Below are 144,179 nucleotides of genomic sequence, written 5' to 3' on the forward strand. Positions count from 1 at the left end.
ATAGGGATTGAACCCAGGTCTCCCACATTGGAAGCAGATTCTTTACCGTCTGAGCCAGCAGGGAAGCCCTTGGTACCATGGAGCCACTGTAATTCTTGGTGGTAAAAAGAAGACTGACTTTGGGTCTGCCCCACTGAGTCAGAGCAAAATGGATGGATTTGGGGGTTCAGGCCTGTCCTTGTGTCACCTGTAGGCCTCTGCAACATCACATGGGCCAAAGACTGGAACTTTGTCTGCCCTCAAAGTTAATATGTAATTATCTCTCAGTATGGGGAATGGTTCCAGGACCTCTGAGGACACCAAAGTCCTCTGCTGCTCAAGCCTCCCAGGGACGACAGTATAGTACGTCAACCCTCTGTATCTGCAAGTTCTGAGGGCCCAGGATACCTCCATTTATGTTTAATTATTTGAGATCTGTGAAATTTAATTTACTGGGAATTGGAAGTTTTGCACTGAGCTGATGCCTTTCTTCTGTGTGTGAAGTTCATTTGCTCTTGTAGAAAAAAGAAAGAAAGAAAGAAAGTGCTTACGAATGATTTTTTTTTCCATTTGATACTGAGCCAAATATATTTATTTGGGTTAAAATGTGTAACTCCCAAAACCAATGGAAAATTTACAAGGGTGAGCATACCTCATGCCTGGCTTGCTGTGGAAACACTAATGTTGAAGGAAAACTGTTCTAATTCTCTTTCCAAGAGTTACTGTTAAATGAAGGAAGTATGTGATTAGCACCCTTGAAGTGAAAATGTTTCTTTTACACTGAGAAAGGGAAAGAATAGGATTCAGCTGGTCAGGGAATAGAGAATTAAAGAAAGCCAGCAACCATTTGGATAAAATTAAGCTATAGTTTTTCCAGTAGTCATGTAAAAATGTGAGAGTTGGACCATAAAGAAGGCTGAGAACTGAAGAATTGATGTTTTCGAACTGTGGTGTTGGAGGAGACTCTTGAGAGTCCCTTGGACAGCAAGAAGATCAAACCAGTTAATCCTAAAGGAAATCAGTCCTGAAGATTCATTGGAAGGACTGATGCTGAAACGGAAGCTCCAATCCTTTGGTCACCTGATGTGAAGAACTGACTCACTGGAAAAGACCCTGATGCTGGAAAGATTGAGGACAGGAGAAAGGGTTGACAGAGGATGAGATGATTGGATGGCATCATGGACTCAGTGGACATGAGTTTGAGCAAATTCAGGGAGAAAGTGAAGGACAGGAAAGCCTGGCATGCTTCAGTCTATGGGGTCGTAAAGAGACACAACTAAGGGGCTGAACAACAATGAAAGATTTTCAAAAGCTCTGCTGGTCTGAATTTTGGAATGTTACCAGAGGCATGGCCAGAAGCCTCTAGCAGTCCGCACCCTAGGGGGCCCCTGTTAGGGGCTTGTTCTCCATAGAATGAAGCTAGTGACTTTAGGATCATTTGAGGTGGTTCAGTGTCTGCCTCTCAGGTTAAGCAGTGGGAAGTCTTGGCAGGTGGTACGCTAAGACTTCACAAGAGGGCGGTGCGCTGGGAAAGTCGCTGCGGTTCTGTGTTGGTGCTCAGCTCGACAGCATCTGAATCATGTCCTTGTCTGCCACACCCTAGGAACCCAGCCACCTTAGCCAAATATCCCAGAGACAGAAAAGGACATCTGGGTCTTCCTGGAAGGAGCATGAGCTGGTTACAAAACTGGAGACCTGCCTTCACTGCTGGTCTTCATATTACACCCTGGGGCTATCTCTGGCTCCAGCAGAGGTGGCTGAGGGACGGGGCTTTTGGCCCCCCCCATGCCTACTTGATCCAGAACTGCTTTTTTAAAAATTCTGTTTTACCTACTGGGATTCTGCATGATATTGTGTTAAAACAATTTGGAAATTATTATATTTTTCACTCAAGTAAGTAAATATCTGTCATGAAAATTTTCTCTGTTTTGAAATAAAGTTATTCTTTCTAATTATAAATGTAATATAGACATGGAACAGAATATTTGAGAAATACTGAAGAATAGGAGAAGGAAAAGAAATTCAATTACTCCACCACTCCCTCTGACTTTGTTCCTGTTCGTATTTTTATATGGTTCAGACAGTACTGCATTAAGCAGTGTTTTCATTCATGATTATTTTTTACTTACAGTGACTTCAGAAGCACCTGTGTTGGGGATTTTTTTAAATTATTACTCTCACTACTACTTTTACAAACAACTTTATACATAAATTTTTTGCCAGTTTTGGATTTTTTCCTAAAGATCAATTCTCAGTAGTTCCTAGCGTTATAGGTTTAAAAGATCTGGATGTTGTACATGCTCTTGGAGTATAACACAAACTTGTTTTGAGAAAATGTTTCGCTGATTCATTCATCCACAAGCTATTTTTTTATTTTTTTTTTTATTTTTTATTAGTTGGAGGCTAACTACTTCACAACATTTCAGTGGGTTTTGTCATACATTGATATGAATCAGCCATAGATTTACACGTATTCCCCATCCCGATCCCCCCTCCCACCTCCCTCTCCACCCGATTCCTCTGGGTCTTCCCAGTGCACCAGGCCTGAGCACTTGTCTCATGCATCCCACCTGGGCTGGGGATCTGTTTCACCATAGATAGTATACATGCTGTTCTTTTGAAACATCCCACCCTCACCTTCTCCCACAGAGTTCAAAAGTCTGTTCTGTATTTCTGTGTCTCTTTTTCTGTTTTGCATATAGGGTTATCGTTACCCTCTTTGTAAATTCCATATATATGTGTTAGTATGCTGTAATGATCTTTATCTTTCTGGCTTACTTCACTCTGTATAATGGGCTCCAGTTTCATCCATCTCATTAGGACTGATTCAAATGAATTCTTTTTAACGGCTGAGTAATATTCCATGGTGTATATGTACCACAGCTTCCTTATCCATTCATCTACTGATGGGCATCTAGGTTGCTTCCATGTCCTGGCTATTATAAACAGTGCTTGCGATGAACATTGGGGTGCACGTGTCTCTTTCAGATCTGGTTTCCTCAGTGTGTATGCCCAGAAGTGGGATTGCTGGGTCATATGGCAGTTCTATTTCCAGTTTTTTAAGAAATCTCCACACTGTTTTCCATAGTGGGTGTACTAGTTTGTATTCCCACCAACAGTGTAAGAGGGTTCCCTTTTCTCCACACACTCTCCAGCATTTATTGCTTGTAGACTTTTGGATAGCAGTCATCCTGACTGGCGTGTAATGGTACCTCATTGTGGTTTTGATTTACATTTCTCTAATAATGAGTGATGTCGAGCATCTTTTCATGTGTTTGTTGGCCATCTGTATGTCTTCTTTGGAGAAATGTCTGTTTAGTTCTTTGGCCCATTTTTGAATTGGGTCATTTATTTTTCTGGAATTGAGCTTCAGGAGTTGCTTGTATAATTTTGAGATTAATCCTTTGTCTGTTTCTTCATTTGCTATTATTTTCTCCCAATCTGAGGGCTGTCTTTTCACCTTACTTATAGTTTCCTTTGTAGTGCAAAAGCCTTTAAGTTTCATTAGGTCCCATTTGTTTAGTTTTGCTTTTATTTCCAATATTCTGGGAGGTGGGTCATAGAGGATCTTGCTGTGATTTATGTTGGAGAGTGTTTTGCCTATGTTCTCCTCTAGGAGTTTTATAGTTTCTGGTCTTACATTTAGATCTTTAATCCATTTTGAGTTTATTTTTGTGTATGGTGTTAGAAAGTGTTCTAGTTTCATTCTTTTACAAGTGGTTGACCAGTTTTCCCAGCACCACTTGTTAAAGAGGTTGTCTTTTTTCCATTGTATATCCTTGCCTCCTTTGTCAAAGATAAGGTGTCCATAGGTTCGTGGATTTATCTCTGGGCTTTCTATTCTGTTCCATTGATCTATATTTCTGTCTTTGTGCCAGTACCATACTGTCTTGATGACTGTGGCTTTGTAGTAGAGTCTGAAGTCAGGCAGGTTGATTCCTCCAGTTCCATTCTTCTTTCTCAGGATTACTTTGGCTATTCGAGGTTTTTTGTATTTCCATACAAATTGTGAAATTATTTGTTCTAGTTCTGTGAAAAATACCATTGGTAGCTTGATAGGGATTGCATTGAATCTATAGATTGCTTTGGGTAGAATAGCCATTTTGACAATATTGATTGTTCCAATCCATGAGCATGGTATGTTTCTCCATCTGTTTGTGTCCTCTTTGATTTCTTTCATCAGTGTTTTATAGTTTTCTATGTATAGGTCTTTTGTTTCTTTAGGTAGATATACTCCTAAGTATTTTATTCTTTTTGTTACAATGGTGAATGGTATTGTTTCCTTAATTTCTCTTTCTGTTTTTTCATTGTTAGTATATAGGAATGCAAGGGATTTCTGTGTGTTAATCTTATATCCTGCAACTTTACTATATTCATCGATTAGCTCTAGTAATTTTCTGGAAGAGTCTTTAGGGTTTTCTATGTAGAGGATCATGTCATCTGCAAACAGTGAGAGTTTCACTTCTTCTTTTCCTATCTGGATTCCTTTTACTTCTTTTTCTTCTCTGATTGCTGTGGCCAAAGCTTCCAACACTATGTTGAATAGTAGTCATCCACAAGCTATTTATGACACTGCTGTTGGTTCATGCCTTCATCCACACTGGGTACTCTTGTTTTTAAAAATAGCATCTTGGGACTTCCTTGGTGATCCAGTGGTTAAAAATCCTCCTGCCAATGCAGGGGACACAGGTTCAGTCCCTGGTCTGGGAAGATCCCACATGCCGCAGAGCAACTAAGCCCATGTATCCCAACTACTGAGCCTGTGCGCCAAACAAGAGAAGCCACAGTAATGAGAAGCTCATGCACTGCAACTAGAGAGGAGCCCCTGCTCACCACAACTCGAGAAAGCCCTTGGGCAGCCAGGAAGAGCCAATGCAGTCATAAACACATAAATAATTTTAAAAAGTGATTATGCATATTAAAAAATAGTATCTTGTTTCTTTGGTTATCAGTGTTTTATTTTCATATTTGTTTTCTGGTTGTATTTACAGGTATTCTTTCTAAAAACAATACTTTGCTTTCCTACTTAAAATGGTCCTTTTCCCCCAGTGCCTACACACAGGACAAAATTCTGTGGAGCATATGAGCATGAACACACATATCTGAACTGGAGAAATGTTTTCCAGCCCGTTTTCCTTGCAATATTTACATGACCTTGGATGAGTCCCTTGATCTTAGTTTCAATTTCCCTCACCTACAAAAATAGGAAAAACAACATACAACTCCCAGACTTTCATAATGAAGATTAAATGAGGTGTCCTTTGTGAGGAACTCAGGAGAGGATCGGTTATGAAAGAGAGCTTGAAATCTGTAATGTCGTTCTGCCACGATGACATATGTGACCCTTTAGGAGACGGAGAGTCAACATTTCATGAGTGACCACTTCCTACTCCCCAGGCACTGTGCTAAGCACTTGGCACAGACTAACTCATATTCACCTCCCAGCAGCATGTGAGGAAGGCGATAGTCCTGGTGATTTGGTAGATGAGGAAACTGAGGCATAGAGAGATCAGGCAACTTGCCTAACGTTACAACACTCATCAGTGGCAAAGTGGGAACTCACCGTTTCACATTGGGTCCACCCTTCCTCTTAGAGCTGCTCACTCCAGAGCCGCACGGCGGGGCCATCCCCTGGCGCGCCTGGCCTCTCACTCCCAGGCCACTGCACATGCTCCTCCCTCAGAAGCGCTGCTCATTTTGTAATGTCTAACATAAATGTCCTCTTCCCTGTGGTCACAACCAGCCTCCCCTTACTGTGTGCTCCTTTCTCTTTTGTACTTCTATCCCCTAAAACACTGAGCCAGTTGTGAGTGTGTGTGTCTGCGTTAGCACTTTGATTACATATTTATCTTCCCCTTAGACTCAGGACTTCCAGTTCAGTTCAGTTCAGTTCAGTCGCTCAGTTGTGTCCAATTCTTTGCAACCCCATGGACTGCAGCACACCAGGCCTCCCTGTCCATCACCAACTCCCGGAGTTTACTCAAACTCATGTCCATTGAGTTGGTGATGCCATCCAACCATCTCATACTCTGTCGTCCCCTTCTCCTCCTGCCTTCAATCTTTCCCAGCATCAGGGTCTTTTCAAATGAGTCAGTTGTTCACATCAGGTGGCCACAGTATTGGTGTTTCAGCTTCAGCATCAGTCCTTCCAATGATTTCCTTTAGGATGGGTTGGTTGGATCTCCTTGCAGTTCAAGGGACTCTTAAGAGTCTTCTCCAACACCACAGTTCAAAAGCATCAATTCTTCGATGCTCAGCTTTCTGTATAGTTCAACTCTCACATCCATACACAACTACTGGAAAAACCATAGCTTTGACTAGATAGATCTTGGTTGGTAAAGTAATATCTCTGCTTTTTAATATGCTGTCTAGGTTGGTTCCAGTAGACACCCATTATTTTTTCCATTATCCCTAACTCCTCATCTGATTTTTAATCCCTAGGATGTGCCCAATCCCTATTTGTCACGTGAATGAATGAATGGTGGCATTTCAAGCCCAGTGAGAGGTTGACAGGTGACAGACCAGCAGCACCGGCTCTCTGGTGGCTTCTGAGGGACTTAACTTGGGCTCTGTAGAGGGCTAATTATGCAGTAAAATAACTTCTTCCTTTTCCATTGGCTGTTGATCCCAGTTTGCCTCCCCTACAGAAATGCCTGTGGCCACCAGCCACACTCCCACGTGGCCCAGAGAGCTTCAGCCACACACTTTGAGGTTTGCAATCTGGCTGGTGATGCAGCCAGTGGCCTGCTTCTTGTTAGCTGGCCCTGCACTTGGGTTCCATAGGCAGCCCTAAAGGAGACACAAGCTCCTACTGGGCTCTAGAAAGCCCACTCTTTAATTATTTTTATTTGGCCATGCCTGTGGTGTGTGGAATCTCAGTTCCTCGACCAGGGATCAAATCCACGCCCCCCTGCAGCAAAAGCGCAGAGTCTTAACCACTGGACACCAGGACAGGCATGGCTCATAAAACCCTGCAGCTGTATCCTGATGCTGGAAGGCGCTTATGTTGGGTGGTCCTAAGCTGGCTTGTGTCAATCATTCTGCTTCCTCAAGAGGTACCACTGTCCATGTTGCAGATGTTGTAGTTGTCTTTCAAACCAGATGTATACTTACCCTGTGCTATATAACCTCCCTTTCCTTTAGCCAAGGTGCCTAGTCCAACATTTTTTTCTGCCAGTTAATCACATTCTAAGATCCAGTGTGTAAAAGTCTGCCCTTTTAGAACTTGCTCAACTGGATTAGAGGGCTTTATGCAAATGCACCAGAGTGAGTGAGTGAGTGAGAGTGTGTGTGTGTGTGTGTGTGTGTACAAGGGAGAACACAGAACGCAGCTGCTCAGGTTTTGCGTCTGGATTAGGAGTGAGTGCAGTGTGTGTGTAGGCGAAGCCAGACCTGATTGTGTAGGGGGCAGTATTTTAAAATAATGTCTTACTTTTCTATTGCTGCTGTAACACATGATCACAAATTTGGCAGCTTAACAGTCACAGGTATTCTCTCACAACACTAGGGGCCAGGAGTCTGTAGTGGGTTTCAGTGTCAGCAGAGCCAGAGACGCTACAAGACACCCTGTTGCCTTGACTTTTCCAACTTCTGGAGGTTGTTCTCACCCCTGGGCTCACGACCCCACATCACATCTCCTCTTCTCCCCACTTCTATCATCACATCCTCTTCTTTCTCTTCTGTTCCAAATGTCCCTCTATCTCCTTTCTATAAGGAAGGACACTTGTCTCCTCAGGTAATGCAGGACAATCTCCCCATATCCAGATCCTTAACGTACATAATAATCCCTCTGGAGAAGTCTCTGTCCAAGAACTAGGACGTGGGGGTCTTCGAGGGTCACATCATGCCTACACAAATACGTATATGGGGTATCCTCACTGCTGCCCCCACCTGAGTGTGAAATGCTGGGCGCATTCATGCCATGCTGCCAGTAGCTCATTTCCACCAGCCCCTGCCCTGGACCAGAACGGTGGCAGGTGCTGGAGATTCAGGGGTGGCATGATCTCGTCTACTGGCCAAGAAGGCATTGCTGGTGAAGAGATGCTGCGGATGAATGCAATGTGACAGATGCCAGAGAGAGGCTCATCAGGAACAGAGCAGGGCCATCACCTCTGGTGACAGAGGAGGGGAGGGGTCAGGGAACAGTGAATCCTTGGAGCTGGTTTTTAATGGATGTCCAGGCAGACAGTGTGTGGGGAAATAGCAGCCAAAGTGCAAGAAATAGCAAGGATTCAGGTGTCCACACAAGTGTACTTGGAACCTCTAAGATGAGAGAGTTGGATGGTATTGTCCACTCTCTGGTATGGAATTCCCAGGTGGCTGATTTTCTATGATGCTGTGACACAAGTGATATCTGAAAAATGAGATGAGGGGCAGTAACTGGTTTTGGGATATATCCCAGAAGGCACTCGTTACCACCGACTTGTGGTCACCTTAGAAAAATCCTGCCTGTGAGAGAAACAGACTTTGGTCCTTGATCTGGGGCACCTGCAGGAGGGTCTCAAAGGGCACATGCCCATTCTTTCCCTCTGGTTCTTTGGTGTCATTGATGATCTTTCCTCCATTGTGCCTGTACACCGCCCAGCCCAGGTCTTCCTCACCTTTCCTGCTCACCCTGGTCTCCCTGGGAATCAGCACAGACATGGGGTTAAGGTCACAGTCTCTGCAGCCAGATTGTGTGGGTGCAAAATCTCCCGACCTCTCTATTCCATGTTTGCACATCTGCAAATGTGGCCAGTGCAGAGCACTCAGCCTGTAGGAAAAGTGAAAGCATTAAGTCACTCAGTCATGTCTTACTCTTTGCAACCCCATGGACTGTAGCTTGCTGGACATTCCTCTGTCCTTGGAATTCTCCAGGCAAGAATACTGGAGTGGGTAGCCACTCCCTTCTCCAGGGGGGTCTTCCCAACCCAGGGATGCAAATCTGCCTTGCATCGCAGGCAGATTCTTTACTCCGAGTCAGCATGGAAGCCCCAGATCACAGGAGGCACGGCTGAACTGAAGCTGCTGTCACTGCCCTACAGTTTAGCACTTGGATCCATCTACCTTCACATCAAGTCTTCAATGGTTTGGGGAGCTCGTTTCTTCCCCTGTCTGTTTATGAACCACTCAAGGGTAGAACTCGTTTTTTTAATGTTTATTTTTGGTTTATAACGTTATATAAATTTCATGGTACAATGTTTTATTTAGACTACAGTGTAGCGTGTTCACCACCAAAAGTCTGGTTTTCATCTGTCACCATTCAATTGACCCTTTTACCCATTTTACCCTCCCCATCCTCTCCCTTCCTCTTTTGTAACCACTACTTTGTTTTCTGTTCCTATATGTTTGCTTTTGTTTGGTTTGATTTGTTCATTTATTTTGTTTTTGTTTTGTTTGCTTTTCTATTCCACGTATGAGTGAAATCATATGGTACTTGTTTTTCTCCATCTGACTTATTTCACTTGGTGTAATATCCTCAAGGCCCATCCATACTGCATCAAATGGCAAGATTTCATTTTTTTCAAAATGGCTGAGTAGTATTCCATTGCACTGCAAAGTTAATTACTGGGCAGACAAAATGGACATGTCAAAATTCCATCCTTCTCCACATGTTTGATGGGTGTTGGGAGAGCTTGTGATTTCACTTCTAGTTTTATCCACCAGAAGGGAGGTTCTTTTCAAACCAGTTTGAAAGAATTTCCAGTGCTTCTTGACTCAGGAAGGCCATAACTAGCCCAGGGAACCCCAATTTACTAGAGGCAATATGTGCAATTTCTAATCAACAAAGTAATCAATGACAGAGATATAATTTTCCCCGGGCCTTCTCATTGGCCTCTGGGCAGAAGTTGTTCCATTATTCATAACAGTCTGGGCTCCACTCTGGCTCCTACTTGCTTGCAGGAGGTGTGTCTTTACCACTCCCCTCTCACTGTCTCTGAACATCTTCAAGGAACTCACAGGTCTTCATTAATAAGCTCCTGTAGTTTTCACAGGGGTCAAGTACCTAGATAGCCCCTTCAGGATGAAATCTTTCCTCTGGCACTGGTACTGTGTCCTCCTGGGAATACCGACCTCCTGCCTAGAATGCTGCTATTTCCTGGGCTTCCAAGATGTAAATCCCGGAGATGCCAAGACCCATCTGAGCTCCCTCCAGTTTCCAATGTTGCCAAGTTCCCAAGGTTCATGCAGAGGAGGCTCCTATGTATGTGCCTATCTATGGACCACCCTGGATCTCATCCAGCTTTCCTATGGCCTTGCTGCTCATGAGAGCATCACTTTCCTTTTTGCCTCCTGCTCTTCTTCTCATGTGACTGGTCAGGAGATGGATACCATCTCTCTCTGTCTCTCCTTCCAGGTATGACTGCACTAAGTTCCCTTAGTTAGTTCCTTGGGAGCATGCCTCCAGGTTCCCCATGGATGCTTGTTAATGCCTCACTCCTTGCAGACAACAAGCCTGATTGTAGCCGAGAGCTCAGAGATGCAGATTTTGTGGAATGATGCCACTGAAAAGCTCACAGGCAAACTTCCATAGAAATTATGAGTATTTGACAATGAGTCTCAAGGATGACGAAGGCCAGAGTTGAAACAAGTATACAACGCTGGCCTTGTGGAGGACACATCTCCTCCCTCCAGCATTATTTTATCCACTGGTTTAATTGCATGTGGGTGAGGAGACTCTGGAAATAACTAGAACAGTTCAGACAGTCAGAGAGGAGGGGCTGAGGACATACCCAGAAGCTAGATGTTGGGGACAGGGGCAGGAACTTGGGTTAGAACTTGCCATGAAGGAAGGAGCAATCTGACTCAGGAGCTCCCTGAGTCTTGGAATGTGAGAGCTGGCGGGGAGCAGTGGTTCCTGAAACTGTGGGTACCCGTCTCTTGAATTCGAGTTTGAACCATGCATCTGTCTGTGGTATTTGTTATGCAGAGAAACAAAAGTTATGCAAATTAAAATAGATAGGCAAATAAAGATGTAGCTTCAAGGGACCCAAACATGTAGGTGTGGGATCCTCTTTAAAAGCGCAGAGTTCAGGGCAAGAGAGGATGGAGAGAGATGGGAATCTGAAGGCTGGAGTGGAAGATCAGTCAGCAGGCAAGGGTCCCAGGTAGGGTGGGAGAGAGAACTGGTGGAGAGGTGGGGAGGGGAGGGCCTGAGGGCAGATGGGGCGGAGGGATGGCAGCCTTTATAACAAACTCTCCCCTTGTCCCGCCCTGCACCCCCACTTCTCCACCCACCAAACAACTCTTACTTCTTAAATGGGGTTATTTGATTCTATCTGTGTCAAGGGGCTGGGGTGAGATTTCAGTGAAATGAAGGTCAGGGTGTTTTGGAAACTTTCAAGTGCCAAGCAGATGTAAAGAAAATGTGAATCATTAAGGGATTGGAATACCATGTCATAATTTCCGTTTAGTGGAGAAAATTGTAGGAAATGTAATTTGCTTTGAGTGTGAAAGCTTTTCTTTTTCAATTTTGCATCCAGAAACACCAGAAACCTTGATGGGATCCATGTCTCCACTCATTCATGCATTCATCACTTGCTTATGACTTCTGCTAAACATCATGGCCCGGGCTGGGTGTGGAGCTGAGGGAAGTGGCCACACGCTGTCTGCCCCACAGGCTTCTCCTATAGTGCGGTGGTGGGGGACACGTGGAAGCAGGGTTCCGGCCTAAGAGGGTATCACAGAAAGGGTGTCTCTCTCAGGCTCTGAAAGCTGAGGATTTCAGACCCACTGAAGTGCCACGCGGTGCTGCGCTGTGCTTCCTATGGGCTGCGGACAGCTGTCATTAGCCTGGCTTTAGGAAGGGAGCTGTGATAATCACTGCTGAGTGACTGTACACACCAAGTGTCCCCTAAGAGAAGAAGAATATTTAGTTAGACTCTCAGGCAATTTGTTAGCTTGGGTCTGTGTTGGGGAGAGGGGAGGGAAGTCCTGTCCGGGAGAGCATTTGCCATAGTAAAAACAGAAAATCAATCGTATGGCTTTAATTTAATTTTAATTCACATTTTTATACATGGAGTTTGTTACAAGGGCTGACATATTGCTGTGGAAATCTATAAGGGCTGAATTGTCCTTGAATTAGAAGATTTTTAAAGGAAGTTCTTTGCCACTGGGTTGCAATTTGTTAAAACAAACAATAGTATTACCACAGTACAACCGGAAGCCGAGATATTACTGGACTCAGCGAAAATCAAGTAATCCTTTTTAGGTTCTATTCTCTCCCAACTAAGCTCCCCAGCAATGTCAGAACATGACAAATTGCAGGATGAATCTAAGAGCAGTGCCTTCAAAAATACAATAGTTACACAAGCCATCTATTGTTAATGAAGAATATAATGCAATTTGCCTGTCTGTAATACAATTATGCAAATCAAAGGAGGAACTATCCCAAAATCTCTTTACATTCCGATTAAAATGAGATAATTTATCAAACAGAATATTACTGATTATGTTTATGTGTTGCACATTAATCCTGTTACAATAATGTACCCTTCTCCTAATGTAATGGATTTGTGCAATCTAACAGAAAATGACTTTTATACTATCCACAATTATAAAAATATTCAAAGCATATCCATCCCAGTGCAGTAGCACATGTCTGCAACTGCACAATAAACCTATTAAAACAAGCTGAGCTTGTGAATGTAACCTTCATCCCAATAAAGATGACAGGACATTCAATTTCCTTATACTTATTAAATGAACAACTCCATAGGTAATATACATGAGAGGTAAATTAATTTAACCTTCTTTTTCTTTATTTTATTTTTAAGAAAAAAGTAAACTTTAATCAATGGCATTAAAGCACTCCTCCCTCCCCATCTGAATCTTTTTTTGGTCAAATAGGATATGATTTTGCATATGAGAGATTTGAGGAAATTAATCATAAATGAATTACTTCTGTTTCACCTCTAGGTCGGTCTTTGGATTTGTATGTTTTTGTAGGGTCGGGACATTAACGCAATATATCACGTCCCATGTCTTGTGTTCATGTATATTGGGAAATACGAATGCTTCAGATGGATATATGGCTTGCATGGCAGTCATCTAAAGGGGCACATGAATTTCCATTCTAACATGTACATCAGAGCCAAAAACTAATGAGGAGTATTGTCAGAAAAAACAAGAGCCCAAATAATTGGCTAAGATCTCACTAGTGCTTCTATTGCCAAGGATAATCATTTTTGCATTTAAACCAATCTCTTCCACCTTGAGGAGAGTCATTAGCATCTGACAGTGAGCGATAATGTGCTTAAATTTCACACCTCTCGGCCTTGTTTACACTGTCAGCGTTTCCCATATGCATACCTCCACACCAGGCAGACAGGTTGACTTAAACAAATGTTTATCTTTTGTGGTGAAATTGTAAACCCCAGTGTATTGCAAGTTCTCAAATTGTTTTACATGCCTTTAAATACCTCGGAGCCAGTTTGGCTTCAGACTATGCTTGAAGCATTATTTTTCCCACAATGCATAGGATTCCCATCCCACTTTGATTAGATAGACCTGCCAAGTCAAGAAAATACAGTCTATGAAGAGCAGCAATTTTTTTCACTTCTAAATAGTTGAGTATGCACTCACACACATATATGAACATAAAGCACAGTTGTTGTTCTGTCGCTCAGTCCTGTCCAACTCTTTGCCACCCCATGGATTGCAGCATGCCAGGCTTCCCTGTCCTTCACTATCTCCCTGAGTTTCTACAAACTCATGTCCATTGAGTCAGTGACTATCCAGCCATCTCATTCTCTGTCCCCCGCTTCTCCTATTGCCCTCAATCTTTCCCAGCATCAAGTGTTTTCTAATGAGTCAACTCTTTGCATCAGATGGCCAAAGATTTGGAGCTTCATCTATTAGTCTTCACCTCAACTACCCAGCATTTCTCACAACAGTAAAAGAGTAAATACTCTTAGAGATATCTATGAGGAAGGAATGGAAGGGAAGGGAAAAAAGGAAGGAAGGAAAGAAAGAAGGAAAGGTGGGTGTCATTCATTGTTTAATAAACAATGGTTTCATAGAAACTATTGAAAGAGGAGGGAAGGGGGCAGGACACAACTCTTGAAAGAATGGTATAGCCCAGGGACACAACATAAACTGATTAGAATCAAATGAGTTCCAGGTGGCAGACAAGTCAACTTGACTCCTGAGAAATATGTATGCAGGTCAAGAAGCAACAGTTACAACCAAACATGGAACAACGGACTGGTTCAAAACTGGGAAAGGAGTAGATCAAGACTGTATATTGTCATCCTACTTATTTAACTTATATGCAGAGTACATCATGCAAAATGCCAGGCTGGATAAAGCACGAGCTGCAATAAAGATTGCATGGAGAAATACCAATAACCTCAGATATACAGATAACCCACTATGACAGAAAGCAAAGAGGAACTAAAGAGCTTTTTGATGAAAGTGAAAGAAGAAAGTGAAAAAGCTGGCTTATAACTCAACATTCAAAAAACTAAGATCATGGCATCCAGTCCTATCACTTCATGGCAAATAGATAGGGAAACAATGGAAACAGTGACAGACTTTATTTTCTTGGACTCCAAAATCACTGCAGATGGTGACTGCAGCCATGAAGTGAAAAGCCACTCGTTCCTTGGAAGAAAAGCTATGACAAGCCTAGATAACTTATTAAAAAGCAGAGACATTACTTTGTCGACAAATGTTTGTATAGTCAAAGCTAAGGTTTTTTCAACAGTCATGAACGGATGCAAGAGTTGGACCATAAAGAATGCTGAGAACTGAAGAATTAATATTTTTGAACTGTGGTGTTGGAGAAAACTCTTGAGAGTCCCTTGGACAGCAAGGAGATCCAATCAGTCAATCTTAAAGGAAATCAGACCTGAATATTCATTGGAAGGACTGATGCTAAAGCTGAAGCTCCAATACTTTGGCCACCTGATGCGAAAAACTGACCCATTGGAAAAGACCCTGATGCTGGGAAAGATCAAAGGCAGGAGGAGAAGGGGACAACAGAGGATAAGACTGTTGGATGGCATCACTGACTCAATGGACATGAGTTTGAGCAGGCCCCGGGAGTTGGTGGTGGACAGAGAAGCATGGCGTGCTGCAGTCTATGGGGTCACAAAGAGTTGGACATGACTGAGCAACTGAACTGAACTGTACTTGCCCTCTGCAGTAGCCCACACTCTGTGGAGTGTGTTTCTCTCTGAATAAATCCACTTCTTACCTATCACTTTGTCTCTTATTGAATTCTTTCTGTGATGAGATATAAAGAACATGAACTTCATTATTGTGGGTTCTGGCTGGGTTTGAGTCCCAGCCACGTGGGTTCAAGTCCCAATCAGAAGAAAATGGTTTCACTATTGCCACTCAGTTTTTGAATGGTTTAGCCATATAGATTGTTAAGAAGTGAAGTCTTGCTGCTAGCTTCCGTGTCCACAGGACAGAGTCTTTACAGAAAAGGAGTGACAGAGTTGGAAGATGGCTTGCAGGGGCTGGTAGGTATTCTCTTTCATGGTTTACCAGTTGGTTTGGGGAGCTGTTGGCCATTCCCCCCTCAAGTGTAGACTGTCCCAAGTGGAAACATTTGATGAAGAAAGAATGCATTTTGCCCCTGGACTTCCTGAGCAGATTTTGCATCCCTGCTCAGGATGTAGCAAAGGAGCACCTTCCACTCAGAAAGACTTCCTACAATTAGAGCAAAAAGATCTGGAAGCTTTGACCGTCAAAAATGGGGGCATTAGAAATGTAGTCAGAACAGTGGGAGTGAGAACTCTGAGGAGACAGCACATATGCAAGAGATCAGTTTCCCTGCTGCTGACCCCGAAGAAGGCCACGCCTCCCTTTCAAACTCTAATGTGGTTGAGGGTGTATTTAAAGCTTAGGGTTGGAAGACTATGGCAGTGAGAAAGGGGATTTTGATGGGTGGTCTGGACTTCCGTGGTGGCTCAGACAGTAAAGAGCCCGCCTACAGTGCTGGAGACTTGGGCTCGATCCCTGGGTTGGGAAGATCCCCTGAAGAAGGGAACGGCTACCCACTCCAGTATGCAGGCCTGGAGAATTCGCAAAGAGTCAGACATGACTGAGTGACTTTCACTCACTTTTACTAGGCTCATCAGAGCTGTGCTAGGCTGTGTGCATGTGTGTAGACATTGGGACAAGGATTTCTAGACCCCTTTGACATGAAGTTGAGGTGGAGAAAATGCAAGCACGCATGCTTCGTCGTGTCCAACTCTATGCGACCCTGTGGACTGTAGCCCACCAGGCTCCACTGTCCATGGGATTCTCTAGGCAAGAATACTGGAGTGGGTTGCCATTTCCTCCTCCAGGGGATCTTCCTGACCCAGGGATCGAACCTGTGTCTCTGGAGTCTACTCCATTGGCAGGCAGATTCTTTACCACTGTACCACCTGGGAATCCCATGAATGAACTATTATCTTGAAGAGTCAGGGAGATTGGGTTGAGAGCAAACACACCAGGTGGGAGAGAGAAGGGTGCCATCCAGAGCAAGACGAACAACTACAGAGTCCACGTCTGCATTTCGTGAACAGTAACCGAGTGACAGCTTGGGGTAAGACAGTGCTCCTGGCACGTGGTGTATATCAGTGAACAAAGACACACAGATATCTGCTTTCATGAAGCCTACACTTTTAGAGGAGTAAAGCAAACAATCAATAAGTAAAAAGTGTAGCATGGTAGTAGGTGACAAATTATGGGTAAAAATAATAGATCAGAGTGAGAGAGATCAGTCAAGAGTGTAGGGGATTGGGATTTGGAATTTTTAAAAAAAATAATACTCTGGTTGTCAAACTTGGAATAAAAGTTGCTTTACATAAAGCGTTTTTCCTGGCTAAGGCTTCTGTTGCCGTGAGAATATATAACCACTTAGCATTTCCATTTTTTTTATTCCAAGTAAGTGTGAATTTTTATGCACAGATCTTTGAGGGGTTTTTGTCAACTGGTAACTTCCCAGAGTTTCCACCCGAAATCAAGATACAAGGAAAACATCTCGATTCATTATTTTACTAGTTATTCTTTTCTGCTTTGGACAATAATCAGTAATTTTAATTGGAATAAAATATTCACAATTGATTTTGGCCTGATTGTGCTCTGCTGAGACAGTTTAGCAAGGTTTCTTTAGACGGAAAATGGCTTAGAGAGCCCAAAAGGTAGCTTTAGAGATTATGCATAATCCCTAAGGTATATGAAGAGTTCAGTTTCTTGGTGGAATTTCCCATTTCAGCTGAAGATGTCAACCTCACCCTGTGCCCTTGAACCAGAACAGTTACCCAAATATGTATATCACTGATGCTCTATCAAACTGAACACAGAGGATAGCCCTGAAGCTGCAGTGAGTCACCCAGGTGCACCCGGATCCCCATTTAGGATGGGAGCAGTCATTTCTCCAGCTGCTGGTCATGTTGCCTGCATGCTCAGCTGCTAAGTTGTGTTCAACTCTTTGTGACCCCGTGGACTGTAGCCCACAAGGCTCCTCTGTCCATGGGATTTCCCAAGCAAGAATACTGAAGCGGGTTGCTATTTCCTTCTCCAGGTGATCTTCCCAACCCTCCTCTTGCTCCTCAATAAGCCTGCTGCACGCTAACTGCCTTCTCAGAGTCTGTTTCCCAGGGAATTTGTTCTAACAAACTCTATTTTATTTCTATATGCAGAGATCAACTACAGAATCAACAATTTATAGTGGTTATGCTGTTGTTCTTCCCTTCAATTCAATTAAATTGCTGTCAGTTTCTGATCTTTGGCTCTCCTGTCTGCATTTTCACTTTCTTTTTAAACTAAGTGATAGCTTAAGCCCTCTGGGTTTTAACCTCTGCTTTTACCAGTTCTGGCTTTTTCTTTGATAATCCCATCAGTTCTAGCCTCAGTTACCAGAACCTATACCTGAGGCTTGCTGTCTTTCTCTCCTTTCCCCATCACCGCCCCCCCGCCCCAGCCCCCAACCCTGATCCTGAGCATCTGACTTCAAGGATGCCCTCCCCTTACAGATCACATAGCTCTCACTTCATCCAGCGCTGAGGCTCTTGCAGGCCTTAGGAGGAAAATGTTGTAAGATTAGGACACAATGACCATGAAATTATGGGCTATTCACAACAGGATTGGGAATCCCAGGTGGCACAGTGGTAAAAAAAAATTCATCTGCCAAGCAGAAGACATGGGTTTGATCCCTGGGTCGAGAAGTTCCCCTGGAAGAGGAAGTGGTAACCCACTGCAATACTCTTGCCTGGGAAATCCCATGGACAGAGGAATTTGGTGGGGTTATAGTCCATGGAGTCACTAGGAATTGGAAATGACCGAGCACATATGCACACAACAGAAATGGGGTTATTTCCTTACAGACATTGGTCAAGTTTATGTCCACAGACAGGCCATGAAAGCACAGCATACTCTAAAGGAAAGTGCAACAATTGTGGCTTTCAGTGATAATATTTCCATGACGATGGGTTTGAATTTGAACTTGGCTTAGAGGGACTTCTCTGGTGGTCCAGTGGTTAAGAATCTGTCTTGCAATGCAGGGGATTCAGGTTCGATCCCTGTTCCGGGAATTAAGATTCCACATGCCACAGAGCTGCAACCAAGAACTGACGCTGCCAAATAAATAAATATAATGAACTCCTGGCATAAAGGGTCATAACGACTTAAAAACATACTTTTCTGTAAACAGTCCTCTTCTTGCTATAATATTACCATAGGGGTTTGTAGGCATGTCTTCTTTTGTTGTGTTAGTTATTCCAAGTGAAACACCACCCCTCTGTAAGTGACTTTTCGTGCCCCTTAATATCTCAGGAATTTTTTTCATTGCTGTCTAAAATTATCCATGGCTCCTGCACGGGTGGGTAGAGTTAGTGCCTCCAAAGAGTTATAAATCCAGTGTCCCCACTGAGCCCATTGTTTTCGGTCCAAAAGTGTATGAATTGCAGCCCCAAGATTTTTCTTTCTTCTTTGTTATGAAATAGGTAACCAGATCTCGCTGAATGGAAATCCTCCTCCGAAGACTTTCTGGCATCCGACTGCACTTTCAACTCTTGCAAACCTTATTTTGGAAAAATGGTCATTTATAATATCAACATTTCTAGCTCATGTTTTAAGGACGGTTACAGGCATTTGAAGTAACCACATGCCAAAGCTGTCTACTTCTAACCTAACAACCCCCTAGGTTGAAACCAGAGCGAAACTTAGAGACAGGAGGCCAAGAGCCAAAAGACTCTTGGGGGATATTTATAATCCCCAAATTCAACCAAAATTGTTTCCACTCAAAATTAATACTTGGAAACAGATTTTGAAGCCCAAATTTAAACTCTGCCTTCAGTTTCTTGGTTCATCATGGAGCCAACTGTTTGAAATAAATGTATTTGAAACTGATTGAACATCAAAATGATTGTCTGCTACATCTAACAGACAAATAGCACAAACTATTTGGAGAGATGACCCTCTTTATCCAGAGCTCTCCTAGCCAAGGACTCAGGGTTGGCCAAGATCCATATTGGGAAGGGGTGGTTACCAGCATGTGGACGTACCTCTGTTTACACATATGATTCCTCTGCAGCTCAACTAATAGTCTGTTTGCTGGATGTAGTTGCAGTTCACATTTATGAAGGCAATGTGATATGCTGGAGAGCGTTTTGGCCCTGGAGTTAGAAAAATCTACACTTAAAGAACTGCTTTATCAGTTCCAAATTGTGTAATTGTGCCAAATCATTGAGTCTCTTGAGTCTCAATTTCTCCCATTGTAAAAAGAGGCTAACCAGTTCTGCTCTGCCTCCCTCTTAGAGTTGTTAGAGGCTCAAATGAAGAAATGAATGTGAAAGCTCTTTATCACTAATTCAAATGTGCAGTGTTACTGTGTGGTTCTGGTACTTTTTTGTCTGTTTTGTTTACTTTTTGAATACCAACAATAATTGCAATCTCAAATCAGAGTATCAGACCTTATTTAATCAGTGAAAAAAGAAGCATAAATATAAAGGAAACAGATTTGCCAAAGAGTATCCTTTATATGGACACTAATTAGGACATTGTCCTTGACCTAAGTATCCTAAAGAGACTTTTTTCCCCCCCAGAGTTTGAAAGGTGTTTTCTGGCCACTCATCACAATTGATTTTAAAAATTTGAACTTTTAATTATTCATTTGTTTCTGCATTCATGCATTTCATTCTTGTTAGATTCTTTTTTAGAAGGTAGGGAGTAAAAATTCCCAAATGACATCTGTATAGCTGGTTGTGGATAATACTTTGAGCAGCAAGATATTAAGGTACTATTCTAATAATACTGGTGAGAGATGATGGTGGCTTGGACTTTCAAAATGATGGTGGGCATGGGGAGAAACACAGAGATTTGAGATATAATCTGGAGGTAGAAGAGACAGGAGAGTTGATGAAGTATATATGTGTGAGGGTTAAGGGAGAAAGAATAAAAGATGACCCAGATTTATGGTCTGGACGGAGAAGGCAATGGCAACCCACTTTAGTACTCTTGCCTGGAAAATCCCATGGACTGAGGAGCCTGGTAGGCTGTGGTCCATGGGGTCGAGAAGAGTCGGACACGACTGAGCGACTTCACTTTCACTTTTCACTTTCATGCATTGGAGAAGGAAATGGCAACCCACTCCAGTGTTCTTGCCTGGAGAATCCCAGGGATGGAGGAGCCTGGTGGGCTGCCCTCTAAGGGATCGCACAGAGTTGGACACTACTGAATCGACTTAGCAGCGGCAGCATGGTTTGGATAACTGGATGGGGGTTAGTGCATGCATGCAGGTTAATTCGCTTCAGTTGAGTCTGACTCTTTGTGACCCTCTGGATGGTAGCCCACCAGGCTCCTCTGTCCGTGGAATTCTCCAGACAACAGTTGTGGAGTGGGTTGCCATGCCCTTCTCCAGAGGATCTTCCCAACCCAGGGACTCTTGTCTCTTATGTTTCCTTCATTGGCAAGTGGGTTCTTTACCGCTAGCGCCACCTGGGAACCCCATGGGGGTTAGCATCATTTATTAAAGTGTACAAAATGGATGGTATAGGTTTTTGAGGGACAGGAGGGATGAGGAGTTCTGCTTTAGATATGGTAGAGATGGTATGCCTATGACATAGTCAATGTCTATGACTTAGTGAAGTAGTTAAGTGCATGTATGAGTTTGGAGTTCAGAGTAAATCTCTAGGCTTTAGCATAAATTCATGTCAGAAACACATAGAAAGCACTGAAAACCATGGGACTAAATGGGCTAACATAGAGAATGTAGAAAGAGAAAAGAAAATGGTCTTGAATTTAGCTGAATGCAATTTAAGCATGTATGTCATACCCAGAAAAACTTTAGATAAACTATATAGATTGGAGGTCAAAATCTTAAAAGTCCACCAATGCCAGGCATGCCAGGTAACTGAGAGAAGAGGACTGGCTCTAAGACAATAGAGAATGATGAGGACGGTGGATCTAAGCGGTGAGGATGACTCACCTCAATGGGTAGCTACCATCCCACTCCTCCAATTGATGCCTCCAACTGTAGGTCTAGATCCTCCAAGTTCCCAGGAGAAGTCAGAAATTCAGATAGTTTATGGGAAACTCTTTATGTGCTGGTAACCAAGCCAATGTTTTCATATACTATGTTGGCCAAATAAAATACGTCAGCGAGATGGACCTAGCCCATGAACTCCTAGTTTGTAGCCTCTGACATAGATCCTTGAAGGTATCAGATTTAGCTGGTTTAATGATTAGTGGAGGAGGAGAGTAGCCTGAAAGGCCAATGAAATGGAGGAATTTCTAATTGCCCTGAGATATAAATCTGAATCACAGTCGCTGGTATGCAGAGCTAGGGAGTGACTGAGACCAAGTATGGAGCACCCACACTACAATAGGGCTTTGTAGCTCTCTACTTACCTCAATGTGTAATCCTTGTGATTCAGAAAAAGTAAACACACTTATTTTGTGAGGAATGGTTGCGTGTAGTTTAAGTTGTAAAGTGGTGAACATTTGGTGAAGACTGTGTAGGCAACATGTGGTTCTAGTTGGAAATGTAATTTAGGAAAAATCCAACAGCCAAGATAAAATTTCCACAGTCACAACTTTGAAAGTTTGAGGCAGTCTCTAGATGTTTCTTTGGAGAATATTCAGGAAGATTTCTGAATATGAAATGGAGATAAAGTGTGGTTTAGTTGAGCATTAAGACAAGTGAAGGAACCAAGCAAGACTATTTGCTTCCTAATGGCAGCACAGATTTCTTCTAAACTGTGTGTTCAGGTGAAAGGAATGATATTCTCAGAGAGAGGAGATTTGTATTTGGTGTATGCTCAGTCACTCGGTCATGTCTGACTCTTTGCAACTCCATGGACTGTAGCCCACCAGGCTCCTCTGTCCACAGAATTTTCCAGGCAAGAATGCTGGAGTGGGTTGCCATTTCCTACTCCATGGGATCTTCCCGACCCAGGGGTCAAACTCATTGTCTCTCTTGCATTGGCAGGCGGATTCTTTACTATTCCATCACCTGGGAAGCCCCTTTGCATTTGGCAATGAGTTTACATATCTGTTTGGGGACTTCCCTGGTGGCTCAGATAGTAAAGCGTCTGCTTACAATGTGGGAGACCCGGGTTCAATCCCTAGCTTTGGAAGATCTCCTGGAGAAGGAAATGGCAGCCCACTCCAGTATTCTTGCCTGGAAAATGGAAGAACCTGGTAGGCTACAGTCCATGGGGTCGCAAAGAGTAGGACATAACTGAGCGATTCCACTTTGCATATCTGTTCGCATGCTTATAAATCTTTGCTCCTCTAGGTCACAGCCATCTTGTGATATAGTTAAGGGTGTGGATAATAGACCCAAGTGGTTTCAACTTAAGGTGCCTTGAGTTGACCATTTTAAAAGCACTGTTTAACCAATGTCTTAAGAGGATAGCTAAGTCCTTCTTTATCCCCTCCCCCAAGTTCTCCAAGCATGTCACTGGTTGGCATCAGTACTTCTGTTTTTCACTCTTCATTATTGTGGTTTCAACGTGCAATTTACTGGCTAGTGTCTTTGGCAGGCTAAGAGTGAGCTTGCCACTGGCAAGAAGAGGTCAGTGCAGATCACCATTTCTGCCTACTTCACCAAAGAAAAGTTATTCTCTCAGCCTCACTTTCCTCATCTGTAAACAGAAATAATAATACAGATTTCGTAGGGACAATAATGCCCAGAGTATTAAAATATTCAGTAGGTGCTCAATCAATTTTCCTCTTTCCATTGGTCTTTCTTCATTTTCAAATTTTAAACCAAATCTCAAAGCTTTGGAATCCAAATGGTACATCTTCAAACCCTTTCTCATTTTGTCCAGGAAGCCAAGGGTAGGGGAGATGATAACCTAAGTCCTGCTCTGATATCCCAGGATTCTCTAGATGGGAATGCACATCAAGTGTTTCTCCCCCAGCGCCCCCAGAAACCCTGACCTTTCCTACACTTAATAAATCAATTAGTAAGCATGGCCCATTTATTCTACAAACTTTTACTTACTTACCATATGCTCAGTATAAGACATGATGCTGGCCCATGAGGGGCTAGCCATCCAATGGGGAAGGTCTGACTTAGAAACAAAAAGTGCCATAAAGATTACAAATATGTATTGGGTGGCAGATGTTGGAGGCATATCACCCTCACATCTGGAAAAAATATGCATTGCAACATTTACTGAACAATGTGTTCCCCCCCAAACTCTGCAAAAGTACTCAGCAGTCCAGATCCACAGGGGATGATGGTGTCCCTGTGTTGCCCTCAGAGCTGTTGAGGCCATCTTCCTTGCAGCTTGGTGAGTCCCTTTTTTGCTGTACCTACATGGCAGGAGAGCCTGTAGATCATGAGGCCCCATCTCTCCATGTGTCACCCCTGGGAATGGCATTACCCTGTTTGAATCTGGTCTTGAAGAAGGACCAAATCAACCACTCAGAGAGGTCAGGGCTGAGGACCTGGTTCGATGTGGTGAACTGAATGTATGACTTTCCTCTTGATGGTTCCTGAGGGAGACGCCGCTCTCCAGGCTGACAGGGCTGGGAATGAATGGCCTGCAGACTCCTGTTTTCACACAGTACATCAGGTCTAAGTGAAAGGTTTGTGCTGCTGCCAAGAGCAGAAAATGATGGCTTGGTGTCACTTTTGGAGGAGAGGATGCTTTAAAGCAGACCTTGGCTCCCAGAGAGCTTTAGAGACTGAGACATGCTCCCGAGGCCTCCCAGGACATCTGGTCTGCAAAGCCCACCCAGTGTCACTCCTTCCCGGTAACTCTCAAGGCTGGGGGATGCCTTGCATGCTTCAGACATCTGGGATGCTACTCAGATCCTTGCTTTCTACTTCTTAGTGAGGAGCAAAGGGATCTATACATGAAGATTATATAAAAATCAAAGCTGATCATTTATCAGATCAATGCAGCAAAGGCTGCTTTTTCTTTGTAGCTTCCAGGGTCTTAATACATTGATCATTGTCCAGTGTGGTCGCTAAGCAAGTTACCCTGGTTTGTGCCCTGGTACAGCAGCCTATGGGGCAAATGCTCAGCATCCCCTCTGGATCATAGCCTATATCCTTCACCACATTGCTTTGCCAAGCTTGGGCTCTCCTCCACACTTGTTCTGGAGCCTAGAACTTACACTTGGCCCTTGCTTTTTTTTTTTTAATTCTCCATCTGCTCCCTCTGGTGCAGACTTTGCTTTCTTCCTCAGATGCATTTCACCCCCCAGCCCTTCCAGGTCTCTTTTACTCTTTAGCTGTCTTCCTTTCCAGCCTCCACCAGTGATATTTACCTCTCCTGACAGTGCCCAAGGATTTCCTTGTTATCTGCCTGGACTAACTTGCTGAGGCTATCCAATTCTTCTACAACTTTTTCTTCTCTTCTCTTTCAGTAATAGTGTAGATATGTCTTCATACTCTAGGTTCAACAGGTCCTAAATTAGGATAGTAATTAGGCAGACATGTGGGAGAGATGGTGGCCAGGGAAAATGTAAGGGTACATCAACTCCAGGACTTGTTGTCTTCTGGAAAGCAGTCTTTGTGATGCCAGCTTTTCATATTTTCAAAGAAAAATCAGAAATATGAATTTTTATATAAATGTTTCATTATAATATTTTATCAAGTTAATATGTATACATGTTAAAAAAGTTCCCTGGTGGCTCAGATGGTAAAGAATCTGCCGAATGCAGGAGTTTGATCCCCAGGTTGGGAAGATGCCCTGGAGAAAGGCATGGCTACCATTCCAGTACTCTTGCTTGGAGAATTCCATGGACAGAGGAGCCTGGCAGGCAGGCGACAGTCCATGGGGTCACAAAGAGTCAGACCCAACTGAGTGACTAACACTTTTGGCACTTTTTGGCAGTATTGAAGACATTAACAACATAGTACTACTCTGCCCCACTCTTTCCCACCACTGTTTCTTAATTTACCAATTTTCAATGTTATCTATCAACTTTTAACTTTTTAATGGTAGTTATATGAGCTTACTTTCCTACTTCCTCTTTCTTATCATCTCAGTACTGTTAGGTCCTATTTGTTGGCTAAATCAGTAGTCAAAATTTATATCATTATCACTGTATAAAAACAAGTGGGCTAAGTAGTTTACTCTGATTACACTTCCTTCTTCAAATAATTTTTATTTTTTGTCTTTCTTGAAATTAAATGTTGCTTGATGATTTAATTTCTTTGGTTTTCTATGAGCTTTGGGAAGTGATTTTTTTGGGTCATTTTTTCACTAAAGATTCCAGCAACCCTCAAATATCTATTTATATTTATATTTTTATATATTAAAATAATATCAAAATTTATATTAAAATTATATATCAAATTTATACTTTCATATATTATTAGATATGCTGATTCCACTTTTTCTTTGAAGAACTATCCATGTTCCTGCTCCCCATTTGTATGAATTAGTTCCTAGCCTTTCCACATAACTTTTTGTCTTTGTGACTTTAAAGTGCCATACTCCAATATGTTTTCTTGATTTAGCCCATATTTTGGTTTCCTAGAGTACAGACTCCAGTACCTTTTCCACAAAGGATGAATGAGAAGTAATTTTTTGTATCCTTGTGTATCTAAAAATCCCTTTATTCTATCTATACTCTTGAATATTTTGGCTAGGTATAGAATTCTAGGTTGAAAATTCAAGCTAAATGTCCTCAGAATATTGAAAGCATTGTTCCATTGTCTTTGAGTATCCAATGTTATCATTTTTGACTCTCAGTCTTCAATATGTGATCTGGTAGTTTGTTTTCCTATAGACCTTTAGTATCTTATCTTTGCCCAGGATATTCTGAAAATTCAGTTATGAATCTTGACTCTCTTGCACTCACTACACTTTCTACCAGAGGAGCCCTTTCAATTTTCAATTTGGAAACTAGCTCTCTTCATTTCCATGGCATTTTCTTAATTTTAAAAATAATTTCATTTTCTCTGGTTTATTTGTTCTCTTTTTCAAGAATTTCTATAACTTGGACCTCTTAGACTAAATCTCAAGCTTTCTTAATTTTCCTGTTTTATCTTTATCTTTTTGTTCTGCTTTCTGCACAGTTCCCTTGTCTCTATACCATTTTGTACCATATCAGCTTGGTTAATCTGATCTATATTTTCTAGAATCCTCTACCATGAGTTGTCTGTCCCACAGTGTTGATTTCCTACTGTGTGAACTTGGCTAATATCAAACTGCATTTCCCCCAGATCACCTACTCTGTATGGTTCGGTGTTTTAGCTGACCCAAAGAGAAGTTTGTATAAGACTTGGGAAGTAGACAGAAAGTAGTTATTACTACTGGAGCTCATGGTGGTTAGAAGTGGTGAGTGGTGAGACATAGGCAAACGTGCCAGCAGATTCCAATTTGTCTTGCCCACTTGCATAGTCTTCTCCTCTCTGGTCCAGCTCTTTCCCGTCATGTTAGCTCTGCTGCCCAGTGGTGACTCCAGGCCCCCATTAGATGCTTGGCTGTAAACTCTCTGCAGCAGGAGCTATGAATAAGCAGTTTCCATGGACTTTTACCCAGCAACCCTTCACAGTCCCACTCCAGAAGCTCAACGTGGCTGAAATCACCAGTCTGTCCACCTGCGCTTGTGCTTTAGGAGGGCTGGTTAGGGCTGTTCCTGGATCCTCTACTTTTCTAGCTCTTTCCACAATGGGTAAAGTCTAAATTCCTATAAACATTTCTTAATCCATAATATTCATAGTAGTTCTGCTTCTCTGTGTGAACCCTAATATAATATTTATTTGACATTTTACTTTAACTAGTCTGAGTTCAATTCCCAGGTATGCTTATTCCTTTGTTCTTGTTGCTCTTTCAGTATAGTGTCTCTCCTGGGTTGAATACTGTCCTGACCCAGTTCAGGTCTACCAGGAATCTCAGAATGTAAACTCATTTGTCAATATCATCTTTGCAGATGTAATTAGCTGAGTTATTCAATAAGATGAGGTCATTTTGGAGTAGGATGGAACTCAAATTTAATGTATTATGTCTTTATAAGAAGGCCATCTGAAGATGCAGAGAGAGACACATGGAAGAAGGCCATATTCCAGGAGAGGCAGAGACTGGAGTGATGCAACCACAAACCAAGAGATACCAAGGATTGTTGGCAATCACCAGAAACTAGGGGATGGACATGGACCATATTCTTCCTCACAGCCAATGGAAGAACCAACCCAGATGACGTCTTGATTTTAGACTTCTAGCTGCTGAAAGATGAGGTAATAAATATCCATGTTTAAACCAAGCAATCTGTGGGTCATTTTTTGGTAGCAGCCTTATGTAGTATCTTTTCTTGTTTTGAATTGATTGTATTTTTAAAGTTTGCTTCTGATTCCTCTCTTCTTTGTGTGAGTTGGTTTTGATTTTTATTTTTTTGGTCTCTGACTTTTCTGTCCGCATTTCCTCAAATTACTGGTGATCCTTATCTGGCTTTCACATTTTGGAGCAGAGTACTGAAAGTTGGAAGCTCCATGCATTGGATAAGACTTGTTAACTAGTGGGCTTCTCTATACTATTGGAGACAGAAATGGCAACCCACTCCACTATTCTTGCCTGGAGAATTCCATGGACAGAACAGCCTCGTGGGCTACAGTCCATGGAGTCACAAAGAGCTGGACACGACCGAGTGACTAACACATACTTCTCTATATTATAGGGCAGGTAAGCAGTGAGGCATCATTTTCTGTGAGGGGGAATCTTAATCCCAGCCTATTACCATGGCATTTCCATGAAACTATTCAGTTTAGTTCAAGAATTATCCACAAGATTTATCTATTTCCATGAAACTATTTATTTCAAGATTACCTCCTACTTGGAAAGAGGAGTCTGATGGGCTATATAGTTCATGGTGTTGCAAAGAGCTGGATATGACTGAGCAGCAGGCATGTTATGGTAATCATAAATGAAGCTACTGAGATTTTACAGGGGAAAATATTGAAAGCACCTCCGTCAGTCCTACATCGCAGTATCTCCCACACCAAATTTGGCTTGTGTACCCAAGTCTGGAGATTCTCAGATTCAGTTTCCCCAAAGAGAAAGCCAGTGTCCTGCCAAGGCCAAAGTACTTGGCAAGGTGGGGGTGCTGGTTGCCAGGCTGCTTAGATGCTTGTAAGGCATGAACTCCAACTCATCAACTGTAACCTGCCAGGCTCTTCTGTCCATGGGATTTCCCAGGCAAGAATATTGGAGTGGGGTGCCATTCCCTTCTCCATGGGATCTTCCCCACCCAGGGATTGAACCCAGGTCTCCTGCATTGCAGGCAGAATCTTTACCGTCTGTGCTACCAGGGAATCCCCTCCAGATGTAGCTATGCAACCAATTATCCTGTTTTCAACCTTATACCTCATGTCTTCTTATGATGTTTCATGTTCAGAAACTCTGAGCTTTCCAAGAGTGTTCAGGGCAAATTTGGGTCCACTTTTAATCACAATAATCCTCCATATATCCCCATGTTGAGGTTCCTTCCCTCAAAGTCCATTGTCACACTTCCAACTGCCTCTAAGGAGATTTCTGTTGAAATCTCTATTCTGCTGTTGTCTAATCTCCATGTTTTTTTGGTCTTTGTAGCTTAAAAATTTTACAATATTTCTTTTGCTGTTATTTTTAATTTGTGGGAGACAGACTAAATACATATGTTAATTGAACGTACCCTTCCAATTTTCAAAGAATAGCTCACATCGTAAAGTAAAACAAAACAAGATGCAAGTCAAATGAAGAAGAGTTAGGGACCTATTTGGCCTATGGATGTTTGATCTCTCCCAAGGGCTTACTATGGAGGCCAAAACAGAGAGAGGGGCCTAACGCTGCCATGGCAATGACAACTAGACCTGCCAATATCAGGAAAATCCTGGAAGGAGGGGCAAACCTGCTAGTTTGAAGGAGAAAAGGAATGGTGGGTTCTTCCCTGCCCAGGACCTGACACCAGCAGGCCTAGGGCTTCCCTGCCAAGGAAGTGAGGGAGTCCTGAGTGCCAGACAGGCCTCTTGGTGAGAGGTTTTATGAGGCTGTAGCAGTTATCTATTTTTGCATTACAAACTATCCTAGAATTTAGTGGCTTAAAACAATAAACACGAATCATCTCACAGTCTAAGGGTCAGGAATTCAAAAGCAATTTAGCTGAGTGGCTCTGGCTCAGACCAGAGGTCAGCCACGGGCTGCAGGCTTTCCCAGGGCTGGAGGATCCACTTCCACACTCGCATGGCTGTTTGCATGAGACACCAGGTCCTCTCTGACTGTTGGTTGGAGGCCTTACTTTCACCTCTATGAGCCTGAATCCATGACATAACAGCTGGTTTCTGCTGAGTGAGTGATCCTATAGAGAAAGCAGGAAGCTGTGGTACCTTTTATGACCTTGTCTCCAAAGTCAAACATCATTACTTCTGATTTATTTTTGTTGTAATTGTTCAGTCACTAAGTTGTAACTGACTCTGTGACCCCATGAACTGCAGCACACCAGGCTTCCCTGTCCTTCATCATCTCCCTAAGTTTGCTCAAACTCATGTCCATTGAGTCAATGATGCCATCCAACCATCTCATCCTCTGTCGCCTCTTCTCCTCCTGCCCTCAATCCTTCCCAGCATCAGGTGCTGGGAAGAGCCAGCTCTTCGCATCAGGTGGCCAAAGTATCAGAACTTCAGCTTCAGCATCAGTCCTTCCAGTGACTATTCAGGGTTGATTTCCTTTAGGATTAACTGGTTTGATCTCCTTGCTGTCCAAGGGACTCTCAAGAGTCTTCTTCAGCATCACAACTCGAAAGCATCAGTTCTTCAGTGCTCAGCCTTCTTTATGGTCCAACTCTTAGATCCATACATGACTAGTGGAAAAATTTATTTTATTTGTTAGAAATGAGTCATTAGGTTCAGATTATTCATAGGAGGAAAATTTGGCTCCACTTTTGAAGTAAGGAATATAAAGGAATTTGTGGACATTTAAAAATAATCACATAGGCCTTTTTGAATACCTTCTTTTTTAACCTCTTCTCTTTTTCCCGGTCACCTTATACCTCTGGGATTTATGGATTTTTTGTTTTGTTTTGAGTTTTTTTTTTTTTTGCTTATAAATCACCATTAATTTTAAGAGACGGAAACAAACTAACATAACGCTGATTTTATTAGTTAATCCTTAAGCAGCTATCCCTTCAAAACTCCCCAAGGTAGGCAGCATCCTCAGTTACAAAGTTTAGTTATTCACTCAGCAAGTAGTTTTTTGATTGCATGCGACATTTCAAGCTCTCGGCTGGGTGCCAGGGTACAGAGCTAAACAAGATCTGGTTTTGAGCTCATCTAACTTATGTTTTAATGGGGCTTCCATTCTTCAGGAGAGCACCTGGGGGAAGGTTATGACATGTGGCCCAAGGACACACAGCTGATAAGCGACCAGTACTGCCCTTTTCGAAGGAGGAGTAACGGGGACAGGGACTGAGAGAGAGGAGGGAAGGGGTTTCTTCCCGGTTGCCCAGCACTGCTCACAGCCAAGGACAGGAGGGAGGGATGAGCGGGGAGTCTTCAGACAGGAAGGAGGTGGGACATTTGTCTGAGCGCCCGCAGGGGTGAGGCTCTGCAAAGAGGAGGGGCAAGAGCCCTGATACCACTGCCTTCAGTCCAAGGACAGACATCTCTCCCCTCTGCCCCTCATTGGACTTGGTCTGGCCTTTTCCCTGCTGATTCACTTAAGGACTAAGTACTCTGTGACCTGGGGCCCTAGATAGTGATCTAAGGTCAGTCCAGATGCTAACACCCACAGACATTCAGAGAGAAGCTCGTGACATGTTTGGAAACAGAACTTGCATCATATCAGGGGTTCGGAGCAGGGACTCAAGCAGAAGGGAGCAATTTTGAAAGCCAAGGGTGAAAGAGAGGAAGGAACACTTGGATTTCCAGATGGGGTGGGCTGACTCTGGGGCTGCTGGAGTCTGGGTGGCTGTTGGGAGCTTTTCTGCTCTGTTGCGGTTGTAATTACAGCATCTGAAAGCTTGCGTGACATTGCTAATTTTAGAGAAAATGGGACACTGATATCTGTACGAACACTCTGGCTCAGGTTGCTGATTAGTGCTACCACGTATCTCAGAATCAAACCCAGAAATAGTGTAGGCATTAGGAAATATTATTATTAGAAGAATGTTCCTAACGATGGAAATGAAAAATGTAAATGCCAACTCTTTAGAGAGGTTTAAAGAGATTAATTGGAATAATAAAACAACTGGAAGTCAAATTGGTTATGGAACTGTGCTCCGAAATGATGAATTCCATTTGAAGTCTGTTTTCCTTTGGCACATTCTTTTTTGGTTAAAATGTAAAAATAAATTAGTAAAACATAGTTGTATAAGTGAGCTTCTCAAATCCATGAAGGACTACATAATATGGGATATGCTGACCAAGTAGTTCCCATTTGGCATAGGAAAACAAATTTTAAAAAGTGAAAGAAAGCTGCAAGTTGAGACTGTAGGCTAAATATATAGGAAAATTTGTGGGCAGAAAGTGAGACACAGGAATCTGCCATCAAAGATCAAGATACCTTCATCTGAAAACAGAAACAATGGGACGGTTTTAAGACCACATTTAAAAATACTGTAAACAAGAATATGGTTAAGAGAGAAAAAAATGAAGTGAACAATATTAAGGCCTGGAGTGAATAATGCAAAGGGTTATTTGCTTATTTTGATTAAGACAGAGAATAGTCCATATGCAAAGAACTGACATTGATCATTGTTCTTAAGGAAGGTAGCCTGAAACTAATTTGACAAAAATATGTTACATTACAAAGATGTAGGCTAAAATCTTATCAAGTTCTCTAACATTGTATTGTTAATAGTGCAGTTTTCTGGTTATAAGTTTAGTTTCCAAGAGGGCTGGAAAGAACATGAACTTTGGAGCCAAATGGAGCTGGGTTTGATCTGTGTGATCCTACACATTTTATTTCCCTGTTCCCCTGTCCGTCTGAGTAAAGGGAATAATAGTGTTAACCTTTCAGGGTTGCTATGATTCATGAGGCCTTGTGTGTACAGCATGTTGGCACATATTCCACCCTTGTGAGTGCCTCCTCTTTTCCTTTTCTTGAAGGGAAACTACTTAAAGAAGGGAACCTACAATGGCGCTATGTTGCCATCACCTTAAATGCCTAGGCCATGAGCCTCAATTCTAACCTTTAAGGTTTATGCCTTGAATATGGCTCTGAAAGATCAGAACTTGTTTTCTTGAACTGTTCGTGGACTCTGGAAAACTGAACATGAATCCTGCAAAGTGTTTCAGACTTCATGCTGAAGATATTGGAGAGAAATCATTGGTGCATTAGGCTAAAACAGACATATGTGTAATAGCTGTGATTCTTAGAAAGAAAGTGAAGTCATTTAGTCATGTCTGACTCTTTGAGACCTCATGGACTGTAGCCTACCAGGGTCATCTGACCATGGGATTTTCCAGGCAAGAATATTGGAGTGGGTTGCCTTCTCCAGGGGATCTTCCCAACCCAGGGATCAAACCTGGGTCTCCCACATTGCAGGCAGACGCTTTACCATCTGAGCCACCAAGGAAACCCGATTCTTAGTGATTCTTAAACCATACATCAAAGTCACTGATTAAGTCATTAATCATATTTTGTAAGGTATTTGCAGACAGCCTGGCTCTAGCCCTTGCTGGCTGTGTGGTCTTGGTAAAATCACTTAATTTCTCTCACACTCTGTTTTCTCAGCTCTAAAATGGGAATAATAATAGTACCCACCATTATATGATGTATATAAGCGTGCTTAATGGAGTGCTTGGCACAGGTTGGGCACTCATCAGATCTAGTTAAACAATTCAGCAAGCAAACAAATAAAATCCTCATCCCGGCTAAAAAGTAAAGGATAAGGAGGCTTTGTGCCTGGAATCAGTCCTAGCACTTTGGTGAGTGCTGGCGCTCAGCCCTGCCGTATAATTAATCACAGCACAGTGAGCTCTCGATTATCTGCACTAGTGAAGGGCAGAGGCGTGGATAATACAAAACAAGGGGTAATCTAAAAGTCATTTATATCTTTGGCTTTGGAATCAAATCAGAGAAAGACACATATGGTATGGGCACATGCACACACATCATTCTCTTTCCTGACAAAGGCTTCCCAAGTGGAATCCTTTATCGCTCCTTTTCTTGGGGCAAGGAAGGAAGGTACACTTGGCACTTACTTAAGGAGATAAACGATATGTAAAGTATTTTTAAATTTTTAAAGACATGCATCACATACAAATGTAGTTGTCATTACTGTTATTGATGAGTTGACTTGCAGATTTTTGGCAGTTGACTAAAGGCATAAATCAGAATCCAGGAGGCAGGTTGTTTTCCCTCACAGCTCCCTGTGACAAGCCATGTGCTAGCTGCCACACATCGCCCAAGTGAAGTAGAACTGTGAGCTACAGAATATGGTTCACTCTTAGATTCCTCTGAAGTGTTTAACTATGAATAACAGGGCTGTCATATACTAAGAGGTCAAAAAGCATTCAGGTGGGAATTGGGGTCTTTTAGGGAGATTTCCATCAAGGTGATGTGGCCTGTAGACTTGAGATGGATCCTCCAGAGAACTCTCAGAAAGCACAAACAGCCCCATTCACCTGAGATGATTTCAGCTTTTACCTTTCTAAGGCTCACAACACCTTCTGGAGAGGTTATTTAGTTCTTTTGCTGAAATACTGGACAGGGACAGTGAAGATGGAGAGGACTAGAGACCAATAAGCAGAGAAACATGTGGTGAGATTAAAGACTTTCAAGAATCTCCCAGACTAATTCCCCACATCTCATCGAAACTTCATTCATGTAACCAACATTTGTTTAGCATCTCTTGCAGGTCACATCTTGAGCTCAACACCAGGAGAACAGATAGGCACACACTGTATTTGAACTGCTTACAAGCCTGTTTTACCTTCTGCGCTCAGCTCTTCTGGGGCTAGAACCATGACGTGTTCATCTCTGTGTCCCCAGTTCGCGGTACAGTATTTAGCACTGCCCTACACACAGATATCCACACCCAGTGGTTAAGAGTGATGGAGTCTATTGGTCTATTCAAGATATTTTACCCAGAAACAACAGATGTCTATGACCAGAAAAACATACCAAGAACTTAATGGTACTTCATGGGTATAAGAATGAAGAAATGAATGACTGAGGGAGATGGAGACACAATGTCATTTTCTTAAGGACCCTGTTGCTTTTTAGAGGCAGCAACATGTTAATAAATGTCTGTAGAGCAGTTCACACAGTGCCCTTACCAGGGGCTGCTCAGAAGAAGAGTTCTCCTTGGTTTGTGTGGGCTGGCTCAGTGAAGAGGAAATGCATGGCCAGGGTCTTGCAAAAGGCTAGGGTTTAGCTAGGCAAAGAAAGACTGAGGAAGGCTCCCCCAAAAGGAGACATAGCCCATGCAGATGCAACGCGTGCTGAAGGAGATCTGTGTGGAGGAGGAATGGGAACAGAGGGTGAGAAACCAGAGCGATATATGGTCCCTCATTCTCATCTATGAATCACTGTGGGTTCCTTATTAATGACTGGCTGCTTGAATATTTTCCTGCATCTCTCTGAGGACAGTCTTTTATGCTTTTCTCTTTTTTTTCTATAAAAAAATAGGTCAGGACACAGAGCACGCAAGTCAAATCCATTTGGCTGGAATCCTGGTTCTCCCCAGGGGTGGGTTATCTATACGTCGTACTGTGCTTTTTAGCTACCAGTTTTAGAGGGTCTTGGCAAAGATTGTGCCCTTTGTCTCTTTCTATCACTCACTCACCCATCCATCCATCCATCCATCCATCTATCCATGATTAAGAACAGCAGTCACACAGACTACCTATTTTTTTTTTTTTAAGTCTGCTTCTAAGTCAGTTCAGAAGACAGCAGAGTCAGGTCTCCTATGACACAATTTACACTGGTGGGTACTGAGGTTTAACTGCTTGATTTTCTTTCTTTTCCTTGATTCTACCCTCCCCCCTTCCCATCTTTGAATAAATAAAGATGCTGACGGCCTTCTATCAAGATCTCACTTGCCAATGCTCTTGATAGATAGCTCAACTTCTCATCCAGAGATGTCATCTTCACTGGCAACAACCCAGGATTGGGGAGAGGAAGAGGGTGTGAAAGAAGTTGAACCCTTCTGTTTATCTGAGACCTGCCTGAAATCAGATGCGTCTCCTCTCTCTCAGCCGGGTCATGAGGCTTTCTTAATATCCGTCCCCAACACTAAATATTTAGCACCAGGCAACAAGAAGCTCGAGAGGGAGGGAGTGGAGCGGTCCAAGGTTCTGTGTTGGAGTGTTTGCCTCCCACAATGGGAGGGATTGGAATAGAAAAGATCCAGGCACTACATAAATATTTCCTATTATGGAGAAACTAAAGTCACAATGGAATCTGTCATGCTTGTGATATGAGAGATGGACAATATTTCGAAGCTGCTGCCATGCTGGCACCTGAATGGAGTTTATATTTTGTTTATGGAGCTGAATCCGAAGCCTTTTATTTTTTTGGCCCAGCCTGTGTAATTCTTCTTCATGGGAGCTCGAAATGGCTGCGGAGCAGCTCAATATTCCATTTATTTTATTTATAAAAGAAATTCAAAGGCTGAAAAGATGAAGTAATTGACTTACTGGGATGACAGTTAAACCCACTAAATTTAATCTTATCCTCTCAAGTACAACATATCGCGCTTACAAATTATCGCCAGGCTCCAGGCAGCCCCGCGCTCCTCACCTAATGCAAATGGCAGGAGGCCTCTGTTATTGTATTATCTGACTTTACTATCAGCATTAATCCGGCTTAGCTCACTTAATGATGCCACTTGTGGCACTCTGAAGGCAGCGGAGAAGTCTATAAACTACTTCCATTAAAATGCAAATCGGGCCCGCCGAGAAAATAAGTGACACAAAAAAGTGGGAGAATTGGGCCCTGCGCAGCCCGGCTGCCGCCGCCCGCGTGATCCAGGGATAATGACTGATGCTGTGATTACCCGGGCCCGCAGCGGCCTGGAGAAAGGGAGCCGGCCTTGCACGGAGCGCCACAAAAGTGCTCCAACAAGCCGGGGCATTTAATTTCTGAAGAGATTTATATTTTTTTGTTGTCAGGAAATGAACAAATACTTATCAATGTAAAAACTGCTATCTCCCATCTCGCTGCCAGGTTTTTTATACTGATATTATTTCAGCCCATAACACAGGAAATGAAAATCTTCCCTGCCTTTCACGTTGCCACTGTATCTTCAAATCCTCTGCTAACAGACTTGCTTTCCCCTCTCCCTCTTGCTCACCGGTAAACAGAAAACTTTTGTGGGCTCAGGGTTGAGAAATTCCAAGGCTTCGGATTTTGCAGCCCTGATTTGGATTTCAGGGTCTGGGATGGCTCCCTCTGTCCTGTTGCAGGGAGAGAGCTTGGGCTGGGGGAGGGCTAGGAATAGCCCAGCTCAAGGGGTAACATCTGTTTTACTTAAGTGGCCTGATTCAGTTTTAGGATGACAAAGTATTCCCTTTCAGCAGGAAGAGTCATGGGCCCTGGGTCTTGTATTGATTCAGAACAAGGCCTAATAAAACACGAGCAGGTGATTTCGTTTCATATTTTGATTCCTGTGTTTAAACAGTTTCTCTCAAGTTCTCCTGTGTCAGCTCAGGGATCATGGCATCTCTGCTTTGATGTGGGAGCAAGGGAAGTGCCGGCCCCACTTGGCTTCCGCCACTCTCGCCGACAAACGTGGGGTCCAAGGGCATTGCGTTTCTGGTGGCCTCCCAGCAGACAGCCCATCCTCTGTGGTCAGTCTCTCAGATCTGCCAGGATTTATGGTCCTCGCAGAAGGATCGGTACTGCATTTTAAATATTACAATGGTTTTTCTCGAGACAATATTACAACAAAAGCATTTTATCCTGTCATGGGACCCAATTAAAATTGATTTCGGCCTTGTCATTGGTGAGCTTCCTGGCATCTCTGTGTTGGCCATATCTGAGAACATGAGCATGCTCACTCTGACCTGCCCAGGAGGCCTGGGAACTGAAGAGTCGGGTGGAGAAAGGCTGAGATTTACCCTGAAGCCCTCGGACATGTCTGCGAGCATCCTTTCGCCTGCTCCTCCATCTTCTCTACACGTCTGGTACTCATTTAAACGTTGCCTTATAAGTCCCTGAGCCTGCCTCCACTTTTCCTTCCTCCAGGAACAACGTTCTCCTTGAGGACAGGAGCTGCTTCTGTTTGTGTTCCCAGGCTCCTCTGCATTGAATGTGCTCAGAAAGGGTTTGTTGAATAATAAAAGGAATGAAGGAAGGATCAGCATTATAATCTTAACCCACATCACTGCATACATTCAAGAAATGCCTGTGAACAAATATAGCACATCCATGGATTGCCTTCACACAGGAAGAGAGAATCCCTCCGACCTTCTTGGTCCACTTGAACTTACTAGCCCCACGTGACGCAAGTATGGAGTCGTACCTGAGTCTGTGCCTGGCTTCTTCACTGCATAGCTGTGGATCTTGAGAGAGTTTCTGAATCCTTCTAAGCTTCCACTTCTTCATTCCCTAACTAGGAATGGGAAAACCTGCCACATGGAGCTATTGAGGGTCTGTTGAGATGCTGTGTGTTGATGTTTCAGAAGAAGAATCTAAGATGACTCTTTTCCTGTGATCTTGATGAGGTATGTGTAGAAATGATGGATCATGGCTGCCTGTTAATAATTTGTAAGAGATTAAAAAAATAATGCAAATCATTTCAATTTAAAAATGCCAAACTGCATAGATATTTTTTCTTTCCTTAAAACTTTGGCACACATCTTTTGTAAGTGGGTCCAGTGTAGTGGAATTGAGTGTACCCAAATTTCATGATGCTGATCTGCTCATTACTTTTCACAGGTATATTTAATGGGCTCACCACATGCCAGGTGCTGAGTTAGGTGATGGGATACAGAAATAAGATCAGAATACCCAGGCAGCTTCTGTTCCAGGGGAAGAGAAGAAAATAAGTGAATGAGCAAATAAAGACTGTAATTGCAAATTGTGATAAGTGTTATGGAGAAAAACGTGAGAGGGTGATGTGATAGGGAACATCCTGTGATTTCTGAATAATTGACCTTCTGCACAAATGGAAAGAGGAGTACCTGGCGACAGTTCTAGTTAGCTATTACTGAGAGACAAAACACCTCAAAACTTAATGGTTTAAAACATCAACAACTTTCACTTTGCTCAGAGATCACCACCTTGGGCAGGGTTCAGTGAGGGGATCAGAGGCTGGCGTTGGGCTATCTGGAGGTTCCCCCCTTTGCCTGTGGGAGGTTAATGCTGGCTGATCCTCAGCTGGGACCTCTGCTGGGGCTGGGGCTGCTAGGCTTCCTCATGGCCTGGGGACTGTTTCCAAGGGCAAGCACCCTCAGAGAAAGGGAACAAGATAGAAGCTCTAGTGCCTTAACCCAGCCTTTGAAATCCCATGCCATCACTGTGCTGCATTCTGCTGATTAGAGACAAGTCACAGAGACAGACCCACATTCAAGAGAGTGGAAATAAAGCCTGTCTTTCCATAGGAGGAGTGCCAAAGAATTTGTGGACACTTTTCTAAACCACACACCTCCGCAGTGGATGAGATATGAAGCGTCCATTTGGAAGATGTTCCCAAGAGCACTGCAGCCCCACACACCATCTCCCCTCCCAACTGGGTCTCCTCCCTCTGGTCTTTCTAGTCTTGCCCTCTCACCACGGCCAAGCAGGGCTTCGATCTTCTTCTGATTGCTAGTTTCTCATTTTTTCACTCTCTCCCTCAGTGACCTTCAGTAGTCTGTCAGAGAAAGCCAAGGCTCCTTATCAAGACAATTAAAATCCTCATGTACTTGACCTCAGCCTCCTTCTTCATTGTAGTTCAGTTGCTAAGTTGTGTCCAACTCTTTGTGACCCCATGGACTATAGCAAGCCAGGCTTCCCTGTCCTTCACTATCTCCCAGGATTTGCTCTAACTCATGTCCATTGAGTTGGTGATGTCATCCAACCCTCTCATCCTCTGTTGTCCCCTTCTCCTCCTGCCTTCAATTTTTCCCAGCATCAGGGTCTTTTCCAGTGAGTCACCTCTTCACATCAAGTGACCAAAGTATTGGAGCTTCAGCTTCAGCATCTGTCCTTTCAATGAATATTCAGGGTTGACTTCCTTTAGTATTGACTTGTTTGATCTCCTTGCTGTCCAAGGGACTCTCAAGAGTCTTCTCCAGCACCACAATTCAAGAGCATCAAATCTTTGGTGCTCAGCCTTCTTTAGGGTCCAACTCTCATATCCATAAATGACTACTGGAAAAACTATAGCTTTGACTATATGGACCTAAGTGGGCAAAGTGATGTCTCTGCTTTTTAATACACTGTCTAGGTTTGTCATAGCTTTTCTTCCAAGTAGCAGGTGTCTTTTAATTTCATGGCTGCAATCACCATCTAAGGTGGTTTTGCAGCCCAAGAAAATCCTTTCCTACTTTATTTCCTAAACCAATGACGTGCTAAAGTGCTAAGTCACTTCAGTCGTGTCTGACTTTTTGCGACCTTATGGACTGTAGCCTGTCAGACTCCTCTGTCCATGGGATTTTCCAGGCAAGAACACTGGAGTGGGCTGCCATTTCCTTCTCCGGGGATTCTTCCCCCCTAGGGATCTAACCAGTGTCTCTTAAGTCTCCTGCATTGGCAAGTGGGTTCTTTACCACTAGCGCCACCTGGGAAGCCTAATGAAAGGAAGCTGAATTTAAGGATAAGACCCTCACCTAGATTGGGATGCTTATTATCACCTAAATGAGTCATATTGTGTTTTTTTTCTGATACTTTCTCTATTGGGCTTCCCTGATAGCTCAGCTGGTAAAGAATCTGCCTACAATGTGGGAGACCTGGGTTTGATCCCTGGGTTGGGAAGATCCACTAGAGAAGGGAAAGGCTACCCACTCTAGTGTTCTGGCCTAGAGAATTCCAAGGAGCTAGTATGAGGTACATTTGGATGCAAATTGTCTGTTTACCCTGAGTTCAAGATCTTTCTACTCTGATGTCTATAAAAATCAATGCCATCTCTACAAGGTAGAACCTGGTAAGTAAATAAGCCATAAAGGAATAGTACAGGTGGTTCAGAGGTGAGTGATCTCGCTCCCTCTGTGGAAACTGAGTTAATCCGGAACTTCCTTGTCAATGTATGGTTTCACTATAGCAATAAACAGGTCTATTCAAAATTGAACATTTTTGTTTGTCTTTAGCTGCATGAGTTTCATGGCCAGTCATGCTTTTCAGAGTTTTTACCATGATTTCCTTCAACCTCCCAGTTACCTATAGGAAAGTAATGCCTTAAAACCTGAGAGTGTTGAAAGGGAGAAAGAAAAATGGGTTAGGATTTAGGCAGCTTGGTTGTTTGTTCCACCTCAGTAGTTTTGAAATAAAGTTTTGTTGGCCTGGATAAAAAAATATGGCCATGAATTTTCCCCTTTCTTGCATACATGCCCCTTGAAAATGTGCCTTTGATGCTTGAATGTGGTCTGGCTTGTGACTTGCCTTGACCACTAGGAAGCATTGACATGATGCAAGTTTCTGAGACTCAGACATAAGGGGCCCTGCCACATCTGTTCCTCCTTCTCATGACACTTCTTCATTCTGCCATGCCAAGAGGAAGCTGGAGTGAAGGTCCACTTGGAGAGTGAGGTCCTACCATCTCTGCTCTCTCAAGTGCCCTAGCTGAATCCAGACTCCATCCAACCACTGCTGGGGGAGTGAGAACTGACCAACCAATCCACAGAACCTCAGGTAAAAGTAAATAGTTAAAGTCACTAGGTTTTGATGTGATTGATTGCACGGTGATAGATTCTGCTACACATGGGTGAGAGTTCACCATGGAAAGGGAATTTCCTTTAGAATGCAGGTATAGAAAGGGGCTTTGGGTGAAGGAATTTGAATGGAATGAGATGAGAGAGAAATTTCATTATCTCCAGGAAGTTTATAAAGTTGGAAGAAAACAGGAATGTGAAGGATGTTCATATCAAGAGTTAGTATTCAGTTAGTACAGAAGAAACTAACATATCACTGTAAATCAACTATACTCCAAAAAAATTAATAAAGAGAAAAAAAAAAAGCTAAATCACTCCTAAGTTCAGGCTTTACCCAGCAGATACTAAGCCAATATTGACCACATGTAAGATAACACCGTGGATGCAGAGGTTGCATGGACAGGAGACATGGTCCCCATCCTCCAGGAGTTTCCAATAATTTAGGGGGATGGATAATATGTATTCAATGCAGTTTGCATGATAAGCTCATGCAACTCAATACCAGAAGAACAAACAACCCAATCAAAAAGTGGGAAAAAGACCTAAACAGACATTTCTCCAAAGAAGACATACAGATGGCTAACAAACACATGAGAAGATGCTCAGCATCACTCATTATCACAGAAATGCAAATCAAAACTACAATGAAATATCACCTCACACCAGTGAGAATGGCCATCATCAAGTCTACAAACAGTTTGCATGATAAAACAATTTTAATGCTGTGCCAGATAGAAACAAAATTACTTAATTTGCTATGTAGTAAAATCCTTAGCCTTATTAAAAATGTGAAATTCATTGCTAAAAAAAAAGTTAGTATTCAAATACTGACTAGAATAAGAATCAGAGTATCAGAAAATTCCAGGGCTGAGAGGACCTTCCAAGACCATGTGGTCCAGGGATGACAATCAGATTCCATCATTCACCAATTCCAGTTGATTGGTGGTGGCTGCCTGGAATGCTTTGTTGAGAATTCTGAGGCATTGTCTATTTTCAACAGAAAGGAGAGTTGTGATAGATTAGTAATGTCTGCCATGAGTGCAGATCTTACTTCAATTACTCTATTGTGCAGAGCTCTTTCCTGTCTCAGCACTTTACCCTGGCAGCTGCACAGACCATCTGGAACACTTCCCAACCCAACCACAGTTTTCTAGTTGGCTCACCCTTCATGTCCCTTCCCTGGAGAGTCTTTCCTGCTAAAGTAGAACCACTCCTGTTGATGCTTCTTCATTGCTCTTGTCATAATTTGTTATTCTGTATTTGTGTGTGTTTAACTAACCTTCCTTGACTCCCTTCTCACAATACATTCGTGCAACAGCAAGCTTCCTGAGGGCAAGGGCATGTCTGCTTTCCCCAGCTGTTTACCCAGCTCCCGGCACAGTGCTGGGGCACAGTAGGTTCTCAGCAGTATTTGTTGACACGGTGATAGAGATTGATACAGATACCAAGTTTGGATATCCCAAACCAATCTCATTTCTTCCTGCACTATGGAGTTGTCAGGTCACATTACTTGCTCACATTACCCCTAGTTCAGTGCATCTTCTAACCCACCAGATGTATAAGGCTGAGATCATAAGAGACTGTAAGCTCCAGGAGGAAAGGGGCCGAGGCTGTGCAGACAGACTGTGCAGCCAGCCAATTCAGACACATAATTAAGCTACTGATGGGGAAAAATAGTGATCAGTTTACATAAAAATAATGATCTTGAAATTTTTCACTTTAAGCTGACATTTGGTTAAGCTGTGATAGGAGCCTTTGGATGGTGCCAAGTTGGGGACGTGCAAGGGCTGTTCTGTCTTGGGCTTTGTCTCTGCCCTCATCAACATGACACATCCCATATGTTATGGAGTTAAATTAATGTGTGTTTATAGCACCCTGTATCCCAGGGAGGAGCATATTAAATGTAGTAAAAATCTTCATTTTACAAAAATCTTTTGAACATTAATAATTTGAAAAGAAGATGAATTGCAAATGAAAACTAAAGATACTTTGTCTCACTCCCAAAATTAGAAACAATAAAAATAAGTTAACTGACATATGCCCAAAGCAATCACTTTATTTGATGTAGGAAATCTTCTTTGTTCCCCAGGATCTTCCACATAGAGCAGGCAATTTCACTCTTTGCAAACCTTGTCTTATGAGGAGTGACCGGTGTTTCCCTGTGGTGAGTCACCTGCTTGTTGGACTACAGAAGAACTGACTAAAGAAAGCATTCGCTCCCCACCCCACACCCCAACAATGTATACTGAGCAAGAAACAATTGTGACAAATTTTATGACAGCTATATTGATAATGACCATTTGTGGGCTTTAAGTAGTGGTAGGAAACATTACAATGATTTTAGTATGTTCTCAGTTAAAAATCTTTATTCTCTCTTTGGGATAAATCTTCTCTCTCCAGCTCTATCCTCTAGGACAGGGGTTGGCAAAATCTTCTGTTAATATTTTAGGCTTTGCTGGCTACCAGATAGCTCTTGCAACTCTGCCACGAAAGTGTGAGAGCCGGCAAAGACAACATGCTGAGGAATGGGTGAGGTTGTGTTCCAACGAACCTTTATTTACAAAGACAGGCAAACTGGGTTTCATCTGCAGGCTGTAGTTTGCCGGTACCTGCTTATAAGAATGGAGTCAGGGCTCTGAAAGATGAAAACTTCAGCTGCTGATTTCCAAAAACTGCTCTTTACCTCCTAACTCCTAATATATAATTAATATAAGCAGTAAAGTATGGCCGACTTTCTATGATTTTAAACTTATTAAAACAAAAGACTATGTTCATTGTGCCTCTAAAATGAAGGAACAGTGTCTGATCTAAGAAACTGTTCAAAAATTAAAATGATGAATAATTTCCAAATTCTATGCAGCAGCCATCCTGCATTTGAAATTTTCAAGTAGAATAGCTATTATTTCCCAGTGATGAACCACAAATGGGCTGAAGATATTTGCATACCTTTTTACACATGATATACACCAGTACTCTAACCTCTGATTCTTCTTACCAAATTCCATTTAATTTGTCATTAATTAGTAAATTGTTATGTGAAATGCTGCAAAGCATCTTGGGTGAAACAGCCAGCATGACGATTATTCTTCTGGAAGCTATCTGAAATTGTTACTACTGAGCAATTTCCATGAAAATAGAAGGGTCTTTGGAGCTGTTCTTTTAAAATAAGAATAAAATGGACCAAATCGGGGAGAACAAATAAAGGCAATAATAAATCAAGGACAAAAGACAGGAAACTAGCCCCCCCTCCTCCCCCCAAAGTATCCAGGAATAAACTATATAAGTGTATTTTTGCAAAGAGTAGAGGCTTCTTAACTTTCTTTTGAAGATGCAATTAACAAAACAACAACAACAACAACTAAAAGCAACAGTAAGCCCTCAAAAGTCCTATTTGTATTTTCTTAAGAATCTTCTTATCTCTGAAAGCCTTTATCTGTGGTGGGGCTGGGTAGGGGAATCTTTGCAGAGTAGAGACAAGTTCAAGTTCTTTCCTTCTTTCTGTTACACCCACCATTATGCATTTGTGCTTATTTTTGCCAATTTCAGAATCATTTCTTTGAGTGATTGTCATTGTTACCTTTCTTTCTCTTCTTCTTCCTTTCTTTTGTTCTCTCCCTCTTGCCTTGTTTGCTTGCTTTCCTCTATTTCCTTCTTCTCTCCTTTTCTTTTCTCTCACTTAAAGCCCAGCTGAACACATCCTCCGGATAGACGGGATTTTGCCTTCAAGTTGTTGGCAGTGTTTAATTCCTCCGATGGCCACCTCCATAACCAAGTCCAAATGAAAGGGAGCCTCTTTGACCCTCTGCCCTCCCTTTCCTGCCCTCTCTTCTCCTGGGTTTCAATGCTTGATTGAACGGTGTGTCAGGTTCACTGAACTTGGTCTTGGTTTCAGTTCCACTCGGAGACAAAGTCCGCTTCCAGGTCAATTTCCATATGAAAGCAGCTGAGATCTCTTTCCCCATTTTGGAATTCCAGGCAGCACCCTGGGCTCTGATTTCTCAGACTTGAAGTTTTTGCCCAACTTTCCCCCACCCCCACCTCCTGACCCACCCCTAATCTGCTCCTATTCCCCTTTCTCTGGCCACCGGATTTCCAGTTCTTCCAGCGCACTACTTCAGCCCCGAGAGAGCATCTGTAAACTCAACTCCAGAACAACTGGCTTCATGTTTCTCTGAGGCTGATGGTGTAAGAGAGAGATTTGTTTCTTAGGGTTTAAGATGGGCAGCGGGAGGTGGGGGATGCCATGTAGGATGGGGAGGGGTGGAAGAGTCAACACTTGTTCAGGCTGACTCTAGGAAAGTAGCTAATTCTCATTCCCACCTATTTACAAGCAGACAGAGTCCCATTAAAGAATATATCTGGTTGTGAATCTGGTTTGGGGTTTTAGGCTAACTGCCTCCAAAATTTCTGCTTTATTTCCAAGATGTGGTTTTGCCAAGCTTTCCTTTTGCCAAGAAAAATGACAATGAAAAAGATGTTGCTCTTTTCCAGTGCATTTCTTGCATAATCAAATGGCCTGTTTGGACCCTAGAAATGCCACTAGCAAGAATAATATCCCCAAGCCTGTCTCTATTTGAAAGCCACAGAGATGTGTATGGTCCTCACCCTCAGATCCTCATTCATCTCAAATTAGAATGTATTCAGAAGTTGCTGATGGCCAAGTCAGCTGGCCTGGGCTAATAGCAACACCTTAATGTTTCTACTTGAAGGTCTGTGCAGTGTTAATACCTGGTCACGTTTTGGTTATGTTCTGAACGATGCTTTGTCTCTTGCTTTTGCTGAATGTAAGGCACAGTGATTTATAGACTTCCTGTGGTGGAGCAAATACCGTAATTGTTTTCACTATGTCTCCTAATATATATCACTTTTATAATGGGGTGCAATTGTCTGGAAGGTTGTATGGCTATAACTTGAACACCACAAGATTGTTACAGAATTCCTGCCGTGAACATGAGGGCCTATACATCTGTATGCGTGAAGAGAGTGTGAGTGTGCATGTATGTGTGGACACGCATACGTATATCTGTGGGTTATGAGTGTGCTTGAATATATGATCAGTGCGTACATGTGCATGTGTGTGTATTTTCAACCGAATGCACAAGGGTACTTGTGTACATATGCATAAGTGTGTGAGATGCATATGCACATGGGATATGCATGTTGATGGACATTTGAATGCATGGACCTAAATTTGTGTAAGTGGGTACGTGTGTCAGAGAGCCCTTAAGTGTGCAAATCGGGATGTGGAGCACACCCAGGAAGAATCCTAGTATTGTCTCAGCAGCCAAAGGCTTTCAGAGCTCTTTGTTAATAGTCACATTCCCCGTGGGCTCCAGACCTCAGCCTCTGCCTTGAGGTGCAGTATACTTCCCTGAAAGGAGAAATTTTTGAAATGCAGAATGGCTGCAGTTGCAAACCCAAACTCACTAAGTTGTGTTGGCCAGGTCCCAGAGAAACAGCCTGGACATCACTGGACATGCAGGCCCTAAGCAAAAACATATGTGCACGTCTCTGCCTTGGAATCCAATGGCCTTTAAGGAAATGGATCTATCTCTGTGGAAGAGGAAAGGGGGAAGAATTGCAAGGGCCCCCCCCCCGCCACGGTTTGCAGGGAAGGTGCCTGGCATCATTTATTATTCTGACCAGGTAACTTCTCTATAGATTATAATAAAATAATGTGCCCTTGTTTTATCTGCAGACCCATTATTGTCCTCCATCTGGCCTTGGTAATGAATTCATACGTACAGGAGTGACAACAAGGGAGAAGAGTTTAAGTATTATGATAGTGTTAGTATTGATCACAGAATAGATTAAGAGACAGCTAGGAGGAATTTCTTCTTGGAATCAAATTCTCCCCTTTCCCAACCCCCTGAGACAGCCGGCAGCAGTAAACAGCAGCATTTGTCAATGCAACAATTTCAACTCTTGAGGAAAAGTCTCCCATCCCAGAAATTTTGCATCTAACAAATCACTGTATTTTGTCCTTAAATTTACCCAGTGGCAATATTTTGGCAGGATTGTTAGACTGTGGGCTAAGAAGACGAAGGATTTCCCACCCCCAGCTGCTGCGTACTGAATAGCATTGTCCAGGGAGAGGCCGTGATGATTAATCACGCCCAGTTCCCTAGAACCCCTCTCCCCTCCCCCTCTCTCCTGTCCCTCCCCTCCTTCTATGTAGGTTTCTGTGACAAGGAGAATGATTTACTGACTAGTTGAGAATAACAGATACCAGGTCTTAGGTCCAATATAGTTTAATGTCTCTTAAATAAACAGGTCTTGCCTTGGGCCCTAACACCATTGCTTTCTCATGGCCTTTCTCCTGGACTGTGTGTCTCAGCTCCCACTTCTCATTGCTTGGTCTCTGACCCCTTGACTTACTCTATAGCTAAGCCCAGAGGCTCAGACTCTGCTGAGACTCAGTTTGTGGGTTCACATTCCCAGTGCTGACTTCTGGCTTCCCTTTGGACTGCAATTCTTACCAGCTTTTCTGGTGATTCTGTTTTGGGGCTCTCTGGGGAAGCACGTTGCGTGATCCCTACTTAGAATCCCTTCTGGGGTCTTGTTAGTTCCAGAGTTGTCCTCCCAGCTCCCAGCCAACACCAGCTGTGTTCTGAGAGTTATTGCAGGTATGAGATTTAGTAGGAACTAAAGAAGAAGAGGACTATGGCGTATGCAGCATATCTCCCATGCCAGCTGCTATGCAAGGGAATTTTATATATGTTACCTAATATAACAAGATAGATAGTGGTATGGGGTCCCATTTAAACTTTTCAGAACCTGAATTGAAGACAGCAACCTTGCCCAAGGTTACTCAGCAGAGCTAGTGAGTGGAAGAACCAGGATTTACCCTCATCTAACTTTTTTCCTGCTATCTTACACTTTTCAATAATCTGTATCCCAATCACAGCATCGTTTGCTGAGTACTTGTATCTGCCAGGCTGTCTGACAAACAGGTTGTCTATATGCTGTTTTACACTTAAAAAATTGAGATATGACTTATAGGCCATACAATTCATGCTTTTTCTTTTAAAGTATACAATTCGGTGCTTCTAAGTGTATTTTCAAGGTTGTTCAGCTATCACTACTTTCTAATTCCACAATATTTTTATCTTCTCTAAGAGAAGTCCCATACCCCTCAGCAGTTACTGTTCATTCCTCCCTCTCTCTAACCTCTGATGACCACTAATCTCCTTTTTTGTCTCTATGGAGTTGCTAATTTTGAACGTCTCATATAAATGGAATCATGCAATATGTGGCATGCTTTTTGCATCTTTGCATCTGGCTTCTTTCACTCAGCATAATGTTTTCAAGAGCCAGTTGTAGCATGTATCAGTACTTCATTCCTTAGGATGACCAAATAATACTCTACTGCTTGAAAGTATCACTTTTTTTCTTGTTTCTTTTCTTTTCTTCTTCTCCTTCTTTTTTTTTTTTTTACCATGACTTTCACTACCACCCTATGAGGTAGCTGCAGGTATCATCTCCATAAATAAACCTAGGTAAAGCCATTGTTGCTCTTCAGTTACTAGGTCATGCCTGACTCTTTGGGACCCCATGGACTACAGTACACCAGGCTTCCCTGTCCTCCACTATCTCCTAGATTTTGCTCAAATTCATGTCCATTGATCAGTGGTGCTATTTAACCATCTCATCCTCTGCTACTCCCTTCTCCTTTTACTGTCAATCTTTCCCAGGATTAGGGTCTTTTCCAATGAGGTAAAACCATAGAGATTCAATAATTCGCTTTAGGTCATATTCTAGGAAAAGTCTGTGAAATATAATTATTTTGCATCTGTATTTTCAGTTTAAATTGCTTATTGTCTGTCCCTAGCAGAAGATGGATGAGGTTTGGAACATCCATGCAACATGGATATAGGACGAATGCTCGTTACACAAAGGCTTCGCATAGGTTAACCTCACCCAGAGTTCTCCTTCTTTTTCATCTCAGTATTCCACTTCACACTGCCTTTCAGGAGAAGTCCTGGACCCACCCCATTCCCTGAGCTCTGCAGTTTTGCAACATAACCTGGGACCACAGTCTGGATCGGAGGGTAAATTAAGAGAAGCAACACTCCTCTGATGGGACATTTGATTCTGTTCCTCAGAGGGCGATGCCTCAGACAGAGCTGAGGGTGTTGGAGTTTTTCTTTCCCTGACAAGGATTCCAGGGACCACGTTGTTCAAAGAGAATAAAATGGTAAAAACTTACAGCAGTAAGTAAACAACTCTTTTATCAACAGATTCAGATTTCACATCAACTTCTAACTGCTCCAGTCTTGCTTTTAGGCATTAAAATACAAACTAATCTCCTACTGAAGATCCTGTATGATGAAGGCACAGTTCATGCCCAGCAGGGACTTCCACCCAGAGTAGGGAGCTAGGATGTGTGTGGAAAAAGCCAATTGCTGTAGCAGGCTCTGCATGCTGGACCACAAACTGGCATTGGAAGTAGATGTGCTAGGAAAAGGAAGGTCACACAGGCTGGAGCGGGTGGGGAAGGCTCCCTGTATTAGAGGAGGAGAAGGTGAACTAGAGGCAAGAGAGGCCTTTCAAGGAGGCCTGGAATTTAGTCAAACATCCAGAAGAGGATAGCAGTAGAGAAAACTTCCCAGGGAAAGACACAGAGTTGTATCGGTTGGGTGTGGTTGGACAATGATGAATAACCTGTTTGGCTGGAGTTGAAAGCATGTTGGGATGGGGCTGCTGAGGGAAGTGGGTATGAGACTGTGGCAGGACAAAGAATGTGGATTTTGTTTGCTAAGCAGACAAAAACCAGGGTGGAGGAACAGGCAGAGTCAACCTGAATATGGTGCAGTCAGCTGGTAAGACAGGAAGACACAAGTAGCAGGGGAAAGTTTTCCTAACGTTATTGTTTTTGAGAAATAATGGCAGAGATCTGGAGCTTGGACCCAGCATGGAAGGTGTGCTTAGAGTGGTGTGTTTTGAGGCCCCTGAAGGCTGGTAGGAGTATAGTGCAGATAACAAGCTATGTGAGCTGGTGCGATGAGGGAAGCCAGAGTGAGTGCTCTGAATGTGTCAGGGGATCAGATAGCACTTTTTTGAGTTGCCCAATTTGGTAGCCAAGTCAAGGAGGTGGGCTCAGGGGCAGAGAATGAAAAATTGAGCCAGCATCTGGGATGGGTTGTCCTTGCACCTGAATTGAAGAAATGCATTTCTAGTTCAGCTCAAAATCTGGATGATTTTGAAGGTCCAGTTTTAAAAGGTAAATGGGAAATTTTCATTCTAATGAGAGTTTGGGGATGTTATAAAGTACAGCGAAACATTTCAGAGAGGTTGACTTACTTGGCCAAGGTAAAGTGAAAAGAAAGTGAAAGTGAGTGTCACTCAGTCATATCTGACTATTTGCAACCCCATGGACTATACAGTTCATGGAATTCTCCAAGCCAGAATACTGGAGTGGTTAGCTTATCCCTTCTCCAGGGAATCTTCCCAACCCAGGGATCCAACCGAGGTCTCCTGCATTGCAGGTGGATTCTTTACCAGCTGAGCCACCAGGGAAGCAAATAGCAAGTTTGGGGTTCAGCCCTTGTGCAGTGGCGCTTAAAGCCCTTGTCCACTTACTTGGGTTATATCATGTAGATTTTCAGACTTTGTGTTGACAGAGAGGCGTCTGTATCTATTTTCATCCCAGTCATCCTAACTTTTGACTTAATCTGCACGTGAGGAATATGACATAGCCTAGTTATGTTTCTCTGTTTTTACCTAAAATGTAGATGCTGAACACAAAGCCAGCCAGGTCCAAAACCTTGGGAGGTGGATGTCTCCAGGTTTTAAAAGGAAATTCAATAAATATTCTCTGTTCATATCCATGGATTTTTATTTATTTGTTTATTTATTTTTAATTTTTTTATTTTTCATTTATTTTTATTAGTTGGAGGCTAATTACTCCACAGTATTGTAGTGGTTTTTGTCATACATTGACATGAATCAGCCAGGATTTACATGTATTCCCCATCCTGATCCCCCCTCCCACCTCCCTCTCCACCCAATTCCTCTGGGTCTTCCCAGTGCACCAGGCCCGAGCACTATATACAATGGAAAAAAGACAACCTCTTTAACAAGTGGTGCTGGGAAAACTGGTCAACCACTTGTAAAAGAATGAAACTAGAACACTTTCTAACACCATACACAAAAATAAACTCAAAATGGATTAAAGATCTAAATGTAAGACCAGAAATATCCATGGATTTTTATGCCACAGTCACATGGCTGAATTTTGCTGCAATAGCTCAACTATCTAGTGCTAGTATTTCTCTCTATATTTAAGTTACTTTTTCTGCAGGAAGGTTTCATCATTCAGAAATAGACATTGTTATTTCACAACTTTGTGTACATCTTGGCCTGTTCATGATGTTTTTTGGGGGAGCACAGGCTTGTGTTTGTAATGTGTGCGTGTGCATGCACGCACATTCTGCTTTTCATTATTGGATGAGAACTAATTAGGGAATGGGTGGTCTGGTGCAGGAATGTCTCTCAGGGGTCCGATGAGGTCCAGCTGCAGGGTCTATGCCATAGGGGAGGTGTACGTGGGTAAGGGAGGGCCTCTCCCCTGACCTTTCCACCCAGGATTCTGGCACCAACGTTGACATTCCAAGCATCCTATCGGAGGGCACAGTGATGGGGTTTGAGACTGCTTGTGGCAAGCCAGGAAATTTTATCCATATGTTTCTGATTCATTTACACCCATAAAAATGCAATTTTTAAGAGCAATGTGACATGCAATAAGCTTTCTAGGCCCTCTCTCCTCTACATCTCTGCTTAGAGGAGAAGACAGATCCATTTTGCCAACAGAAAAAAGATTCAGACTGTAGGATCCTTGACCCTAGATGCAGGAATGTAAGCGAGGCAAACACAGATGGTCTTCCACCAGTGTAAGGCAACTCCTGACAATGTACACTGTCAGGCTGAAACTGTGCCCAAGATCTAGCTTTCGCCCTTCCCCAGGGAGCACTGGTTCAATAACCCCATGATAAAGATGGCTTTTTCCTTGCTATTTTTATTTTCTCTATTTCTGATCCTTTTGTTTGCTCTCATTACCCAAGGAGCATTGATTCCCTGGTTCTGCTCATTTCTCAGAATATATGCAGCTTCTATTGTACCTTTGTTCCTTCAGATGAGTCATCGCGAGCCAATCCATTTACTCTTTTTGGTTTTTGTTTTTATTAACTAAGATGTTGCAGAGTGTCTGAAAATAGTGGAACTCTGTTTCATTCTCAAACCCATACTGCCTTCTAGGCTCTTTGGCTCAAGAACTGTGTCTCTTGGCCTCTATGAGTTTACCGAGTTTTGCCACCATGCTATTCCTAGTCTGTTGGTATCTTTTGTTTTCCGGGCCAGCCTGGCCTGATTTTCCTCTTTGCTGCTCCTGGAGGTGTTGGGTGACATCTGCTTCTGATCCCAGTGATGGGGAAGAGCTAAATGCTGCTGCTCCCAATTAAGGGAAAGAGAGGAATTTTGGAAACCCACAGATTGGTAAATTATTCCTGACCCTACCACTTCTTAGTTGTCTGGCCTTGGGTCTCTTTAGGCATTCCCTCTTCAGTATAGTGAAGATGGTAAAATTCATCTGACAAAACAGCTGTAAGAATTTAAGAAGACCATGCCATGTTTTCCCTGAATCCACATGGCCCAGTTCTGGACCTGGCACATAGGAGGGGCCCTTCCATGTTGGATAGAGTCAATGTCTTTCAACCAAAGGCCACCAGGAACAAGACCGTGGTTGAGAAAGTTGAGCTTATTACTCATTGCAGTGATGGAGTGCATAGATTCTGGGAACTGTGGAATGTCTCACTAAGAGGGTGAACCTAGGATTTGGGCTTTAGTTGAGTGATTTGGGAGAAAGTCTAAGGAAGTGGAAGTTTGATTTAGTCAGAAAATGGGGGTAATTTTATAATTGAATATCTCAATAAATCCAATCTCTAAGCAGGGGAGACAAGAGTAAGAATAAAGCTGTAACTGATGAAGAAGTAGCAGTCACTCCTGTCCAGAGATGGAGGTGCTGGGTGTGTCGTGCATGGCACAGTGACCTTGCTGTTGTCTTTTCTCAAATGCCATTATGACATGACCTTGCTTGGTCTCATGTTACCTTGACCTTGGAATTGCCTTGCTGTGATTGGTGTTCTGTGAGTTTACATCTAAGAGAAGACTAACAGCTAACAATGACTAGCTGTGCCAGGTCAGCTTCTCAATGTGAAGGCCTGCTTTTTTTTTTTTCTTGCTTGCTAACTTTCTCCATTTCTCTCTCTCAGAGGGACAGCAGGCTGGACAGTGTTCCTTGTAAGAAAGTAGAATTAAGAATGAGTAGCCTATATGTCCTATTATTATATCAAATGGCCTTCATGGAACCCAGGTCTGTGAGAAAGTGACTCTGGTTAGCGAGCAGTTCAGGGGAGAGAAAGGAAAGGGACTGCGGAGGAGACTGACTATTATCTGAATTCTATCTGGATAATTGGGGGATTAGGGGTTGCAGGAGCTGGGGCCGCACACACAGTTGATCTGAAAATCCCCAGAGGCTACAGAGCATGGGCCAGTCAGGTGGCTGGGGGCAAAGTCAAACACAGGGGGCACACCATGGATCCAAGCTAAACGAGGCCAACCACAAACGTGAAAGCGAGTACAGGCAACCAGAGAAACACTGGAAGTGGTGAGATGAAGAAAGAGGCTCAGGTATTAGTACTTAGAAAAACTTTATAAAACCCCGGAGTAGAGAGGAAAGGAGTTTATGAGGTGTCTTGGTCCTCACCAGCTCATAGAAGAATAAGGCTCTTAAAAATACTGGACCAGTTCACATAAATTTGGCATAGTAAGAAACCATGGAGGAAAATGTTTATCTGAAAATTGGGAAAGTGGGAAAAGTGACCCAATTATTGATATTCTTAAATGTAGTCTCCCTGTCCTTCACTCTACCCAAAACACACTTATTTCTTAGAATTAGTGAATTATGATGGTTAGACTTCTGAGTGACTATGCTGATGTTACTGAAGATTAGTGTGGCCTAGAAATCTTTCCCACTCTGAATCACAAAGATGGTTCACCTCTACTTTTAGCAAGCCAGAAACGGCAGCTGCGTGGCACTGGAGTGACTGTGAGGAGATGCCCCACATCCCAGCACAGAGAAGTCCCAGAGAGACGGTAGGAGGGGCAAAATCAAATTTAGAATCAAACCCCATACCTGCCAGCGATGCTCAGAGGGCTCAAACATACCTTGTGAGCACCAGGGCTCAGAGACCCCACAGAGACTGAGACAGAACTGTGTTTGGGTGTCTCCTGAGGATGTACGGGTCAGCAGTGGCCTGCCGCAGGGGCAGGGTCCCTGGGTGCAGTCGACCTGGGCATGACAGAAGCCGTCTTGGAGGAGGTCACCATTAACCCACCACAGAGCCTCCAGAACGTTCACAGGACTGGGGAAACAGACTCTGGGAGGGCACAGACAGAACCTTATGAGCACCAGGACCCAGAGGAAGAAGCAGTGACCCCACAAGAGACTGGCCCAGACTTGCCCGTGAGTGTCCAGGAGTCTCTGGCAGAGGCGTGGGTTGGCGGTGGCCTGCTGAGGCGTCGGGGGCACTGAGTGTGGTAGTGTGTGCATGGGGCCTTTTGAAGGAGGTCGCCATTATCTGCGTTACCTGCACCATAGTTTGGCAGAGGTCAAATAGCAGGGAGGGGACACAGCCTTGCCCTTCAACAGAAAATTGGATTAAAGAGTTACTGAGCATGGCCCTGCCCATCAGAACAAGTTACAGTTTCCCCCTCAGTCAGTCTCTCCCATCAGGAAGCTACCATAAGCCTCTTGTCCTTTTCCATCAGAGGGCAGACAGACTGAAAACCACAATCACAGAAAACTAACCAATCTGATCACATAGACCACAACCTTGTCTAACTCAATGAAACTATGAGCCATGCCATGTAGGGCCACCCAAGACAGATGGGTCATGGTGGAGAGTTCTGACAAAATGTGGTCCACTAGAGAAGAGAATGGCAAACCACTTCAGTATTCTTGCCTTGAGAACCCCATGAACAGTATGAAAAGGGAAAATCATAGGACACTGAAAGATGACACCCCAGGTTGGTAGGTGCCCAATATGCTACTGGAGATCAGAGGAGAAATAACTCCAGAAAGAATGAAGAGATGGAGCCAAAGCAAAATCAACACCCAGTTGTGGATGTGACTGGTTATGGAAATAAAGTCTGGTGTTGAAAAGAGCAATATTGCATAGGAACCTGGAATGTTAGGTCCATGAATCAAGGTAAATTGGAAGTGGTCAAACAGGAGATGGCAAGAGTAAACATCTATATTTTAGGAATCAGTGAACTAAAATGGACTGGAATGGGTGAATTTAACTCAGCTGACCATTATATCTACTCCTGTGGGCAAGAATCCCTTAGAAAAAATGGAGCAGTCATCACAGTCAACAAAAGAGTCTGAAAAGTAGTACTTGGATGCGGTTTCAAAAACGACAGAATGATCTGTTCATTTTCAAGGCAAACCATTCAATATCACAGTAATCCAAGTCTATGCCCTGACCAGAAGTGCTGAAGAAGCTGAAGTTGAACGGTTCTATGAAGACCTACAAGACCTTCTAGAAGTTAACACACAAAAAATATGTCCTTTTCATTATAGGGGACTGGGATGCAAAAGTAGGAGATCAAGAAATACTTGGGAGTAACAGGAAAATTTGGTCCTGGATTACAGAATGAAACAGGAGAAAGGCTAACAGAGTTTTGCCAAGAGAATACACTGGTCATAGCAAACACCCTCTTCCAACAACACAAGAGAAGACTCTACACATGGACATCACTATATGGTCCAAACGAAAATTGGATTAATTATATTCTTTGCAGCCAAAGATGGAGAAGCTCTATACAGTCAGCAAAAACAAGAGCTGACTGTGGCTCAGATCGTGAACTCCTTATTGCCAAATACAGACTTAAATTGAAGAAAGTAGGGAAAACCACTAGACCATTCAGGTATGACCTAAATCAAATCCCTCACAACTATACAGTGGAAGTAACAAATAGATTCAAGGGATTAGATCTGAAAGACAGAGTGCCTGAAGAACTGTGGACGGAGGTTCATGACACTGTACAGGAGGCAGTGATCAGGACCGTCCCCAAGAAAAAGAAATGCAAAAAGGCAAAATGATTGTCTGAGCAAGCCTTACAAATAGCTATGAAAAGAAGAGAAGTGAAAGGCAAAGGAGAAAAGGAAAGATACCCATTTGAATGCAGAGTTCCAAAGAATAGCAAGGAGAAATAAGAAAGCCTTCTTCAGTGATCAATGCAAAGAAATAGAGGAAAACAATAGAAGGGGGAATACTAGAGATCTCTTCAAGAAAATTAGAGATACCAAGGGAACATTTCATGCAAAGATGGGCTCCATAAAGGACAGAAATGGTATGGACCTAACAAAAGCAGAAGATATTAAGAAGTGGTGCAGGAATACATAGAAGAACTATTTAAAAAAAGATCTTAATGATCCAGATAACCACAATGGTGTGATCACTCACCTAGAGCCAGACATCCTGGAATGCAAAGTCAAGTGGGACTTAGGAAGCATCACTATGGACAAAGCTAGTGCAGGTGATGGAATGCCGGTTGAGGTATTTCAAATCTATAAGATGATGTTGTGAAATTGCTGCACTCAATATGCCAGCAAATTTGGAAAACTCAGCAGTGGCCACAGGATTTGAAAAACTCAGTTTTCATTCCAATCCCCAAAAAAGGCAATGCCAAAGAATGCTCAAACTACCACACAATTGCACTCATTTCACAGGCTAGCAAGGTAATGCTCAAAATTCTCCAAGAGAGGCTTCAATAGTATGTGAACCAAGAACTTGCAGATATTCAAGCTGGATTTAGAAAAGGCAGAGGAACCAGAGATCAAATTGTCAACATCCACTGGATCATTGAAAAAGTAAGAGTGTTCCAGAAAAACATCTACTTCTGTTTCATTGACTAAAGCCTCTGACTGTGGGAACCACAACAAACTGGAAAATTTTAAAGACATGGGAATACTAGGCCACCTCACCTGCCTCCTGAGAAATCTATATGCAGGTCAAGAAGTAACAGTTAAAACTGGATGTGAAACAACAGACTGCTTTCAAATTGGGAAAGGAGTAAGTCAAGGCTGTATATTGTCACCCTGCTTATTTAACTTATATGCAGACTGCATCATGAGAAACACTGGACTGGAAGAAGCACAAGCTGGAATCAAGATTGCCAGGAGAAATATCAGTAACCTCAGATATGCAGATGACACCACCCTTATGGCAGAAAGTGAAGAGGAACTAAAGAGCCTCTTGATGAAAGTGAAAGAGGAGAGTGAAAAAGTTGGCTTAAAGCTCAACATTCAGAAAACTAAGATCATGGCATCTGGCCCCATCACTTCATGGCAAATAGATGGGGAAACAGTGGAAACAGTGACAGACTACACATTTTTGGGCTCCAAAATCCCTCCAGATGGTGACTGCAGCCATGAAATTAAAAGATGCTTGCTCCTTGGAAGAAAAATTGTAAACAACCTAGACAGCATATTAAAAAAGCAGAGACATGACTTTGCCAACAAAGGTCCGTCTAGTCAAAACTATGGTTTTTCCAGTAGTCAGGTATGGATGAGAGAGTTGGACTATAAAGAAAGCTGAGCGCTGAAGAATTGATGTTTTTGAGCTGTGGTGTTGGAGAAGACTCTTGAGAGTCTTTTGGACAGCAAGGAGATCAATCCAGTCCATCCTGAGGGAAATCAGTCCTGAATATTCATTGGAAGGACTGATGCTGAAGCTGAAATTCCAATACTTTGGCCACTTGATGCGAAGAGCTGACTCATTTGAAACAATCCTGATGCTGGGAAAGATTGAAGGCTAGAGGAAAAGGGGATGACAGAGGATGAGATGGTTGGATGGCATCACCGACTCAATGGATGTGCGTTTGAATAAGCTCCAGGAGTTGGGGATGAACAGGGAAGCCTGGCGTGCTGCAGTTCATGGGATTGCAAAGAGTCGAACACAACTGAGCAACTGAACTGAGTGTGCTAGCAAACCATTATAGACTAAATGTTTATGTCCCCCAAATTTATGTATGAAAACCTAATCCCAAATGTGATGGTATTTGGAGGTGGAGCCTTCATGAGGTGATTAGGTCATGAAGGTAGAGACCTCATGAATAGGATTAGTGCCTTTATAGAAGAGACCCAGAGAGTTCCCTTGTCTCTACTGTTGTGTGAGGACATAGGGACCATACCATTTAAAAAGAAGGAAGTGGGCTCTCATCAGGCACTTAATCTGCCAGCAACTTGATCTTGGACTTCCCAGCCTCCAGACTTGAGAGAAATAAATAATCTGTAGTTTAATGAATACCCAGTCTATGGCATTTAGTTATAGTAATATGAACACGCTCAGAAACAGCTCTGTTTGCAAAGAGACAACACTTTCTTCTCCACTTGTCTCATAAGCGACTGCCTGGCAGGGAAGCCTGCATTTGGGATGCTTTCCTCAACAAAATCAATGTCAGAAATTGTCCTTTCCTTGGCTCAACTCCAGCCACTGCTCTAGGCAGAAAGGATGATAAGTGGACAACTTGGACTCTGATCGTCTGTAGCCTAGTCTGTGGCCCCTGTTATTTCTCTACCAGTTTTCTAGACTCTTTCCTAGATTCTTTGTCTAGTTTCAGACAAATCAGCCTCTTCGATTTTCTGAATTCTCACTACTAGACTACCTGGAATTCTATGTGCTTGATTCTTCAAGTTTTTTTTTTTTTTGCATATTAGATTCCTTACTTACCATGAGAAATTGGCGTTTGGCCCTAAATTCTTGGGTCGCAGTGACTACCAGCTTCTAGTTCCAGCCTCAGCTCTGCTCAGTTCCAAGTCTTTTCTAGGTCAGGCCTTGGTTCCCTCCCTTGACTTCTTTTCTTTTTTTTAAGATTTTTTTTTTTTTTTGATGTGGACCATTTTTAAAGTCTTTATTGAATTTGTTACAATAAAATAAAAAAAATTGTTTCTGTTTTATGTTTTGGTTTTTTGGACAAGAGGCACATGGGATCTCAGCACTTTCACCAGGGATTGAACCCATACCCCTTCATTGGAAGGTGAAGTCTTAACTACTGGACCGCAAATGAAGTCCCTCCTCCCTTGATTTTTAACACCCATCAGCACCCTCTTTTTCTTTTTGAGGCCTGCCATTTAAAATGAGGAAAGTGAAAATAATATATTCAGTTCAGTTCAGTCACTCAATCATGTCTGACTCTTTGCAACCCCATGGACTGCAGCACTCCAGACTTCCCTGTCCATCACCAACTCCTGGAGCATGCTCAAAATCATGTTCATCAAGTCAGTGATGTCATCCAACCATCTCATCCTCTGTCGTCCCCTTCTCCTCCTGTCTTCAATCTTTCCCAGCATCAGGATCTTTTCTAATGAGTCAGTTCTTCACATTAGGTGGCCAAAGTATTAGAGTTTCATCTTTAGCATCAGTCCTTCTGATAAATATTCAGGACTGGTTTCCTTTAGGATGGACTGGTTGGATCTCCTTGCAGTCCAAGGGACTCTCAAGAGTCTTCTCCAACACCACAGTTCAGAAGCATCAATTCTTTGGTGCTCAGCTTTCTTTATAGTCCAGCTCTCACATTCATACCTGACCACTGGAAAAACCATAGTTTTGACTAGATGGACCTTTGTTGGTAAAGTAATGTCTCTGATTTTTAATATGCTATCTAATTTTGTAATAGCTTTTCTTCTGAGGAGCAAATGTTTTTTAATATCATGGCTGCAGTCACCATCTGCAGTGATTTTGGCGTGCAAGAAAATAAAGCCTGTCACTGTTTCCATTGTTTCCCCATCTATTTGCTATGAAGGGATGGGACCAGATGCCATGATCTTTTAGTTTTCGGAATGTTGAGTATTTTTTTTTTCTTTGAATGTTGAGTTTTAAACCATCTTTTTCACTCTCCTCTTTCACTCTCATCAGAGGCTTTTTAGTTCCTCTTCACTTTCTGCCATAAGGGTGGTGTTATCTGCATATCTGAGGTTATTGATATTTGTTCTGGCAATTTTGATTCCAGCTTGTGCTTCATCCAGCCTAGCATTTCTCATGATATACTCTGTATGGATGTTAAATAAGCAGGGTGATAATATACACCCTTGATGCACTCCTTTCTCAGTTTGAAACCAGCCTGTTGTTCCATGTCCTTTTCTAATTGTTGCTTCTTGACCTGCATACAATTTCTCAGAAAGAAGGTAAGGACATCTGGTATTCCCTTGTCTTTAAGAATTTTCCACAGTTTGTTGTGGTTCCCACAGTCAGAGGTTTTAGTCAGTGAAACAGAACTAGATGTTTTTCTGGAACTCTCCTGCTTTTTCAATGATCCAATGGATGTTGGCAATTTGATCTCTGGTTCCTCTGCCTTTTCTAAATCCAGCTTGAATATCTGCAAGTTCTTGGTTTATGTACTATTGAAGCCTCGCTTGGAGAATTTTGAGCATTACTTTGCTAGCCTGTGAAATGAGTGCAATTGTGTGGTAGTTTGAGCATTCTTTGGCATTGCCTTTCTTTGGGATTGGAAAGAAAACTGACTTTTCAAATCCTGTGGCCACTGCTGAGTTTTCCAAATTTGCTGGCATATTAAGTGCAACACTTTCACAGCCTCATCTTTTAGGATTTGAAATAGCTCAGTTGGAATTCCATCACCTCCCCTAGCTTTGTTTGTAGTGATGCCTCCTAACTGACTTTGAACTCCAGTATGTCCGGCTCCTGGTGAGTGATCACACCATGCTGGCTATCATCAATATCTTTTTTTAATAGTTCTTCTGTGTATTCTTGCCACCTCTTCTTGATATCTTCTGCTTCTGTTAGGTCCATACCATTTCTATCTTTTATTGTGCCTGTCTTTGCATGAAATATTCCTTGACATCTTTAATTTTCTTGAAGAGATCTCTATTGTTTTCCTTTATTTCTTTGCATTGATCACTTAGGAAGGTTTTCTTATCTCTCCTTGCTATTCTTTGGAACTTTGCATCCAAATGGGTATATCTTTCTTTTTCTCCTTTGCCTTCATTTCTCTTCTTTTCTCAGCTATTTGTAAGGTCTTCTCAGACAACCATTTTGCCTTTTTGCATTTCTTTTTCTTGGGGGTAGATGGAACCCATACTGCCTGCATTGGAAGGTGAAGTCTTAACTATTGAATCAGCAGGGAAGTCCCTCCTCCCTTGATTTCTAACACCCATCAACACCCTCTTTTTGTCTATGAGCACTGCCATTCAAAATGAGGTAAGTAAAAATAATATATTCAGTAGAAGACAATTTGGACTGTAGAGTCCACTGAATAAATATTGAGGAAGATATATTGGTAGAGAGATCAACCTTTTGGAAGTTTGGAAGGTTTTATGAAGAAAAACCTGTTGTGATTCTTAAATAGATTGTGTTGATGTTAGGATGCCCGAGTGGGTCTGCCCTGTTGTCCCAGGGCTCCAGGGAATATATTTCCTGTTCGGTTCCTAAACTGGAGGTACATGACTCTGTTGCCTCATGATCTGCAGAGCTAGGGAGTAATTGTCACCTCTTTGAACTCTACCCATTACCTGCTCCGCAAACTTTTCGTCTTGGCCCAATTCTACATTCTATTTCAATTATTCCAAATGAACAGTCCCCAGCTGTGCCTTGAACTTCATTCATTATATTCTGTTTTCACTACCCCACTCCCATCTCCACCAGGTTCCTAATTTTTCTAATCCTCTTTACTCTAGGCAAAAATACCAGATTATATCTCACAAGGAAAACAGAGGAGCCAATGGGTGGGATGTCTCTCTCCTTATATTTCCCCACCACAAAAATGTTCTTGCTTTGTGCTCACCCTTCTCTTTTTCTCCAATGAAAATATTGGAGAGGTGGCCCTCTTCCTGTTTAAGGCTACTTTTCCTCTGCCTCCTAAATGACTATTTTGTTTCCCCCAAATTATCCAATTTTCTTTACACCATTTATTAAATTTGTCCATTCCCCCCCCACCAAAGACTTAAGATGTCAACTTTTATCATATACTAAACTCCATATATTTACAAAATTTAAATGAAATTGTTTGATTATCAGGGACAAAGCTGGAGACAAGTGCTAAAGATAGATTTTAATCAGTAATATACTATTGTAATAGAGAGAGCAGTCCAGGATGAACTGAACTCAATTTTGATTTGTACAGAGGAGACTTGGTGTTTTTAAGGGAGAATGATCAATTAGGGATCCATGTAAGTAGGGACTCAGTAGAGTCAGGGAAGTGGAACATTACTGATACAAACTGCAAGACCCTGCAAGACAAGGGTCTTGTTCTTGTGAAATTCTCTGGGTTTGCTACCTGGCCCTTACTGAAGTTTGCCTCCTATCCTCCCATAGAGGTTGGGAGACTGGGACTTCATCTTCACATGTTGGTTGGAACAGACAGTAGATTCTTTTAGGTAGCCTTCAGTTTTCCCAAGCATGCACTTGAAGGAGGGCCAAGGTCATCACAAGGATGAGGCCTTGAGCAGTTAGAAAGTATGTTATGGTTTGCTCAAGTAATTATTGGCTAAGGTTGAGGTCTAGTCAAGAAAAGGGCTCAGAGAAGCCTGCCTAGATTGTGGGCAAGAGGAGTCTTTCTCACTATGCGTCTCTTGTCTATTCTTGTGTCACTGCCATAGGGTTTCGAACATTATAGCTTTATGTTACAGTTCATACTTAATAGAGGCTATTGTTGTGTTTGCTTATTTCTTGTCTCCTTCAGTTCAGTTCAGTGGCTCCGTTGTGTTTGACTCCTTGCAACCCCATGAAACACAGCACGCCAGGCCTCCCTGTCCATCACCAACTCCTGGAGTCCACCCAAACCCCTGTCCATTGAGTCGGTCATACCATCCAACCATCTCATCCTCTGTCGTCCCCTTCTCCTCCTACCCTCAATCTTTCCCAGCATCAGGGTCTTTTCGAATGAGTCAGCTCTTCGCATCAGGTGGCCAAAGTATTGGAGTTGCAGCTTCGACATTAGTCCTTGCAATGAACACCCAGGACTGATCTCCTTTAGGATGGACTGGTTGGATCTCCTTGCAGTCCAAGGGACCCTCAAGAGTCTTCTCCAACACCACAGTTCAAAAGCATCAATTCTTTGGCGCTCAGCTTTCTTTATAGTCCAACTCTCACATCCATACATGACTAATGGAAAAATCATAGCCTTGACTAGATGGACCATTGTTGACAAAGTAATGTCTCTGCTTTTTAATATGCTGTCTAGGTTGGTCATAACTTTCCTTCCAAGGAGTAAGCGTCTTTTAATTTCATGGCTGCAATCACCATCTGCAGTGATTTTGGAGCCCCCCAAAATAAAGTCAGCCACTGTTTGCACTGTTTCCCCATCTATTTGCCATGGAGTGATGGGACCAGATGCCATGATCTTAGTTTTCTGAATGTTGAGCTTTAAGCCAACTTTTTCACTCTCCCCTTTCACTTTCATCAAGAGGCTCTTTAGTTCCTCTTCACTTTCTGCCATAAGGGTGGTGTCATCTGCATTTCTGAGGTTATTGATATTTTTCCTGGCAATCTTGATTTCAGCTTGTGCTTCATCCAGCCCAGCATTCCTCATGATGTACTCTGCATATAAGTTAAATAAGCAGGGTAACAATATACAGTTTGACGTACTCCTTTTTCTATTTGGAGCCAGTCTGTTGTTCCATGTCCAGTTCTAACTTGCTTCCTGACCTGTATACAGGTTTCTCAAGAGACAGGTCAGGTGGTGTGGTATTCCCATCTCTTTCAGAATTTTCTACAGTTTTTTTGTGATCCACACAGTCAAAGGCTTTGGCATAGTCAAAAAAGCAGAAATAGATGTTTTTCTAGAACTTTCTTGCTTTTTTGATGATCCAGTGGATGTTGGCAATTTGATCTTTGGTTCCTCTGCCTTTTCTAAATCCAGCTTGAACATCTGGAAGTTCACAGTCCATGTATTGATGAAGCCTGGCTTGGAGAATTTTAAGCATCACTTTACTAGCGTGTGAATGAGTGCAATTGTGTGGTAGTTTGAGCATTCTTTGGCATTGCCTTTCTTTGGGATTGGAATGAAAACTGACCTTTTCCAGTCCTATGGCCACTGCTGAGTTTTCCAAATTTGCTGGCATATTGAGTGCAGCACTTTCACAGCATCATCTTTCAGGATTTGAAATAGGTCCACTGGAATTCCATCACCTCCACTAGCTTTGTTTGTAGTGATGCTTCCTAAGGCCCACTTGACGTCATATTCCAGGATGTCTGGCTCTAGGTCAGTGATCACACCATCATGATTATCTGGTTGGTGAAGATCTTTTTTGTACAGTTCTTCTGTGTATTCTTGCCACCTGTTCTTAGTATCTTCTGCCTCTATTAGGTCCCTACCATTTCTGTCCTTTATGGAGCCCATCTTTGCATGAAATGTTCCCTAGGTATCTTTAATTTTCTTGAAGAGATCTCTAGTCTTTCCCATTCTATTGTTTTACTCTATTTCTTTGCACTGATCATTGAGGAATGCTTTCTTATCTCTCCTTGCTATTCTTTGGAACTCTGCATTCAAATGGGTATCTTTCCTTTTCTCTGTTGCTTTTTGCTTCTCTTCTTTTCATAGCTATTTGTAAGTCCTCTTCAGACAGCCATTTTGCTTTTTTGCATTTCTTTTTCTTGGGGATGATCTTGATTCCTGTCCCCTGTACAATGTCATGAACCCTTGTCCATAGTTCATCAGGCACTCTGTCTATCAGATCTAGTCCTGTAAATCTATTTCTCACTTCCACTGTATAGTCATAAGGGATTTGATTTAGGTCATACCTGAATGGTCTAGTGGTTTTCTCCACTTTCTTCAATTTAAGTCTGAATTTGGCAATAAGGAGTTCATGATCTTAGCCACAGTCAATTCCCGATCTTGTTTTTGCTGACTGTATAGAGCTTCTCCATCTTTGGCTGCAAAGGATATAATCAATCTGATTTCAGTGTTGACCATCTGGTGATGTCCATGTGTAGAGTCTTCTCTTGTGTTTTTGGAAGAGGGTGTTTGCTATGACCAGTGCGTTCTGTTGGCAGAACTCTATCAGCCTTTGCCCTGCTTCATTCTGTACTCCAAGGCCAAATTTGCCTGTTACTCCAGGTATTTCTTGACTTCCTACTTTTGCATTCCAGTGCCCTAAAATGAAAAGGACATCTTTTTTGGGTGTTAGTTCTAAAAGGTCCAGTAGGTCTTCATAGAACTGTTCAACTTCAGCTTCTTCAGCATTACTGGTCAGGGCATTACCATGATAGTGAATGGTTTGCCTTGGAAACGAACAGAGATAATAATTTCCACAAAGTGGGGATGTTGTCGTTTTTGCTTGCTGTTGGGTTGCCATCTCAGTGATGGAGGTTCAATAGCTTTTTGTTCACAGAGTGAATTTCCTGTGCTTTTAGTATCTCCTTCTCAATTGGTTCCTTCTTATCAACATTTAAACAAGTTCTTTTATTAAAAAAATAAGGTAACTCTCCCTGTACCCCATGCTCCCCTCAGCAGCTCTTTTTCTATTTCTTCAGGCATACTTTTTTTTTTCCCAGAATGTTGTCTTCCCTGTAGCCTCAGTCCATTCACTCCCCACTTCCTGCAGTCTGACTTCTGCCTCCATCACTCCCTGGAAATTCTCCTGCTGTAGGTACCTGGAACCTCTGTTTCTAGAATAATCCATGCCCCCACGTCCCAACCTAAGCAAGATGCCTTCTCTTAGCTCAAAATCTGTGTACAAACTATTTTCACCAAATGATCTACAACGGAGTTTACAATCCTCCCTTTCCTTTCCTAACCAGCTCTTCACCCAGTAGTCCTCATCTCAGATAATGACGTTCCTGTAGAACCAGTTGTTCAGATGATAAACCTGAGACATCTTCAGTAGTTTGTGCTTCCTCACCTTCCAATTTCCAACATCCAATCGTTACTGAGTCCTCCCTAAATCTCTAGTTAGTTGATTCTCTTTTGATAGTTCAGGTCACCATCATGGTTTGCCGGGATTATCATGGCAGCTTCCAGCCTTCATAATTCCCATCTTCCTTCCCCAAGACTCAGTCCACATTCCACAGCCAGAGAAATCTTTTGAAATGAAACTCCACTACCGTACTTCCACTTTGAGTCCATTACTGGCCCCAACTGACTATGGAATGAAGCTCAAACTCTGAAGGATGATTCATATTTCTGATCTTCTCTTTAATAGCTACATAAATATACATGAGATATTCTGAGACTTAGTTTCTTCACCTATAAAGTGAGAACGATAATGCATGCCCTTTCTATTTTGTAATGAGGGGGGAAATATCATCAGATATATATTATGTAAAGTGCTTTATGAAGTAAAGAATAATAATAATCCATTGCTCTATACCTATCTTTTGAGGGAATAAATGAATTGCCTCTGTCACTCTGTTCCCCCATTCAAACCCATTGGATGGGAGCGGAGGCAAAGCAGTAGGGGAGACCATTTCTAGCGCCTTAAATTTGAGGGGGCTGCTGCTTCACAATCTGGGACCAGCATGTTTAGTGTTGACTTTCCTTCTCCTCAAGTGTCTTTATTGTATCCATTCGTAAATCCAGCTGTGGAGGAACCACTTCAAATAAACCTTTCTCAGCATATATCACTACCCCCTGAGGAGGGTGGGTTCTGTGAAGTTAAGTGAAGAAATATAGATTTTTCTAGAATAGGAGAAAAAGGAAGGGCTTCCACTTTTATTCAAAATTATCACTTCAGCAGCTGTCTACATGACGGAAAATTCCCCTTACATCTCTCAGTGGATTCTCCGTTGTCAAAGTCCCCGTTCTCACTGGCTGACGGAGACTAGTTTTTAGTGCCAAGAATATTTGATGTTGAAATGCAGAAGGAGGTGACATCAGGATCTCTTTCTCCACATTAATCTCTTCATTATTTCTGACACAGATATTATAACGTTGTCACAGATTTAATAGAGGATAATGGTATTACAATTCTAATGCATTAGGTGTGATCTGGGGTGACTATGGTCTAAACTTTTAATATAAAACAGATATTCTCTATGTGAAGGTAAATGAGCTTGAACGCAGACTCATACAATGGCTATCACAAAGGCACTGCCTTCACAATAGGGAGTGAGAAATGAACTTTTCATTACTGGATATGATTGACATCTTTTTGTGTCCATTCATGGTTGCAAAAATCTCCATTGTCAGAGCAGAGAACATGAAGAATTTCTCCACAGCTGTGATGGAGACTTTCAGGCACAAAGTTATGGAGGTTTGAAGTCAATTGTTTCCAAAAATGCTGAGCAAAATGAATTAATTTTGCACCTTGCTGTTAGTCAAGATGTTTCCTTCTAAGGCATTTTTTTTTTTTTTAAATGCAGTGGTATCTCAATGATATATATCTTTTCAATAGCCACAGGTGGTAGATGTCTGTTCCAAGGATTTCCCTTTAAATGTTTCCAGCAGGCCCCCATGGAGCTAAAGAAACAGGAGAAAATCACTGCCCAGTTTTTCAGCTCCAGGTCATTCTAGTTTTTTAGAGCTAACTTATCTTTCCTCATTTTTCCTTTTTGTTTCTTGTTGTCTTTTATGTGGATTTTGCATCTGGACTTCCCCTCTTTTCCCCATGTCCCCAGTGATTAGGAACTCAGTTCTGTTAATCTCTAACTTGATACTTACTCCCTTGAGTTGATTTTTTTTTTTCCCCCAACATCAGTCTCTCTGATCACAGTTAAAAGAGACACAATACCCTTTTTCCACTGCAGGGTCTCTAGCGGCTCTTCTCTGGAGGCCCTAGAACATTGCCCGGCTCTGCTTATCCTGCAAAAGGGATCAAGTGACAGGTCATGAGGATAGTGTCATGGGGGTCATTCTATAGGTGGGAAATTTTGCTTGGAAAGGTCATGGAGTGAATCACCTTAACTCCCCAAGTCAGTGCTCTGATTCATAGGAGATTAGGAAGAATTGGAATGGAGATAGTTTCCTGTATGTATCATAAGCAAAATATTTTAGGACACATTAGAATAGATTCACACAGGTGGTGGGAGTTTCCTTAAAGTCTGGCTGCAAAAATTTTTTTCTTCGGACATGTGTTTCTCAAGAGTTTCTCAAACTCTAACAAAGGTAAACTGTTGAGACTTAACAGGAAAAGTTCTTGCCATAATAGAAAAAAGAAAGAAAAAAAGATAAAATCTAGCAAAAATCTCTTAGAATGTCACATAATTATGAAATATAATACTATGTCTTGCAAAACTATGATCTCCCTAGCAGATCTATAATCAGTAAATTTGTAAACCTAGATATACAAAAAAAGTAAAGAGCGTTTTAGTTTATAAATCAGTATTTCCTGGTGTGTCGGTGTACTTGGTTTGTCTTTCTCTAGCGGTATTAGATTCAAATAGGAAGTCATGGAAAGAATCAAAGTAATTTCATAAAGCTCATCTGGTAAATAAACCTTGTGAAAACATATTTTGTTTTAGAAATTACCCTATCACACTGGTCACTTAAAGCATGTTGTTATTAAAATGTTAAGGAGGAGAAGAAGTGAAAACATTTAGATTCTAAGGAGCAGAAGTACGAGAAGTAAAGACTGGGTAGAAAGGATAAAAATGTAGCTGATCAGACAACCTAGTTAATATTGTAATGATTACCATATATGGAGATCTTACTAGTATCAAGTGATTTATATGCTTTATTTTTGGTTTTTCACAATAACATCACAATGTTGCTATTATTATTCCCATATTGCAGGCGAAAAAAGAGAGCTAGGGCACGTTAGCTGAATTTAAGTGGTTCTATGGTGGACAGCCTCTGTCTTGCTTCCCGGTGTTCAGTTCCTTGTACAACCCCATTCACCTGATTCTGGGCTGGACCGCTGATGTTCTTCTAAGGAACATCGTGTGGTCAGAGTGACAGCCTATCACTTCCAGATGAGGTTACGGAAGTCTGTGATTTCTGCTTTTTCTCTCTCCGGTACTTCTCTTCCCTCTCTGCTTGCTCACTCTGATGAAGTAACTTCCATGCTGCGAAAGACTATGTAGAGAAGCCCATGTGACGAGGAGCTGAGGGAAGCCTCCAGCTAACAGCTCAGGAGAAACTGAGGACTCAGTCCCACGACCGTAAGGAACGGAACTCTTCCTACAACCACAGGCCTGAACTTGAAAGAAGCGTCCCCAGGTGAGCGTTCAGAAGAGAACAACACCTTGATTGTGGCCTGTGAGAGACCCAGGGAGTGTGTCAGATTCCTGACCCACAAAAACTGTGGAATAATAAATGTGTGTCATTTTAATATGCTATGTTTGGGGTCAATTTGTTATATAGCAATACATAACTAGCACAGTTACAAAGTGGCTAAGCTAGAATTTAAACTGAGAACTAAGCTGACCTCCAAAACTATCTTCTTTCCACATTACCGTAAAGTCATCCTTAACATTACTGAACGTTTCCAATGTGCTGGCCATCATGTTAGACACTGGGGTGCACAGGCACAGTTCCTCAGAAGAAAGGAGTTAGGATTTGAACTTGGCCTTGCCTCAAATGAAGGAGGATCGCATGCCAAGCATGCAGAGAAGTGTGAGTACGGATGCAGAGACTAGGACCAGCTTGCTCCTGCTGCTGCTGCTAAGTCACGTCAGTCGTGTCCGACTCTGTGAGACCCCATAGACGGCAGCCCACCAGGCTCCCCCATCCCTGGGATTAGCCTATGGTAAATAGACCCTCTGAGTCAGAGTGGAAGATTTTCATTTGTGGCTTAAGAAAACATGGCTCTAGTAAAAAACCTATGTGTTCTCAGGATACAACTATAAAGGACCCTAGACTATTTTGTGTTATATATGTATACTAGCATTAAAAATAATAATAATAACATTGCTTTAGGAGAGACTCTAGGACGTAATCTCTCAAGATCTCTTTGAATTGATATAAATCGATCTCCATGGCATATTTTTAAGAGAATAAAGCAAAGTGACAGGTAGAAGTAGCTATTTAATAAGAAATAGTAGCTTATTAAATAGTAGCTATTTAATTAGAAACACTGAAAGGATAAACCAGAAAGTAATAAAAAAAATGCTTCTTTTTGGGACAGGGTAGAGAAGAAAAGTGGAGGGTAGTAGATGGGAACTATACTATTCTGCATGTGTCCTTTTGTACAGTTTTACTTTTGAAACTTGAATGTCTTAAATTAAGAAAAAGTTAATATTAACGTCAAAAATAAAGAAAATAATATAATTATACCTAAAATTAAAGAATAATCCCAAGGGACATTTGAACACTGGCTTCTGACTGAGCCAGCATAGAGTATATATTCTTAGAACAAATAGAAATGAATTCATTCAGTATTTTCATGTTAGAAGTAATACTAATGTTATAATTTTAAAGACTATTTAATGGAGATCATGGGGTAAAGCAAATAAGTTATACCACTGTAGTCAAGAGACAAGATTTTCCATATAAGAGGAAAGAAACGTAGTTCCCAGGTGGTGCTAATGGTAAAGAATCTGCCTGCTGATGCAGGAGACATAAGAGACACAGGTTTGATCCCTGGGTGGAAAAGATCCCCTGGAGGAAGGCATGGCAACCCACTCCAGTATGCTTGCCTGGAGAATCCCATGGACAGAAGAGCCTGGCAGGGTGCAGTCTTTGGGGTCACAAAGAGTCGGACACTGTTGAAGCCAGCTTAGCACACCCATGCACGACAAGACATGCCTAGTTCTCTTCTTACACCAGTTGCCCTAAACCTAGAATCAGGCATTTCTCCAACAGCTTCTGGTTCCTCACAGAGGACAAGTGAAAGTAGAAGTTACTCAGCCCTGTCTGACTATTTGTGACCCCATGGACTGTAGTCAGTCAGGCTCCTCTGTCCATGAAATTTTCCAGGCAAGAATATTGGAGTGGGTAGCCATTCCCTTCTCCAGGGGACCTTCTTGACCTAGGGATGCAACCCAGGTCTCCGCATTGCAGGCAAATTCTTTACTGTCTGAGCCACCAGGGAAATGGTATTTTATTTTATTTATTTGTTTATTTTTGTTGTGGAAGTGGTATTTTAAAAAAATAATCTAGATACTAGAGAATATTAAAAAAAAAAAATCTCACTTGAGTCCTTTTATTGCCCCTGGATCTGGATGCTGTTTTGGTTGTTTTACCTCCAGCTCACAATGGGAGTAGCAGAAGAGTTTGGAGGGGGTGAGTGCTGGCAGATGGTAAAGGGCACTAAATGCATCTTATATAAATTTAGACATGTTCAGTGGAGGGGAAGAGTTGTTTGTTACTGGGACTGAGGAACCTGCTGCTGATGGCAACAAATAATAATGCTAGGTCTGATACATGTTATATACCTAAGTTATGTCTCCTGATCTATCATCAGGGTTCAGAATTTCTTGTTTGCTGCTGTTCCATAACCCAATTATAGAATGAATGCAAAGCCTCTTATACAACTTTGCAAATTCTAGTATTATTGCTTGTTATACCATTGGACCTACTTCAGCTCCTGGGCTTATGCCAGTGGGATTTTAGTTTTATCTTCTTATAGAGTCATTATGACAATTTTAGTTAAGCATAATAAAGTTTAAACATGTGGATAAGAGCTATGCAAGGCAGTCCAACACTTGCACTAATCCAAAATGTCTCCACATTCACGTCTTAAGAAGTGCATTTACTTTGTTGTTACACCCTAGTTTATAAATTATAGAAATAATTTGTGACCTTTTGGGTGTTCCTCTTTGTGACTCCATGGACTGCAGCTTACCAGGCTCCTCTGTCCTCCACTATCTTCCGGAGTTTGTTCAGATTCATATCTATTGAGTCAGTGATGCTATCTAACCATCTCATCCTCTGCTACCCCCTTCTCCTTTTGCCTTCAATCTTTCTCAGCACCAGGGTCTTTTCAGCTCTTTCCATCAGGTGGCCAAAGTATTGGAGCTTCAGCTTCAGCATCAGTCCTTCCAATGGATATTCAGGGTTTATTTCCTTTAGGATTGACTGGTTTGATCTCCTTGTAGTCCAAGTCAAGAGTCTTCTCCAGCACCACAGTTTGAAAGCATCAATTCTTTGGCGCTCGGCCTTCTTTGTGGCCCAACTCTCACATCCACACATGACTACTGGGAAAACACAGCTTTGACTATATGGACCTTTGTCAGCAAAGTGATGTCTCTACTTTTTAATACACTGTTTAGGTTTGTCATAGCTTTCCTTCCGAGGAGCAAGTGTCCCTTAATTTCGTGGCTGAAGCACTAGCTGCAGTGATTTTGGAGCCCAAGAAAATAAGATCTGTCACTGCTTCCACTTTTCTCCCTGCCATTTGCCATGAAACGATGGGACCAAATTCCATGATCTTCGTTTTTTGAATGTTGAGTTTCAAGCCCGCTTTTTCAATCTCTTTCACCCTCATCAAGTGGCTCTTTAATTCCTGATTCATTTTCTCCATCAGAGTGGTATCATCTGCATGTCTGAGGTTGCTGATATTTCTCCTGACAATCTTGATTCCAGTTTGTGATTCATCCAGCCCAGCATTCTCATGATGTACTTGGCATATAAGTTAAGTAAACATATAGAAATAATAAACTTAAAAGAAAATTGATATAGTACAGAATAGTAACAATTGAGAAAATAATAGTCATCCTACCCCCACTTTCATTTCCTAGAAGTTTTTTTTTTTAATTTTTTTCCATTGGGTCCATGATAATTCTAAATGATAAACCAGTTTTTGATTTATAAACTCCCTCATTTTGAAGATGAAGAATTTAAAAACTCACTTATACATACTAGCTCTATCTTTGTTTCTATGTGTCTTCTGAATTTGTTGGTTAAATTGTTATCTTCCGTTGTACTGATGATCTTTAAAATGTTTGTTAATGTAATAGAACCTCTACTTTTGGTTTCATCTGTTTTAGACACACACTCTTTCTTGATTCAACATTATTCAGAAATAAACTACCTTTGTGTTATATTTCATTTTTTTCCCCGGCCCACTTCCCATTCTCCATCAGTTTTATAATTTTTTTTAAATATTATCAAGGTTTTTGCATTAATATTCTTTTCTGTAATTATTATATTGTGCTAAGTGCTTTGTCCATGGGTTTACTACAAACATTAAAAATCTATAAATAAAATTTATAGTATCATTATCTGTAATCATTGTTTACTACAGAACTAAGTAGTGTGATTAGATCCTTGGAGAAGATAAAAGTAATTTCATATCATCAAAAATGTGCTGTTTGTAAAAGAATATTCCAAGTGTCAAGGCCAATGAGATTCTCTTATTTATTTATTTATTTTTTTAGATTCTCTTTTTTAATATGCCATAAATTACTTAAATTAATGCCATAATTTAGCATGCTTTCCTTATAATTCATAATATTCCTGGACATTTTTATTCTTACTAGGCTTATATTTATATATTTTTTCTTTTTTGAGAAAAAAAGTTCTACTGTTTTAGCATGGTACTTGGATTTCTCAGTTTCAAAATCAATTTTTGTTGCATAAAATGTATTACTTTTGAAGAAACTTTCCTTTAAACCCTCCAAAGACTAGCTCCAACTCACATGAAGCTGGTATTGCTTTTGTTGCTCTCGGCAGTAGTCTCCTTGTAGTCTCTTCTTAGAACCCATCACTTCATATTTCCTAGACTCTTTGTCCTATGTACTGAAGTATCTCCTTAAGCAGTTTTTTTTTTTTTTTCCCCCATGGTGTGTGGTGGGTAAACCTCATGGCCTTGTATGATTGAGAATATCTGGCGGTGGTTTAGTCATTAAGTTGTGTGGAAGTCTTGCAACCCCATAGACTGTGGCCCACCAGGTTCCTCTGTCCAGGGGTATTCCCAGGCAAGAATACTGGAGTGGCTTGCCCTTTTCTTCTTCAGGGGATCTTCTTGACCCTGGGATTGGACTTGTGTCTCCTGCATTGCAGGTGGATTCTTAACTGCTGAGTCGCTAGGAAAGGCTTGAGAATACCTATCTTCACTCTTTCTTTGATAGTTTTTCTGGGTATAAAATTTGAGTCTCAATATCATTTTTCTTCAGAACATTGAAAAAATTGCTCTGTTATCCTCCAGTATCCAGTCAATCTTGATTCAATATCTTTTCTTAGGTCTGAAAAATTTATCCTTTGTTCTTTCACTGGTTATTTTCTCCCCTTCATGTTCTCTTTTCTTTTTAACCTGTAATACCTAACTAGAGAGTGATGACTTCCTTCATTATCTCTCTATGCTTCTTACCTTTTTTAAATCTCAGATTTCTATTCCCTTGTTCTTTGGCAGTTCTTTTCTAAGTAGCTTTCTGATATAAATTCTTTTAATACTTGGCTATGTTTTTATTTTGGCCATCTTATTTTTAATTTTGATACTTACTTGAAATAAAATTTTATTGCTCCTGTTTAGTTGTAACCTACTCCTGTTTTGTAAATTCCTTTGAGCATATTCTTAAAACTTCCCTTTCCTCTGAAGCCTAGTATTCTCTAATCCTTTCCATCTCTATTGTTGGTTTTCTCAAATATCTGCTGATCCTTGGTGTTCTTTTTTAATTTTGAATTAAAGCACAGAGATCTGTAGAAGATTGAATGATTATGGTGTGGGTGAGAAAAGAAAGGACCTTTAGAGGAGGGGGAAAACTTGAGGAGTGTTGCAGAGTTGAACCGAGGAGAAAAGCCCTGGTGAATTCTCCCTCTTCAAACTGGAGGCCAGGTTGTGATGCTCTAATTATCCCAGAGCCAAAAGAGCTGTTTTGTTTTCCCAGTAATAATATAGCCAAGGCAATAGACTTTGTAAAGTGTCAAGCTTTGGGGCAAAAAGAGAAATAAAAGAGACTAAGAAAAAAAGAACAACAAAAAGTGCTGTTTAAAGTCGGGTAGAGTGTCCTGTCTACTGATGCTTTGTGAAGTTCCGCTCTGAGGGCAGCAGGCTCTGCATTTCTAGCTGCCTCGTGCGTTTATCCCTTAACTCTGAAAATGTGAACTTGTGTTCTCCCATCAGGAGAAAACCTTCTTGACAGTTGCGAGTGCTTGGTGGGAGTGTTTGCAGCAGGGTTGGCCGACGGTCTGTCACTCCTGGGTTAATCCCTGCCCAGCAGCTCTGCAGGAGGAAGCGCTGGACAGACGTGAGTAGGTCCTCCACAAAAAGCGGCCTTCTCCTCCCCCTAGAGCCCACTTTAGGGGAGGTGTCCTGCCACCTGGCAAAGAAGCTGCATTGTGCCCTGGGCCTGAAATACTCAAGAAAACCCGCTCACATTTCAGTGGAAAAATCACTCCCCACCCCTCCTTCTTTCATTTCAGCACTCAAAAATTCTAGCATGTGGCTGGGTGAGGTGGTTTCCAGATGTCCCCAACTTTACAGGCTGAAAATGAAATAATTGAAACTAGCATTTTGGTTGCACCCACTATTACAGGCTCTGTCATACAATGCTTTCAGCACCTATCTCAATCCTCACAGCTCTTTCAGAGAAGGTAGTCTTGTCTCCACTAAATATGCAAGTAAGGAGAAGCAACAACATTTCAGTGCAGATCTGGCTGGCTTCAGAATGCTACTTTTTCCGTTAACATCCTTGTATGTCAAAGTAGAGGGTACTTGTCAAGCACTGCAATAAAAATCCCCTTTCACTACTAAAATCTCCCTTTTCACCACAATTGGATGATTCCAGGTAAATTAACCTTTTTGGACTTCAGATTTTTTTATCTGTAAAATGGGGGTAATGATAACATCTATGTTGTGATCTTTTGTGTGCATTAACGACATGTGTATAAAACTCCATACATGCCTGGTACATTGTTGCTGTCGTTATTTAGTTGCTAAGTCATTTCTGACTCTTTTGCAACCTCATGGGCTGTAGCACTCCAGGCTCCTCTGTCCATGGGATTTTCCAGGCAAGAATACTGGGTAGGTTGCCATTTCCTTCTGCAGGGGATCTTCCCCAACCTGAGATGGAACCTTCATCTCCTGCATTGCAGGTGAATTCTTTCCTGCTGAGCCTCCAAGGAAGACCACTGGCTACATAGTACACATTCAGTAAATATTTGTTGAATAAATGAATAAAAAATACAAAAATAGTCTTATAGAACATTCTTTTGGTTAGAGCAGGGTTTCTCAACTTTGGCACTATGGACATTTTGGACTGGATAATTCTTGTTGTGGGGTGGGGTAGGATGGCTGGCCGTGCATTTCAGGCCTGTGGAGAGTCAAACATGACTTTGACCAGTATCCTCTTCATAAGAGCACGTTCCTACAAGACGACTAGACAATAAAACTGTCTTCAAAGAGTTCCACCTACATGTGAGTGAATTTCTCCATTCAGAGGGATCCTTAATCCTCTGTAGCCACTGAATCTGGAAGGATAACGGGGTGAGGCAAGAGAACAGCGCTGGAAAGATGGGACAAGTATATACAATTGTGCCGCAGGAGCCCAGAACACAAATTTGGCTGACTTTTCAAATCTATCAATAAAGGATATGTCCATTTTAGACTGAAGAGGAAATGGCACAAAAGTCAACTCTATTATTTGGCAAGGGTGTAATTAGGCTTACAAATGGGCCTTTATTAATAAGGAGTACTGAAATCCTTCTGTAAATGGTACCCTACAGCCATCGTGTCAACTGCCTGCAAGTTAGTGCCTATCCCTTGTCATAATGATACTGTACACATCTGTCTCAATAGAACACAAACATCAACCTGAACAAACACACTCTCACAGTACCACAGGTAGGAGCCTTGCCAAGTGCAAGCAAGAGAGTGGTCCATGGAAAGCAAGAAGCCTGAGCTAGATTTGTTTAGGTTCCACTGCCTTACTTCATTTGACTCGCATATGTAATTGTGGCTTTAGTAGCAAAGAGCTCATTTTCTTGTCATATCTTCATAATTGCCACTAATAACAGGACTAGATTTTTAATCTGTCTTCTTCGTTTTCCCTGGCCCTTTCCCCATATCTGTGTGTTTTCTGACTGTGTTCCCATTATTAGGAATGCCCAGTTCCAGCTCAGTGCCTGGCAGAGATTGGCACCTCTTAGACACCTCTCCTGACCACTTCAGGGCATTGTATCTACCTGCTCTAAAATTTTATAGCACTGAGGTCTGTTCACTTACATGGCTCTTAGTCCACTGGCTTATTATTGAGCTATGTGGGAGCTCTTTCTGGTTGGAGGCCTCAGTTTATACTTCTATGGGCTCCCCAATGACTTAAATGGGGAATAAATGTTGTTTCATTAGTGATGGCTAACTGTCTAAAGATTTGTGAGCGTAGGTTTTGGCAAGATTAAAGGGTTAACAATGGGAAAGTGTGTGAATGCTTTTACAAGAATATGATGTTACTGCTGCAGCACTTCTATAAAAATAATAAATACCATTACTGTTACTACTATATAGGCTTCCCAGGTGGCTCAGGGGTAAAGAATCTGCCTGCCAATGCAGGAGACACAGGAGAGGCAGGTTTGATCCCTGGGTCGGAAAGATCCCACGGAGGAGGAAATGGTAATTCAGTTCTGTATTCTTTCCTGAAAAATTCCCATGGACAGAGGAACCTGGTGGGCTTCAGTCCATAGGGTTGTAAAGAGCTGGAAACTACTGAGCAATTGCATGCACGTGCGCATACACACACATACACACACACACACAAACACACACACAAGATCCTGGTGGCTTAGATGGTAAACAATCTGCCTGCAATGCAGGAGACCCGGGTTCAATTCCTGGGGGAGGAAAATCCCCTGGAGAAGGAAATGGCTATCCACTCCAGTATTCTCGCCCAGAGAGTTCCATGGACAGAGGAGCCTGGTGGGCTACAGTCCATGGGGGTCACAAACAGTCGGACTGAGCAACTAACACACACCCACTCCACCACCACCATTTTTACTACTGCCGCTTCAGTACTACTTTACTGCTAGTGTCTAAAAAAGGCCTCTAAAAAAGGTCTAGAAAGGGCTAGTGTCTAAAAAAGTGAAGCACAGAAGATGTGAGCAGAACTTTCTAATAAAACTGGGGGTAAGAGGACCATTGAGTAGTGGTGTTGAAATCAGGTAGAGGGAGAATTCTGAAAGAGAAAGAATAAGCCTAGAGGAGAAAAAAAAATACTGTGGGAGGGAAGGAGAAAGAAAGGAGGACTGAGATACATTACCTGATGGGATAGAATGCTGGGAATAAAAGAAATTAAACTGAGATAAAGAAAAAATGTGTTACACAAAAAATGATGTAATACAATTTATTCCCATGGGTGGGAAGACATTTAACGCCTCAGTCTTATAAAAGATGCAGAAGCTGTTTGCCCATGAACAAGTGTGACAAATGGCTCAAAGAAGCAGGATTGTCAAGTCTACAAAACCACTTCTTCAGAGATGTAGCTTTATTCTTTCAGTGATTCAGTTTCATTGGAATAATTTGGAACTGTTTCAGGGATCATGGAGGTCAAGGGCTTCTCAAGGTATAGCTTCACTTCACATCAATCCAGCTTGGATGGGAATTAGAGCTTTGTGGGTTTGGCAGTTTGGGCTCAGCTAAGAACTGAGTAGTTTGATTCTTCCCCCAGAATGATAAAGGTAGAGAAATACCTAGATCAATATCTCCAAACCCACCAGTAGATTTGTCATAACCTTCAATCCTCATTTACTGCCCAATCGCGTTCATTTCCACAGGTTTTAATTTTTTACAATTTTAAAACACCTTCAATTTCAAATTTCTCTAATATCCTAGATGGAGTTCCTATCATTCTATCCCTTCAAAGTCAGATCATTCTTTTCTTGGTTAATTTATTAACTGAGCTTCCTACATTGTATGTGATGGCTCTTGATTCAAAATGTCCTGCTGAACACATCAATCTGTCTAGTTGCTGACTTTCAACTTCCCAACTCAATCAATCACAAAGTACCCTAATCCTTCTTGGTTTTTCCTGAATTAAATTCAATACCAGTCCAACCTTATCTTTAATAAGCTCACCTAGGTAATTTGCATATAGCAAACAAATTAGGTCTTCCAATGATTATTTATAGGGTGCCAAAGTCATAAATCAATCTAGAAATAACCTGCTACTAAAGTACTTCCCATTGAATGGGGGAGCAGACCCAATGAACAAATTAAAGTTAAATCCTTCTCTCAAATTCAATTCTTCTTTATAACTGTACAGTTTCACCTGTCATGTACAATTAACTGTTAAATTTAGATCAGAAATGAAATTCATGTTACTGTTTTGGTGTCAATTCTTTTTTATTTTTATTTTTTGAGTATTTTTTTATTTTGAGTATGTGATCACAACCTTTGGTGTTTCCCTGTTCTGCTTTCATGGCTCAGCTGTAAGTATGCATGTGGAATGGTACAGATCAGAGACATGGGAGATATGGGTTCTTTTTCTGGCTATGACATATAGTACCTGTGAGCTCTCGATTAATGTATTAACATTCTCCCAATTTCTCCACTCTAAACTGAGGGGAAGAGGCCAGTGCACAAGCTTCAAGTGTATTTTTAATGTGTTTGTGCATTTTTTTTCCTTTTAGAGAGAGGTCCATAGGTTTAATCAGAACCTATTTCTGACATTAAAAGATTAAAAATGATCAGATTAGAGTATTTTAGAGTATATTCCATCCATATTTAAGTACTTACATAATAATTTGATGTTGAGCTTATGTTCTCAAAGGAAAATTCTATTTTTCAAGTCAGGGTTTTATTCCCTCAACTATGCTCCCTAAATTGACTGCACTCCAAATCAGGAGGGTGAGGAAGGATTGACTTTTGACAGACGATCTTGGGATAATTGGTCATTCATGTGGAGAAAATTAAAACTTTACCTCACACCATACACAAAAACCAAATTCTGGCTGTTAAAAACCTAAGTGTGAAAAGCTAAAATTAAAAATTTTTAGGAAATATTGGAGAATATCCAGAATTATTTCTAAAATAAGATAAAAATTATATGCCGTGGAGAAAAACATGGATACATTTTACTGTGCTATAGTTGCAGACTTCTGTATGATCAAAGACTTCTAGACAAATTTAAAAATAAGTCACAGGCTAGAACCAGGTATTTCAAAAATTCATCTCACAAATATTAATATTTTAAATATAGTAAAATTTATTTCTTTCTCTTCATTAATAATAAAATGACCAAAATACAGAAAATAGGGAAATATATAAAGAAGTGATAAAATGTGGAGAGACATGATATATGGCCTCCACTATTCAATACATCCCTTCAAACTCCAACATGTCCCGCTATTTACTCTAAAATTTATTCTATGCCATTTGTCATGGTTATCTACTTCATCTGAGCAACTCTCTTTGTTAAATTTCTTGAGACAAGCACTATTTTTAAAATGTTTAAATATATCTACCTGACAGTCCCTATCACGTCACTGGATACACAGGAGAAACTCAATAAATATCATATTTTTTAACACTTAAATATCTTTGAAATTGAGATGCACATTACAATTTATAGCGTTTGACACCATCAGTCAAGTAACATTCAAGACATAGTTGCCTTTAACTGCACAAGCAGGAACTTGGTTATCACTGCATCACTATCATCACTTCAGTTGAGTTATGTGCTTCGCTAGCACTACATTTATTGAGTTTAATTGTAATTTAAATACATTTTACACTGTGATTTGATACCGATACAAAATGTTATAGTGAAGACAGAAGACACGGAAATAAAGTAGTGGAATGAAAAGCAAATATGATTGGACAATGGCCACAAGTCTGCATCTTTCTGAAATGTGAAGACCAAGTACTTTATGGAGGCTCAAAAAGGAAGACACCCACAGATATATGAAGCTGTGAAAAAGTCTGCAGTTGCGATATGTGCAAAAGGATTACTTATCATAGTCCAAGCAATACAACCCGAGGCAAAAGAACTGCCAAATCTCTGGAGGAAATTCAAAGCAACACAGGGCTAATGTAACTGATTCAAGTTACCTCTTAGTCAATCAAGAAAATATCAGCATCAAAACTTGAATAATGCATGTTAGCAGCTTGGAAGAAAATTCTAGATGTAACAGTGGAGTAATCTTTAAGAAATGCTGCCTTGATATGTACTTGATGGCATGAAGGGTGATATTTTGTGGATAAACATAAATGTTGACTCTCAAGTCAGACTCTGAATGTGACAAAATTTTGGAAATACCTTAACTAATTTGCTTTGCTTTTATTATTTATTTTCTGTATGCACAATAGTGATAGTTGATACAAATTTGGGTAAATATGTCTTAAATAACTCTTTCAATAAGCTTGCAAAAATAAACAATAGTAAGTGATTAAAGAAAAATCACAGGGATTCCCCAGTGTCTTAGCAGTAAAGAATCCACCTGAAATACAAAAGATGCGGGTTTGATCCATGGGTCAAGAAGATCCCCTGGAGGTGGGCCTGGCAACCTACTCCAGCATTCTTGCCTGGAGAATCCATGGACAGAGGAGCCTGGAGGGCTACAGTCCATGGGGTTGCAAAGAATCAGACATGACTGAGTGACTACCACACATAATCTATAGCAAAAGAGACAAATATATACAATGGGTAAAGAAAGCCTCTTTAATGAATGGTATTGGGAAAGCTAGACAGCTATATACAAAAGAATGACACCAGACTACTTTCTCATACCAAATACAGAAAATAAACTCAAAATAGATCTACCGCTTAAATGTAAGACCTGAAAAACCATGAAATTCCTAGAAGAAAGCATAGGCAATAGGCTCTCTGACATCAGTCTTAACTATATCCTTGGATATATTCCCTCGGGCAATGGAAGCAGAAGCAAAACAAGCAAATAGGACTGCACTAAACTAAAAAGTTTTCTCACAGGTTAGCAAACTATCAACAAAATGTAAATGCAGCCTACTGAACAGAGAAGATACTTGAAAACATCTCTGATCAAGGAGGAGTATCTAAAACATACAAAGATTTTACACAACTCAGTGTAAAAACAAAACATTGAAAATGAGCAGAGGACCTAAACAGACATTTTTTCCAAAGAAGTCATACAGATGGTCAACAGACACAGGAGAAGATGCTCAACATCACTGATCATCAGGGAAATGCAAGTCAAAACCACAATGAGATAACACATTGCACTTGTCAGGATGACTACTATCAAAAAGATAATGAGTAACAAGTGTTGAGAAGGCTGTGGAGAAAAGGAAACACTTGTGCATTGCTGATGGGCATGTAAATTGGTACAGCCACTATGGAAAGCAATATGGAGGATTCTAAAATAAATGAAAATAGAACTACCATCAGTTCAGTTCAGTTCAGTTCAGTCGCTCAGTTGTGTCTGACTTTGCAACCCCATGAATCGCAGCATGCCTGGCCTCCTTGTCCATCACTAGCTCCCAGAGTTTACCCAAACTCATGTCCATTGAGTTGGTGATGCCATCCAACCATCTCATCCTCTGTCGTCCCCTTCTCCTCCTGCCTCCAATCCCTCCCAGCATCAGGGTCTTTTCCAATGAGTCAGATCTCCATATCAGGTGGCCGAAGTATTGGAGTTTCAGCTTCAACATTAGTCCCTCCAATGAAAACCCAGGACTGATTTCCTTTAGGATGGACTGGTTGGATCTCCTTGCAGTCCATGGGACTCTCAAGAGTCTTCTCCAACACCACAGTTCAAAAGCATCAATTCTATGGCCCTCAGCTTTCTTTATAGTCCAACTCTCACATCATACATGACCACTGGAAAAACCGTAGCCTTGACTAGATGGACCTTTGTTGGCAAAGTATTATTGTAATTCAATTATTAATTTTTTTTTATCAGCATCAGAATCTGGTTCCTCTTAATAATTTCTCCTGGGTTCGATCCCTGAGTTAGGATGATCCCCTAGAGGAGAGCATGGCAACTTACTTTAGTATTCTTGCCTAGAAAATCCTATGGACAGAGGAGTCTGGTGGGCTATGGTCCATGGGGTCACAAAGAGTTGGACATGACTAAGCACAGCACAATAATTTCTATCTCTTTGTTGATATTCTCATTGTGCTCATTTTTCTTTTTTGCTGAGTTCATTAGTTTTTCTTATTTGTCATTTCTTTAACTCTATGAACATATTTAAAACAGCTCTTTCAATGTATTTGTCCAGTAAGTCTGACGTCTGTGCTTCTTCATGGATGGTAATTACCAATTAACTCTGTTTTTTGATTTTTCATTTTGTTGTATGCCTTGTAATGTAATTTTTTTGTTGAAAATTGGGCATCTGTAAAAATATCATCTGCAAATTGTTTTTGTGCCTGGAAAGTCATTCATTGAGTAGCTGGGCATGCCCTATGTGTAGGTATAAGTTTGAAGTGCAATCTGAAATTCTTCTCAGGTCTTTTCTGAGCATGCATCTTGCCTGGGTTATATGTGACTTTCTATATTCCCTTTACACACATCTGCTTTTGAATGCTTTAATTTCTCCTTGGGACTTTACGTGACTACTGTATGTTTCTAGATTCTCCTTGGGACTTTACGTGACTACTGTATGTTTCCATACACAGTCTCTTGCTCAGGTATATGTGGGTCTATAGTACCTCCCTCCACCCCCATAACTTTCACAAATAGAAGCTGCTGATCTTTCTCATCCAAGATCTGAGTTAGACAAGATAAAGACCAGTTTTTTAGGCAGCCCCCAGACAGGTTAGAACATTATAAATATCAGCTACTCTGCTCCTTTCAGTCCAAGGCTGAAAATTGGAAATTATGTTACTGTTTGCTTTAGACCAAGACCACACCATGGATAGAAAGGGTAGGAAAAGTTTGAATAACTATGTCACAAAGTTTCCTACCATTTTGAATGTGGACTTTTATTTGGGTGCTCATTTGGTTGCTGTGGATTTTTCACTCTTTTCTAAAACTTGTATATTTGTTCAGTCAGTTCTGTTTTATCTTACTTTATTCAGCTATTTAGAATATTTTCATGGGGAAAACAAGGGCTTGGAAGTTCCTAGTTTGCTATTTTGCTGATATCATTTTATTTTTCCTATTTTGAATGAAAGCTTCTAGTTATTCAATCCATGTCTTACCATTGTATGTTGAACATTTGAGGACAGATAACATTATTTTAGCCTACAGATCTCCAGACCAAGAGTATTGCACACAGGAGCCTCATACACATGCAGATCTGAAGCAAGTGATGAGATTTGAACTTCAAGCTGTTATCATAATGGAGTGAAATTTTTGAAAGAGGAGTGCATGTATTTCAAATGTGACAGACATGAAAGCTTTTATTAGAGGTTAGGTGGCAGTGGTCAAGAATCCACCCGCCTTTGCAGTAAATGTGGAAGAGGCGGGTTCGATCCCTGAGTCAGGAAGATCCCCTGGAGAAGGAAATGGTAACTTATCCAGTATTCTTGCCTGGAAAATCCCATGGACAGAGGAGCCTGGTGGGCTCTGTGAGATTGCAAAGAGTCAGACATGACTTAGCTACTGAGAATACATGCATAGTATGGTAGGGGTGCTTCCCTGGTGGTTCAAATGGTAAAAAATCTGCCTGCAATGCAGGAGACCCAGGTTCAATCCCTGGGCTGGGAAGATCTCCTAGACAAGGTGATGGCAATCCACTTCAGTATTCTTGCCTGAATAATCCCATGGACAGAGGAGCCTGGTGGGCTCCATGGGGTTGCAAAGAGGGGGACACTACTGAGTGACTAGCACATTCACTTTCATAGTGTGGTAGATCTTTTTCAAAAATGGTCAAAAAGAAATGCTCTCTTTCTTGAATATATATATATGAATTCTTATTTCTAGAGTTGGGGTGTGTTTCCCCCTCCCTCGATCAGGGATGGCTTTCAAACTTGTTTGGATCATTAGAATCCTGTTGAAATGTTGCTCCTGGACTACCACGCCAAGGTCTTAGAAGATCTTCTATCTCCTATTTGCAAACTCTAATTCAGCCATCATGTAAAGAATCTCAGGTTAAGTCACTGAATAGTGATAGACCACATGGAAATACAGGCTATATAGTGGAACACTAAGACTCCCCAGCTTAGCTTCAGCAAAGTGCAATTTCATGCATAATACTAATCTATACTGCATCAGCAAAAAGTTACCCAATTGAGCCCAACTAACACTATGTATTAGCCTTCCCCACATCCTAACCAAACTGCAGAATCATAAGTAAATAAAAATGGTTGTTGTTTTAAGTCACCAAGATTTTTTTTGTAGGAGAGCTGAGAGGAAGAATGGTCATATGAAAATGCCACATTATTTATGAAACAGTTTAATATATTTTCATGAATCTAACTGAGACTAAAAGCAGTTTTCATTTCTGTAGCTAACTTTAGAAACTAGCCCTTGTTTAAAATGAGACTCATATAATATGTCTTTTTCTTGTTAAATCCTCATGCTAGAGAGGAAAGGGCATACATTTTAGTGTTACAAATTTTGGGTATTAAATTCTATTTCTGCGATTTATATGCCCTGAGGCCATATTAAGTGAGTTCATCTTTCTGAGTCAAGGTTTACTATTTTGTAAAATAAAGATAATAATTCTGACATAGGTTTTAAAAGGATGAGATATGCTAATATGAGTTGGGACCATATATTTGTGCATAACCTAGATGATTGCATATGGTGATGCTGTTTAAAACATAAAGTACAATTCCTGGCACACAGTAGGCATGTGAATCATGGTAATTAATGAAACCCTTTGCTAAAAGGGATATCTTTAGACATAGAAATGCATCAAACTTCAAAGGAAGGAAGCTGTAACAGCAGACTGACAGATGTTTGGGTTATTAAGTTAATTAAATGAATAATGAGTTTATTATAAAGGAATTGGAACAGTGCTTGTGCACATAGTAAGCATTAAATAAATGCTACCTAGTATTATTATTGTTGTTGTGGCTGCTATTACTTCAACAGGTGGCTTCACCTAACATCCCCTCTGGTCACATCTGGGAGAAAGTGTTTATGTCAAGTCTGGCTTTATATCTAGGTATCTCATGCTGGCAAGCCATCTTTGGGACATGCTATGTCCCAGAAGGGAAATGAATGACACTATAATCTGTATACCTTGCCCAATATATGTATCTATTTCATTCTAACATCTTCAGTTAACTTTGCATCTTCTCTACCTTAGAAATTTTTGGTGTTTGAACTAATTTAATAGTTTTATTATTATTATTGTTATCTAAAGAACACAGACTTGGAGAAATACTTGGTTGATAAAACTAAAATATTCCTAAGAATGTTCTATTTCTTTTCTTTCTTTTTCTCTCTTTTCACTAATTTGATAACTGACCATGTTTCAAGGAGTATTTGAAAAAAAAAAATTCATTTCCTTTACATTAATTTAGTCACTTGCTTTTTAGTTTAGGCATTTTTAGCTTTAATTTTGTGCTGACATGTTGTTTTTGACCCAGTTGGTTTCATCCGCAACCTTCAGGACATCCTTTACTTCATACTTTTGCTCTAGGGTCAAAGCTCCACGTATCTTAAGTCTCCCACCAAAAAGTTCTCTGCTTAGCAATCTGCATTCTTTCAACTCAGTGGTGGCCTCAGTTCCTTTGTATTTCTGGCCAAATATCCAGGCTTTCTGACAGCATCAGTTACCTAATGCTGCGTAATAAATCACCCTAGTATTTAAGTAACGTAAAAAATCAATTGTTATTATTTCTTAGTTTCAGTGGGTTAGATATGCAGGAGAAGCATGACTGGGCTATACTAAGGATCTCTCATGAAGTCACAGTCAGGTGTCAGCTGGGGCTGCAGTTATCTGAAGGTTTGACTGTGGCTGGAGGATCCTCTTCCAAGGTGACTCGCTCACGTGGCTAACAAGTTGGTACTGGCTGTTGGTAGGATTCTCAGTTCCTTTCCATGCAGGTCACTTCATAGGACATCTTGAGTCTCATAACAGCATGGTGACTGGCTTCTCTCAGAGCAAAAAATCTAAGAGAGCAAGTCAGAAGCTTCAATGTCTGTTGTGACTGAGCCTAGGGAATCAAACCATCACTTCCCTCATATTGAAGGTCTCACTAGCAGGCCTCTAGGGAAACTACAGAAAGGAAAGAATACTAGAAGGTACTAGATTGTTGAATGCTATCTCAAAGACTGACAACCACATAATCATCGTGCTTCACTGAGGTTTCAAGAGTGGATCTAACTCTAAAATTCTGGCCAGTCCAGCTGAAAAAAGGTTCTGTTGTATTTTATGAAACTACTTTCCTCCTTAACTTTCTTTAGAGCTGTTGTTCTTAACCAGTAGTTCTCAGTGAAATCCTCAATATCCTCTTTTATTTCAAAAAGAAGGGAGGGAGGGAGGGGGAGAAGTAAGAAAGAAGGGAGCGTCAACTACAAATTGGCACTTACCAAGAGCATTGCCGGTGATTGAACCAGGGCATTTGCCATCTGCCTCTGCAGATGAAACTTCTGGAGACTGAACCCTGTGCTGTTGCAGCTTTTGACCTTCAACGCCCCCTGAATTCAGGGTGGAGTGGGGCACTCTGTGCTCCTGGGAATCTGGTGGGACAGGTCTTTAGATAGTTGCATGTTTTTAGGGTCAGATTTTATGATCTCAATCCTTGCATCTCCTCATTTCTAGAAAAGTATTAAATCCCTGCATGGTGACATCAGATCCTCATGACTAGCTAAAAACCTTTTGTAAAATGAGCGCTTAATAGTATTGAACTCCCCCTTTACTAAAGTCTTACGTATTGACCTTCCTTCCACTCTCTCTTCGCAGCAGTCTTTCAGAGCTATCTGGGGTACTGCCTCCCTGGCTTCAGTCCTCATTTTGCCTCAAATAAAACTTAACTCACAACTCTCAAATTGTGCATCATTTTAGTCAACAGGAGGAAAATCCTACCTAACATTTTTGATCTTTGTTCTTAAAAGTGTTCTGGAGTCCAATTGTCATACTGAAGATCGTGTTTTCCAGTATCTCATTTTGAAGGATCAGGCCCATTAATAATTTCCAAACTTAGAGTTCTTCCTCTACTGGCTGTATCAACTTGTGCCTTGGTATTTTTTTTGACAGGTTCTCATACTGCCTTCATGATGTGAAAAGTGATATTTTTACAAATATGATCTCTTTGGTTTAGATTTTCTCTAAACCTAAATTTCTCTAAAGAGAAATTTCTCTAGAGAAAAAGATTTTCTCTAAATCTTTTTATACAGAAGATATTTAGTATTTCCCATCAAACACACAAGATGTGTAGTGATTAAAGTTTTTGCCAGTGTCTGCCCTGCATACATATTGCTTTGGGAAGAAGAGCATGTATTTGCACTTGAAAACAAAGATCTATACTGATGGTGCAGTCCACAATTTGGTTTTCCTTTTGCTAAATTGGTCAAGTTTTTCTCTAAATTATGTAGACACATAAGCACATAGATGTTTTTAGGCAAAATAATCTAATGAGTAAGAGCTTGGACTCTGGCATTTACACCTGAGTGTGAATCATGGTTCTGCCAATTACAAATTGGAAGCTTTTGGCAGGTTATTTAAATTTTCTATGCTTCAGTTGCCTCATCTATAAAATGGGATTAACAAAAGAATTCATTCTATAAGGATTATCAGTTCACACTGGTCCTTTCTTTAAAAAAAAAAAAATCAGTTTTGAAAAGGAAACTATCAATAAAACAGCAGTAGTCATTCTGTTCATATGTGAAGTGAAATTGTTGCAGGAAGAGGGAAACCTTCCCGGGCCCGAAACTGGGCTCTTGTGTAACATTTGGAAATAAATTGTCCGAGGAGACACATGTGCTGACAAAGCAAGAGATTTTATTGGGAAAGGGCACCCGGGCGGAGAGCAGTAGGTAAGGGAACCCAGGAGAACAGCTCTGCCACATGGCTTGCAGGTTTTGTGGTGATGGGATTAGTTTCCCGGTTGTCTTTAGCCAATCATTCTGACTCAGAGTCCTTCCTGGTGATGCATGCCTTGTTCAGCCAAGATGGATGCCAGAGAGAAGGATTCTGGGAGGTGGTCGGACACGTGATGTCTCCTTTTGACCTTTCCCGAACTCTTCTGGTTGGTGGTGGCTTATTAGTTCTGTGTTCCTTACCAGGACCTCCTGTCATAAAACAACTCATGCAAATGGCTACTGTGGTGCCTGGCCAGGGTGGGCGGTTTCAGTCAGTGTGCTTCCCCTAAGAAAATGGTATAGGAGAAACTGCTCTGAAAAGCTAAGACCACTCTGACAATATTCTGAAAACACACCTGCATCCTTCCTGCGATGAATTCAGACAACTGCTACTCTGGGAAAACACCTAATTTGTCACACTAGTAGATGTATCCAATACAAAATAGCATAGATAAACTTCAGCTCTGGCGTACTTCAGAATTTTTAAACATCAAATTCAATATTGAATGGAAATCAAGGTTCACTTTTTGAGAGAAATATTAGGTCTGTATCTTTGATGTCTTCATAGATCCAGGGTTTTCTATGGCAGTGGAGTCCTCTTTTAATAGAACACTTCTGTCAATTAAAAAGAAATGAGCGGACATGAATGTTAACAATATAAGAAATTTTAATTTATAAAATATTAATATACAGAATTTCTATGCTAATAAAATATTATATACATTAAGAATATATGCATAGAATATAAAATTTCACATAATGAATGAAAAAGATGTGGTTGCCATTTTTCTCTGTGTATTTCAATGCATTATCTTTTGCAAATGATAGGATATACACATCCTACTTGGGAGACAGCTGCTTACTTTTAATTGAATAAGAACAAATGGCTGATCAAAACAACAATGAGATACTACTACATGCCCATTAGAATGCTAAAATCTGAAACAAAGACAACAGGAAATGCTGGTGAAAGATGCAGAGCAAAGGAACTCTCATTTATTGCTGATGAGAATGCAAAATGGTAAGTCACTTTGGAAGACAGCTTGACAATTTTTAACAAAACTAAACATAGTATTATTGCAGGATCTAGCAATCAGGCTCCCAGGTATTTACTCAAATGAGGTGAAAAGTTATGTCCACACAAAACATGTGTATGAATGTTTATAGCAACTTTATTCATAATTGCCAAAGCTTGGAAGCAACCAAGATGTCCTTTGATAGGTGAATAGATAAATAATCTGTGATAATCCATACAGTGGAATATTATTGAGCAATAAAAAGAAACGAGCTATCAAGCCATGGAAAACCATGGAGGAAACAAATGCATTTTGCTAAGTGAATAAAGACAGTTGGAGAAGACTGTATGTGTATGATTCCAACTGACATTCTGGAAAAGGCAAAATTACAGAGACAGTAAAAAGATCAGTGGTTGCCAGGATGTCAGATGGGGGGATGGTGGGAAAGTGGGTGGAGGAATGAATAGGTGGAGTAAAAGCAGTATAACTATTCCATATGACACCATACTGATGGATACAGGACATGCATTTGTCAAAACCCACAGAAAGTACAAGGCAAAAGTGAACTCTATGGACTTTACTTAATAATAGTATATCAATAGCGGCTCTCCAATTAGATACACCACAGGACTGCACATGTTAATAGGAAAACCTGGATGCGGAAAGAGGGGGGCATAAGATCTGTTTGCACCTTCTGTGTATTTTTTAAAATAAACCTAAAACTGTTTTAAAATAAAAGCTATTTTAAAAGTCTAGACTATAAAAAAAAAATTAGTCACTTTGACTGATTTGACTTTACTGGCTCTTTGAGAACAATATCAGACATTAGGGTGAAGTCTTCATGGATCATGTTTACGACATCGTAAGGAAAGGCCTGTGTTTTCCAAACCTTCTGTTCCAGGTGAAAGTCTGTGGAAGTTTCTGGCAGGACTTTTGACTTTGAAGCAGGCCAAATTTGAATCTGTGCTCTAATACTTATAGTCTCATAGCCACGAGCAGCTCACTTAACTGTTATCTCAGTTTCCACATCTGTAAAATGGAGACAATTGTACAATATCTAACCTTATAGGATTAGTATAAGGATTTAAGTCAGGAGACATATATAAAAAACTAGCTAGCATGAGGCACCAATGAACAAATAGCTTTTGTTAGGAAAACCCAAGTAACTATGTCCTAAGAACTATCATTACGTATTCTACCTTAGCTTATACATTTATTGAAATTAAGACTCATGATGTCTATTAAAAATTCTCTCAATGACACTCAACTTTACTGAAGCATAGGAAATAACTGGGAACTGTAATAGTTCTAAGAAATGAAATAAAATGAGGCTAACGTAAATAAAAAAGAGTTACCTACTGGCTTTTCCCAATTAATTACCATACATTCAATTATTCATACCTTAGGGAACTCATTTAGGCAATCAGGTATCCCATAAATATTCATCTTATTTACCTTCAGTGTCTCTGTCATTAGGATTGGAAATTGGCAGTGTTTTCTCAAGATATTTCACAACTGGTTGCTTTGAAAAAAATTACCTGGGACTCAACTCGTATGTCATTAACAGTGAAAATGATCCGCCACAAGAATGCTGAATTAACAGAGGGACGCTCGGTCCTCATTGTCATCCATTGGCTCAGGCCTCCATCCTCTGAGAGACAGGAGCTCTCTCAGTGGGTCCGTGATGGGACTGCAAAGGTGCCGTTCTGACCTTCGGCCACTAGCATGTGCTCTTGAATAGTTTTTCATGGCAGTCAGGCCCTGGGCCCAAAGAAATGGAGAGGCTAAACCTCTGGTTCTAATTTGTGGAAGAGGCAGAAAGAATGTGATTTATAAGTGTGAAAGCAGTGTGCCACCAACACAGACATGACCTCATATAAGGAGACTCTTCAAGAGACCAAGATTGGCAGAGACAGCATTAGCCAAGGGGAATGTGCCATCAGGATGGGCCACATAATTTGCAGGACCCAGTGCAAAATGAAAATGCAGGGTCCTCTGTTCAAAAATTAAGCTCTTCAAGACAGCAGCGGCGGGGTCTTTCTGAATGCCAGGCCCCGTGTCACTGTGCAGGTTGTATACCCTCGAGGCTGGCCCTGTGTGCAATACAACGACACTTTCTTCTGAACTGCCTGGCCTCAGACAACAAAACAAGGCTGAGTGACCCTCCCAGGTTTTTAGGAAGCCAGTTTTGCATTATAGATACTATCTATGAGCGCTTATTAAAGCTAGGCCCTATGGTAGGCTCTGATATTATCGCTAACCCTTAGGATATGCCTCCAAAGTAGACTTTAGTGTCTCCATGTTAAAGGTAAAGAGATTATTAGAGAGAACAAGTGACTTCACAGAGCACAGAAGTGACTGAATCAGGGAAGAAGCCCAGGTTTGTTGCTCTGCCTTCAAAGCCCATGTGCTTCTTATGTGGATCATGTTGCTTTTGTAAAGTAGGGACTTAGGAACATCTGAAATATAGCACAGTGCTGTTTGGGGGATAACTTTTCTATTTCCAATCGTTTTACTTACCTTTAAAGATTTTGTCAGTACCCCTCACCAGGTTGAGCACTCCCTTCTTCCTGTGATAGGAAACACTGCAAAATAAAATTTACAGAGCAAATTACAAGTGTGGCTTCCACCTCTTGCCCTCAAGGCTGCAGACAAAAGCTCTTTTCATTGTGTCAAAGGGATATAGTCAGCCGAATAGTATAAACTAACAGGACGATTTAGTTTCCAAGAGGAGCCTAGTCTAAACGTTTCTGATTCACATTCGAAATAAATCAGTATGGTACAGAACGGGTCATGAAAGACCCTTTGAGAAGGGAAAGGTCTTCAGAATATAGAGTAGGTCCAAGTTTTCCTCTAACTTTCCCACTCACAAATTGTGTAAAAAACAGGAGTTTGGGGGTGGGAGTGTATCACGGAATGGCCTTTTGAGGGTCTTTTCTTGCTTAATGGTAAGGAAACAATTCCAGAATGTCCCCACCTTCCGAAAGGAAGGCTCCTTTTGTTTGAAGCTTAGCAAAGCTACTTTGGTTGCCATGAAGACAGAATCAGTCCAAAGGACCTCTCTACGCTGTGCTCCCGTTGGAAGCCACGGCCCCTCGCAGCCAACAAACAGCAGGAGTGGCCCAGCTTTCCCAAAGCTCCGCAGCTCATTAGAGCCATCAGTTAACCCCCTGCCCCTGCCCGTTGCCTACTTATTGTAATTAATTTTATGGCCCCTTTAAAAAGAGAGAGAAAAGAAAAGGGAGACCTCTACATTTTATGCTACATTGCACAAGCAATTGAAAGTTGCAGGGAAAGAAGAAAAAAAAAAAAAAAATCCCAGCACCAAATGTTTAGCAGTCTTTTCTTCTACTTTAAATGAGCAACCTATTTAAATCAATTATCGGCTCAAAATGAGCAGGCTGATCTAATTAGTCTTGGCCCCTGGTGGGTTAATGAATGAAAGGGAGGTGTTGGGTAGATGCGGGCTTTCTCTGGAGTCTTTGGAACTGACCACACTAACATAGATTCCTTTTGGGTTTCTAACTCTTACCAAGAAGAATTATAGAAAGAAATAAAGAGAGGCAAAGGGTGAGGGAGTAGAATGAGAGGCAAGGTGGAGAAATATTAGTTCCATTAGCAGAATGACTAAGCATTGCATGGCATATTTTCAGCCTGTGTTTTACTAGGCACTGATCATTAGTGTTTGATAAGTAGTTCAGAATTGTAAATAAATCAATTTGTGTTTTCTTTAAGCGTGTTTGAAATGGAACAATGTATTGACTTCAGAAGAAAACATGCTGGTGAGTGATAGCAGCACAAGCCCTGAATCTTTGCACAAAAACCTCCTCCCTCTTCCTGCCCCACTCATGTCCAGCCCTCTATTCAATCACAATGGCCCCTGGACATTAATATATGGTTAATTAGGGAACTAAAATAAGGAAGCAGGAGTGGGAAATATGATCAACAATAAGTTTATGACTTTTGGACTGGAAGGTCTTAAGTTTCCCAGTTTTTAATACATCTTTGTGAGTATTCCTCTGAGCAAGGAAATAGATATTTGCTTTTTGGGTTGTGACATTTCTTACCCCAAATGTTAACTCTCTGGTAAATGTTACAAGTGTTTACAGTTTGGGAATCTGATGTCTGTAACTTTTTGGGTTACTCCTTTCCAATGGAAATTACATGGGTCTTGAAGTCAAGCAGGCCAGCTCTGTTTCTGAAATGTGTGACCTTAAGGAGCTTCACCACTCCCCCCCCCCGCCCCGCCCAATCTCTGAGCCTCAACTGTCTCATCTTTAATATGGGGACAATATCACTTGGTTGTTCTGAGAACTGAGATGATATGTGTTAAGTGGCCACTATGTGTGCCCTGTGTCTCTCCTTCCTCATTTGAAGAGTGTACCTAAGGACGTTTTGGCAAAAGATAGAAGAGTTCTTGTATTTTTCAAAATGATGCAACAGAATGTGAATCTTTCTGTGTTAATTTTCCCTTGAATGTGATCACTTTTTTAAAGACACTACTTGAAGAAATGTAATAGTGAGTCTCAGGTAACCAAGCTCTTGCCTCCAGTTGAGGCTGAAGAGCAAACGAGAGACTCCATAAATGCCCTGGTATTTAATGAAGATAGCCAACAGGTATTTCTGCATTATAAAAATGTCAATGACAAGCTGAAAATAACCAATACTGCCATTAGATTTTTAGGAGGTCAGTCATCATGGGATAGAATAGGAGGAGGGGTGAGTTGGGTGAAGATATTCGGGCTGCCTGAGCTGAGTCTATAATGGAAGGAGGTAACAGTTTGAGGAACTGGTCTAATACATACCGCTAGATTCGGAAGAACCACTTTCCGTAACTCCTCAGCCTAGTTCTCCTCCCTGACCAGTTTTTATTTCATCAGGGTCAGACTGTTTTAGGGAATATCGAATCATCTTTGAACTACAAACTGAGTGTGTGGGCTTATGTGGCAAGACACGTTTTGGCTGCAAAACAGCTATACTCTTTCAGATATTCCTAAGAACTCAGTCTTTAATCAGTGAAATGTCCAGACACATTGCCCTTTATAGAAATCAAAACCCTACTGTTGAATGACCACTTGGAGATATCATGATTCTTTTCACCCATTCTTGGCATCTTATCATCCATTGCTTAAGACTAAGAAGTCTCGCACTGAAACTACAAAATCACATTGAAGATGAAAGTTTTGCAGACTCTTATGTGAACTGGATTTTGGCTTTGTGGGGCAAAGAGTGGGTGTGGGAGCATTCAGGAGCACATATAAAGGAATGGAAATAATTTGCTATTTTTAGAGACACAGAAAGACACAGAGAAAAAAAGGGAAGAAAAAAAAATCTTTTGCAGCCAGGGAATGCAAACTTTGTAGTTCATCATAGTTTCAACATGGGTTCTTACAATGATTTATTCAGTTAACCTCTTGCCTGTAACCCCCATCTTTAAATAAGCAGAATCTGAGAACAACAATTATAACTTTGCTAACGAGAAACTGGGTAAGTATTAAGTGTTTAAAAATCCCACTATTGGAGCCTGGTAATTTTTAAACATATAATTACCTCTTTTATAATACTTTGATTAGATTAAAATTAATGCATTATTAAGTCATGAGATGTTCAACCATCTAGACCTCTGTATAGACACAGATAGCAATTCCTTTATTTCCCCTTCCCCAGGTCTAAGTTAATTAAATTCCCTTTAATTATAATTTACTAAAAAGCTTCACTTTTGCCACTATTATGTCTTTTGAACTTTGAAATTTGAAAAAAAAAGGGGGGACCTTAAAATGGTCTTTTATAGGAGAAATGAACTGTCAGCGAATTCAGGCAAAATTAATTATTTCAGCTTGATAAACCTTTTCATCTATTTGACTCCTTATACAGAAAAGCCAATTAATAATGTCAAACATGCTTTGCCTCCAGGGACCTGCAAGTTCTAATGAGTCTGTTTACTGTGGAGTGGCTAGCAGAATGAGCTTCATGTAGAAATTTTCTAATCGCGCCACACCTGTCAAGCTCAGTCATTATCTGTGTACCAAGGGCAAACCTCATTTTGTCAGTAGTGGTTTTCGAAGAACTAACAGATGCCTGGGGGAACATGCAGGACTGTCCGCCAGTAGACGAGTCACTTAATTACCAATCAGAGCAGCGGGGTGAATGCCTAATGTTCCTTAGTCCCGACCTTCCTCATCCCAACTCCACGCGCCCATCTTATCAGCGACCGGAACCTCGGTCTTTCTCAGTGCTGAGTGCTCATCTACCAGGACCTCTTTCTCCTGGGTGCTTTGAGGTGATGATTGATGAATGGGTCAGTCAGGGTCCTTGGACTCCACCTGCCCGAGAGCTGATAATTGCTTGGTGGGGAGGAGCCTGTAAGGGAGGGCGTTGACATAACCACCCCTAAATGAAACCACATATTCCTTCTCACTTTCCATTTGCCTCCTTGACTTGCAGGAAGCCCAAATATACAAACATTTGGCTGCAGGCAGAGGCCCAGCATTCGGGGAAGTATGCATACTTCAGAGCAGTGCTTCTGAAGCTTTGATGCACCTATGAGTCACCTGGGGATCTTGTTCAAACTATTTTCTGATTCAGTGAGCCTGGGCCTGAGATTATGCATTTCTGACCAGTTGAAACTGGATGCTGCAGGGAACATGAATCACACACTGAGGCCAGGGTTGAAACTAGTGGCCTTGGACAAGATGCTAAGCCTTTCTGGACCTTCGATTCCCACTACTGTAAAATATTACAGAAGATTCAGTGTTTCCCTGTTGCCTTCAGAATAACAGACAAAATCCTTCATGCTTACAGAGACCACAATCTTCCCCGAACACCTGGAAAGCTTAAACTGGCTAGTCTCCCCATCCCTGAGAAAGGATGATACCATCCGTCTATTCTGAGTTCTGAAGATCAACACACTTCTCCACGCTCTTGTTTGAAGAGCATTTGTCTTGGCTAGGACCCCATCTGTAGCTCTTGAGGTAATTTTGTAATACTGCATCATGCCTGAGAAGGACTGAGATTGAAAGAGAGCCTGGAGAGGCAATCAGATTCGGGGATCAGATGTCCAAGAGTCCTGAATTCAGAATGGAAGTCTGCCATTTGTGGGCAAGTCATTTATTCTTGCTCTGGCTCAGTTTCCACTTCTGTAAAATTGAGGGATAATATCTAACTCACCTATCATGATAGGGATTAGAGACAGACTTGAATAAGTAGTAGATATTTATTACTATGCATTGAAGTAATCCAAGGAAGGGCTTTGACATTAGGTAAGTGCCATCCATGTGCAAGACAACAGTACTTTAACTTTTCAATTTATTCACAGGTGTTTTTCTCTGTCTCCTCTGAGAAATGCAGTGTCACTGGGCCATGGACTTAAGGTCTAAAAGAAATCAGACAATTCATATAAAATTAGGCAGTGGGCTTTGAGGAAATCAAACATAGTTAGCCTGTCCTTTCATTAGCTTTATTTCCCCAGGAAAACTGTGCTTCTGGGGAAATGTCATTGTGTAAGTGATTCAGCCAGAGCTTTCTAATTTCTTAGCCCAGGAAGTAAAAGAAAGCTGGAAAATGGAGGGTGATTAATTCTGTCAACACTTTACTAGATTGCTTTCTATGCTGCCCTCCTGTTGAATATTGGGCACAGAGATGGCTAGATGCCAAGGGACTCATCTCTGCTCTGTGTATGCTTCAGTTAAGCTGACATTGTTGTCTCTCCCTTAGACCTTTAGACTATTGGTCACCAGAAAAATATCCCTCGGCACTTTGCAATGATTAAAAAAAAATTTTTGAGCAGCATTCACATTGTCCTTTTTCAATATGTGGAAAAGGCTTAGTCCATTCTTAAGTGTGATGTTTTTCTATATTGATGTCAATTCGTTTACCAAAACAATAAATTACCCCCTCTTGTTTTATGATGGTCAAGAGAGAATTAGGCCTTGATATGGAAACAAGTCACTTGAGAGACGGGTCTTTCGGGTCTGGGATTTTCATACAGTTCTGTGAAGCCCTAGGTTTCCCGGGAAATATCTTGAGCCATCTCAGAAAGGAGGGAACAAATGAGGAGGTGGAGCCCCAGGATCCCCGTCCTAGTTTCAATCAGGTCTGCTTGTATCTTTTTTATATATTGGGGTTTCATTAAGACTTTATATGAGAAAGGGCACTGTGACTTTTAAAATGTTGGAAATCATTGCTGTAGGTCAAATTTCAGTGCTAACAGGGATGTCAGATCTTAAAACTTTAGGGTCCTCATCCTTCAACACCATGTCTTTGCTTACCACAGCCAGAATTGTGCATCATGTCCCAATACAGAGCTTTCACAGCCTCCCCATTATCCTGATGAGCTTTACACTTATGAAAAAATCTACCGAGAATCCACAGTTCATTATGCTGACATCTTTGCCGATAAATAGCTATGGCGGAGGTTGACCATCTAGTTTCCCTCTTTGTATCATAAGGGACACTAGAGAAAGTGTAGAACATGCATAAAGGACATGGTTGGCCCACTTTATTCACACTGATGTCAGGCAAGAAAGTTATTTGGGATTCCAAAATTCTGTTTCCCATCATAATTTTAGTACTGCCAAATGCCCTTCTATATTTTAATGGAGAACTCATTTTAAGGGACATTCAACTATTAAGGATTTTCAAATTGTGTCTGTAGACTTTATACACAGAGCATTGAACTTTCTGTGACTATGGAAGACTATCCCCCTTGTATAGTAGAAAACTACAGATTTCAAAGCTTGACAATTGTATTTTGTTCTACCATTTTCTAGAGAGATACCTTAAGTAAGCTAGGCAATCTCAATACTCCATTTCCCCCTATATTTCTGGAAAAACAGGTCCCTCTCTATCTTCTCCCATCATGATTGAGAGCCAGCCTATGTTTGTTAAGATTTTTTGGTCCAATCTGAAATGCAGTGGGGTTTCTGATAGGAAAGAGTGTTTCAAAGTTGATTTCAATGCAATCTAACAAAATCCATTATTCATTTACTAAGCACCTATCTTAGGGCAAGCATTATTCAAGGTACAATGAGGACCACATACAGAGGTGAGTCATATATAGGTCCTGGAGCAGAGAGATGCAGACCATAGCCAAGCTGGGGTAAGGGCTGTGCAAGGAATTACACTCTGACATCATGAATGACTGACTTCACATTCTATAGACCTTCATTAAGACTAGGATGTTTCCTCACATGCTCTATTCCCTCCATTTTATGGGGAAGAAACCAAGGTTCTGAAATGAGGATGGCCTTAGCGAAGCTCACATTTCTTTGTCCCCCAGATTATAGCATTTTTTTTTTCATATAGGTGGCACCATATCATGCCATCTGATGCCCCATCCTGGGCAGTTTGGCACTAATTCCCTATTCATTTATGCTTTAAGTCCACCTTCTTTTAGTAAGTCTGGAAGCTTTTCCGACTTTTTAAAAGAATGCACCTCTCACTCTTCATAGCTTTCCCATTCCATTACCATATCTGTCCAGGTCTCCTGGCAAGCCCGTGAGTACTTCTGAACTCAACAGAGCCCTGTTGTTAGAAAGAGCTGGTGGAAGTTAAGGTTGATTTCTTGCTGTGGTGTCAGTTCTGTGACCTCCCAAGGAGAGCTATTCTACACTTCCTTTTATCAAAGCAACTAGAAAGGGGATTTATAAGCTCAGTAGAGGAGAGACTCTGCCTGGGGATGCCATGGTGAGTGGTATTTAAATTCAGTGTCTCATTACCTTCCTAGGACAGAACTGAAATGCTCACACTCATGCTCTGGGCTATGACTCTCCATGAAGTTTGTTTCTAGAGAAGATTTCAGTGCTGCATTTCCTGGGAAGCCATCACTTGCTGAACTTGTTCATTTTGATGTAAAGACCATAATACCCAGCCTATAAAAATGTATAACATAGCTTATCTTAAAAAAAAATGATTAAAGTATAGTTGACTTTCAGTGTGTGTTCATTTCTTCTGTACGGCAAAGTGACTCAGTTATACATGCATAAAACTTAAGCCTAACTTTGAGAAATGGAAAATATATCATGGAAGTAGGGATGATATTTATTTATTTATTGGCTTTATTATAGGCTAGATACTTTGTAAAACTGTGAGGATTAAGAAATGAGAAATTTATGCAGTCATGATGCAGTGAAGAAGACCTACAAGAAAATGTGGGCTGGCACTCCAGGCTGGTAAGTGAAATAACATCATGAAGTTCAAGCAGTGCTGGCATAAATATATCGACAAAAACTTCATAGAGGTGGTTAGAAGTAAATTGGATCTCTAAGGGTGAATGAGGGTTCTCTGGGGGCAATTTCAGACAGAGACAATTTCCTGGGGACTCTCAGGCCTGACAACTAGACATTTAATCCTAAGATCCCATGGAACCAGTTGGTTATTGAAGACCTTAAGGCAATATCATGATGTTTTAAGAGCAGACTCCAGACCTGATGGCCTAAATTCATACCAGCTCTTAGCTAAGTGATCCTGTATAAATTATTTACCTCTCTGAGCCCCAGTTTCCTCATTTGCAAAATGGGTATAATAGTAACTTCCTTGTAGATGGTCATAAAGATTAAATGTTACAGGTAATCCACATTAATTGCTTGACATAATTGCTTGGTGGTTAGTATACATTGTTTTTGTAGCTTCATTTGTCCCTTTCGTATTCAAATATCTTTATGATTTCATTGTTACAGGGCCTGCTACTAGAACTGATGGTGTGTTAAGCAACAGGGATCAATTATCTTCCTGGCAAAGTGTCATTATCTTATTGGCCCAGATATAGTCGGAGATGGCCTGATCTCTTAGCAATATTTGCCATGGATATGGGAGGAGTGCGAGCATATATGCTTCTTAGTTGTTATCCTTTTCTGTAGGCCTTTAGGAGGTAAGAACTGGAATAAGGAAGCCTCAGCGGTGTGAATGTCAGGGGGAAGCAGCCAGTGAAGGTGGACGTCTGGGTAGAGGAGGCAGAGCACCAAAAGGATCAGGGCAGATAGGAAAGGCTCAGGAGGTGGATAGGGAGGGATGTAAAGCAACAAGATGGCATTCAGAAAGCTAAATTCAGCAGTTTTAGGAGATTTACAAGCTAGGGTGGTGGCAGCAAAAGGGAATTACTGATTTTTTGTGGGTGAAGTATCAGAGGTGTCAGGTGATGTCATGTGTCATTCATTTGTTTACTGAGCTCCTCCTAGGTACCAGGAAAGATCATGGCAAGCCTTTCATGATGCTAATATTTTACATACATGAAATTTACATGCAATCATTACAAATTGCCTATAAAGGAGTGTGTAACATGTAAGATGTTCTAAGTGCAATAAGGAAAAATAAAACAACATACGAGGAGAGAGAATGGTGAGAGGGATTCCATTCTGAGAGAAAGTCTAGGGAAAGCCTCTCCAGTAAAGTAACTTTTGAGCAGAGATCTGGAAGCAATGAGAGTATGTGTTGTGCTGACATCTGGGGGAAGAACACTGTGAGCAGGGTTATGTGTAATTGTGGTAGCCAGCCCCCAAGAAGGTCCCAGAGAGTGTTGCCTCCTAATACACATGCCCCAGTGTAGTCCCTTCCACCTTGAGTAGAGCTGATCAGTATAACCAGTAGAACATTGTGGAACTAGGGTTGACTTCCAGGGTTTGGTCATAAAAGGCACTGCAGCTTCTTTCTTGCTCTTTCTTTGAGGACTCACCCTGGGGAAAGCTCACCGCCATGTCATGAGGACAGTCAAATTGCTCTGTGAAAGGGTCCACATAAGGAAGAACTGGGACTTCCTACCATGGCCAGTACCAACTTGCCAACCACATGCATGAGCCATCTTAGAATCAGACCCTCAAGCCTTCAGAGACTGCAACTCTGGCTTATTTCTTGATTGCAACCTCGTGAGAGATTCCCATGCCAGGACCATCCAGTTAAGCTCCTCTCTCATCTCTGACCCATAGAAACAGTATGACATAATAAATGCTGATTACCATTAAATCTTGGAATAATTTGTTACCTGACAAGTATAATAGTGAGCAATTTTTTTTCAGCAGAATTGCTAAATATGAGGAGTCAGAATTGAGATATCTCCTGGGACCTGCTCAATGGAGAAGCAGAGCAGAGTAACAGTACCCAGGTTACGTGTTTTCCGTGTTTCCATGCCTTTTCTATGCTCTCCCATCACAAATATTCCTCTTTCCTGTCATCACAGCTGGTTTAACTTCAGGCCTAAATTAAGATCCTACATATGCTCTAATCCCGCCCCTTGCATTAAGCATTAAACATCTTGTTAGTGAACTCCTGGAGGAAAAAGTGAGAGGAGCATGAATTTATTGGATTCGTGTTCTATGTACAGTCCATTACAAGTATTATCTAATATAATCTCCTACAACCTTATAAGGTAAGTATGATTACCTGCTTTCTATAGATGGAAAGAAAATGAATTTCAGAATGGTTAAGTAGTTTATCCTAGGACACATAGCAAAGTGATCATTTGAATTTAAACCTCCTAAATTTTAAGCTTTGGGCTTTAATTTTTTTTGTTTTTCTTTTTTCACTGTACAAGACATTGGCTATGGAAAATTTGGAAAGTGTAGGGATGCACACACACGAATTGTTAGTGATCCCACAATTTCGAGAAAACTGCTAACATTTGGGACTGATCTGTCTAGTTTCTTTTTTAAACATTTTTTTCAATTTACAAATTAGGCTATACAGTTTTTAAAACTCTTTCATCCTCTAATATATCATAAACACTTTTTGTATTGTTACACACTTCTCTATAGGTAATTTTTAATGGTTGCATATAAATATCATGTTTTAGGAAATCAATATATTTAATGAGAATATATTATTGTACATTTATGTTGTTTCCAAATTTTCTCTGTTCTAAAGGATCATGCAACAAGCATACTTGAAGAAAAATTTTTGTGTACACTTACAGTTATTGGGATAAATTTTTGCAAGTAGTATCACTGGTAAAATTTAAATTAATGTTTACTTTTTTTAAGTTTAAAGTAAAAACATAGGTAATTCCTTTGACACACATCATCAAGTTGCTCTCCAGAAAGGTTATATAAAACCTACTCCCTCCAGCAGTATGTGAAGATGCTCATGTCTCCACACATTCATATGCACTATAATTTGTATTAGAATTTTAAAAATCCTGTTAGCTCTTCTATTTATAATTAAACTCAGATTTTAATTTTGAATTTTTAAAATTCTGTTGATGGGTCAGTAAAAGCTACCCAGAGAAAATTTGGTGAAAACTAGGCACACACTCATGAAAAATGTTCACAAAGTTCTTGAGTCTAAGGACACATAGGTAATGTAACATTTGTCCAGGTACTGTATTGGCTAAGTAGAGAGATATAGGAGACACTTGCCTCCAAATATTAGTTTGCAACAGTGAGGAGGCTAAGGAGCATTTTTCACTACTATTCTACCACTATTACTACCATTCCTGGTAGCGGCAGGTCTAGAGGGAAAGTCATCTATACCCAATATAAGCTAATGTGGGGTTGCATCATTGCAAGGTCTGTGAAAGGACTGGGGCAAGCCTTTGAGGAGTGTCAATCATAGTCACATGATTTTGAGTCTGTGTTAGCACTGTGTGCCGCCTGGGTCTCACTACCTGGAGAGATGCTAACTGGTGTCTCTGTGCTGTGCAAGGCACCATTTAGGCCCTTTTCAGCAGCAGCATGACATGGGCTAACCATGTTACTGTCATCTCTGAGGCCCCAGGTCACATAGCAAGTGAGTGAGTGGGCAGACCCAAGGCTTGAGACCGATGAGTCGGACCCAATGTTTGTGTTTTGCCTACCCCTGCTTTTGCATATAGTCCACACAATTGTTGAGGACTGCTCCCCTGCTCCACAACTGGGCTGGCTGGCACAGTGCCTCCTTCTCTTCTGATCATATTGCACTCACCACCTGCCACTGTGGCAACAATGGAGTCACTAAACGGTACTGTATGTTTGCATGCCAGTCTCTACTCTGAGAATTCCTTGACAGTTAGAATGATGCTTAACTAATCTGCTCTGAGCTTCTGGTATTGTAACTGTTATGATTTTATTAAATGTTGCCAGCTAACAAAAGAAAAGTTGAAAAGGAGAGAGGTAATGAGGAGAGGGAGGAGGAAGAAATGAGTGAAGGAAGGAAGGAAAAATGGACTGGAATCTTGTCCTATAATTTGCCCCAGGGCCCTGAAAGCCACTATGACCCAGTGTGTTGACTCTCCCAAGTAACGGCCTGTGAGAAGCAGATGATTTATGTGTAGTTCTGAATTAACAGTCGTGGTAGAGTTGAGCAGAGTGAATCTCCTGGAAAGACACCTGCACTTGGTGAGGAGTGACTCCGTCTCTGGTAGAAGACCACCCTCCCCTGGGTCTGGAGCTTTGCAGTGGACCTCAGGGACTCCTGGTGGCTCTAGGATGGTCGGCAGTGGCCCTGTGCCCTCTTGGTAGTGCTGGTTTCTCTTCTAGGTGGGGTGTTCCCTGGGTATCTTTTAGTTTAGTCTCTAAGGTGTGCCTGCATCTCATTTCTCATTGGAGTCGCCACAGGGCTCATGGCTGAGCTTGCTTCCAGGTCCTGACGAAAAAGTGTTTTTGGTCTTTAATCCATTTTGAGTTTATTTTTGTGTATGGTGTTAGAGAAAGTGTTCTAATTTCATTCTTTTACACGTAGTTGACTTGTTTTCCCAGAACCGCTTGTTGAAGAGACGTCTTTTCTCCATTGTATCTTTTTGCCTCCTTTGTCAAAGATAAGGTGTCCATAGGTACAAGGATTTATCTCCAGGCTTTCTATTTTGTTCCATTGATCTCTATTTCTATTTTTGTGCCAATACACTATGGTTTTGATGACTGCAGTTTTGAAGTGTTGTCTGAAGTCAGGAAGGTTGATTCCTCCAGCTCCACTTTTCTTTCTCAAAATTTCTTTGGCCATTCAGGGTCTTTTGTGTTTCCATACAAATTGTGAAATTATTTTTTCTAGTTCTGTGAAAAATACTTTTGGTAGTTTGATAGGGATTGTGTTGAATCTATAGACTGCTTTGGGCAATACAGTCATTTTCACTATACATGTTCTTATAATCCAAGAACATGATGTATCTTTCCATCTGTTATAATAGCAAATGAAACAACTGACAAAGAATCTCCAAAATGTACAAGCAGCTCATACAGCTCAATACCAGGAAAACAAACAACCCAATCAAAAAGTGAGCAGAAAACCTAAACAGACATTTCTCCAAAGATATACAGATGGCTAATAAACACAAGAAAATATGTTCGATGTCACTCATTATTAGAGAAATGGAAATCATGATGAGGTATCATCTCACACCGGTCAGAATGGCCATCATCAAAAAGTCTACAAGCTATAAACGCTGGAGAGTGTGTGGAGAAAAGGGAATCCTCTTACACTGTTGGTGGGAATGCAAACTGATACAACCATTATGGAGAACAGTATGGAGATTTCTTAAAAACTAGGGATAAAACTGCCACTACTGGGCACATACCCTGAGGAAACCAGGATTGAGAAAGACACATGTACCTCAGTGTTCCTTGCAGCACTATTTACAAAAGCTAGGACATGGAAGCAACCTAGATGTCCATTGGCAGATGAATAAATAAGGTGAATGTATAAGGAAGTTGTGGTCCATATAAACAATGGAATATTACTCAACTATAAAGAGGAATGCATTTGAGTCAGTTCTAATGAGGTAGATGAACATAGAGTCTATTATACAGAGTGAAATAAGTCAGAAAGAGAAAAACAAACATCATATATTAATGCATATATTTGGAATCTAGAAAGATGGTGGTACCAATGATGCTACACGCAGAATAGCAAAGGAGACACAGAAATAAAGAACAGACTTTTGGACTCAGTGGATGGAGAGGGTGGGATGATTTGAGATACTAGCACTGAAACATATATATTACCATATGTAAAACAGAGAGCCAGTGGGAGTTTGATGTATGATGCAGGGAACCCAAAGTCGGTGCCTGGAGGGATGGGTGGGGAGGAATGTGGGAGGGGTGTACAGGAGGGAGGGGACACATGTATGCCAATGGCTGATTCATGTTGATGTATGGCAAAAACCACCACAATATTGTAATTATCCTCCAATTAAATAAATAATTTTTTAAAGTGATTTGGAAAAGGCATTTTCACCAAAAATTCTTTTTACAAAGAAAGTAAAAGAGAAGTCGCCCAGTCACGTCCGACTCTTTGTGACCCCATGGACTGTAGCCAACAGGCTTCTCTGTCCATGGGATTTTCCAGGCAAGGGTACTAGAGTGGGTTGCCATTTCCTTCTCCAGGGGATCTTCCCAACCCAGGGATCAAACCCGGGTGCCCCATATTGCAGGCAGATGCTTTACCCTCAGCCACCAGGGAAGCCTAAAGAAGCAGATCTTAACCTAATATTCAAGGTGTCATCCTTTCAAACTTTCTCTTTTAAAAATGAGAAAAGCAAAGCACATTCTGCACACCAATGTGCCAGAACATTACAGTTAAGTAGATTTTTTAAAACATTTTTTTTTTTTTTTTTTTGAAAAATGCTTACTCCACAGATCCTACTGAAGAAACCAGTGAGAGAACATTCTCTTCTCTGGTGTGGTTTAGTACAATGATTATTACTAATGACAGCAATAATGAGCCACATTCACCTCAAGTTATAAAAATTAAATGATAGCCCTTATAAGACTGTAAGGGTGTGATGCTTCTGTAATTCCCAGAGCGTGCCCACAAACATGATCTCATAGGATTGCCACAGCAGCCCAGTGTGACGGGGAAGGAAGCACTGGTGCAACTGGTCCCATTTTCAGAAGACATGGAAAGAGGTCTAGAGTCTTGCTCAAGGTCTCACAGCCTATCAGTGGATGGTGGAGTCTGGGTCCCAGCCTGAATAGCCCCACTTCCAGAACACTTGGGACTAACTAACATGACTGCTGCTGGGCCTGGCTGTGGCATTCTAAGGTTGAGTCTTTGAACTTTTCTCTCCTGCTGATACCATCAGCCACGACAAGAGCGTGACTCTAAGCACTCTCCCAGGCTGTCAAACCCTCCCATCTTTTACCAGGAAGCTCCCTGGCCAGCAGGATGAATCTTTTCAAGTATGGGTAAATTTAACAGATGGTTCAACCTGAGATTTTGTGAGAACACACTCCTTCCTCCATTGGCCTCAGGACAGAACTAGGCTGTTTAATGATACAGTTAGGGGCTTGGGTTCTGGGGACAGCAAACCTGGCTTTAAATCCAGGTTCTAATTCTTACTGATGTGTGACTTTGAACTGAAAATTTCGCCTAGCCCATTTCCCATGTAAAATTGGTTTGCTAGTAGATGCAGAGATGGTTTTGATAATTAAATGAGACATAAAGAACTCAGCACAGAGGAAGCACTCAATACATTGAAGACATTATGATTACTAGTATTATTATTACTTGGTAGGGTGGAAATTTATCTAAAGACCCCATTCATGTCTTTGGCCTTAGTCATTTGGACCACAAAGATGGTAAAAAACAGTGACGCCACCACAAAGTCAGAAAGCCCCCTAAGCATGGTACTGAGTGAGGTTTCCAGAACCTGGCAGCCTAATTTTTGGTATAATGTTAGTGTCCTGTGTCTGCTGCCACAAACTTAGTAGCTCAAAACAACATAGATTTATTATTTCACACTTCTATAGGTCAGAAACCTGATGTGGATCTCACTGGACTAAAATCCAGATGTTGGCAAGGCTGTATTCTTTCCTGGAGGCTCCAGGGAGAATGGTTTCCTTGCCTTTTCCAGTTTCTAGAGGCGCCTGCAATTCCTGGCTACCTTCCTCTGTCATCAAAGCTAGCAACAGTGGGCCGAGTCCTTCTCACATTGTATTACCCTGACATCTTTTGTCCCCTTCTTCCAGTTTTAATGACCCTGTGATTACATTGGGACAACTCAGGATAATTTCCTATCTTAAGATTGGCTGATTAGCCAATTTGATTCCATCTGAATCCTTAATTCCCTCAGTTTTATGGACTAGGACATGGACATTTAGGAAGGAGGCATTATTCTGCCTCCTGCAGGTATTAATATATGAACTCTGCCCACTGAGTTAAAATGTAGAAGCAGAGTTAAGTACTTGGGACCCACTGCAAGGCCGAGAGAATGAAGAAGGCCATTTGGCCAGGCAAACTGGTCCACAGCTCAGGATTGTTATCGTTGCTCTTGTCAGTTATCTGTTGGACAATTTATATACATATTCTGTTTAATCCACACAATCATTTAATCTTGTTAGCCTCACTTTACACCAGGAATCTGAGACTCAGAGCAATTGCATTTTCCACGGTTACCTGTTGGGGCTAAGGTTTAATTGAGGCTTGACTCCCAAAGCCTGAAAAGGTGTTTCTCATAGAACACTATGTGTCTGCATCAAATTTTCTAGAGTGACTTGTTAAAATGCAGATTCCTGGAATCAGTTTCCCCTCCAAACATCCTGATTTAGTGAGTCTAGATTGGATCAAAGAAGTTGCATTTAACAACTCCTTGGAAGTGTAGGTGATTCTATCATTGACTTACTCATAATTACTATTCTCTTAAATTTGTTGAAGTTTATGTTGTGAGCTTCCCTGGTAGTGCAGATGTAAAGAATCTGCCTGTAATGTAGGAAACCTGGGTTTGATCCCTGGCTTGGGAAAATCCCCGCGAGAAGGGAAAGGTTATCCACTTGTTCTATGGACAGAGGAGTCTGGCGAGCCCCAGTCCATGGGGGCACAAAAAGTCAGACATGACTGAGTGACTAACACTTTCACTTCACTTCAGTTTTGTGGTCTAGTACATGATCTATCCTGGAGAATGTCCCTTATGCACTTGAAAAAAAAAATGTATTCTGCTGTTTTTGGATATAGTGGCTTGTGATATCTATTAAGTCCAACTGTTCTATTATTATCATTTGAGACTATTGTTGCCTTATTGATTTTCTGTCTGGATGATATGTTCATTGATGTCAGCAGGATGTGTTAAAGCCCCCAACTATTATTGTATTATTGTCAATTGCTCCCTTTACATCTGTTAGAATTTGCTTTGTATATTTAAATGCTCCTGTATTGAATGCGTATATGTTAACAAGTGTAACATCTTCTTCTTGCATTGATATCTTTATCATTTTATAATGTCCTTCACAAAGCCTACTGCCTCTCTAAAGCACACAGCCCTGTGGTGAACATGGCACCAGAAACAAAAAAAATCAAGAATAAAGAGGACAAGGATCTGTAAATAGAGGGGAGACAATAAGATCCCGTGAAGTGTCTTCTGATGGATGGCCTGAGGCAGGACAGGAGTAAAAGATGAGATCGAGGCTGAGACCTAACCTGGACCCGGTTTCTCCGTTTTCTGGCTCCTCTACCATCAGGGAGTTAGAAGACTGGCCTGGAATTCACACAGCACATAGCTGCTCAGAGGGAGAACAGAAAGGAGCCCATGTGACATCACTGGAAACATAACCATAACGAGTGTCGATTACCTGCTCCCTTCCTTGGTGTGGAATCGCAGGGCAGGGGTGCCTCCAAGGACTCTGATGACTGCTGAGGAATGTGCAGGGCCTCAGGACACTGAGCCCCTCCCTGCCCACCACATTTCTTTCCCTGCAGGCCCAGTGTCTGTTCTCCAGATTTCAGGCAGAGGCCACAGGGGAGGGTACCATGCTGAATCATCTTTCCCTTGGAGGAGCGTTGGAATGACTTCACGTAAAGTTAGGACCTCCTTTACAGACTTGTTCTCACACAAGGAGGTGGCATCCTTACCTTGGACAGTTTCTCTAATGAAGATGTTTGTTAGATTCTTGTTTTGCAGGAAGTTCAGCTTCTTATCACCTGAGGTGGGCAGTGGGACCTTCTGTCTCCTTGTCACGTAGGTCCGGTTTTCTCCATTAACCTTCAAAAGTCCTCATCCCTTCATGGGTCCCCAGGTCAGTTTCAGACGTGAGCAAACAAGGGGTGTAGCAGTGCTGGGATCTGGGATGCCCTGAACAGGTTTTGGCCCTTCTGTGACCTCCATCTGTGCTTTCACAGTACCCTTTCTCTTGGCAGTCCTGAATTTCTCACCGAATTAACTTCCCCAGAGGACAGACACAGGTCAGGGCATTGTCTCCCAATCAGTCCAGGTCAGTTCAGTCGCTCAGTTGTGTCCAGCTCTTTGTGACCCTACGGACTGCAGCACGCCAGGCCCCCCAGGCCATTATCTCCCAAGGGCCCTACCTAAAGTCCATGAGACACCTACGCCAGCTGTTTCTCTTATTCCCATGTCTTTCCTGAGACCAAGCATTTTTAGCAGACCATCTTTTTCTGAGGGTTCAGTTGACATAGGAAGGAGGCACAATGATGCACAAAAAGAATTTTTACCAGACAACTTTGGTGCAAGTCTTAGCAGGACTGTCCGCTTGCTGTCATCTTGGGCAAGTCCTTTAACTTCCCTGGGACTCATTTCACTTGGCTGACTCACAGGGTCATTTTGAGAAATAAATGAGATAATGCATATAAAAACATATTATGAAGAGTAAGATTTTGTACACATTCATTACAAAATTTATTGAGCCCATTTATTGAAGGTTTATTCTACTTTAGACCCTGAGCGAGGCACTGTGGGTAATGGGCATTTAAGATACAGTGCACACAGAAAGCCTTATAGGGCGTGGATTTTGCCGTTATGATTAATAATAAATTAAAAAGGCCAGCAAGTCTAGCAACGGTGATGGAAGTGTGGGGCCATACAGGGAACCAGCCATGGTGGCCACCTGGAAGTCAGGATATGGGGACAGCTATTTCTTGTTCGCCATCTAGGGAAATCCAGAGACAGGCACCCATGTCCCCTGGGATGGAATCTAGTCTACAGGAGGGGAGGGTTCTGGTTTGGGGCTTCTATGTCCTGCTTTCTCTCCTGACATCTACCTCTTGAGATAGTCTGAGATTTTTCATCAATTCTACTTGAAACCTCTTTGGGCATCCACTGGACTTTGGTTCCTTGGCTCCTAAATGTAGAGAGACTCACAAACAGTCCCTTGTCTGGACTTCTTTGAGTCTGATGTGTTTCAGAAATCAGCTTTAGGTTTTAGAAAAGCAATACCATCCATATATTTCATATTGTCTTTTCAGAATTCTACGCCCAACTTCATTTTTAAAGATGTCAGTGCATTTGTGCTAAGTCACTTCAGTTCTCAGGAGGATCTGAGCAGCACCCCCAGTCAAACATGGAAGCATTTCTGCAGAAAATACACAACTTCTCATACATGAAATATACAAATTCCCACTCATGAAACTCTTTGACCCCCAGCATCTGTCTCTGTCCACCTTCCCAGGCTTTGGGGCGTCAACAAGAACAGTGTCTCAAACTGACAACCACTGTCTTTCCAGTGCTCAGTGGTGCTGTCAGCTTCCAAGCACCCATGGAGAGTCATAATAATTGCTGTGATTATCTAGGGACATATAACATGCTAAGTAGTAACCATATTTTATTCGACATTTGTATGGTGTGTTTTTATATACCAGTCACTGACATCTAGGGCTTCCGAGGTGACTCTAGTGGTAAAGAACCTGCCTGCCCATGCAGGAGATGTAAGAGGCATGTGTCTGACCTCTGAGTCAGGGAGATTCCCTGGAGGCGGGTGTGGCAGCCCACTCCAGTATTCTTGCCTGGAGAATCCCTTGGACAGAGGGCCTGGTGGGCTACAGTCCACAGGGTTGCAAAGAGTCGGACATGATTGAATTGACTTAGCACAAACACACTGACATCTATTAAAAATGAAGTTGAGGATATAATTCCAAAAAGACATTTCTGAAATTGCATTTTGTTTCCCATACACATAAAAGAACTATTTCAACATTAATATCTTTTTATGGATTAGTGTCCTCATGCCAAGATGGAGCAGAAGCTGGCCCTGATCTGGCTGCCAATACTCCAGGCTTGGTGGGGGCCACAGCTGTTACAATTCAAAGAAAGGATGAAAAGAAGAAAGAAAAATGTCCTAAGAGAAAAAGGAAGAAGGTAGAGGAAAGGGCTTGGAGACCACCTCCCTCAGAGAAAATATGGCTTGACTCATTTAGAAATAGGCTCTGCTTTGAAGATTATTTGTGAAACCCATGAGCCAAGTCCTCTCTCCCCTCTCCATAAGACAAGAGCTCATACAAGTGCTACTTGACTCCTGCCTATAGATCTAGCTCCATCCCATGCCCTGAAAACAAACCTGTTCATTATCAGTGGGATTTAAGGAAATAGCAAATCAACACAGGGCTTGTCATATTGAGGGAACTGGAAGGTTCCTCTGAACAGCTTTATTTGCCCCATCAATTGACGAGTGGGGATTAGCCAGGTGAGCGGTGAGGGGGAAGATGCACCAGGAAGAGAAAATGGCATGTATGAGAACACCCAGAGGAGGGAAGTAAAATGAGCATGGATCAGAACAGTGTAAAGTTAGGCTAGATTGTATGACCCAGCCATTCTCCTCCTAGGTATACCCTTCACAGGAAAACATACACTGTGCACCAAAAATACGTATGCAAGTGTTCATAACCGCAGTCAGTGTTGGTAATATCCCTAAGCGGGAAACTACCCAGACACGTATCAACAGAAGGATGAATGAATGAAATGTGGCACATTCACCCTGGAAAACTACTCAGAATGCACATGAATCGCAGCTGTGTACAACAATATGGTGGAGTTTTACAAACAAAAGTTTGGGTGAGAGAAAAAGTGGGTACACTGTATGACTGGGCTTATAGAAGGTTCAAAGCTGAGTAGTGGTTCTCCTTTGCAGGGTTAATGACCAGAAAGAGGTTATGAGGAGGCTTCTAGGATGCTGGCAATATTCTGTTTCATGATCTGGGTGCTGGGTACTTGGATGCGTTTAGTTTGGGAACATTTATTAAACTCAGTTCAGTTCAGTTCACTTCAGTTGCTCAGTCGTGTCTGACTCATTGTGACCCTATGGACTGCAGCATGCCAGGCCTCCCTGTCCATCACCAACTCCCGGAGTTTACCCAAACTCATGTCCATTGAGTCGGTGATGCCATACAACCATCTCATCCTCTGTTGTCCCTTTCTCCTCCCAACTTCAATCTTTCCCAGCATCAGGTCTTTTCAAATGAGTCAGCTCTTCACATCAGGTGGCCAAAGTATTGGAGTTTCAGCTTCAACATCAGTCCTTCCAATGACCGCTCAGGACTGATCTCCTTTAGGATGGACTGGTTGGATCTCCTTGCAGTCCAAAGGACTCTCAAGACTCTTCTCCAACACCACAGTTCAAAAGCATCAATTCTTTGGGGCTCAGCTTTCTTTTCCAACTCTCACATCCATATATGACGACAGTAAAAACCATAGCCTTGACTAGATGGACCTTTGTTGGCAAAGTAATGTCACTGCTTTTTAATATGCTATCTAGATTGGTCATAGCTTTTCTTCCAAGGAGCAAGCATCTTTTAATTTTGTGGCTACAATCACCATCTGCAGTGATTTTGGAGCCCAGAAAGACAAAGTCATCCACTGTTTCCACTGCTTCCCCATCTATTTGCCATGAAGTGATGCTACCGGATGCCATGATCTTAGTTTTCTGAATGTTGAGCTTTAAGCCAACTTTTTCACTCTCCTCTTTCACTTTCATCAAGAGGCTTTTTAGTTCTTCTTCACTTTCTGCCATAAGGGTGGTGTCATCTGCAAATCTGAGGTTATTGATAATTTTCCTGGCAATCTTGATTCCAGCTTGTACTTTATCCAGCCCAGTGCTTCTCATGATGTACTCTGCCTATAAGTTAATTAAGCAGGGTAACAATATACAGCCTTGATGTACTCATTTTCCTCTTTGGAACCAATCTGTTGTTCCATGTCCACTTCTAACTGTTGCTTCCTGACCTGCATACAGATTTCTCAGGAGGCAGGTCAGGTGGTCTTGGTATTCCCATCTCTTTCAGAATTTTCCACAGTTTATTGTGATCTACACAGTCAAAGGCTTTGGCATAGTCAATAAGGCAGAAATAGGTGTTTTTCCGGAACTCTCTTGCTTTTTCAGTGACCCAGCGGATGTTGACAATTTGATCTCTGGTTCCTCTGCCTTGTTTAAAACCAGCTTGAACATCTGGAAGTTCTCGGTTCACGTATTGTTGAAGCCTGGCTTGGAGAATTTTAAGCATTACTTTAGTAGCATGTGAGATGAGTGCAATTGTGTGGTAGTTTTGAACATTCTTTGGCATTGCCTTTGTTTGGGATTGGAATGAGAACCGACCTTTTCCAGTCCTGCGGCCACTGCTGAGTTTTCCAAACTTGCTGGCATGTTGAGTGCAGCATTTTCAGAGCATCATCTTTTAGGATTTGAAATAGCTCAACTGGAATTCCATCACCTCCACTAGCTTTGTTTGCAGTGACGCTTCCTAAGACCCACTTTACTTCACATTCCAGGATGTCTGACTCTAGGTGAGTGATCATACCATCATGATCATCTGGGTCGTATTAAGCTACACACTTAAAATATATGACCTTTAGTTTATGAATGCTATACTTCAATAAAAAGTTCAAAATATAAGACTAGGCAGAGAGGTAGCAACATTATAGGTCTGTAGGTTTAGAGCTCCACTCTGCTTATGCCCCTGACCCAGGAACTTGGGGCTGACTGCTCTGTGTTTCTATCTTTGATTAACTGACTACATACCTCAAGTTCCAGTGGCAATCTGGCCCCAACCTTGCGCTTTGTTCTATATTCTCTCCTGCCCAGCTGCCTCCATCTAGATCACAGGCTCTGACCACCACCTGGGATTCTCGCAGTATCTGTCCCTCATCCAACATCTTGTCTCACCTCACTTCCTGTCCGCACCAAATACAGCACCCTTCCCCTGAGTCTAGTGTGCAATGTCCCTGGAACATAAAGGGGAAATATTTGTTTGTTTCTACTTTATTTGACTTAATGCCTAAGATACCACAGATGATCTCTCACTTAAGATCTTACTCAGAATGTTTTTAAAGCTTATTACCTGATTTGGGTCAATATTTACCTTTTTGTTAAGTGACAGAATAATGACCCTACATTAAGTTAATTTTAGTTGTCTCTTTTGTTAACCTGCAGCTGTAGGCATTCCAACATGCATGTTGTAGTTTATAGAAATAGCAGCAGCCACTGCCTGTTCTTGGTCTCCTTCTGCAAAGGTTGGTAATCAAGGAGTTTAAACTCTTGGAGCTTCAATTTCCCTATTGTTAACTTTGAGGGTCACACCAGTTTAGTACTTCTCACATTTCAGTATTTACTTCCTATCTTTTTGATTTTTACCATATTTTCATGCCAACTGAACTTCACTAAGTACTTTGTATTTAAATGGTTCCCCTTTTACAACTTAAATTTACTTCATAAGCTACAGCTATATCATTATTCCAAACAAAAACCAGAATCACTTACAACATAAAGAAGAAAATGGTGACGTAAATACAATGTCAACAAAAATATACCAACCCTGTGGTATATTCTGGCTAGATCCTGCAGAATGTGGAAAGCAAAAGAGAGTAGCCAAAGCTAGAGACCTCCTTGATATAATCAGAAGCTTTACAGGATATTTGAAAGGGGCTTATTTTGTCATGGTGCAAGCCACTGCAGTTTCATGCCTTGCCTACACACCACCTAGAGTCACCCTTATAAGCCTTGGGGGAGGTGCTGCATCACTCTGGAAACTAGCCCAGTGATTCTTTAGAACTCGGCTAGCAAGTGGTAGGGAAGTGGAAGAAAACAGTTTGTAGAAGTCATTCCTTTTGGCAAAGAGAAAAATGTGAGACAGACACTTTGCTTTGCAAGTGTCAACCGGTCACTTGTCCCTGCGTCTCTTCTTTCCTTTCCCTCACTATTTTAATGGAAGCAGCAACACGACGCTGCCCACGTCTCCAGGGTAAAGACAGAAAGGGGCCGACGCTGCCAATATCTGTCCCTGCAGTGGTCCTGGCTCTTTCCTCACCTTCCACGCCTGTCCCCACCGAGATGCAATAAGAGCCCAGAGGTCCTCTCAGTGTCGGGGCAGCTTCCTGCAGCCCCATCCTGTTCCCAAATTAAAACCAGACTCCTCATATCTTTGTATTTTGTGTTTTGGCTACATGGTGGGATCTCTTCAGGGTACTGTTCCCAGTCTATATGGAAGTGAGTTGTGAATGACGAATACCGTAGATCATCTTGTTTGTGAATGGCACCTTAATATGCTGAAAGTAATATGAAGCCATATATCTTTCCAGAAGAATATATCCAGGTCCTGAAACAGCTTAATAGACTCCCCCACCCCCTTCAGTTATTATTGAGGTTCATCAAATGGAGCTCACCAAAAGACATTATGGCTTTTGACCAAAACTAAAATTTCCTGTCTCTGATTTCCTGTAATTTTGAAGTTATTTCCCTTCTGTCCTGTAACTTGCAAACCCAAATCCCCGAAGTAAAAGAGGCCCTATACCTTGGCTTCTTCCATAGCCCTATAATAAATAATTAATATCTTACTGTTTTATGGGGTTGCTCTGCCCTCAGTGAGTCCTGCAAGACTTTGCACATTCCATGGACTTCTATGGATGCTCCTTCAGCTCTCAAGGAAGCTAACATTGTCAGTCATTTTAAATTTTAATTAAGATGTTCAGGAAGAGTAAAAAGCCTGTTAAAGGTTCTGGGTAGTTTATGACTAATATTTCTTTAAGCAGGTACTAATTTTTTAATCTCCATAGTAACAGAGCATCTATGAGCTTGCTTCTTTAACCCATGATAACCATTTTGTTGGCCATTCATCTTTAAATGTCTTCTAGTTACTTAAGTCATCTTAGAAAACCATGTCCATTTTATTCTTGCTTTTGTCCTCTTCAAATTTAAAAAATGTTCTTACATTTCTTACATGTCTGTGCTTACATCTGTTTCTTCTCTCATTGTTTCAGTCATTGTCTTAAGTCAGCATTTTTGAGATGTCTTATCCAGAAGACTAACTCTAGGACATTTCAATGTCAAAATACTTTGCAAGATGACGCCTTATTCTACTCTTGGAGATTCCCAGTGCATATTAGCCTTTTAAAGGTTCTGAGAATCCTGTATAGTTAAAACTGTTTAACATTGTATAACTCCACTTTGCCAAACTCATGTTCCCTCTGAGTGATGTTTGGTACAGATGTTCAACAGTTATTTCTAGAACTGTACTTAGATAGTGGATTTATATCCAAAGGAAGTATAGTTGTTTTAAAACATGGCTTCATAGTTTATGTCTACTCCCCTTGAACCTGGTTGGCTTCAATCAATAGAATACAATAGAAGCATGCCCTGAGTAAATCATGCATTCCCAAATAGCTTTAGCCACATCACATTTGGAGTCCTAAGCTACCAAGTATGACATCTAGCTAGATGTCATATCCTGCAGCTTCCATGATGACAAGGCTGCATGTAGGCGTATTGATTAACAACTGAGCCATCTGCTTAGCCACTCTTTAGAAGGCTCCAGTCATCTTGGATCCACCAGATCCAGCTTATGCACTAAGCTGACATTCCAGCCAATGTCAACTGATGTCACGTAGAATGGAATGATCTCCCAGCTGAGTTCTGATTAAATCCCAAACCTACAAAATGATGAGAAATAGTAAACCAGTTGTTGTTTAAACCTCTAAGTTTTGGGTTAGTTTGTTATATAGAGGTGGATAACTGAAACAGGAATGGATGATTTCTTAGATGTGGTAGAGAAGCCTGAATGCCTTCTCTGAGACACTCCAAAACTAGGAAGGCCCGAGCTCGTTAGGGAAAGCTTGGAGTCAGGGAACACCCAAGGATCAGCACTTTGATCAGGTTTGATAAATACAGTCATTGGTTTAATATCAAGGAAAAGTATGATCGCAGCAAGACCAAGTTGGAAACTGCAACATCTCTGGAATATCATACCTTACCTTGTATACAGGTGTGCTGACTGGTATATGGATGTGCTAGGCTGAGACAGAGCAGTCACCTTTGCTGCCTGGATCTAAATCTTCTGATGTAGATGTGAAAAAGTCAACCACTTTCTCCTACCATAAAGGCCTTGATGTCTCTGTCAGAGATACATTCATGGGCTGGGTGAAATATGGAGAAGATTCTGCTGCTCTTATGCCTGTGAGGAGAAAAGGAGTAACAGTTCCAGGATATTCATGTCTAGAAGGGTCAGAGTTATGACTGATCACTGGTCAGGGCTCAACCCTTGTGTTTAGAAAGCTTATCACTCTGTCTTCCTATTAAAGCTCAATTATCAGTGCTAATGGAAAAGAGAACAGGATTATCACAAACTGAGAGATCATACGATCCAAATGTGTTGACTCATTTTCTAAGATTCTGTACTCAGTGTATTCTCGGCCATTCAGTGGTATTTTAATAATCCATTGTTATCTCTTTTTTTGCCTCTGACTAGTTTTCTAGTTTCTTCATCCAGGTTCTTCTCTCTGCACACATATTCATGCACATGTACATGAATACATATATGTGCCTTTGTGGTAGGAGAGTGTGGCTGACTCTTTCGTGTCTACATCAGAAGATTTAGGTCCAGGCAGCAAAGGTAATTGCTCTGTCTCAGCGTAGAACATCCATACACCAGTCAGCACCCCCATATACAAGGTAAGGTATGATATTCAGAGATGTTGCTGTTTCCAAGAATATATTCATCAGGAATGAATGATCATTCTTGATTAGCTCTCAGTTCAGTTCAGTCGCTCAGTCATGCCTGACTCTTTGCAATCCCATGGACTGCAGCACGCCAGGATTCCCTGTCCATCACCAACTGCCGGAGCTTGCTCAAACTCATGTCCATCAAGTCAGTGATGTCATCCAACCATCTCATCCTCTGTCGTCCCCTTCTCCTCATGCCTTCAATCTTTCCCAGCATCAGGGTCTTTTCTAGTGAGTCAGTTCTTCGCATCAGGTGACAAAATGTTTGGAGTTTCAACTTCAGCATCAGTCCTTCCAATGAATATTCATGAGAGATTTCCTTTAGGATAGACTGGTTGGCTATCCTTGCAATCCAAGGAACTCTCAAGAGTCTTCTCCAATACCACAGTTCAAAAGCATCAATTCTTTGGCGCTCAGCTTTCTTTATAGTCCAACTCTCACATCCATATATGACTACTGGAAAAACCATAGCCTTGACTAGACGGACCTTTGTTGGCAAACTAATGTCTCTGCTTTTTAATATGCTGTCTAGGTTGGTCATAACTTTCCTTCCAAGGAGCAAGTGTCTTTTAATTACAAGGCTGCAGTTACCATCTGCAGTGATTTTGGAGCCCCCAAAATAAAGTCTGTCACTGTTTCCATTGCTACCCCATCTATTTGCCATGAAGTGACGGGACTGGATGCCATGATCTTCGTTTTCTGAATGTTGCACTTTAAGCCAACTTTTTCACTCTCCTCTGTCACTTTCATCAGCTCTAGGACCTTCCTACTAACTTCACTGTCAGGCTACTCACCAAGTGAGCCAGACACAAAGCATTTGATACTAGACTCCAATGTGAACTGAAAAGATGGGGATGAGGGAGAAAATGTGCTATTCCCTTATAGTCCTCACAGGCTTATATTAAAATGGCCAATGCTTATGTGCAAATATTCTTATCTAATTAGTCTTGAGAACTTGACAATGACACCTCCTAAATATATTATTAATCTAATTCATTCTCTCAGTCACAGCTCCAGCTCAGACACTCATCATCTCTGTCTTATATAACATCTTCCTTCTTCCAATCTCTCCCCAACTGTTGCCTCAAGGGTTTTTCTAAAGCATAAATTAGACATCATTTCCGTGGATAAGACCCTTCTTATTGGGCATAGGATAAAGTGCAAATTCTGTAGTACTACTGTATTAGTCATAATCCAGTGAGGAAAAGAGCAATTATTCTAGGTTTTCAAATAAATGGAGCTTAGTTGAAGGAATTGTTTTCATAGCTAATAGAAGAGCTAAAAACCCAAATGGAGGATGATAAGGAAATGCAGCCATTAGCAAGGAGCAGGTGGGTGTAGAGGTGGGGCTGATTTCTTTGAGAGGGGGTTCCAGCAGGAGCTTCAGCCACAGGGATAAGGGGCTGATACTGGGAAGGCCACCTAATGAAGAGCAAGAGACAAATGCGCACTGGAGGTCCAGTGGCTAAGACTTCACCTTCCAACACAGGGGATGCAGGTTGGATCCTTGGTTGGGGAACTAAGATCCCACATGCCTCACGGCCAAAAACCCAGAACATAAACAATAGAAACAATGTTGCAACAGATTCAATAAAGACTTTAAAATGGTCCACATACAAAAATGCTTTTAAAAACATGTTTCACCATTCCCCCAACTTCTCCTCTCCCCTTATTCATACTGAACTCTTCAGAATTCCCCAAATGTAACTTTTTCTTTCATTGTTGGTGAGTGGTCCTTCCACTTATAATGTCCTCCCTTGATGGGATTAGAGAATTAACACTTATTTTTCAAAACTCACCTATCTTCTTTGATAAACTGTTCCTCACATCGCTCCAAAATGAGTTAATCAGGCCTTTATGTGTTATACCCCTATGTCCTGTTTCTCTATTACAACATTCTTCACTTTGCATTCAAGCTGAGGCAGATAAATTTTAGTTTTGTGGAGAAGGGAATGACAGAGGATGAGATGGTTGGATGGCATCATGAACTCAATGGTCATGAGTTTGAGTTCCCTGTTGGTGATGAACAGGGAAGCCTGTCATGCTGCAGTCCATGGGGTTACGAAGAGTTGGACACAACTGAGCAAGTGAACTAAACTACCCAACTTCTTTCTCTCTTATAATAAGAAGACCCCCAGTTTTCTTTTGTGAGCCTTCTCTCCTCCTGTCCTCCTAATGCTAGAGAGGCAGAAAGTGAAGAGGAACTGAAGAGCCTCTTGATGAAAGTGTAAGAGGAGAGTGAAAAAGCTGGCTTAAAACCCAACATTCAAAAAAACTAAAATCATGACATCTGGTCCCATCACTTCATAGCAAATAGATGGGGAAACAATGGAAACAGTGACAGACTTTATTTTCTTGGGCTCCAAAATCACTGCAGATGGTGACTGCAACCATGAAATCAAAAGACACTTGCTCCTTGGAAGAAAAGTTATGACATAGTTATGCTATGCTATCTAGAAAAGCAGAGACATTACTTTGCTGACAAAGGTCTGTCTAGTCAAACCTTTGGTTTTTCCAGTAGTCATATATGGATATGACAGTTGAACTATAAAGAAAGTTGAGCACTGAAGAATTGATGCTTTTGAACTGTGGTGTTGGAGAAGACTCTTGAGAGTCACTTGGACTGCAAGGAGATCCAACCAGTCCATCCTAAAGGAAATCAGTCCTGAATATTCTTTGGAAGGACTAATGCTGAAGCTGAAACTCTGATCATTTGGCCACCTGACGTGAAGATCTGACTCATTGGAAAAGACCTTGATGCTGGGAAAGATTGAAGGTGGGAGGAAAAGAGGATGAGATGGTTGGATGGAATCACCAGCTTGATGGACATGAGTTTGAGCAGGCTCCAGGAGTTGGTGATGGACAAGGATGCCTGACGTTCTGCAGTCCATGGGGTCACAGAGAGTCGGACACGACTGAGTGACTGAACTGAACTGAGAGAAGCTTCCAGTCACAGGGATTTATCTCCTTGTTCTTGAAATTGACTTATGACTCATGTTGAATAATGGAGTACTTTGTCTGTAGTGATTGGACTATGATGGATACATGAATAAATGATCTAAAGGAGTTTTTTTTTTTTTTAAGAGACTGATATGAATATTAGAGGATGGAGTCACAATCTTTAACTGTTGGAGTAACACAAGCTAGAGATTCTGGTGGTCATCTTTGTCACCTCTTGAAAAAAATCTGCCTGAGAATCAAAAGAAAGCAAAGCAGGACCAAGTGATAAAGAAGGAAGGGTTCAGGATGGAGGGGACACATGTACATCTGTGGCTGATTCCTGTTGATATATGACAGAAACCATCACAATATTGTAAAGTAATTATCCTCCAATTAAAATAAATAAATGCATTTAAATTAAAGAAAGATTGTTGACATTGGGCACCTAAATGAAGTTAACCCCTAAACTTCTCAGGAACATGAGTCAGCAGATAATGTCCCTCTTTTTCTTTTAAATTAAAACACTCCTTATGTGTATGCAAAAGAAGATTTATTCTCTGCTATTGGAATTAAGAATTTGATATTTAGCCATAAGGTCTACATTGCAGATTGTGTTACCTAGGTCTTTTGTGCTTACAATTTTTTTGTCTTTTTACTGTAAGAAATGTGTTAAAATCATCTTGTATTAATGCATTTCTGTATTAATGCATTTTTCCTTGTTTCTCCTGTAGTTTCTGTTCTGAGTTGTTGTTTTATTGGGTACCTAGATATAATTATATGCTTACAGTGAATCACAGACTTTAGCTTTTATAAAACGTGTGCATGTGCACTCAGTTGCTTTGCAACTGTGTCCAACTCTTTGCAACCCCATGGACAGTAGCCCACCATACTCCTCTGTCCATAGGATTTTGAAATGTGCTCCCCTCCAAATAACTGCATTGTGTGCACATGTGTTATACTATGTGGTCTGTTCATTTGCTTTATTCCTTTCTTTTTGATATTTCTCTTGCTGAGAAGGCTCATTTTTTCCTCATTACCTTTCAGTGAATATTTTTATACAATACTTTTTAAAAAAATATATAAAACTTTTAATTCCCTCTTTTTTAGATACTGCCCATTGGTTTCTTACTATAAGCAATATTAAAATAAATCAACAAATAATATTTAGCACCTCTCTTTTCCCTCACAGCAGAATTCTACTCCCAGTTAATATCTCTAAAACAATTAGCCAGCTTATTTACTTTCTATATAATTCCTCCCTCTTTTTTTGTTTCAAAGATAATTTTCATAGTTTTTCTTATGAATTATTGCCAAATATAATAGAGGTCAGCCATCATTTTTTAAAAACTTTGCCACCTGTAGTGCAAACAGTTTCCTGTGTTAATCACTTTCAACTGGAAAATGTCTCTCCTTAAAAACAGAATGAACACTCTCTAGGTAAGCGATCACTGCATATGTTTCACGGGAAAAAAGAAAGACAAAATATTTATAAACATGAATTCACCTTTGAATGAGGATTACTCTAAATGAGAATTACTGCTGGTCATGTTTGCCTTCTCTCTGCTTCCCGCCTCTCATTAGGTCTCTATAGACCAAGGTCACCCTGTTTGTCATGGAAGCAATATGCCTAGGGAGCACCTGTGGGTGGCCCTCGTGGTCTGAAGGGATGTGTGTGCTCAAATCATGCAATTTGGGGAAGAACTTTTGAGAGAGGCTTCAAAGCATGTTGTCATTCCTCACCCTTTGTGTTCTTTGAGTTCCAACTTGGCTGGTATAAGCAATCTTCGGTCTTAGAGTGAAGTCTTGAGTGCAGGTTTTACTTATTCGCTAAACACTCTGACCTCCTCTTCTTTTCCAGCAAGCCATTAAGATGATTCTTCTCCTTTTCCTCCTCCCCATTTGGGTTCCCTCCAGTGTGAGACAGAATGAGGTAGGCAAATCTCATTGTCGACTCCTCCTTTCTGAGCTACTTTGGCTTAATAAATTCCTCAGTGAGCAGAGGAGGAGCCCCTTGCCTCCTCCACAGCATCACTTGGCCTCATGCTCCACGATGATACAAATCCTGCTCTACTGTGGAGAACACAAATGTTCAGGGTTTAACACCCTCCTGGGTCCCTTCACCCTGACTGTTCACTCACTTAGGATTACTCCTCTCCTCCTGCTTTCTCCTTCTGTTCTCTCCTCAGCTTTCTGCCTTCCTCCTGGCTTGCTACTTTCTGTTTCCTTTCCCTCTCCTATCAATGGCCTACACAAATAATGAATGACATTTTAGCTACTCTCCTACCAGCAATTTTTCATGCTCTACATCAAATGCTTCTAGTTGCACAGAATATTAAATGCAGAGCATTGGAAAAGGTGCAAAGCCTGAATTTAAGTCCTGGCTTGGTCACAAAACAGCTGGGAAGTCTATATTTAGTAAATCTGTTTTGTGAAGAATTGCGCTACAACCATGCCTTAATGCTGGATCTGTTTGTAAATTGAAAAATCTCGCAAGATTTGAATTAAATATACATCCAATAGAGTCATTTTTGGACAAAGCGTCCACTCTTCAAGGAAGAAGGGCAGAAGATATAGCCAGTCATGTTAGCTGCGTTTCTAAAGTCCCTGAAAGGCTGTCAGCAGAAACAGCTTATGAGCTCCCACCCCTTTCCCACTGGGCTCCATCAAGCACCCACCCACCCCTTCTCCCACAGTGTGAATATTTGGGAAGGCTCTTTTCCTCTTGGACTCATTTTAAATTACATTCTGGCAGCAGTTAGATAAATTCTATCTGTCTTCTGGGCCCAGGCCCCCACCAAGAGAAATACTTATAATTGAAGAAAGAACAGAAACCAAAACTTGACCCAGGCAGTTTGGATTTATGTGCTTTGTCAATTTACCTGGGTAATTCCCTAGAGGACCAGGAAGCTAAAGTTACCTAGGAGTGAAAAGTAAGAAGGAGAGGTCTTTACAATGGGAGCTCTGCTTTACATGAAATAAAAATGAACAGGCATCCTTTGACTGAAGTGCTTTTATACACAAGAGGTCAAGTTAAATAGCTTGGAATCCATGGTTAGTCTTCATATAAACATCCAGCCTGGAGTAAGTGGTGCATAATTGCTTTGCATGGTGCTTTGTACCAGGCAAAGGTGCAGTTAGTTAGAAGTGTGTTAATGACTCAAGGGCTCTGGATGTGATTTCCACCCAAGCAGAGCTCTGCCAATGGCTGCAGACTTCATGAAAGAATGACCATTCCCCAAAGCCCTAGGATCAGCTCTCGGTGTTCTCATTCTATACCCTCTCCATTTGAGAACACATCTGGCCTGGTGCCTTTAATTACTACCCCAATATGAGCAACCTTTCAGAGCTGTATTTTCCATCTTTTGCTATATTTGGATCACTGATTCAAAGACTCAGGTGAGGTGCCTACCATGTTCCCACTGTCTCATCTACCCAAGCACACAACTCTCTCCAACACCTAAAACCACTTTTCCCTTTCCACCTTCTTATCTTTGGAAATGGTGCCTTTAAAGGAGGAGGGTACCCTCACATTAAGAAAACTCATTCAATAAAAAGTAGCCCTGGGGTCTTGCTTAGTGGTACAGTGATTAAGATTGTGTGCTTCCAGTTCAGAGAACACAGGTTCGATCCCTGGTCAGGGAACTAAGTTCCCACATGCTGTGGGGCAACTAAGTCCACATGCTGCAACTAGAGAGGCCTGTGTGCTGCAATGAAGAGCTCATATGCCACAACTAACACCCAACACACCCGAATAAATATTAAATAGAAGAAGTAGCTTTGAATTTTCTAAAGCTGCATGCAGCAAAAGAACTGAGCCCTCTTACTTAAGTAGTGATCCAAAACTAAGCACCATTCTTTCTCTGTAGCTTTTTGGCAGCATAGAAGTGACTCCTCTATTATAGCTATAACTATTTTTGCCTGATTCATCCCCTGTTTTAGAATGTGTGAGCTCCTTCATTGTAGGAGTGGTGTTGCATGTTTTCTGTGGCCCCACAGAAAGTCAAATGGTGATTTTGTAGTATATGCTCAATAAACACTTACTAAAAGAATAAATAAGAGAACGAACAGAATGAAAAGCAAGATATTCTCTTAGGGGAACCCCAGCACTGAATTTTCTGGCCTTCAGTGACTACAGTGGGCACTATGGTATTTCAAAAGCATGCCTTCTCTGAAAATCTGTGACTCATATTTTCTAAGAGTTTAGTGTATAGCTAGTAAGTGGCTTCTAATGCTGTTAGCTATATTTAAAAGGTGAGATGGTTGGCATTTGATTCTCAGAGGCTTTGAAAATCAAATTTATAAATACTTATGTCTTTCTTCCTCATTTGAAGGATGGAAAAGTGGGACAGTCCCCTGGAAAATGAACATTTAAGGAAAGACTATAGGTTGGATTAGGGTAAAAATGCATTACCATTTAAAATTTGATACATATCATTGAACTTTGAGCACTAATCTTGTGGGAACCATATTGTGAAGTGAATCTGGAAAGTGCTGCAATTCGACTAGAGTCATTTCTTCTTGGGATAAGAGATTCATCCAGATGTCTAAGAATTTTGAGTTCAAGGTTGCAGACTGAATTTTTACGTTTTTTCCTTTTCAAAAGAAATGCATAAAACTGCATGAGTAGAATGAAGAAACCAGGAAGGGCAGGATAAAGAAAATCTTACTAATGAGGTGACACTGGGTGATCTTTACCATCCTTTCCACCTCAACAAGTCTGAGTAGTATATGAAATAATGGTCAAATACACTAGGAATTTTAGTCTTAGTAAGAAATAAATTTCATGTTGTCCCTAATGACTAAGATTACTATAACCAAGCAAGTGACTGATAATCGTGATATAATTGTCTTAAACCAGTCCACTGAATGAAAGTCATATTCATGTCCGATGCAATGTACATGAACTTGGGCAATTTCCAGGAGACAGTAGTGGACAGGGAAGCTTGGTGTGCTGTGGTTCATGTGGTTACAAAGAGTCGGACATGGCTTGGTGACTGAAGAACAACAAGAACACTCCAGTGAATAAAAGTCAAACTCCCTCCTATGGGTCATAAAGTCCTACATCATACCCCCGTCAATTTTTCATATCTCATCTCTTGCTATTCTCCCCATCACTCTCTATGTTCTACCCAGATCAGTTCTCTGTTGTTTCTTTGAAAATATTAAGTCCATGCCTCATGCACTTTTTTCATTTCCTAGTATACTATGCCCTATGCCAGGAATATTCTCCCACATCTGTGCATAATTGGTCAATTCTCAAGTCTCTTAATATTTACTGGAAAGTAACATTTCAAAGTTATCTTCGGTCATTTCATTGTGCTTCCTTTTTTCCTATAATTCTTTTCATGAATTGAATTTATCTATATCTTATAAATAAGCAAATACTCCCTATTTGCTTATTTACCTATCTATGTGCTTATTGTCTGTCTCTCTCTACTAGAATATAAATTCTTAAAAAGATGGGCTTTGCTAGTATTTTCCAAAAGAGAGCTTGCACAAAGTGTGTGCTCATTCTAAAAAAGTAGGAAATCACACACAAAGAACATACCTCCCAACCTATCAATAAGAAAAAAAACTGGATAATAAACAAAATCAGATTTTCCTTGAGTCTGTCAGAGACTGAGGTTATAAGACAACAAATGAACTAAATTCCAAGAAGTGTAAAACCTCTTTGAAGAGGGATGAGTCACAGAAACTGCATTCAACAGGACAGGAGAGAAAGAGAAAGAGATGGCCTCCATTAACAATACATTTTTAAGGCCAAGTGTGGGCTAGAGTAACAATTTAGAGTAACTGAGAACCCCATCCACAAAAGGAATCTGTACTCATTTGTAGGCTATGTGTTATGAGCTTCCAATCTGTTCTCCAAAGGAAGATCAGGGACAGGTCAAGAGACCAGAAGACCTTCCCCGTGGTATAAACAGTCAGGAAGCTTTCAATAGCTGGGGGGGGGGGGGGGGGGGGAGGGGGGGGCGGTGGGAGGAAAGGCATGAAACACTATTCATATCTCTAAACCTTTTTCTCATATGAAACAGACTTAAGCCACTGAGGGTGAGGTAAGAAATCTTTCTGCCCAGGACTCAGGAAAAATACATCAGTTCTAAAAGAAAGAGTAGAGGCCAAAAGCTGTTTTTTTCTGAAGGGAGAGAAGAAAACATTTTTAGTCCTAGGGATTCTTCATAGATACAAAGCAGAAGTTTGTTATCATTAGGAAGGGGCAAGAAATTATCTCTGTCCAAGAGCTTCCACAAGTAAAAGGAACTGGCATGGGTGGGCTTCTTTGCTGGCTCAGATGGTAAAGAATCCACCTGCAATGTGGGAGACCTGGGTTTGATCCCTGGGTTGGGAAGATCCCCTGGAGGAGGGCATGGCAACCCACCCCAGTATTCTTGCCTGGAGAATCCCCATGGACAGAGGAGCCTGACAGGCTACAGTCCACGGGGGTCTCAAAGAGTCAGACATGACTGAGTAATAAGCACAGAACACAGCTCATGGGTAGGGAAGGGCAGCAATACAGAAAATGCTCCATCCCTGAGGCATGTACACAGGGTACGCGTGAAACTAACGCTGAACTATGAGAGTGAAGAGTCTTCTTGTCCCAGCTGCTAGCTTAGCAGTGAATAGCAAGCACATGTTTCTAATTCTAGAGGAGCGGCCAGACGTGGCTTATGTGTGTAGAGACTCCTGAAAGTTGACAGTGAGTCAGGGTACTGAAAAAAGTCTTCCCACATCTATACCTCACTTCAAGCACTAGTTAACAGCACACTATTGAGAGAGAAACTTAAAATTCTTGGTCAATCTGCAACAACAAAGCAAAAATCCAAATTAATTATTATCTATATTAACTGAAACTACCCCCCCACTACACCCCAACAAATACACACACTCTTGTTTGCTACAAGAAGACACATGGCTACTTTCAGGCAGTATTATTTGTTTCTGTCTCTATTGTCTTTTTATATATTATATCAGGTACGTAATAAAAACTACAAGATAGAAGCAAGAAAGAAAAATACTACCCCATTGTCAAGGGAAAAGATCACTGACAGAAATACACTCAGAAACTCAGAGATAACACAGATGTTGGAGCTATCAGATAGATAGTTTAAAACAACTATAATTTATATTAAAGAATCTCATGGAAAACAAAAACAGCACACATAAATGAATGGAGAATTTCAGCAAAGAAATGGAAAATTATGAAAAATAATCAAATAGAAATACTAGGGAAAATCCCAACAGGATATCAGAGATGAGTAATTCCCAGGATGGGTTTATAATAAGACAGGATACACATGAAGAAAGAAGCAACAGTTTCAAAAATATATCAACAGAAATGATCCAAACTGAAACAGGGAGAGAAAAATAAAGTGACAAAATCTAGCATCCAAGAACTGTGGGACAGTATCAGATGGTCAAATGTAAGTGTGACTTAAGGTCCACAAAGAAAGGAGAGAGAAAATAGGGGCAAACGAATATGTGTACTTGAAGAGAGGATTACTAGGAATTTTCCCTAGTAAAAGACTACAAACCATAGATACAAGCAGAATGAAAATACACACACACACACACACAGTGATAGAGAGAGAGAGAGAGGACATACACAGTAAGATACATGATAATAAAACTGCTGCAAATCAAAATTAAAGAGCAAATACTGAAGGTAGGTGGAAATAAAAGAAACACTACAAACAGAGCAGTGAAGAATGACAGCAGACATGTAGCCAAAACTATGTAAGCCAGGAGACAATAGTGAGGCATCTTTAAAGCCCTGAAAGAAAAAAGTTGTCAATTCAGAATTTTATACTCAGTGAAAATATCTTTATAAAAATGAAGAGAAAATAAATTTTTTTCAGACACACAAAAGCTGAAAAAATTTATTGCCAAATGACCTGCATGAAGTATTAAGAAATGTTAAATGAACTCCTCTAAGTAGAATAAATATGATAATAGATGGACATTTAGTTCTACACAAAGAAATTACAATATTTTATCATTGTAAATGATAAAGTTAAACAAAGCACAGTATATTTCACATATAAATAGAATAATGGGATAAAACTATGTCATCTCAATAATTGCAGAAAAAAATACATAATTGCAAATTATATCAAATTTAACCTTGGTTAACAAAAATATTCTTACCAAACCAGGAATAGACAAAATGTACCCAAGGCTAATTAATGAATTTCTTACAAAAACTTTTCAGTCAACATGATTTAGAAACAAGACAAAAATATCGCTATCAACAACAGCAAAAAGAATGACTGGTGGTCCCTGTTTTTAGGAAATAATTTTTCTACTGAAATAAAGGTATTAAATGTATCTGCTGTCACATCTTTATTAACATTGTCCTGGAAGTCCTAGGCAGAGCAAGGGAATAATATGTACATACATACAAACATACCATTTGGATGGTGGGGTTTGTTAGTTTCCTGTGACTAATGTAACAAATCTCCACAAACTTGGTGGCTTAAACAACACAAATTTATCCTTTTTATAGGTTTGGAGACTAGAAGTCCAAAAATTGAGAGGACTGTGCTTCCTCTGGGGGCCCTAGGGGAGAATCCATTCCTTGTCTCTTCTAGCTTCTGGTGGCTGACCTAGTGCTCCTTGGTTTGTAGCTTTATGACCCCAGTTTTTGTCTCCACATTTGTGTCAGTTTCCTCTCTCTGTGTCTCTTATCTCTCCTTCCTTCTCTCTAATAGGGATAACTCATAATGGCATTTAGGGCCCATTCAGGTAATTCACAACAATCTCCTTAGCTCAAGATTTTTAATTTAATTATATCTGCAAAAAGCCTTTTTCCAAACAAGATAATATTTATAAGTTTCAGAAATTAAGATTTGGCATCCTTGGATAGTCATCATTCAATCTTCTACAGGTGGAAAATGAATAAATAAAATTGTCTTTATTTACAGACAACATGATTTTATAAACCATAAACTGAAAAAAATCTATGGGTAAACTATAAATAACTTTACTAAGGTTAAACAACTAAGGTTAAGCAACTAAGGTAAGTAACGAAGGTTGCTAGATATAAAGCACTATTTTAAAATTAATTACATTTGACACACAACCAGTAAGCAACTAGAATATACACTTTTATAAAGATACCAGAAGCAGTAACATAGAAATCCACCTGATACCTAGAAATAAACAAATAATGCAAAACACCTCTGCTGTAAAAACTGCCATAATTGAGGGAAATTGGAGAAGACCTAAATAACTAGAAAGATATATCATGTTTCTTAGTCTGAGTTTCTTAGACACCTGTAAAGGTGTCATATCTCCCTAAATTGATCAATAGATTCAAGACAATCTAAATCAAAGTTATCATTGCTTTTTGAAAATGGAAATTGACAAGCTGATACTAAAATATGTATGGAAATACAAAAAGCCAATAATCCTCACAAGATAATCTTGAAGAGCAACAAAGATGTAGTTTTTCTACTGCCAGATATTAAGACAATAGAAAATTACAGTAATTAAGATTGTGGCATATAAGACATATTTGTATACGCATGGAAAAAACGAAATATCCAGAAAGAGATCAATACTAACATCACCCTTTCCTCAATACCTTCTTCTCCCAGAATCCACGTCTAATTGCCCTAGTCTCTCATACTCTCTTTCTCTTTCCTGACTCATTTCCCCTTATCATAGACATTTTTATTAGATAGCTGTCTGTACATTGATCTTAACCCTATGCTACTGTAATCTTTTGGAGGGACAGGAAAATATTGCTACCTAGTTATATATAACAAATGCTAGCTGTCTCTGTAATTTCAGAGAGGAGGCCAGCAGGGAAACTTCTAGAGGGACTGCTAGAACTCCCACATCTTATTGAAGAGCCCACTTCAATTCTGAGAGATGAAGAGATTTGCTAGAGTAACATATGAAGTTAATGGGGGAGCCAAATCTACAATCTTGGTAAGAAAAATTCTAAACTGACAGGGAATTCTTACATCTCTGACTCACATGAAAAATACAAATTCTCCCCATTCATATATGTGTTTATATATATAAAGACTCTTACTCTTTGTGTATTTCTTGTAATATTGTCATCTGTTTTGTATGAAGTCTTGGCAGGTCTCCTCAGAATGGATTTTCACATAAAGAGTCAGTCCCCTAGGGAAGGAGTGGGCTGGAGAGGGAGGCAGGAGAGAGCAACTTCAGGATCTCAACCCTCCCTGCCCTTTTCAGTCTAACCCTTGAGCAGGGCAGACACGCTGACAAGCACTCCTGGTGGTGCTTTCAGGGTGTGAGGAGGAGGAAGAGGAAGGCAGTGCCCACTTCAGGAGACGGGGTGAGGGAGGAGAACTGCGGTTGGCTGCAGGTTGAGTGAAGCTGAAGTCCCATCTTGAGAACCATGCTCTGAGTTCTCAATTGACTTCCTCTTTAAAATCCTACCACTTACAAAGTTCATTTCAACTCTGCACAGTGTTTCTTGGGAACAGCCATAATCCTGCCTCAGGAACAAAGTGTCAACACACAGTGGTCACTCCTCTCCCTGGAGGTCAGTGCTGTGGGGCAGGGGTAATCTGAGAGAGCTCCCAGGAGAAGGAGAATCTTGGGGAGCAAAAGCAACAAACTTTGCGACCTGTTGACCCACCCTAGCCAGAAATGCTCTCTAATGTACACTGAGATGATTTAAGATTTACTTCATCAAGGAAGTTACTTGTATCTTTACATCCTCTATTGTCTGTTTACTTTGGCATGTGAACCATTGCACTCTAGGGAATCTGACCTCATTTCACATCGCTGGCCATCCCTTTCTCTCAACAAACAATTGGTCTTTTTGCCATATAGGAGATTAGTTCACAAACAGGCATTCCACCTTGTAACAAGCCAACTTCAATATTAAGTCAAGAAATTCACCCTCTGCCTCCCAACATATACCTCCATAATGCTCTGCTATGTCTAGGACAAAGAATTAGGGGAGGGGAGGTGTAGGAAAAAATGGTGAGAAAATTTCACCACATCAAACTGCCTAAATCCCTCTTTTTATAGATATCATGGAAAATGGAGGAAGCGTTTAAGTCTTTGGTCTATGTGTTTAAAAAATAATTGTAAGAGAACTATGCATTTCATGCATGAAGCATTTTAAGACACTGGAGTATGAATTTCACAAAAGCCCATGCTTAGGTCAGAACACTGGTTGACATTCATCACTTAATATAAACCTTGACTTTAGTGCCTGGATTCCTGGGGAGCCGGCATCTGTGTTGGCAGTTCCCACCAGCTTTCACAGTTTATAGCCCTCTAGGATCGCATGCGTGCATGCTAAGTCACTTTAGTCATGTACGACTCTGTGTGACCCTATGGACCTTAGCCTGCCAGGTTCCTCCATCCATGGGATTCTCCAAGCAAGAATACTGGAGTGGGTTGCCATGTCCTCCTCCAGGGGATCTTCCCAACTCTGGGATTGAATCCACGTCTCTTAGGTCTCCTGCACTGGCAAGGAGGTTCTTTATCACTAGTGCCACCTGGAAAGCTCCTCTAGAATTGCAGTTTCACATTTCAGGAGAACGCATCATTCAGGACATATCCTGAATGATGAAAATGGCCAAGGAATATGTTGAAGCTGAATCTTTTTCCTCTTTGGGGTCCTTTCTTTTTCCCTTTTGAAGTAATTTCAGCAAAGTTCAGAAGATTTTCTAGGAGTCATAGGTTTTGGAGCCCTGGTAGCTCAGCTGGTAAGGAATCTGCCTGCAATGCAGGAGACCCTCGTTTGATTCCTGAGTTGGGAAGATCCCCTGTAGAAGGGATACTTCCCTGGAGAACCCGCATGGACAGGGGAGCCTGGTGGGCTACAGACCATGGGGTCACAAAAGACATGACTAAGCACAGCACACATAGGTTTGGGAAAAATAAAATGTATGATCACTGTATGTGAAAAAATAAACAGTAGGACAGAATGGTCAAGGGAGCAAGTTCTAGAGCTTGATTCAGTTCAGTTCAGATCAGTTGCTCAGTCGTGTCTGACTCTTTGTGACCCCATGAACCGCAGCATGCCAGGCCTCCCTGTCCATCACCAACTCCCAGAGTCCACCCAAACTCATGTCCATTGAGTCGGTGATGTCATCCAACCATCTCAACCTTTGTTGTCCACTCCTCTTCCTGCCCTCAATCTTTCCCAGCATTGGGGTCTTTTCAAATGAGTTAGCTCTTCGCATCAGGTGGCCAAAGTATTGGAGTTTCAACTTCAACATCTGTCCTTCCAATGTACACCCAAGACTGATCTCCTTTTGGACGGACTGGTTGGATCTCCTTGCAGTTCAAGGGACTCTCAAGAGTCTTCTCCAACACCATAGTTCAAAAGCATCAATTCTTCGGTGTTTAGCTTTCTTTATAGTCCAACTTTCACATCCATACATGACTACCGGAAAAACCATAGCCTTGACTAGACAGACCTTTGTTGGCAAAGTAATGTCTCTGCTTTTTAATATGCTGTCTAGGTTGGTCATAACTTTCCTTCCAAGGAGTAAGCGTCTTTTAATTTCATGGCTGCAATCACCATCTGCAGTGATTTTGGAGCCCCCCAAAATAAAGTCAGCCACTGTTTCCCCATCTATTTGCCATGAAGTAATGGGACCAGATGCCATGATCTTCGTTTTCTGAATGTTGAGCTTTAAGCCAACTTTTTCACTCTCCTCTTTCACTTTCATCAAGAGGCTCTTTAGTTCTTCTTCACTTTCTGGCATAAGAGTGGTGTCATCTGCATATCTGAGGTTATTGATATTTCTCCTGGCAATCTTGATTCCAGCTTGTCCTTCTTCCAGCCCAGCATTGTAGGTGAAACAAATATAGAATTCATGTAGAGCACAAAGAACAATCCTCAATAAACACTATTACAATTAATTGGATGTGGTGATAAAAGGATGGAGGACTCAGAGAAAGCAAAATAGGAAACCCTTTCAGGCAGGTGTTTAAAGGGCAGGTTCAGGGGCGTGAATTCTTAGATAAAAGTTCAATTCCAGGTCTGTTTTAGTGCATGTGATAATGAAGAGGACCTGAACTAAGGCAGTGGCTATGGGGATGGTAAGGATAGGACAGATTTGAGAGTTATTTGGAAGGTAGAGTCAGAAGGACTTGGTTGTGGGGAAGGAAAGAGTTGAGGCTAATCCCCAGGGTTCAAATCTAGGAGACTAGATATTGTCATCAAGAGAATGACGTTTTGTAAGTGAAGAAATGAACTAGGTTTTGGCCCTTTATACTTCCAGTTGCTGGGAGACACAAGTAAGCAGAACTACAATCCACTGGGTGTGTGGCTTTGGACTTCTTTGTTCTCTCCATCTCATTCAAAAATGAAGACTTGGGTAATGTCTTCATAGGAGTAGAAGTGGAAGCCATATGTGCGATTGTTCTCACCCATGGATAGTACAGAATGCAGAGAGTATAAAACACCCACAGATCGTATAAAATCTCAACCTAAGTACTACAGTGTTGGACGGGACTGGTTTTTGTTATTGTTATTGTTTCTGTTCCTGACTGAGGGAGTGGAGACTTGCCTGCGCATTGGAGGGTGTTTCCCTTCACTGGCCTCTACCACCCCTGGCCTCTACCCACTAGATGCCAATAATAGCTCCCTAACACAGTTATAACTACCAAAAATATCTCTAGAAGTTGTAAAATGTTCCTGAGGACACAACTAACTGGCCTTGGTTGAGAACCACTGTTTAAAATAAAGTCAAGAGGTCAAAGGACAGAACCCTGAAGTCCACCAATATTTAAAAGTAAGGTAGAGAGAGAGGAGTTAGTGTGAACAATCAAGAGAGCAGAGTTCCAAGAAAGTTATTTTGAAAAGTCAGCCTCTCTCGAGAGGTTGGGCTTCCCTGGTTGCTCAGTTAGTAAAGAACCCACCTGCAATGTGGGGGACCTGGATTTGATTCCTGGTTTGGGAAGATTCCCCTGGAGGACGGCATGGCAACCCACTCCAGTATTCTTGCCCGGAGAATCCCCATGGACAGAGGAGCCTGTTGGGCTGCAGTCCCTGGGGTCGCAAAGAGTCAGACACAACTGAGTGACTAAGCCCAGCATAGCTAGAGAAGTTACAAAAGAAATGGACAGAACAAAATGATCTTTGGCTTTGGTGATGGGAAGGTCTTTTGTGATCTTATTCACAGGCTTGGGGAGGGCAGGTGCCTGGAGGTGAGGAATAAATGAAATGCATGGGAGTAGAGCTATTTAAAGTAAACTTTACTTTAAATAAGCTTGAGTAAGGAATGAAGAAGTGAGAAGAACAATTCAAAAGGGGTAGGGTATCAAGATCAGTCATTAAAAGGATCTTCTCAGAAATAGAACTTCTTGTGTAGCATTCCTTGCAGGCTATGACTACATCTTGTTACTTTTTGAAATGTCATACTTAATTTGTAGAAAAGGCTCAATAAATATAGATTGGTTGAAGCAGAGACTTATTTTGCTACCCTTTCTTGGACTGTGGATATTTTAAAACAACTCCAGAAAAAAAGCAATGTTAACACAAAAGGATGAATCATAAATGGCAGAATTTCAGACATGAGTCAGAGATATTTTGGGTATAGTCTTGCCCTGTGTCCTCTAACCATAGCACCTACTCACCTCACATTTCCCATATGAACCGACTGTTCCCTTTTTTGCTGCCAACCAGACTTTGTTCCCTAACTCAAGGCATGGGTAATTACTTCACCCTTGACTAATTGACTGTGACAAATAGCTACTAAATTGGGTAGATAAGGAGAACAAATTTGGTGTCCTTGTCTTTCCTGGACTCTTCAGACTTGGAGAGATGGGAATGTTCCCCTGGATTGAGTTGCACAAAATCGTACCGTCAATCTTAAGAATGTCTGCTTAGCTAATGAAATGCAAATAGTGACATGTCAAAGAAAACAGCCCAACTGAAAAACCTCATAACTTATAATGCTGTCCTAAGGGCGGCAGTAGAGTACGTAAAAGAAGGGGGGAAAGCACAACTAACAGTATGATTTTGAATGATGAGTTGTTGATTTATCTGCAGCTTATAGGCATAATCTCAGGCTCAAAAGACAAATGAGAAGAAGTTTCAGGAAAGAAAATCTCTTATTTGAAGATGTAGAATTGCAGTGTTGTAAAGGCAAAGTTTATTTTTGTTTGGTTTTGATCATAGCTCATCTCTTCTCCCACAAGACAATTCATAACTAGACATAGATTTTTTTTTTTTAATTTGGTAGTCAATAATTGACAGCGAGAAGCCAGGACTTACTTAGGCCTCATTCAAGGCTGTTCTTTACCTCACTTAGCCTGGTGCCTGACATTTACTTAGTTCATGCTTATTGAACTAAAAAGGAGTGATGTTTTGAATTGATGTAGGTTAAAGTAGGATTTTGAATGTCTAATTTGATTTTAAATAAAAACTCAGAAATGTTGCCTAGCATCAGGTGACACCATTGGCCTTGAAGAGAACAGCGCTTAAGTAAGCCCTAACTTTTGATGTATTGCTAAACAGCCAGCTTAATCAGAACGCTTTTCTTGAAGCCTCCATGATGAGCACTGACACGCTAATTGAAATGTACTTTCCCCAGTGAACCACTTAACAATTTATATAAATATCAAAGCCCTGGGTTTACTGTCAGTCTTTGTTTTGGAATGAGAAATTTATAAAAAACATATGTTTCCGACTGTCATTGACAGAGTGTTCTGAAGATATGGCCACTGAATCACATCCGACTTTGCTTTCTGCAGACACTGAACTCGTCAGGGTACATTTCTCTGTTAATAACATCTCCTTTCAGAAGGAGTCTACTCCACACTGGGGTTTCATTACTAAATTCTGGGGAGCTGTTGATAGTGGAGGTGGTGTTGAGGGAAAGAATGGCCAAGGAGAAACAGCAAATACATTTGAAATTGTAATTTGGGAAGATGAGAAAGAGAAGCAGTTATTAGAGAAACTGCTGGTCTTGCTGATGGTCTGGTAATTCTGACGAATATTGTCTTCTCTGTTACCTTTTAGACACGAGTAGGTGTCCCTTTCACAGGAAAAGTTCTGTTGCTGTAAGTGAAATCCTTCCTGAGCCTGGAGACCTTCCTGCTTGAATCAGAAGAGGGACAGTCGGACTGTAACCATAAGTCTGGCTTATAGAGGACTTGGGAGTTGAGCTGAAAGTGTGAAATCCTACAATAACTGTATCAATGTGCCAGACAGAGCTTCTTTTGTCTTTTTAAGCTATCTGACTTTCCCATAGGGTTTCTTTTCCCAAACATGCCTCAAATGGTGTTGCTTAATGAAAAATGCCACTCAGGACAAGGTAGCTTTCACCAGCGACCGTACGTGGTGGACATTCGAGTAATTCTAGTCATATGGGAAGGCAGGACAGGCTTAGTGAGCTTGGGAAAATGAGTTCTGCAAGTGGCACCCAGCGCAGCCCGGCTGGTGGGGCAGAGGAAATGGGTCATATGTCAGTCTGTGTCCTCCACACGTCTCTCCAATCCATCTCGAATATGCCCCAGACCCTGAAAACCATGCAATTGTTTTGCTTCCAGTCTACATATAAATCTTTTAATTGCATGTCCTAAGCCTTGAGACATTTATGTGGAATAGTTTAGGAGAAAAAAAAGAAGGGAAGGAAGGAAGGAAGGAAGAAAATTCTGTTGGCAGCCAAGCAATCTGCATTTCATTTCAATTTAGATTTGCTCTACATTTTTTTCCCAAGGTTTCCTGGATTTCAATAATATATCTTTCATCACCAGATCACCAAAAACTGGTTGTATTGAGCTGTCCCTTGGGCTTTGGAGTGGATAGCAGGGATTACATTATAACTGGGAACTTATGAATTGTATGGGGTTTACAAATGACTTGTTTTTCTCAGTTTAATGGTCAAGCTATGAAACTGATAACTTATTCCCGGAAGGGTATGTGTCTGATATGTTAACAGGTCTTTGAGAACAGGATTAAAAAAAAAATCCAAACACAGACATACACACTCAACTAGTTTTAAATAAGATATTTGTTGAGTAGATGAGACCTGACTGCCACAAATCGCAGGCTTTAAGATGTCCATTTTAATGTGTTCTTGTGTCTCTCTACCTTTGACCCACTCATCCCAACTACTCTAAGAGCTTTGGGGGTGAATATTTTTTAACCTCTTGGCAGCTGTCATTTGACCCTGCAGATGACATCCAGTGGACTTCCAGCAGGACCCACAGTGGAAGAGCCCTGAGCTCTGGCATTTGCTGGCCTGCATCGTAGAAGTAACTGAGCTGGCAGTGGGTTCCAGGGAGCTGGGTGGGGTGGGGGAGGACCAGTGCCTTTCTGAGCACATCTGTTTTATTTCATATCAGCCTGATGGCTGCAGCAGGGCAGGGGTAGCAGGAGTGGGGGTCGATAGGTATGGGGTTTCTATAAAAGATATGTTTGGATTTCCAGTTTATAGGGATGAAAGAACCTGTGTTTGCCAAATTGCAAGCCCATAAATATATACTGAGCTGGGAGTAGAGAATTCAACTGAAATATTTGGAGTGGAGGTGATTTACGACTGGCCAAAGGAAGAGTCCATGTCCACACAGTGAGGAAAGTGGGGATTGAGGAGGCAGAACAAGAAAATGAAAGAAGGAATGGAATTTTTCTGACTCTCCAACAGCTCTCTCAATATACCATTGTGATGAGTTGGGTGTAAATGAATCAGAAACATGTGAATTAAGATTCCCTTCCAGTGAGGAAATAGTGAAAAGCAATAGTTGTCAAGCTGGGGGGGTTGGATGTTTCTAATGTGAACTGAGTTGAAAAGTGTCAGTTGACTGACAAGTGGAAAGGTCTCCCATGATGGCCTCTCTCCAGCCTTGGAGGACAGTTACACTGAAAGCTGATAGTTGAAACTGCCTTTATTGTTTCCAAGATGCTAAATGCTCTGGGATTCACTTCCCACCCCTTCCTGCAACTCTCAACCTCCACAGCCACCTCCAAACCATAAGGTCTTTCCATGAATTTTCAACACAGTGATTTTAGTGGTGATTTTTTCCAAAGACGTGGATTAAAATGTGTGATGTTTAAAGTTGGAGAGTCTTTTCTTCGGTTTACCCTTGCAGGCCCTGCCATATGCAATTTTGGTTAATGTTAAAAACATCAACACTTTCATTTGAAGAGGTTTTAGTTCTGTGACATGTTGCTAGGTGGCTGGAGTCACTCTTGGGATAAGGGACACTTGAGGGGAGGTTGGAGGAGGAAAGAGAGAGCAAAGACTGCAAAGGAGTCTTCTGAAGATATTTGAAGATAATATGAATATGAGGCTGAACTTAGCTATGCTGGTTCCACTTCTGCATATAATAATAATTGTAACGTTTCTGTAGCACCGGCAATGCTCTGGGTGATGTGCTAAGTTCCCAGATGCATTTCTCCGTTTAGACCTGACTCTCAGAGCTCGTTGGAGGAGACTGTATGATACCCATTTACTGGTGGGAAAACTGAAGCAGAATGATTTTAATCACTTTGTATGTTTACAAAGCTAGTAGTACACAGGGGATTAGGGTAAGGCAAATGAGACATTTACTAAAAAAACTTCTATAAAGCTCAAAAAATCAAAATTAAAGAATTTAAATTAAAGATTAAAATTAATTAATATAAACACCAAATAATTTGTGATGATTCCATCAGTGTGATGATCATGACCCTGCACTTGCCCAATCCTTCTTCCTCCTTCACCCCTACTCATGAAATAGGGAAGTAAGAAGCTGTGACCTCAACCTGCACCTGCCGGGCGCCTCCACTGCCCACAAGCTCTGTGTCCCTGGTGCTCATACCTTGAAAAGACAAAGTTAGAAGTGAGAGAGGGTTGAGAGGATGTGGGATGAGGCTCAACCCATCTCTGAGGAGGAGAAAACCATTGAACCCAGAAGAGAGGAAAAGAATGAGATCAGAAGAACCAAGGGAAATGCCAGAAACCAAAAGTCTCCAGGATCATGGGAGGAAACTACAGCAGTTAAGGAGTGCATCCAGGAGGCTGGAGGAACTGTGGTTTGCTGGCTGTGGTGGTTGTTTCAGACTTTCCACCTCACTGAGGGGAGATAGCCATGATGGGACCCGGACAGGGCAACAGAGGCCAAAAGTATACGAGGTTGAAAACACTGAGGAGGTTCAAAAAGATGCTGCCAGCAGCTGGGTGGGAGGGATGCAGGGCTCCTGCAGGCCCAAGGTTGGCTGAGGTTGGCAGATGGTGAAGAAATGTGAAGTGGCAGTCAGGAAAAGAAGACAGGGGGAAAGGTACACAGCTGGAGAAGAGAAGAGCCACATGCTCCACCTCTACCCCATCTCCACCTTAGAGAAAGTAGCCCAGGAGAGTGGTTATACCTGAACGACTAAGCCACCTCCCAATAACCGCTGATGGGAGCTTTCATCATCATCACCATCACTGTTACTCCTTTTGGAGACAAGGAAACCGAGGCAATGAGACATTCAGTCATTTGCCCAAACTCACACAGCTGCTAAAGGCAGAGTCAGGATATGAACTCGGAGTTGGCTCAACTGCTCCTGACCACCAGGTGACAGAGACAAGAAGGCAGGAAGAATACAGAAGACCAAGATGGAGAGTTTAAAGTTAAATCCTGCCTGGGCTATCCCAGGTAAAATCTGAGTGGTGTGGAGAAATTTCTGCCATCTAGGAGTCACAGCTGGGGATGCATAAAATTAACCACGCCCTGATTTCCATCATCAATTCATAGAGTAGGCTAGGCAGCAGAGAGACCCAGACTGGAGTCCACTTCAACTACTTGAGTTTCACTTTTCTCATCTATAGAATAGGGATAGTAATACCTACCAGCAGAGAGCAGGGGTGAGGAAGAAAGAAGATGCAGTTGAAGACAGAAGATGTTTAGCAATCTGAGCTGTACCAATGCTTTTAATATCATTAGGAGTTGGATAGTTGTCATTGTGAATATCAGGTTATACCAGAAATAGTAATAATAAGCTAATACTATCGAGTGCTTGGGGGCTTCCCTGGTGGCTCAAATGGCAAACAACCTGCCTGCAATGTGGGAGACTGGGGTTTGATCCCTGGGTTGGGAAGATCCCTTCGAGAAGGGAACAGCAACCCACTCTAGTATTCTTGCCTGGAGAATCTCCTTGAGCAGAGGAGCCTGGTGGGCTTCAGTCCATGGGGTTGCAGAATCGGACACTACTGAGTGACTAACGTACACACATTGAGTGCTTACCATGTATTAAGCACTGTATTAACTCGTTTCATCATTTAAAACTGCCTCTGAAGTAAGTACTGGACTGTACTCATTTTATTGTGAAACTAGTCTAAGCACTGATGTTTGGGGCATGGTTTGACCACTATGGGTTTGGTTCATCCATGATATATTTTGAAATTTAGAAGGTGTTTTGCAGTAAATTTGTCTTGTGTGCGTGCGTGCATGCTAAGTCACCTCAGTTGTATCCGACTCTTTGCCCCCCTGTGGACTGTAGCTCACCAGGCTCCTTTGTGCATGGGATTCTCCAGGCAAGAATACTGAGTGGATTACGAGGCCCTCCTCCAGGGGATCTTCCTGACCCAGGGATCAAACGTTCATCTCTTGTAGCTCCTGCATTGGCAAGCGGGGTCTTACCACTAGTGCCACCATTGTCTTAGCAGAACAAATTGAGTGTCTGCCCCTCCTCAGAGCTCAGGGCAGCCCATACTCCCTCTGTGCAGTCTCTGGGACCAGTACAGCCTGCCACGGTCCCTTCCACTGGTGAACATGTCCCACTTATTCTGATAGCAGTAACTCAATTGGTCAGGAAGTCGGTGTGGTTTAGTCACTGCTTTTGTTTTCTTCTGTTTCCTTTCTGTTTAGTGGATAACTTGTTGCCCCAGTTGTATGCACTTTGTATGGATCCACCATATAGACTTGATGAGTGAATAAATGGTATATCAAAGAATAGTCCATGATGCAACAGACTTATTCATATTTAGCTTGAATTAAATGTTTGTGATTTTCATTCTCAGCTGTCACACCCTTACTTATGGTGTTTCTGTCCTATTTTATAGGTGGTTTTATGTCCCTCTGCCAGAAAAAAAAAAAAAAGAAAGTAACATGATCACTCTCTACAGCCTCTTGATGAAGGTGAAAAAGGAGAGTGAAAAAGTTGGCTTAAAACTCAACATTAAAAAAACTGAGATCATGGGATCTGGTCCCATCATTTCATGGCAAATAGAAGGGGGAAAGGTAGAAGCAGTGACGGATTTTGGGGGCTCCAAAATCACTGCAGATGGTGACTACAGCCATGAAATTCAGATACCGGCTCTTTGGAAGGAAAACAATGACAAGCTTAGATAGCATATTATAAAGCAAAGACATCACATTACTGACAAAGGCCCATATAGCCAAAGCTATGGTTTTTCCAGTAGTCATGTATGGATGTGAGAGTTGGACTATAAGGAAAGCTGAGTGCCGAAGAATGGATGATTTTAAACTGTGGTGTTGGAGAAGACTCTTGAGAGTCCCTCAGGCAGCAAGGAGATCAAACCAGTTAATCCTAAAGGAAATCAACCCTGAATACTCATTGGAAGGACTAATGCTGACTGAAGCTCCAATACTTTGGCCACCTGATGTGAAGAGCCGACTCATTGGAAAAGACTCTGATTCTGGGAAAGATTGAAGGCAAAAGGAAAAGGGGGCAGCAGAGGATGAGATGGTTGGATGGCATCACTGACTCAATGGACATGAATTTGAGCAGACTCTGGGAGATCGTGAAGAACAGGAAAGCCTGGCCTGCTGCAGTCCAGGGAGTCACAAAGACTCAGACATGACTTAGTGACTGAACAACAAAAGAAACCTAGGATGCTTTCCTGAGCAACTATGCTTTGAGTGTTTGTCTTTCTAATCTTTATTCCATGAAAGACCTTAGAACATATGCATGGCAGTATGGTAGGGAAAGCACCAAAAATTCAGGCCACATCTCCTTGGCCTAGTGATATGATGTGAAAATAGCTCCTTGAGGCTTGGAGATGTCAACACGCTGAATGCATGACAGGCAATGAAAGAGAATTGCTCCAACACATTATTCTTATGGGCTCATTGGCTCAAGCTGTGGAATAATAGAAATAAACCTGTTTGAAAGTATAACATCACATTTACAGATGGACTTAAAACCCTGAGAACAGTCAGTGCAAGTGGCAACCTGGCTGGGCGGGAAGCATGCTGTAAGAGCTATTGATTTTTATATCTCTGTGGGTAGCAGAAGTCTGAGAGAGATGGAGGATAAGTAGTATATATGCTCCCATTTCCCACTCTTATCTGTGACAGACAATACTAATCAGTTATAGCATCTTTCCCAGGTTGCCTGGTCTAGTCTCACAATTCTCAATACAGCATTCCAGGCTGTCACTTCCAATCAGATGGAACTGGAATGAGAAATGCAACTTATTTGTTAATGATAACTATCTTTCCCATGGATAGGATCATGCTGAGTTTAATACTGTTTAGTAGATACAACAAGTTTGACTTTTAAAACAGAAAAAGCACCATCTATATATGTTTCACTTTACAAGTGTTACTACCTATTTTTTTAACCTTCGTTTACCCATCTCTAAAGTGGAGAAATAATGACAAATCCTGCAGGGCTATGGATTGATATTATATAAGATATAAATTTAGAGTGCCTAAATTTAGACTATGAGGGGATACACAACTGGCTTTGAGCCTTAAAGAGCTTGAGGATCCATCTGGTCCATGACTCGGTGTGTAGACAGTGTTGAGCTTAAACCCTTCCCATACCAAAAATGGGTATGATTCTCGAAAGGGGAGAAAACTTGACCTGCTTTCTTCCTCAGCCTT

At 41.4% G+C, this 144,179-nt stretch overlaps 2 long non-coding RNA genes across 2 annotated transcripts; both read left to right on the plus strand.

Moving 5' to 3' along the window:
• Nucleotides 1–45,132: 45,132 nt before the first annotated feature.
• Nucleotides 45,133–99,781, plus strand: LOC122688470. Its single transcript, XR_006339465.1, has 5 exons — nucleotides 45,133–45,319; nucleotides 69,143–69,307; nucleotides 89,684–89,876; nucleotides 93,607–93,653; nucleotides 99,596–99,781. It is a non-coding gene; the product is annotated as an uncharacterized LOC122688470 (long non-coding RNA).
• A 153-nt stretch (nucleotides 99,782–99,934) lies between these two features.
• On the plus strand, nucleotides 99,935–101,832 carry LOC122688471. Its single transcript, XR_006339466.1, has 3 exons — nucleotides 99,935–100,040; nucleotides 100,548–100,738; nucleotides 101,533–101,832. It is a non-coding gene; the product is annotated as an uncharacterized LOC122688471 (long non-coding RNA).
• Nucleotides 101,833–144,179: the final 42,347 nt, after the last annotated feature.

The sequence above is a fragment of the Cervus elaphus genome, chromosome 33, assembly GCF_910594005.1.
Source record: "Cervus elaphus chromosome 33, mCerEla1.1, whole genome shotgun sequence".
NCBI classification, from domain to species: Eukaryota; Metazoa; Chordata; class Mammalia; order Artiodactyla; family Cervidae; genus Cervus; species Cervus elaphus.